General features: G+C 34.6%; 4 protein-coding genes across 4 annotated transcripts; all 4 read left to right on the top strand.

Moving 5' to 3' along the window:
* The first annotated feature begins 3,986 nt into the window (after nt 1-3,986).
* On the top strand, nt 3,987-20,533 carry LOC142336968 (uncharacterized). The gene is made up of 2 exons (XM_075385965.1): nt 3,987-4,534; nt 20,155-20,533. Exons 1-2 carry the CDS (start codon nt 4,116-4,118, stop codon nt 20,528-20,530), a joined length of 795 nt encoding a protein of 264 aa, XP_075242080.1. The 5' UTR covers nt 3,987-4,115; the 3' UTR covers nt 20,531-20,533.
* Nucleotides 20,534-23,884: 3,351 nt separating this feature from the next.
* LOC142336967 (uncharacterized) lies at nt 23,885-24,849 on the top strand. The gene has a single exon (XM_075385964.1). The coding sequence runs from the start codon at nt 23,950-23,952 to the stop codon at nt 24,805-24,807; it is 858 nt and encodes a 285-aa protein (XP_075242079.1). The 5' UTR covers nt 23,885-23,949; the 3' UTR covers nt 24,808-24,849.
* A 26,937-nt stretch (nt 24,850-51,786) lies between these two features.
* Nucleotides 51,787-116,520, top strand: LOC142336587 (uncharacterized). Its single transcript, XM_075385496.1, has 4 exons — nt 51,787-52,148; nt 77,431-77,569; nt 105,048-105,193; nt 116,294-116,520. The coding sequence occupies exons 1-4, from the start codon at nt 51,986-51,988 to the stop codon at nt 116,518-116,520; spliced, it is 675 nt and encodes a 224-aa protein (XP_075241611.1). The 5' UTR covers nt 51,787-51,985.
* Nucleotides 116,521-117,970: 1,450 nt separating this feature from the next.
* Nucleotides 117,971-120,166, top strand: LOC142336966 (uncharacterized). The gene is made up of 3 exons (XM_075385963.1): nt 117,971-118,183; nt 119,076-119,222; nt 119,760-120,166. Exons 1-3 carry the CDS (start codon nt 117,977-117,979, stop codon nt 120,018-120,020), a joined length of 615 nt encoding a protein of 204 aa, XP_075242078.1. The 5' UTR covers nt 117,971-117,976; the 3' UTR covers nt 120,021-120,166.
* Nucleotides 120,167-139,557: the final 19,391 nt, after the last annotated feature.

Genomic DNA, 139,557 nt, shown 5'->3' with positions numbered 1-139,557 from the left:
CAACTGTTCCCGATTAATATTACGATTATCTCTTTTACAGTTTTCTAATGTCTTATGTCTTCGCATTTTCTATAAGCTAACAAGATCAGCAAATGAGCAAATTTGCAAAGATAAATGAAAAGCGTGCATTTGAACTCAGATCACCAAACTGTGGGAGAGTTTTGGTTTGAACGATCAAACGGTCAAACAGTGCAAAAGTTTTTTGTGTTCAAATTTTTAATTTGCACGACTATGCCCAAAAGGTTAAACATTTACATGTTGATCCATTGAAATCACTTAGTTTCATTTGAACATATTATATGGTAATAAGCATTCGTGTTTGGATGTTTAGAGCCCCACATTAGTAGAACCCCACAAAATGCATCGGCACCTGCAAAAGCCGTACTTGGAGTAGTCTTATTCGCAGGTCAAGAAGGGATCATACGATGTTTGATTTAAACAAGGTATCCCGACGAATTAAGTACGATTAATTCAGCGCCCAGTTTTTAGCATTTAATTTATGGCACTTCTCAAAATAAATATAAGATAGCTTAACATTTACATCAACATCAACTGTTACTGCTGCTTCAATGTTTAACAATCAATTTAGGTCAGGCAACCTGAAAGCGGTCATGTCTTCTTACTTCTTTTTTTTTCGCAAATTTTGGCGTCAAAGTCCTGCTGATAAAATTTTCGTAGCATTTCTAATAGTACCAAATATTGGATATAACATCTACTTAATGCTTAAAAACTCCAAAGATGGTTAACTTGCGTAGCTTACAGCTGATTGCCCTAACATGCATATAATTCTTTCATAATTATTTGAGCAATTGCTATTTACTGATTTATAGCAACACATTCACCGATCTATGGTTGAATGAAAAGAACTGAATGTGTGCTCTTCATAATTTGTTAGAACCTTACGGGATCAGTCTTCGCTGTGCACCCTATCAGTGCTCTACGATAATTTGGGGTCTTAGAGGACGCTTTATCGATGGCATTCCTGTCTAAGATGTGTACCTTGTGCGTGTTGAGCTGAGACGCACTTAAAAAATACAAAACACTCGGAAAAGTTTGCTCAATATTCGGATAATAAACTTACTGAAGGAAACAATTCCGATATTTGTTCACTTAATTACTCGATTTTAGAATGCCTTTTTTCTTAATGCCCTTGACGGTACCTAAACATTTCAGGTAACGTTACCTGAAATTTTCTTACCTTAACAAGTTAAGGTAATTTTGACTAACCTTATCTTAAAAAAACCTTTATTTTCCTCACTGTACCTTGATTTTGCCTAATAAGTACTTTAACTCACTTACTTAATTTTACCATAAGAGTTAAGCTTACATTTAAGTTAACTTTACTTAAATTTACCTTTAATTTATCTTAATCTTATTTAATCTTAATTTTTTCTATTTGACCTTGACAGTTAGGGTAAAAGTTAAAGTACTGTTAGGGTAATTTTTAAGGTAACCTTTGAGGTAGTGTACCCATACCTTTTCAATTATTTTAAAGGTAAAATTCAGGTAAATTATGCCAATGCAAAATTACCTTTACGTTTTGGTTTAAGGTGAATTTCCAGTTAAATGCAGGTTAAATAATTTTAGTTTGTATAACAAATATGTTGGAACCACTTGCCAAGGCCTTAATTTCAGTTAAATCCATCCCACAACATTCCGTCACCGCTGTTTTGTGTAAATTCACTGCATCAGCATCTAAATTTTGCTTTTAAAATCATTTTCCCCATTCGCTGCGTAACCTACGTATCGTTGACGCATATTTTCACACCCATGCCGAAGTGCGCTACCCGAGTGAGTTTCGTTTAGACTCACTTGGGTAGCGCACTGAGGGTGCCCGACTGAAAGTGTTACATATCAAAGTAGCTGTAACTAATCAAAATGTAATCTTTTCATAAAATTAGACCTTGCTCAGCGTATCCCTAGTCTAGAAATGGAATTATTAAAAGACCGTCCTCGTCCATTTTAAGGCATGAAAAGACCGTTCACGACAGATTTTAAGAATAAAAAGTTTTTTTTCTTGACTTTGTGTGACTTACTCACATTTGGCTGGAACTAAAACAACCGTCCTCGACTTTGGCTAGAAAATAAATCGTATCCTGAAATTTGGATGAACAATAAAACGTCTGGAACTAAGCGGGGCAATAAAACGCGTCCTGAAAATTGGCTGGACAATGAAACGTGTCTTAGAACATTAAAAATTTTACGTGCAATTTTATTGCTAACTATTGCTTATAAATTAGTCAGCATGCATGCCCCTTCATCTTTTGTGATGTAGAGGAATCGACAGTCTATCAGAAATCCGCATCATCTTTATAAAAAAAATGATAGCTTACAAATTTGAAACGGTAAAATGATTAAAGCTACATTTTCATGACTAATGGGATAAAGACCACTGTAATAACCGCTTTTAAAAAAATCGCCAAACTTCTTTTGGCAGTTTTTCAACTGTTTTTTAAGTTGGACTGCTCTGATACAACGCTGTTTAGCCATTGCTTAACAAAACGCACTAATGAAAAGGCGTTTGCTTGACCCATGAAAAGACCCTGCTTGGCCCAAAGTGCCTGTGAAAAGACCTTTGCTCAACCCATGAAAAAACGACTTTAACTATGGTCCTCAACCGTGTAATTTAATTCAATATTTTCCCCTCCTAGAAATATTAGGTGCTTTCATATTTCTATGTGTAGACTAGGGACAAGTTTTCTGATAAGTTTTCCAAAAAGAGGTCTCTTTGGCCGTTGTTAAGCATTTATTTTTAAGGGCACTGACTTTCTTCTGTTGCTGTTAATTCAATTCAAAACAGTACAGTTGCTAACAGCACAAATAAAAATGAAATCTAACAAATTGCAGTTCAAAGCCCACTTCTGCTACTTTCTTTTTGTTTTCCATGTCCCTCTCTGCAAAATACAAGATGCTCCGCAGAAATGCTACAAGCATATGGCAAGCCGCTCGTCTTGTCATTTCGGTGCCACATATATCTCACATCATTTTTCTTTTTGCTGTCTTCGCCTGTTCATCCTGACGTTTTCTAAGCAACCTGACATTTTATAATATTACTTACACCTGATTGTGACCAAAAATTTCGTCTATACCCCTCCTTCCTTCTCGATACTCCATCCATAAAGAAAATAAATTTGAAAATTCCGTTAATTGCCGTGCTTTGAGTGGTTTGGTTCAGTGATTTTATGGTGCAGGCCAGCGGTGCACTTTTATCTCTTCACTTTGTCATTTTTTTTACTACTGTCGTTTGAAATTGAACACTGCTTTTGTGTTCATTCTTTCCCTCCGCCTCTCTTACAAATAATTTTTTATCAACAAGAAAACTTTATTTGCTCCAACATTCGCGGGATATTTATGTCACAACTCAAATTTCAACGAACAGATTGCGTATAGAATTTTTATCAGGAGCCCAACATATGCCGCAATCTATATGAAACCTTTAGACATCGTAAGCAGGACAAATTTTGTGGTCCATGGTTCTTGAAATGGCCGAGTACTCGTCACTGTGTTCAAATACTCTTGAAATATTTGAACACAGTGAGATCAACAAGAACTCTCTCAGTCACTTTTTTAACCTCAAACTCTTGTCTTCATAAAGTTCTTTCAATAATTGGTTCTACATAATTCGCTGAATGGAATTGGCTGATCAGACTATCTTGACCATTGTCAACACACTATCCAGACCTTCGACTGATCACATTTTCCAGACTTTAGGTAGTGCGCTGAATATCCTAGAATTCTATAAATGCACAGCTAGAACATCTTAAATATTTTTTTTGCAATAACTGCAAATCTTACTTATTTATGCAGTTTTTGGCGGTGAAAACTCGTCTCCCGCTGGATAAAAATTTCATAGCATTTGTAATTGTATACCATGAACAGGATATAGCATATCTATTAAATGTTGACACACTCCAAAGAAGGATGACGTGCGTAGCTTATCAGAATTGACCTAATTAATTGCATATAAATCTCTCATAATTATTTGAACTGTTGCTGTTTATCAATTTATATCAACATAATCACCGATCTTTGGTTGAACGAAAAGAACTGAATTTCGAACATGAAACTGTAAGTCATAAATTTTACAGTTTGAGGTGTTTAATTAACAGCCCGAAATGCAGCGCTTATACAAGCCGGATTCAAATTCAGTTTTCCATTCACCTCTAGAATACAAAAACAAGGCAGAAAAATGGGAAAGCATGAAGCACTTTTTGTCTGATATATTCTTGGGAGAGTATCGTGAGAGTAGAGTGATCGAGTCCCTGTCAGAGAGAAGTCTCTCTTACGAGGAATTGTACAGGAGAGGAGAAGAGGTCTCATCTCAGCTGAAGAGAGAGTTTGGAGTGTGTGAAGGATCCATTGTTCACATTGTGAGTGAGAATGGATTTGATTGGCTCACAATCCTCCTCGCCTCCTACTTGAACAACTGTGTCCTCTCAGCCACTCATCCTAAGTCACCATGGCCAGAGTGCGAGAGAAATATTGAGACAACATGCTCAACTGTATTGATAATGTCACGCAAATGCTACGAAAGGTATATTACCATGCATAGCTTTGTCGATTCAAGCTAATTTGCTTCGAATCCACTTTAGAGCGAAGTTAGCGTGAAATTTGTACACGAAAGTTTTTTTGTTCAGATGCACAATATATTGGGCCATCAACATATTTCGCACATAACGCTAAGTGGAATCATTGGCAATCCGGTCGGGTTTATATTTTATTTGCAGGGCCTTTAGGTTATGATAAGTTAAGTTTGGGTAAAATTTGGCTATTTTTAGTTTGTTTCAACTGTGTAAAACCGCTGCAACTCCTCAACCTGGTCTGTTGATTTCATGGGGAGATTTTGCCATAACTGTATATCAAACTTATGCAAGTTTATGTCTTTACAAAATTTTCGCTTGACCGTTTTGAGTTTTCGAGTGACTTTTACGCCATTGACTTTTTGCGTTTTGCTTGATCTAAAATTCTCTCTCAATCACAATTTCAAGCAGCTTTAATCAATTGGCGGCAATTTAATACTCAAAGTCAAATGAAAATTGCGCCGAAACTGGTGCCATTTTCCACTTTAAATCTTAATCGTGGTTCATATATGAACCTCTAATATGGTTATTTAAAGCCCACTATTGAACTTCTTTGTTCCATTACGGCTCACCCCCGCGACTGAAGCAGGCTGCAATTGATTAGAGCTCCCATTAGTAGTCGTTATGGAGAGCAATTCTTCCGACGTTTAGTCAGTTATGTTTCAGAATTGTACATAAATTTTTCACATTTAGGTTCAATAAAATTAAACAAGAACTGATTATCGAAATCAACCCTTTTGTCGTTGAACAATAAAATCAAATTGTTCTTTTTTTTTATCGTGCAACGCTTTCCATTCACCATTAACAAAGACATTTGTGAAAAGTGTCATTGAAAAACTAATGAATTATGAAACAATAGGAAACACCGATTTTGTCCAGGAAATATTGATGTTCTTTTAAAAGAAAAAAACGGGTACATGGGCCACGTAATAGTTTAGTGGACGGTGGTTTATTATTTTTCATTTATGTGAATCCTTATTCTAAAATGATCTTTTGACGATCTTTTTATTTCAAATTGACTATCTTTTTATTTCTGATGCTTTAACATACTTTAGTGTTTGGGAATTTTGTGGTACATCACCACCAATTTTTCTATTTCAAAGATTTCCGAGAAACACGTTTTTGGTGTAAACCCTTTCTGGCGCTTGAGAATTGGCATTAGCACCCTTCAACTATAATATTTCTGCTTCACACAAAAAACTGTCATATAGAAGAAGTGAAACTCATAGATAAAAATTTTTTGCTTGCGAAAAATTGCTTGGAGTTGAAAATTTAAAAATAATGCCACCTTTTCTCAAATGGTTTCAGATTAAGGCAAAAGTTTTGCAAAATTTGTAAATTATAAATATAATGCATGTTTTTAATACACGTTTAGGAACTTGTTTACCAATTTTTATACATTTTCCATTAATTTTCGACTTGGGTATTTTCTTCTTCAAAGAAATCATTTAATTTTTGTTAAATTTGATTTCTGAGCATTACCTCGCGTTTTCATTTTTTCAAATAGGTGCCGCGAAAAACAAGAAACGAGAATTTGAAATTACAGCTTTTGAAAATTATTGTGGCTTACTGTTAGTTTTTTTTTTTTAAAGTTTAATCGTTTGTTGATACAAAAGATTGCATAAAAATTTTTGAAGATATTTAAATCTTGTCATCTTGAAATTTTCAGAGGTCCAACACTTGTTGGAAATTACCGAGTACTAAATTAAGTTTTTGGCTAAATAGTTTCGTTATGTTTTCTCATAGTTTCCGTTCGTTTATTGTTCCGACCCTTTTGTGGGGGAGGACCTATATAATCAAATGGGTATTTTTAGTCTGACAATTTTGGCCGATCAATATATTAATTGTAGAGAGTTGAGACTGGTATCATTAAAAAGTTCGTCCAGTGTAGAACATGGAATTAGAAAGATTTTTTCGATTTTCGTTTTTTACCGCGAGTTATCAAGGTTAAAACTTTTGAAAAAAGTAGAGTGAATTCCGTTCTTTTCATTCACATTATCCGTAATTTTTGACCAATTTTTTGTCAATTTTGCTAAAATTTGTTATTAATTTTAAAAACAATGTTATTGGTTCTACGATTAAGGATAGAGAAGGCTCGCCAAATTGTTTTTTCCGAGTTTTTAGTTAATATTTCTGCTAAATTTTAGGAATTTGAGACTTTTTTTAAATCAAAAAAGGGCACCAAATAAGCTCTTGTTTCCTATTTCGTTTGAATGTGCAGAAAGTAGATACCCAACATCTGCTGCCACAATCTTTAAAACTCCGAAAAAGATAGCTGTACTTTCGCTTTGCATTGACCTTCCTAATGAGCCAAATGGAGACGAAGTGGTATCAATCAATTTGAATTTTGTTGCTTTCAAAACGTATTTTTGAACTTTGTCTTTTTGCTCTTCTTTGTCGACCTGTCACCGAGTCGCATTTTTGAGAGTTCTTATATCTTCTCCAATGAGCATCTAATTAAGTACGGGTTGATTTGTTTAGATCGAGTTTTATCGGATTCTTTATTCTTTTTCGTATTTCCTGTTTTAAATATGGTTATCGAGTTTTGGTTGGAATTAATGTTCGCTAATATTTGTTTTTGTGTGTGTCTTGTCCAGTACTCTCTTTAAGTCTCATCGTCTCTCTAGTCCCGCCTTATTTTTTCACTTATTTGGAATTTGTTGGAAGATATGTAATTTTTTTACCCTTTTCTTCTTCTTCCTCACTTGGTAGACTATAAAACCAAAACCCGGATGGGTGGGGTGGGAACATCATGTGCAAACGCGCATTGCCCACCCTCCTTTTTGATATGTAGGTTCCAAACTACCTCTCCAGGCTGTGAAAATAAGTAAACATTAATTTCTGTAAGAAAAATTGTTCGTAGTATCTGAAAGCAACTTATATACATTGGAGAAAATTTTCATATTCTGTTTGATTAAAAAACTATGCTGTCCTTTTTCGGCGGACAAAAACTAAAATTTTTTATCATATTCTGAAAAAATTAAAGTAGTATAATTTAAATAACACAGACACGGACAAATTTTATAAATACTCGCACACACCTCACATATTGCACACGCAAAGGAAAAACCAATAAACACAAATTTCAACAACAGAAGGATACATTTTTTAAAAAAAATTCTCCTTTTGGCAACTGACATTTAATCAGAGTACATTTACCAAGTCCAATGCACACACACACACACACACACACACACACACACACACACACACACACACATGCACTCAGACGCAGACGCAAACAAGTGCACGCATACACTCACCCAATCTCAAGCACACAAATTCAAAACTTGACGCAGAAAAAAAACGTTTCGAAAATTTTTCATAGAACTGATCTTCACTCATGTTTCGTCGCTGCTCAATTAATACTTGTTTTTATATCTTGGAAAACGGCCGTGGACTTTTTGAGGGAAATATATCTGTAAATAAAAAATTATACTGAAATTTGAAAAGAACTTTTTGATATAATTACCAAAAATTTGTCATTTCTGACGCTTCATGAGCATAATGTGCCAATTCAATTTTTTAAAATGTCGCATCTCGCACATGTGTTACCAGAAAAGTTTAAGAACACAATTTTGATTTAAAAATGCATTTTGTAGAATTATTAGGCAAGTTTTCTAATTTATTAAAGTTTCTGACAGCTTTTTTGTTCTAATTCTACGCGCGTCTGTCCCTAAGGGTCTGTCCCTAAAAGCCCTGACTTAGTAAATTTGAAGAGTCTTGGTTATCAGTAATATTTACGTTTCGACTTTTTCTCCGAAGTATCTTCAAAGAAACTTTACTAATTAATCTAGGAACTGAATAAGAACAGAAAAGTTCTTCTCATCCTACAAAAACACTCTTTGTTTAATCTAAGAGGATTTTTGATTGTAAAATATATCCAATCGAGTTTTCGGTTGTACAAAACCATTCGTCAAGTGCAAACTTTCTTTATTGGAATTCGTAGTTATGCAAAGCCTATTTTCTTCAGGAGAAGGTGCAGGGGCTACTATCAGTGGCAAAGTGCATCGGACATGTTAGCTATGGCTTAAAGGAACATAGCAAACATAGAGAAATAAAAAAAAATTGCGTACAATGTTGAAAAAGCGGCAAAAAGTTTTAAAGCAAAAAATTTTGTGTTCGACGAATTAAAAAAAATAGCACTCTAAAAGCCAGCTGAGAAGTTGAGAGCCACTATTAACAAACTATTGTTTTCAAATTCAAAGAAACGGCCACACACTGGAAAAAATCAGTCGGAAGAGCAATTTCAAGGTACATAGAAGTGAAAATAATTTTCCTTTATTTTCCGAACAAATTTTCGAAGCGGAATAATAGTTGCTGTAATAGTTTTTCTTCTGCCGAAAACAGAGAAAGAATTAAAATAAAAGCAATGAAAATAATTTGTTTTTTAGATTATGATTTTTTGTATTTAGTTCATCAGCCTGGTGATCCAAACACTCTGTTACTCTCGATTTCTTCTTCTTGCATTGTTTTAGATAATGGTAGTTCGAACTATCTGCTCTGACAATATAAGGAGTACACATAAAAATGATAAAATTGACTTATATCTGTATTTTTTAACGATTAATTTGGTTCTTTTTATATTCATTCCCTGAAAAAGCCCTTCTTAATTTCTGCCTGGCTTTGAAAATATTGAAATTGTTTATTCTGATAAAATATAAAGAATTGTTGCAAAAACGACTAAAATCCTATTTCTGCTTTTGTTTTTTATTTTTGAAGTTGTGGTTTTTGCTGTTTTTAGAGTTTTAAGTTGGCTGAAGTTTTTTCGATTTTTTTGTCAAATAGTTAAAATTGTTATTTTTAGGCTTGAAACGGTAAAGCATTACTCGTGACAATTACAACTTCATTTATCCTAACTAGATTTACTGCAAACTTCTCCGCTTGTTTTTATCTGAAATTTCAACGCGATATGTCACACCCCCCCCCCCCCCCCCAGAGCCATGTCTTAACCTCCTTTTCGATATATTTTCAAAAAAATTTTTTAAATGATCGCTTTTTTTCAGATATCTAATAGTTTTTTATATAAATCAGAATTAGATCCGGAGGGCTACAAACTGTTTTGTTTTCTTTTTTCTCTGTGATGCGTAAACAAAAAGTGAACAGTTGGCTGGAGAAGAAGAAAGCTGGCCTCGCATATTTCCCCCATTTTGAAAAAAAATATTGGAAGAATGAAACGTGAAAATGCGCAATGTAATCATCTAGGCTGAACAGAAAGTGCAGCAAATGGTTTTTGCAATATTTTTTAAGTTCACGATGTGAAATCTGATTATGTACAAATTGATAACCAATATCACGTTGAAAATCCTACCTCCTATACTTCAAAGTAGTTATAAATTTTTCTGTGGTTACATATTTTCTATTGCTGTATGAAATTGATGCGGTTTTTCTAGGATTTCAGATTCAAGTGCTCTAGTATACTTGTTTTTAAATTAAAAAACTAAAAATAACTACTGACAAGATCAGGATTGGGGAACGACTTCCATAACTGACAACCAAAGCAACGAAATATTCAGAAAAAACCAAAGCATTTACGACGACTGTTTCAAAACTTTTCATACTGTTTAAAAGTGTTTAAAATTGTCTCGAGAATCTTTAAAACAGTTTAAGGTCTTAAGCGATTTCGAAATTATCCTAGAACACTGATAGAGCGATGATTTGACAATCATCATTTGAAAGAGGCGTGGAATTTTGGTGAAACTAAAATGACAAAACTGGACTTAACATAGAAAATAGTTGAATTAGATTATACTGCAATTGTTTGATCATGGGATCAGAGTAATTGTAACGGCTGCTCTCCTATCAAAGTCAAGGAAAACTTTACACCGCCCAGTTCGTTTCAGCGGTTTCAAATCTGTCCGGATATTGTGTTTTTTGCAGTTAACTTTTTTGAACTGTATTATCCGCTATACTGTAGATTACCGTTGCATTACTTGTTGCTCTATTACGCTTGATAACTAACTGCTCAGCTTTGCTGTATGACAAACTTGTTTCTCTCAGAATAACAAAATAATTCAAATTGAAACAATCAAATTTTTGTTGAGTTTTTGTTAATAACTCAAGTTATAAACCGAATTCAGGAATTCCCGTTCCTACAAATTGTAGCCATATAAGTTGGCTATAACTATGCAAAGTTTCAACCTGCTGCAGTTAGCAGTTGTTAAACGGGCTGTCTTACCAGTTGCAAATCTAATAAAACTAATATTTTTCAGAATTCAAAGTTAGCAAGTCTCTCTATTGGTTTCAATAACACCAATGTTGAACTAGAGTAGGCTTCGTTAAAGCCAGTAAGAGAAACTGACTTTATGCTTTGCACAAAGTTTCTCTTACTTAGGAACTTCGTTCCCCAGAAAGAAAGTTTTGAGAATATCAAGTTAATTCTCTTTTCACAAGTCAAAGCAAAGTTAAAACTGTACAATCACTAATATGATCTACAGAAACAAGACGCAGTAACAAGTAATTTACCGCTCAAGAAGGTGTGCTTCAATACGCACTGTATTTCAGTTTAATATAACCAAAATTGCAAGTTTCTACTGATTTTTGGTAGTTTTTCAAGCTCCTTTTATGCTGCTAGTCACGTGGATTTACATGTCAAATTCAACTGTTGATTGGTTATAGATAAGAATGTCGACAGAATGTGAACACTTTTCCATAACGTCACTTTTTCAGTGTAAATTTGATGTCATGAGAAATTTGTTAACCATATAGAAGTTTTGTCGAATATTCTTTATCAATAACAGGTTGATTCGCAATCCAATCGCAAAGAATCTGATGCAATACTGTTAAGTCGTAATATCGTTTTGCTGGTTGTTGAGGTAGTTTGAGTTTGAGTTATAGTTTGACTTCATGAATGACAATTGTGTACTGATAATAGTTGCTAAATATAAATGTTGAACAAAATGAACAAATCCGTTTGGCTTCGATAGAATGTAGCGTTAAATTTCGCTTGTCACGCTATTCTAGCTTTAAGGCTTGAAATGGCCTTGAAGCGCTATTCAATTTGATTTCTGAGTTGTTAAGCTCAGCCGCAATATCGCCGGCCCTGTTTTCCATCGCGAAAACATCTTTTCCAGGTAGTACTGGGGCGAGCTTCACTACTGGTCTCTTATACACTCCGTCGTTTGTTCGAACTATAGCTGATCGAATCACACCGTCAGACCCATCGATGGTCTCCGCAACTCGACCTAGGTTGTAATATCCACGCTTATCGCTGTCTTCGATCAACCAAACGAGATCGCCTTCTTTAAGGGTTTCGTTCACCGTAGATCGCCATTTTTGCCGGTTATTCAGAGTTGGCAGATATTCTTTACGAAATCTATCCCATATGAGATTTGCATAGGCTTGAGTTTGTCGAAAGAGCTTTCGATGATCAACAAATTCTTCCGCGCATGGTAGATAGGGTAAGCAAACGTTCTTGTTGCCAAGCAAGAAGTGATTGGGGGTCAATGCTTCTAAGTCATTAACATCCGAACTGACTGGAGTCAAAGGTCTCGCATTCAATGTCTGCTCAACAATACACATCGTTGTTGAAAGAGCGTCATCGGTGACTGATCTGTTCCCCAATACTGCATACATTGCTTTCTTGCAACTTCTCACCAACCGCTCCCATACTCCTCCAAAGTGTGGTGCTGCGGGTGGGTTGAACTTCCATCTGATACCTCGTTGAATTAGATGTTCCTCGATCCCTTCTTTGTTCCATGCCGCAACATACTCCGCAAACTCTCCTTCAGCTCCAACAAAGTTTGTCCCGTTGTCGCTGATGATCGTATTCGGTTTGCCTTTTCGATCAATAAATCTCATTATTGCATTGAGACAACTATCTGTGTCTAACTTGGGTACAACTTCTATATGCACCGCTCTCATAGTTAGACATGCAAAGAGAAAACACCATCTCTTTTCATTTCTTCGCCCAATCTTCACAATGAAAGGGCCAAAGTAGTCAACTCCAACATTTGTAAAAGCTGTAGAAGCATCTAACCGTTCTTCGGGTAGATCTGCCATTACTGGTGCTATCGTTTGTGCTCTGCCTTTTCTGCAAGTAGCACACTTGTTCTTGATTGATCTTAAGGCGTTCCGTATGCCTAGGATCCACTTCTTCTGCTGAACAATGTTTCTGACATGCTCAGTGCCTTCGTGTTGATTGTCTTTGTGCTCGTTTCGCAAGAATATTTCAACCGCATGATGTTTCCAATGTAGCAGAATTGGATGCTTTGCATTGAAGTCCAATTGACTTTTGCCTATTCTGCCTTTTGCTCGAATAAGTCCTTCCTCATCTAGGAAAGGTGAGAATTGTAGGATTTTGCTGCCTTTTGGAATTTCCTTTTCAGTTTTCAGAGATTTCATCTCTTCACCAAACTGTCCTTGTTGTAGTAGTTTGAAGATCGTTGCTTTTGCCTTTTCTCTTTCTTCAATGCTGACTACGAGTGTTGCTGATTTGTGTTTGTTCAATGCTCGCTGTACGTATGCCACTGTATTTACTAGTCTGTTGAAGTTACTGAATCGTTCCCACTGAATAACAGCTTTCTTCTCTTCAGCCTGTATCATGAATACTGATGAGGGTATATTCTCTTCATCTGATGCAAAGATTAGGTTCACTTGCTCTGGCCATTCACTTTCTGGTCGTTTCAACCAGGCCGGCCCAGTGAGCCATTCACTTCTCTTGAGTTCGTCAATGTTGATTGCTAGTGTGCCAATGTCCGCTGGGTTGTTGACACCGCTCACATGTTTCCACTGTGAAACATCAGTTGTATCTAGTATCTCAGCCACTCGATTGGCCACAAACACTTGTTGTTTACGATGGGAACTGTGTATCCACTGCAATACCGTAGTTGAGTCTGACCAAAAACTGCAACTATTTATCTTCATTTCATGTTCCTTGACTATCTGTTCTTTCAACCTCACTGCCATGACTGCCGCTTGCAATTCCAATCGCGGTATTGAAAGATGCCTCATCGGTGCCACTCTGCATTTTCCAATGACAAATGCTAAGTCAGCTGAGTATTCTTTTGGTTGTGAACGTAGATAGGCCACTACACACATCGTGTCTTCAGATGCGTCAGCAAACACATGAAGCTCAGTTTTATCCCTCTCTCTGTTGAAGTATCTTCTATCGATGCTTGTCTCAGCCACTATTGGAAGTTGTTCTTTCCATCTCAGGAATTCTTCTTCTTCGCTAGGCTTCACTTCGTTGTCCCAATGTTGTCCATTCTTAGTCCAGATGCCTTTCAGAAGTCGTCTCATGTGAACACTGAACGGAGCAAACAATCCGATCGGGTCGAATACTGAAGATACCAGTGACAGAATCTTCCTCTGGGTTATAGGTGCTTCAACTTCCTTGTTTGTACCTCTGCATACTTGAAGACTGTCATCAGTAACGGTCCATTGGAGTCCTAGCACTGAGGATCCTTCCGTATTGGGTTCCACTTCGACTTGCTTCGTGTTGCTGATTGACTTCAAGTCTTCTGGGATTGCTTTGGTGACTGCATCGTTGTTGCTTATCCACTTCTTCAATTCAAATCCATGTTGTGAGAGAAGAGGTTGTAGTTGGTTGAAAACATCAATTGCTTCTTCCGGGGTTTCTACTGATTTGATGAAATCGTCCATGTAGAAGTTGTTTTGTATCGCCTTTGCTGCAATCGGATACTCTTTTTCGCTGTCCAGTCCCACTCGCTTGAGAGCATAGTTTGCGCAAGTTGGAGAACTCTTAGCTCCAAATACGTGACGCTGATATTCGTATATCTGAACAGGTTCGTTTGTTCTTGGACGCCATAAGAATCTCAAGAAACTTCTGTCCTGTTCGGGAACTTGCACTTGTAGAAACATCGATTCGATGTCAGCTGTCAGGGCTATTGGTCCTTCACGGAATCTGAATATTGTTCCAATCAACCCATGCAGCAGATCAGGTCCTGCTAGTAGCTTATCATTTAGGCATACTTCTTTGTACTTTAAGGCAGCATTGCAAACACGTCTTACTTTGCCAGGCTTGTTCGGGTTTAGCACTGGATGGTGTGGCAAATACCATTCTTTCCCGAAGGTGCCTTTCACTTTGGACTCGTCCAATATCTTTACGAATCCTTTTTCTGCATCTGTATCTATTGACTGTTGATACAAATTCTTCAGGTTTGGGTCCCTTTGGAATCTTGGCTCCAGTGAGTAAAGCTGACCCAAGGCTGAGCTGTAGTTGTTCGGTAGGTTTGGCTCTGGTTCACTCCACAGCATTCCCACTTCGTACCGCTCGCCTGTGAACTTTGTCGTACTCTCTAGCATCTCTTGTGCCTGCAGTTCTTTCTTTGACTGACTGACGACGTTGATTTTGGAAGCATAGGTTTCTATGTCCCACCAGGTTTGAATATTCTCAGCCACTTTCACATCTTCAGTGAAGGCGAAATGACAAACATTTTGTCTTCTTTTGCCCGTCATGGGTCCATTGACTACCCATCCTAGTTCTGTTAGAACGGCGAAAGGTTCACTTCGTGTTCCTATCTTATAGTCCAATGGGCGTTGTAGCTCATAAGCATCTTGACCGAGGATGATGCCAACTTCCATCAAGTTGAAGCTTTTGTTTGGTAAAACACTCAAGTGGTTGAAGCTTTGCTTCAGCTTGTTGTAGTTGTAGTTTGTGTTTCCCAAGGAGATTGACGGGTGTGCAAACGCTTCGATTGAATGCACCTTTGAATGTCGTCCCTTTAATTTGAGGGGAACCCTTTCTGTCTTCAGGTCCTTCGTTCCGTGTATGCCAGCTATGTTGAGCGTCACAATGGTGCCTTGGGTCCGTAACTTCTCTTGCACACTTTGATCGATGAATGAAACCGTTGATCCACTATCGAGGAAAGCATATGTGTTCAGCCTGTTGCCACCGCTCTGTATTGAGACAGGAACTATCTGAAGAAAGCTAGTAACTTCGTTACTCTGGTTGATTGTTGCTGCGCTTACGTTGACTGCATGATTGCCCTCGTCCATTTGGTTTTCTGAGTGCAGCAATCGGTTGTGCTTCTTGATGCATCCATTGATGCCGCACGCATTGACTTTACAATCTTTGATTGCATGTCCTTTGCCTAGACATCCGTAACATAAGCGTTGCTTTCTCACTGCTGCGTACCGATCATTCACACTCATGTTCCTGAAAAGTGGACAGTTCCATATTTTATGAGTGCCATCAGCTAGCGGACAGTGATCACTTTGCGTTTGCTTCGTTTCTTTCACGTTGGAACTTGCACTGAAGTTCGACGTTTTCGAGAACCGTTTGTCTCTATTTGTGCTTCTTCGGTCTTCTTCTCTTCGCTCCCCCTTGAAAGCTGAAAACCCTTCGTGCACGAATGCTATCCTTGATAGCCATTTTTCAAACATGATCAGATCAGGCCAATCTTCATCTTTATCATCAACATAGAACCACCACTTCTCTTTGAGAACTTGGGGTATTTTATCTACTGCCATATACAGTGTCGAGCTTGATTGCAGATCACCAATCTGCTTGTACTCTTTGAGCACATTCACAAAGTTCGAAACAATAACTGAGAAACTGATCAGACCTGTTGAATCGTGAGGTTTCACCTGACTTGCTTTGCGAAGACTCTCCAGTTGTGCATCAATGATCACATGAGGCCTTCCAAATTTCCTCTCCAGAATACTCCATGCAGCACCATAGAATTGTCCAGAATAACCCATTCCAGAGATTGCTGACCTTGCCTTGCCTGTCAGTAGAGTCTTCAGATGGCTCATCTTCTCTGAGTCTGGTATTGGTCGTTGATCCACTGTAGCAATGAACATACTAGACCACTCCGGCCATTCGAGAGGGTTTCCGTCGAAGTTGTTCAACTTCAGCTTTGGTAGGTTACTGCTACCTGCGTACCCAATGTTGTGTTGTAGTCGACCAGCTCTGGGGGAAACGTCCCGGTCTTCAACACTTGAGGAACGGTCTCGTGAACTGCGATATCGTGAGAAGTGACTTTGCCTGTTCACTTCAGGGGTCACTTCGAAGCGAGCTGTTGATCGTTCTGGTGTTAGAAGGTTGTCGATCCTGCTGGCCCAGTCAGAAACATCTCTTTTTTTGGGGGTCCAGTTGAAGGGTGATTTGTCTCGAGCACTGGTTGATTGGGAACGAGCATCATCGTTCTCTAATGCTGTTCTCTTCACTTTGCGCTCTAGCTCACGCTCTTCCTCCAGCAGTTGATGCTTGGTTTCCAGTTCCTTCATTTGCATTTCCAGCTCTAGCCTCCTCCGCTCAAACCGTGCTTGTTCCAATCGCATCTTGGTTTCGAATTCGATATCGAGTTTCTTCATCCTTTCCTCTCGCCTTTGCTTTGCTGACGATGTTTCCGAAACATTCTCCGTTTCTTGGCCACTTGCTGTTGCTCCATTTTGCACTGTTTGAGCAACTGGGTTGTCCGTTGGGTAGTTGTTGTTGCTCTCGCTGTCGTTCACCGCTTGGGCTGCGTTGCTTTGCTCTGCATTCATTTTTGGTTGCGTGCCTTTGCTTATATATGCAAGCCAATGATAGTCCAAACTTGCTTTGCACTTCTTTGCTTCTTTCAGATGTTCTTCAACGAAATTAGCTTGATAGGGCACAAGCTTGTTTGGACGCTGCAGTTGCTTGGGTATTTCTTCTTCTAGTAGGTGAACAGTCTGTTGGTAGAGGATCTTTAGTTTGTTGGGTCGATCTGAGTCTTCAATTATTTTGTAGCCAGTCGCTGTTTTAGTGTTGACTTCTTCCAATAGATCTTGGAATTTCTGGTCGTACCTTTGAGCTGCTGATTGAAGCTCCTCTCTGCTGATTGTGCTTGGATTGCCTGATTGCCTTTTGCTTTGCTTGTTCCGTTTAAACGGGGTTAGTTCTTCAACGTAATTTGTGAAGTGCACTCGTAACTTTCGCTCTGCCTCACTGGCGTTGCGCTGTTGATTTGTTTGATTCTCTTTAGGGGGTGCCTTCGGCACTCTCTTCATCAGATTGGACAGCAGTTTGCCTTCCACTGTCCGGGTCGGCGGACCAAATGTAACGGCTGCTCTCCTATCAAAGTCAAGGAAAACTTTACACCGCCCAGTTCGTTTCAGCGGTTTCAAATCTGTCCGGATATTGTGTTTTTTGCAGTTAACTTTTGTGAACTGTATTATCCGCTATACTGTAGATTACCGTTGCATTACTTGTTGCTCTATTACGCTTGATAACTAACTGCTCAGCTTTGCTGTATGACAAACTTGTTTCTCTCAGAATAACAAAATAATTCAAATTGAAACAATCAAATTTTTGTTGAGTTTTTGTTAATAACTCAAGTTATAAACCGAATTCAGGAATTCCCGTTCCTACAAATTGTAGCCATATAAGTTGGCTATAACTATGCAAAGTTTCAACCTGCTGCTGTTAGCAGTTGTTAAACGGGCTGTCTTACCAGTTGCAAATCTAATAAAACTAATATTTTTCAGAATTCAAAGTTAGCAAGTCTCTCTATTGGTTTCAATAACACCAATGTTGAACTAGAGTAGGCTTCGTTAAAGCCAGTAAGAGAAACTGACTTTATGCTTTGCACAAAGTTTCTCTTACTTAGGAACTTCGTTCCCCAGAAAGAAAGTTTTGAGAATATCAAGTTAATTTTCTTTTCACAAGTCAAAGCAAAGTTAAAACTGTACAATCACTAATATGATCTACAGAAACAAGACGCAGTAACAAGTAATTTACCGCTCAAGAAGGTGTGCTTCAATACGCACTGTATTTCAGTTTAATATAACCAAAATTGCAAGTTTATACTGATTTTTGGTAGTTTTTCAAGCTCCTTTTATGCTGCTAGTCACGTGGATTTACATGTCAAATTCAACTGTTGATTGGTTGTAGATAAGAATGTCGACAGAATGTGAACACTTTTCCATAACGTCACTTTTTCAGTGTAAATTTGATGTCATGAGAAATTTGTTAACCATATAGAAGTTTTGTCGAATATTCTGTATCAATAACAGGTTGATTCGCAATCCAATCGCAAAGAATCTGATGCAATACTGTTAAGTCGTAATATTGTTTTGCTGGTTGTTGAGGTAGTTTGAGTTTGAGTTATAGTTTGACTTCATGAATGACGATTGTGTACTGATAATAGTTGCTAAATATAAATGTTGAACAAAATGAACAAATCCGTTTGGCTTCGATAGAATGTAGCGTTAAATTTCGCTTGTCACGCTATTCTAGCTTTAAGGCTTGAAATGGCCTTGAAGCGCTATTCAATTTGATTTCTGAGTTGTTAAGCTCAGCCGCAATAGTAATAAGGAAAGAATCGTTTGTTTGCTAATTTTCAGTTGGAAAATTTTTTAGTGTTTTCTGAGATCGAAACTATAAGAGATTTTCCCACGTTTGTTTGCTGTCCCAAATTTGTCACGAACATAATTCAGATATTCAAAAGTAGCCTAAATTTCATAGTTCTCTTTTTATACATTTGATGTTTTCATTTTTGTGTTAGTGTCAAAGTTAGAGACAATTTTCCGTTGAATATGCTCAAAAATACCACAGCTTTATGCAGCTTTCAATTGAATTATATTGTTTGAGGTTTTTATGAAATTCAATGACCGCCTTCAAATCAAACAGCTTGTATGCCCGGGTTTGACTCCTAGACGATCTGATTGGTCATAATTTTCGCTTTGTGGTTTCTTTGGTCATTGTTTGCGCAATGCTTTCGAGTAGTTAAATTTCCGCGTATATGCCAACCTTTTGTTGCTTTGTTATTTCAATAAGCAAAACATAATATGAAAAAGACAAATTTTAACCGATATTTAACTGATATTTAACTAATAAAGACAATATTAATCTGAAAAAATGAGAAATTAAGACCAGCAGTATCGGCAAAATTAATCACTGCTCCTCTTGAGCTGGCTCACGAAGAAGAAAAACACTCAAATTTAGAAATAAATAAAAATATATGAGCCATGATTATTACTATTATCCAATTATACTTCTTGCAGTGCAATTAATCGCCACATCTTTTAGTTTTTAGGAACAAAAAGGAGGAAATTTGAAAGTTTATAGTTTTCCAGGACATTTAACGACACGTAACAAAACAGTTATCTTCATGCACGAAAAATTTTTAAATAATTCTAAATTTTCGCTCAAAAGAGACAACATTATTTTTTATCGATTTGCGGTACTCCGGTGACGGATTTCTGAAAACACTGAACCAATGATAGAGTTATGAAATGCCAACGATGGAGATCGTTGAAAATCCAGCTCAGATTCTTCGTTCACGTTATTCAGCAATCATGTCCATTGTTCAGAATTCTGTACACTGAAAACATTTTACGGAGCAAGTTGCTCAATCCCTGAAAATTTGACCATGAAAATCTTTGCTATGTGCTTTTCTTTTGCACTACAAGCACTTGAATGTTCGAAAGTGTTTTAAATGTTTGAAATTCCTGGTCAAAATGTAGTGAGTGAGCAATTTGCTCCGTAAAATTTTCCCAGTGCACAGAATATATCGAATGTGTGTGTGTGTGTGTGTGTTTGCGTGCGTGCGTAAGTGTGTATACTCATATGTAACTAACGAATTTTAGCTTTGGAAAACGGATAATTGAAAAAATTTCAGATGGGTAAAATTTTCCTTTATAGGCTAGGAAACGAAGCCAGACACCCTTTTCTGACGCATATAATTGTAATGAGCTCAAATAGCCCAAATGAAGCCGACTACAGACTGTCATTGGAATGCATTCCTCAGTCACAAAGCAGGACACCTGAATATGACCCTAACGAATTGAAGGACGTGTGTAATTTCTTGTTATCTTCTGGTACTTCTGGGACACCGAAAGCAATCAAGATGGGATTCAAGAACTTGATGAATTCGTGCATTATGTGTGCTGCACCTGGAAGTCTGAACTTAACCTCTGATGATGTAGTTCTGGTTGCACAGCCGTTGCCCCACATTGGAGGGCTACACTTCTTCTTCAACGCCGTCTTTCAAGGAACATTTCTGCTTTTCAAGAGTTGAGGTTTTTTGCTTTTTAAAAGAATTTTAAAGGAGAGGCTTTACAACTGGCTGTCTACGCTACGTTTTAGTACCCGGATCGCTAATGATCGCTTAATGATGTAAGATTTGCGGTGAACTTGAATAAAAAGTGTAAGATTTGCGCTAAATGCGATGAATGCGGTAGAAAAAATTTTTAAGCGGTGAAAAATTTGTATTCGCCGCTTATGCGGTGAAAAAAAGTTTCAATGCTAAAAATCGCTTAAGCCGTGAAAAAAAAAATTTCGCCGCTACCAGGATGCGGTGAAAAAAATTCACCCCTAAAATTGCAAATCTTACAAACATTCACCTCTAAATTCAACGCCTATCTTAAATTCATAGGAAATATCATTGAAGTAAGTGACAGATGGCGCAAGATTGCGCTGAAAAGAAATCACCGCTAAAAAAATCACCGCTAAAAAAATCACCGCAAAAATCTTTTAAAAAAATTACCGCCAAATTAATCTCTAGTCTCACAAAAATTCACCGCTATCAAATCATTCAACGCTTAAAGATTCGGGCACTTTGAGGTGGAAAAAAGTTTTTTTTTCACCGCTATTCACCGCTAATCTTACATTATTTTATGACAAACCTCAACCCGGGTAACTTTTGAATGTCCTATTAAAAGTCATTGTTGAATATCTTTAGCGCCTTAGGAATTTTACTCCTGAAATTGACGTTTTATTTTTCGAAAAACTTTTCGGTTGCTTCTATTAGTCAGAGATCTTTGGAAATTTTGGTAATAAGCTGATCATGTTCGCAGGTCTAACAATAACCGGACGATGTAGGAAAAAATGCAATGGGATGAATTTTTGAGAAAATTCCAATCAAAAAATATCTCTGGGTTTCAACGGGCAGCCAAGAGGGATATAACCATATTTGTATGGGGATTGCAATGGGGTAAAGTACGGTAAGGTGGAACAATTGTAGGAATTTCTCAAAAGTTCTTCCATTCTTAACCCTTTTTTATGATGCACCTCTCTGGACTAATAGTTCGTAAACCTAATATTGCAACAAAATAAGAAATTGGTGAATGCATTAAATCGGGGTCCCGGGTCACTTTCTGAATACTAAAACCAAGTTTGCAAACAAATGTGCTTATTTTTGACGGTATTTCTACTATCGTAGGTTCATTAATTTTGTGACTTTTTTCTATGTCAGCTTGCTTTAAAATGGCGCTTCCATATATAATCATTTTGACTAAATTTTTAAATTGCGCATTTGGAGTATTTTCCACAGATAAACAAATTTGATCGAATGTGGGGGAAAACAGGAATGTTCAAAAACTAGCAAACACATCAATTAACTGAATCAGCGAACTTGGATTATTGAAAAATGATTTCAACGATTTAAACAAGGTGGGAAAAATTAATGAACTACTAAATTGTTTTAGCTCGTGTTGTTGAGCACTGTATTGGTACAAATTTCTTTCACTTGAAAACTTTGACAAGGTTCAATAGAAATCGTTGATTTCAAAATGAACATTTTATGCGTTACAATAGGGAAAAACAGCTTTCTTAGTCGAATCGTTTTTGATTAAAATTGGTTTGTTTGACCACAAGTGGAGATACGTTGGTCTTAACTAAACGCATAACGAAAACGAAAATTGAAATAAAAATCCAATCAAATGCTGCGCTCCATGGTGAAAAATTAACAGTTTCCGTTTTAGGCTGATACGAGAAATTAAGGAATTTGTTTTCACAGGACGCCTGTAACTGTTGCTCCCCTATCAATGACAAGGGAAGCTTTACATTGCTAAGGTCGTTTCAGCGGTTTAAATTGGCCCGGATTTTTTTTGTTTTATAGTTAGCTTTTAGTGAACCATTTTATCAGCTATACTGTAGATTAGCGTTGCGTTACTTGATACTCAATAGGTCTCAATAACTATTTATTCATTTATTGACTAGTTATTGAGACATATTGCTTTTGCCTTGAACATTAAAATACCTTAAACTTGAGACAAGCACAATTTGATTGAGTTTTTGTTTATAATTCAACTTTGGAACCAAAATTACAAAAAGTTAGTTGCAAGCTAGTTATTATGCCTTTGAGTAACTACAATCTGAATGCGAGATTTGAAACAAGTCTCCTGCATGAGGGTGACCTAGGTTTATAACTCAGTTTTGGAGGATCAGTCAAGAATTTGTCATCAAACAATTGTCAGTATTAATTGATGTTTGTTGGTTTTTCAAGCTCTGTTTGTACTGCTAGACACGTTTTATGCATATCAAAATTACGTTTTTGATTGACTGTAGATAACAATGTCAACAGAGTGTTAACAAATTTTGAAAACTTTTTTTAGTGTAAGTTTGTCGTCATAGATAGTTTGTTAAATGTGTAGAAGTTTTTTCAAATATTCTATACGGACAGCAGAACTTGCCGGAAACCAATCGTAGAAAATCTGATGCAATTGTGAAGTTGATTTCGTATATCGTATATACATCGCAAGACTGATTTGGAGATAGTTTGATAGTTCGAGTTTGAGTTTGAGCTTCACCTCATGTATGATATTAACTCACTAATAAAAGTCACTATCGAAGTATGCTAAAGAAATTTGAACTGATCCATAAACCTTTGATTGAATGTAGCATTGAATTTTGCTTGTCATGGTATTTTATTCTTCTGTTTTGTTTTCCTTTGAATGTGTTTGAATGTGTTTGTGTACATTCAGTAAGCTCGGCGCCAATAACTGGCCGAACGGGAGATAAGTTTAATGCAGAAAGCAAAGAATTAAAGGCCGAAGCATTTTTTTCTCCCTTTTTTCATCCCTCCCACCCGTTTTGATTGGAGATGGGTTTGGTTGAGAACAATGAGTGGCCGAGTGAAGTGGAGCGCTATTGAATCGCACGCCTTAAGTAATTATGCCACAATAACTTACCTAAATTGAATTTTGTAAAGCTTTTTTTTTATTTATTTAAAACCAATCCGATTGCTCAACCAATCAAATTTAGTTATTTAGTTCTGAATCTCACTTTTCTTATTGGGATATCAGCCTTAATTTTTTGAAAAGTCGTTTTTATTTCAGTTTGATAGGCCAGAAAATGAGCAGGCCAGATTCCCCAGATTTCTTGTATCTCGAAATTATTCTATCAAGGGCAAAGTTTTATGAAACCACTAGATAAAACAACAACAAAAAAATAATCGTACCATAAATAATTTTTAAAAGTCTCCATACAAATCCAGCTTACCTTAAAGAAGTTTATTTTTTGCCGCAATAATCTGCGTCTGTTTGTGCTCTTTATTACTCAGTAGTTAACAAATTGAACAATTTCCCAATTATAAGTTGAACACAGCTTAAATTGAAGATTTGCTAGTATCAAAACTATGAAAAAACAAAGAGCAGAAATTGTCTTTAAAAACAAGGCGCCGACGTTGTCGTAACTGATTACCCTGGATCAACTGGTATGCTGAAACTGACAGAAAAACTTCAGATGACTGTAGTGTTCGCAGTGCCTTCAGTTTTGAACTCCATCGCCAAGTCCGATTGTTTCGATGAATACAACTTGACTTCCTTAAAGTATATAGTCACAGGAGCTACCAATCCAACCTTTGATACTCTTCAGAAAATCAAATTATCTTGCAATAATGACAAACTGAGAATTAAACATGCGTATGGTGCTACTGAAATGTATGGAATGACGTTTAACGCAAACGATTATTTTGAGACGAATCCAGAATCAATCGGAGTTGCGTTACCTGGAGTCAGTTTCAAAATTGCCGACTTAAACAATGACCAAAAATTCATCATTGAGCCAGGGAAAAAAGGCGAACTTTACACTAAACAATTTGAGCCGTATGCTCTTTATTTTAACGATGCAGAAAAGACAAAATCATCGCTAACTGAAGATGGGTTCTACAAAACAGGGGATCTAGCTTACTTTGATGAAAATTTCAACTTGTTCATATGTGGACGAATCAAAGACGTGATCAAGTATCGAGGGTTCTCAATTTCTCCAGCTGAAATTGAGGAAGTTATTATGAAGAGTCCATTAGTCTCAGATTGTTCAGTTATTGGTCAGCCCGATAAAGTAAACGAAGAGATTGCAGTTGCGTTTGTTGTTAGGAGCATAGCTGCGGCAAATATCACTAAAGGTGAAATAGAAACTGAGGTGATAAATATGGTCGCAAGCTCTGTAGCTGAGCATAAAAAGATTCGCCGTGTTTACGAAATCGAGAGCATCCCTCGTAATGGAAATGGAAAAGTTCTGAAGACAGAACTGAGAGAACTGTGCATAAAGTATACCAGTGATCAACTGGAATAAACATTTTGATGTGCAGATAATTTAATTAACATTTTAAAGGAATGTTCAAACCACAGCCCTACTTGAGTCTAAGTGTAGCTATAAAAAATGTAAGAATAGTGGTCAATTGAAGTATAAACAAGTTTCATCGGAAAAATCTAAAAATAGTGATCAATTGAAGTAAAAAATTTGATCGCAAAAATATTTCATCTTTTGGCGGTGAATGCATTAACTTTTAATAAAAATTGCGATGAAATTTGCTGCCAAAATTTTTTTATTCATATTTTTTTCCATTCATATGCGCTGTATTTATCACTGTCACTAGTGTTTTCAAATTCGTTTCTTCCATAATTTCTCATCAAAAGAAGTTGAAAGCGACTAATTTTTGTAAGAACAGGGGTGAGTTGCAATGAAACGCTCTGTAACCTGATGCAACTTCATATTCCGCACAATCGTTTAAACAGGTTAGCACGCTTGCCGCAATTTTTGTTTTTCTAGTGTTTATTATCGTTCATGTCTCGATCCCTTGTTCTCACTTCCGCTACTAACTAACATAACGCTACCAATCCTCTTAATTAACGTAGCAGACATTCAGCGTCGAGCATTCACTTGTCAGCTTTCACGCATTTTTTTTTCATGGATAAATAAAGTTAAACAAAGTTCTTTTTATAGACAACTACGAGATGATATCAGTCATGAAAAAAACTAATGAGAAAATTAATTTAGTTTTGAAGCCTACAGTCTGATGAAAGTCTAAGGTTCACCCACAACTTATTATTATTAAACAACCCAGGTTGAGGTCCCAGAAGGAAGCAAGTATGTCCAGACCGAGAATAAACGCACGAGGGGAGCGTCATGCGTTCAAATTACCTAGTCTGGAAACATTAAAAAACGCACGAAAGTCTGGTAAACGCACCAAAGTCTGGTGAACGCACGAAAGTCTGTTGAACGCGCGAAAGTCTGGAAATGAACGCACAAAAGTCTGGACATGAAGGAACGAAAGTCTGATGAAAGCACGAAAGTCTGAACATGAACGAACGAAAGTTTGGACATGAACACACGAAAGTTTGGTGAACGCACAAATTTTTGGACAGAGACACTTTCCATCTTGGAAAAGGGTTACTGTCGTACTTTATTAAATTACCGTCGGCTTCGCCAAGCGAAGTCACAACTTCAAGTTGTGATTGAATTTCACCAGGTGAAATGCTTTTGAATTTCTACGCTTGATTTTGTGGAGCGGAATAAAAAAGATTAAGGCCACTGATATTGAATTGAGAATTAAGGAGTATGAACTGTAGTGGTTGTCAACAACTGAAATCAGGTGAACAGACGTGTCTGGTATCGAGGCAGGAAACAACAATCAACTGAATGAAAAACGAAAGGAAACAGGAAAAGTGAATTCACGTCTAAAGGCAAACGAAGGATGAAGGGGAAAATGGTATCAAATTTTTGAACAATATAAAATGGATGATTAACAATGATTGCACAGGTATCACATACCTACTTGAGTGAGAAAAAAATTGTTCAATTAGGACAACTTTTTTAAATAATAGTAACAATTTTTACTAAATTAATACTTGGCCCCCGGTTAAATATGTAGTAGCAATATATTTGCTGGTTATCGTAGCTAGTAAAGTGCATTAAAAAATAATGAGAGTTTTTTTGAATTCAAATCCAGTGAATCGGAATTTTCTTAATTTTTGGCCTCATGAAATTTCATTGAAATGACGTCCTCCTCGACGGTCGGGCTTCTATAGTCCAATAGGGCACGAACTCGCGGGTCAAGGGGCGAAATTGTTGCAATCACTAGTGAAATGCTTGATTTTTCCGGAACTTGCTCTGCTGTTAAATAGATTGTTTCTAGCACTGAAACGTATCGTGGTTGAAAACTTTCTGCATCGCTCGCTCTTCGTGGTCCCTTTGGTGGGGTCGAATTTTCCGAATCTGGGGAAGAATCATCGAAGCCATAGCTTGAAGGACTTCGGTGGTTTCGTCTGGATGAAGGTTTTGTTTATCTTTAGTAGTCTTGGATGTAGACGGTGGAATGTGTTGTAGCGCTGAAGTCGGGGCATTCAGTGGAGGGATGATTAATTTGCTCTGCGTATCAGGGTTTGTTGTTTCATGTTGGCTTCTGACTGCGGAAAACTTTTGAGTTTGATGTATGAACGAAAAGATAGCCTCGAAATAAAAAAACTCGGTGGAGTGAAAAATGATACATTAGATTGATGAGATATGCCAATATTAAGACAGCGAGTCCGGACGAACAGCAAAATCAAACAACAACAACAACAAACATTAATAACATCAAAAAATTTTTGTCCGTTTTAAAAAACAAAACCTAAAAACAAATTTGCGTATTTTATAAACAATTAATTTCAAAGTAATGAAAACCATTTGAGATCAAGTAAATATCCCATAGTTTTACGATTACCAGTTTTTCTAAAGATGGGAATTAAGGGCTGTCAGGTATGCAATTTTTATGCGGTTACAAAAAGAACAATAAATAGACAAAAACAGTCAATTAAATTGTGCCAATAAACGTTCTCGAAGCGGTAAAGCCATACTTTGGCCCTAGATTAAGTAATACCTCTTCTTTTTCGAAAAAAATTATATCCAAAGACATGAAAGCCCTTAACTAGAAAATGAAATAATTAAATAGGTTCGCTTATTCTTCCGAGAAAACCCTTGAGAACTGAAATTAAGCAGAATATATTTTACGTCTACAAAAACAACGTAAATATGACAAATATCAAAAATTAATTTACTTTTGTGAACAACCGGTGTCGAAGCCAGTAAAGTAATAACGAATTCTTTAAAAAGAGTAGAGTAGATTTTTTTGTCACCAACCCCTTGGAAACCTTCCCTAGACAACAATATTGTCATATTTGGTCTGTTCGAATTACCGAGACTAGGTAACAAACGGAAAATAAACGGAACAAAATTTGAAAGTTAAAAAGTGTTTTCTTATTTTGGAAAACAATTGTTTTCAAACTCATGAAAGCTATCAGTTATCTACTGATATCAGAAAATCGGCAGTTTCATTCTTCCAAGAAAAGGCAATGAAACCGGGTCAATTTACAGGAAACTTCATACGACTTAAAAGACAAATTAATAACGACAGTTAAAGACAAATTTAAAAATTTCAATTAAATTCTTTGAGAATGTTGTCGAAGCCGCTAAAACCAGAGCCTATACCCTTAAAATTTTTTAAATAATCAATTGTGCGTTTTTGGAACGCCAATAATGTTATATATGAACTGTCAAAAACGTGATAATGTGACAAAACTAGAAAACGTGTAAAATGGGCAATTACCTGAAAAAAATGTGAAATCTAATAGTATCAAAGCCAGAAAACAATAACGTAAGGTGTAAAACCGAAATTAAAAGTGCATATGATCTCAGTAGAAAGAATAAGTTTTCTTTTATTGCTGACAATAAGCTATAAGTTGACCAAATTAAGTGAACAATGTAGGCAAAGTTCAATAAGCCATTATTTTTTTTAAGAATCAAATAGTTTTAAAAGTCAAAACACCTATAAAATTTCAAGTAATAGACTAGATACAATAAATTGGAGCTAATCAGAAAGCGAATAGGACCTATCACTAGTGAGCCTTTATTTGAAATTTCTGTCATTTAATTAATTTATAAAAAAGACCGAATTATTTTTATAATAAAGAACGACTGATTACAATCCGAAGTTTTTTTGTATTGTAAGAGTTCAAAATTGGTCCAAAACTAGCTCTGATAATAATGTCCAAGCATTAAGAATACCTAGTTTTTCGAATGTTATAGATATAGATATTTTGTTAGTTAAATATCAAAAATAAATGCTGCGTTGTTGATAATCAACAAGTAAAGTTAGCAAAAAACGGCAAAGTTTTAATTACGGAGCACTCGCAACGGAAGCAACAGAAATAGCTCCCTTCAGAGTCTACAAAGATTGTATCTGTGGTGTTTGTGTGTGTACTTCTTGCAAATTTAATCAAAGTGGACTAAAGAAACTTATTTCGTGCTGTTTTTGATGAAATTTGATCATGAAGTCTGAATTTTGAAATAATTAGCCAGAATTTTTGACAAAAAAAAATAAAAAAAAATAGCCAAATTTTTTTTGTCTTTAAAAAATCAACAGCACTTTCTTAAAAACTTTTACAACTTTTAGCAGAATTAGCAAAATTTTATTCAAGAATTTAGGAAAATGTGAAAAAAAATCAGCAGAATTCGCTTTATTTTCTCAAAAGTTTAAACCTCGATAACTCCCTGTAAGAAAAAAGAAAATAAAAAATCTTTTTAGTTCTATATTCTACGCTGGACAAGCTTTCTAATAATACCAGTCTCAACTCTCTACGATGAATATATCGATCGGCCAAATTTGTCTGAACAAAAAACCCATTTGAGTATATAGTTCCTCCCCCCTCAAGAGGAGTCGGGACAAAAATAGGATTAATATGACACAAACCCTATCTGTAAGAAAAGAAATTTCGAATGAAATTTTGATGATTGCTTCATCATTCGCAACTATTTGGTGTATATTTAACCAAAATAAGGCTTCAAATAGTTAAACATTAATTCAATCAATAAAATATCGTAAATCAATAAAAGTTTGCGATCGTAAATTGTCTGTTTGGATATATATTAGCGCTTCGTCTTTCATCTGACTTTGCGGGCAGAGTTGAAAATGGTACGACTCATATCCAAACAAATAGCTATCCTTAACAATGGCTACTAAAACAAAAATTCTGCCACGCTGCACCTGTTTCTGCATTAGTTAATTAAATTAATTTTGATTTCAGTCTTTTTCTGTTCATTGTAAAAATGCACTCTTTTGCCTTGAGGAAATTTGAGCTGAAAAGAGTTAAATAGCTGTCATTTTTTAAATCGTAATTTTTGCGAAGTTTTCGTTATAAGTTAGGAAAACCAATAATTAGCGCAAGGAATATGTAACAAAATTTGTTAAATTTGGTTGTGGTTTACTCTCAACACAGCAAAAAAAACACCAATTAGTGACTGTTTGAAGCGGCTATTCAATTCTGATAAATGTTTAATAACTCATCAACAACCTCTGAATGCATAACTAAACATCGAAAAACTTGATAGATTTGATTCCTTCTTGTCACTGGCTTAACAAAACAATTCTTTCAGTAGATTGAGCGTGTTTAATAATCTGATTTATGTATTAAAGTTTAAGCTCAAAAAAATCAAAGAAAAACCTACTCTCAGGTAGCAAACGTTATTGTTTTTCTCCTGCGAAAGTACTTTAAACGCCGGTTTTATGCGAGGGAAGTGCTCCTATGAAGTTTGGATATGAATCTTAAAAACTCGCTCAAAACCCTAGCTGGGAAAATTTGCCCTTTTTTGGTCGATCACAGTTTCGTTTCTAAAATGAACAGTTCTGTTTGAGGCGCGATTTCAATGGGTGAAATTCAACAACGGAACTTTTTGTGTATTAGGAAAATGATTTGCTGCTCTAATACATGCTCGATTCCTGGAGACTTGCCATAAATGGCACGCTCCCATGACTTTGAGAAAGTTGAGATGAAAACAATTTTTTAACTATCAAAATATTTTGAAATCGTAATTTTGCGAAATTTTTGTTTTAAATTAGGAAAGCCAATAGTGAGCGCAACGATTAAGTACCAACATTTGCTGAATTTGTTTCCGTTATTTTGTAAACACAGAAAAAAAACTACCTTATGTAGACTGGTTGAAGAGTCTATTCAATTCTGAAAAAACTTTTCTTTAACACATCAACTACTTTGGAACTTGACCAGTTTGATTCTTACGTATCAATATAATGCTGTCAGTAGACTGAGCTGGTTTATTCATCTGACTCATTTATTAAAGAGTTTATATTTGATTAATGGGAAATAGAAACCTGCTCTCTACTAGCAAAAGTTGATTTGAGTTTTTCTGTTGCCAAAGTATATGAAACGTTTATTTTGTGTGAAGGAATTTCGCCTATGGATATTTGGATATAAATCAAGGAAAACGCCTGAAACACCAATGGGGAAATTTGTACTTTTTGTGTCATCAAAGTTTCTTGTCGAAAACTTCAGATGATTATTAGAGTTCGAGGCGCAGTTTTATTGGATGAAATTAATCAACGGAATTTTTGGGTTATAGTAAATTGATGTTTTGAGATGTTTTTGTGAACTAATTTTTAATGTATCTGGTACTTTTCTGATGCACGAGACTAGCTAAAAATTGTATTGTCTTTTTGAATATTTACAAACAACAAGTATGCTCGTTAATGTGCGTTCGCACATGATGTTCCGACCCGAGCTCATCTACATTTTTGACATAATTGTCAACCTAAAGATGGGATAATTAAAAATAGATTTTGGAGTTTTAAAAAAAATTGTTGAACAACCGAAATACTAATTGAAATACATAACACCACGCCTCATTACAACGCTAAGAAGATCTGCCATTTGAAAGAGAAAAAACAAGAAAAAAACAAACGACAAAAAAGCAAAAACATAATTTTTTTAGCGAATGTGCTAAAGAAGAGAAAAATAAATACAAATATTGACCACTCACAACACTTACATGAAAACGCATATTGTCCAACAAACAATACATCAGTTACGACATGATATCAATGGAATTTTGGTTTTTTAGTTGCAATGAATTGGATGGAACCTCTCAATGATGAGAATAAATTACAAGTTGACGAAAAGAACAAAAAATGAAAAGTATAAAAAGTCTTTGAAAACGAACAATATTATAAACTTCAGTACTATTCGCTATAAACTGACTGCATTGAGTAACATGATCCATTTAATCCTTAATTAGAAGCTATGAGACCAGTCAGCATTTCACGACTACATGAAGAATTTCAGAATTTTTCAGAATAAGTTGAGCGAGAAGAGTGTCAAACCCAATAAAAGAGAAGTTTTTGGTAAAAAATTTTCTATTTTTCATATACTTTTTAATAGCAATGGCGTTGTTCTTTTCTTAACAACATGAATTCAAAAATATAAAGAAACAGAATAAAACTATGAAATTTTCGAGAAATCCAGTTATATCAACGCCATTAAACTCAATGGCTTTCAACAGAAGTCAAAAAGTACGCTAAGTTCTACCTCAATGAGAAAGAAATGACCTTTCTCTTTCATATGTAATCAAAGGGAAATCACAATTAGATCCTATGATTACCCATTAGAGAAATTCATTAGAGAAGTAAAAGAAGAAAGTTTCGGAGCCATTGAAACCAAAAACTTTTCTCCGAAGACGTTATCTAAGATCCATTGGACGCCTTCTCTAATCCAATGGGAACTATTACTGATGGGATAATGAGATAAGATGTCAAAAAGAACCAAAATTACAGAAATCCGATTTTTTTTGAAATTACAAAAGCTCGTGGCATCGAAGTCATAAAACCAATAGATAGTAGTTAAAAGCGCTTACCAGATTAATTTTGTATGCAATAAAAAGCAAAATGGTCATGTCATTACAGAGATTTGCTTACATATCATGGAAATAGGTTTAATATAGATTAGCGTTCAAAGAAATTTCGAATTTTTTTTAAAAAAGTGTTAACAGCCACTCAATTCAATAGATATCAGCGCAAGTCAATAAAAACGCAAAGTTCTCCCCAATAAGAACATAAGGATGTTTGTCATTCTTAAGTCGTCAAAAAGACATCACAATTAGTCGTATAAATATGAAAGCAACAAATAAGCAGGCAAAACCCAAAAAATTCAGTAGAAAAGGGTAAAAAAGTGTCGAAGCTATTTGAATCACAAAATTTTCGCTGTGAACTTTATCTACGATCAATTGAAATTCTTCTCTGAGCCGTTGGGAACTATCAATACTAGAAAACTGTGATGAATATTGAAAGGTAATAAAAGTTACAAAAATAATACCTTCAAAAGTTTTTAAAAATTTTGTGAAAACTTATTGCACCGAAGTCATAAACCCAATAGTTAGAAGATGAAACCGCTATCCATATTCGTTTTAGATGCAGTAGCACCGAAAGAGGTCCCGTTATTACTGAGATTGACTAACAGGTCGCGAAAATAATTTAGTTTTCCTAATGTCCAAAGAAATTTATAATGTTTTCTTTGAAGTCTTAACAGCCACTAAAAAGAAGAGTTTTCAAGATATCCAAAAAATACGCTTTCTTATGCCTCGAGAGAAAGAAAAGCATGTTTGTCATCGTTATATTATCGAAAAGACATCATAATAAGTCTTATGATTATGAAAACAAAAAAAAGCAGGCAAATCCCAAAAAATGCAGCAGAAAAATGTAAGAAAGTGTCAGAGCCATTTGAATCATAAACTTTTCTCTGCAAACTTTATCTATGATCAATTGAAATCCTTCTCTAAGCCACTGGGATTTATCAATCTTAGAAGACTGTGACAAAAAATGAAAAGTAATCAAAATTACAAAAAAAAGTCCAAATTTTTTTTAATTATGAGAACTCGTGGCATCGAAGTCATAAAACCAAAAGCTTGAAGATCAAACCGCCAACCAGCGCCGTTTTAGATGTAGTTGAAAAGAGAGAAGTCATTTTTTTTACTGAGATTGACTTAGAGTTCACGAAAATAAACATAAGTTTGGCTAAAGTCCAAAAAATTGTAAAAATTATTTTTGAAATCTTAACAGCCACTAAATACAAGAGCTTTCAAGGAAATCCAAAAGATATGCTACCTTATGCTTCGATGGGAGGAGTGGGATTTTTTGAAGACAAGTACAGGTAAAAACCAACAAAAATTCAGCCAGTTTCCAGAAGAAACTGTTGAAGCCAATTAAAACATAATCTATGCTTTGCAATTCTTATCTTTGATCCATTGGCCGTCTTTTCTAAGCCAATGGGAACTATCTATTTTAGGATAATGGGAAAATATTTCAAAAGGAATCAAAATTACAAACAAATGTGCTGAAAGAAGAGAAAGAACACAAATATTGACCACTCACAACAATTACATGAAAACGCATATTGTCCAACAAACAATACATCAGTTACGACATGATATCAATGGAACTTTGGTTTTTAAGTTGCAATGAATTGGATGGAACCTCTCAATGATGAGAATAAATTACAAGTTGACGAAAAGAACAAAAAATGAAAAGTATAAAAAGTCTTTGAAAACGAACAATATCATAAACTTCAGTACTATTCGCTATAAACTGACTGCATTGAGTAACATGATCTATTTAATCCTTACTTAGAAGCCTATGAGACCAGTCAGCATTTCACGACTACATGAAGAATTTTAGAATTTTTCAGAATAAGTTGAGCGCGAAGAGTGTCAAACCCAATAAAAGAGAAGTTTTTGGTAAAAAATTTTCTATTTTTCATATACTTTTTAATAGCAATGGCGTTGTTTTTTTCTTAACAACATGAATTCAAAAATATAAAGAAACAGAATAAAACTACGAAATTTTCGAGAAATCCAGTTATATCAACGCCATTAAACTCAATGGCTTTCAACAGAAGTCAAAAAGTACGCTAAGTTCTACCTCAATGAGAAAGAAATGATGTTTCTCATTCATAAGTAATCAAAGGGAAATCACAATTAGATCCTATGATTACCCATTAGAGAAATTCATTAGAGAAGTAAAAGAAGAAGTTTTCGGAGCCATTGAAACCAAAAACGTTTCTCTGAAGACGTTATCTACGATCCATTGGACGCCTTCTCTAATCCAATGGGAACTATTAATGATGGGATAATGAGATAAGATGTCAAAAAGAACCAAAATTACAAAAATCCGTTTTTTTTAAATTACAAAAGCTCGTGGCATCGAAGTCATAAAACCAATAGATAGTAGTTAAAAGCGCTTACCAGATTAATTTTGTATGCAATAAAAAGGAAAATGGTCATGTCATTACAGAGATTTGCTTACATATCATAGAAATAGGTTTAATATAGGTTAGCGTTCAAAAAAATTCGAATTTTTTTTTAAAAAGTGTTAACAGCCACTCAATTCAATAGATATCAGCGCAAGTCAATAAAAACGCAAATTTCTTCCCCAATAAGAACATAAGGATGTTTGTCATTCTTAAGTCGTCAAAAAGACATCACAATTAGTCGTATAAATATGAAAGCAACAAATAAGCAGGCAAAACCCAAAAAATTCAGTAGAAAAGGGTAAAAAAGTGTCGAAGCTATTTGAATCACAAAATTTTCGCTGTGAACTTTATCTATGATCAATTGAAATTCTTCTCTGAGCTATTGGGAACTATCAATATTAGAAAACTGTGATGAATATTGAAAGGTGATAAAAGTTACAAAAATAATACATTCAAAAGTTTTTAAAAATTTTGTGAAAACTTATGGCATCGAAGTCATAAACCCAATAGTTAGAAGATGAAACCGCTATCAATATTCGTTTTAGATGCAGTAGCACCGAAAGAGGTCCCGTTATTACTGAGATTGACTAACAGGTCGCCAAAATAAGTTAGTTTTCCTAATGTCCAAAGAAATTTATAATGTTTTCTTTGAAGTCTTAACAGCCACTAAAAAGAAGAGTTTTCAAGATATCCAAAAAATACGCTTTCTTATGCCTCGAGAGGAAGAAAAGCATGTTTGTCATCGTTATATTATCGAAAAGACATCATAATAAGTCTTATGATTATGAAAACAAAAAAAAGCAGGCAAACCCCAAAAAATGCAGTAGAAAAGTGTAAGAAAGTGTCAGAGCCATTTGAATCATAAACTTTTCTCTTCAAACTTTATCTATGATCAATTGAAAACCTTCTCTAAGCCACTGGGATTTATCAATCTTAGAAGACTGTGACAAAAAATGAAAAGTAATCAAAATTACAAAAAAAATCCAAATTTTTTTTTAATTATGAGAACTCGTGGCATCGAAGTCATAAAACCAATAGCTTGAAGATCAAACCGCCAACCAGCGCCGTTTTAGATGTAGTTGAAAAGAGAGAAGTCATTTTTTTTTACTGAGATTGACTTAGAGTTCACGAAAATAAACATAAGTTTGGCTAATGTCCAAAAAATTGTAAAAATTATTTTTGAAATCTTAACAGCCACTAAATACAAGAGCTTTCAAGGAAATCCAAAAGATATGCTACCTTATGCTTCGATGGGAAGAGTGGGATTTTTTTCATCATTATACTATCAACAAGTCATCACAATAAGTTCTATGAATTTGAAGACAAGTACAGGCAAAAACCAACAAAAATTCAGCCAAAGTTTCCAGAAGAAACTGTTGAAGCCAATTAAAACATAATCTATGCTTTGCAATTCTTATCTTTGATCCATTGGCCGTCTTTTCTAAGCCAATGGGAACTATCTATTTTAGGATAATGGAAAATATTTCAAAAGGAATCAAAATTACAAACAAATGTGCTGAAAGAAGAGAAAGAACACAAAAATTGACCACTCACAACAATTACATGAAAACGCATATTGTCTAACAAACAATACATCAGTTACGACATGATATCAAGGGAATTTTGGTTTTTTAGTTGCAATGAATTGGATGGAACCTCTCAATGATGAGAATAAATTACAAGTTGACGAAAAGAACAAAAAATGAAAAGTATAAAAAGTCTTTGAAAACCAACAATATCATAAACTTCAGTACTATTCGCTATAAACTGACTGCATTGAGTAACATGATCCATTTAATCCTTACTTAGAAGCCTATGAGACCAGTCAGCATTTCACGACTACATGAAGAATTTCAGAATTTTTCAGAATAAGTTGAGCGAGAAGAGTTTCAAACCCAATAAAAGAGAAGTTTTTGGTAAAAAATTTTCTATTTTTCATATACTTTTTAATAGCAATGGCGTTGTTCTTTTCTTAACAACATGCATTCAAAAATATAAAGAAACAGAATAAAACTACGAAATTTTCGAGAAATCCAGTTATATCAACGCCATTAAACTCAATGGCTTTCAACAGAAGTCAAAAAGTACGCTAAGTTCTACCTCAATGAGAAAGAAATGATGTTTCTCATTCATAAGTAATCAAAGGGAAATCACAATTAGATCCTATGATTACCCATTAGAGAAATTCATTAGAGAAGTAAAAGAAGAAAGTTTCGGAGCCATTGAAACCAAAAACGTTCCTCTGAAGACGTTATCTACGATCCATTGGACGCCTTCTCTAATCCAATGGGAACTATTAATGATGGGATAATGAGATAAGATGTCAAAAAGAACCAAAATTACAAAAATCCGATTTTTTTTGAAATTACAAAAGCTCGTGGCATCGAAGTCATAAAACCAATAGATAGTAGTTAAAAGCGCTTACCAGATTAATTTTGTATGCAATAAAAAGGAAAATGGTCATTTCATTACAGAGATTTGCTTACATATCATAGAAATAGGTTTAATATAGGTTAGCGTTCAAAAAAATTTCGAATTTTTTTTAAAAAGTGTTAACAGCCACTCAATTCAATAGATATCAGCGCAAGTCAATAAAAACGCAAAGTTCTTCCCCAATAAGAACATAAGGATGTTTGTCATTCTTAAGTCGTCAAAAAGACATCACAATTAGTCGTATAAATATGAAAGCAACAAATAAGCAGGCAAAACCCAAAAAATTCAGTAGAAAAGGGTAAAAAAGTGTCGAAGCTATTTGAATCACAAAATTTTTGCTGTGAACTTTACCTATGATCAATTGAAATTCTTCTCTGAGCCATTGGGAACTATCAATATTAGAAAACTGTGATGAATATTGAAAGGTAATCAAAGTTACAAAAATAATACCTTCAAAAGTTTTTAAAAATTTTGTGAAAACTTGTGGCATCGAAGTCATAAACCCAATAGTTAGAAGATGAAACCGCTATCCATATTCGTTTTAGATGCAGTAGCACCGAAAGAGGTCCCGTTATTACTGAGATTGACTAACAGGTCGCGAAAATAAGTTAGTTTTCCTAATGTCCAAAGAAATTTCTAATGTTTTCTTTGAAGTCTTAACAGCCACTAAAAAGAAGAGTTTTCAAGATATCCAAAAAATACGCTTTCTTATGCCTCGAGGGGAAGAAAAGCATGTTTGTCATCGTTATATTATCGAAAAGACATCATAATAAGTCTTATGATTATGAAAACAAAAAAAAGCAGGCAAACCCCAAAAAATGCAGTAGAAAAATGTAAGAAAAAGTCAGAGCCATTTGAATCATAAACTTTTCTCTGCAAACTTTATCTATGATCAATTGAAAACCTTCTCTAAGCCACTGGGATTTATCAATCTTAGAAGACTGTGACAAAAAATGAAAAGTAATCAAAATTACAAAAAAAGACCAAATTTTTTTTTAATTATGAGAACTCGTGGCATCGAAGTCATAAAACCAATAGCTTGAAGATCAAACCGCCAACCAGCGCTGTTTTAGATGTAGTTGAAAAGAGAGAAGTCATTTTTTTTACTGAGATTGACTTAGAGTTCACGAAAATAAACATAAGTTTGGTTAAAGTCCAAAAAAATTCTGAAAATTATTTTTGAAATCTTAACAGCCACTAAATACAAGAGCTTTCAAGGAAATCCAAAAGATATGCTACCTTATGCTTCGATGGGAAGAGTGGGATTTTTTCATCAATATACTATCAACAAGACATCACAATATTTTCTATGACTTTGAAGACAAGTACAGGCAAAAACCAACAAAAATTCAGCCAAAGTTTCCAGAAGAAACTGTTGAAGCCAATTAAAACAAAATCTATGCTTTGCAATTCTTATCTTTGATCCATTGGCCGTCTTTTCTAAGCCAATGGGAACTATCTATTTTAGGATAATGGGAAAATATTTCAAAAGGAATCAAAATTACAAACAAATGTGCTGAAAGAAGAGAAAGAACACAAATATTGACCACTCACAACAATTACATGAAAACGCATATTGTCCAACAAACAAATCATCAGTTACGACGTGATGTCAATGGAAATTTGGTTTTTGATTTACAATGAATTGGATGGAACCTCTCAATGATGAGAATAAATAACAAGTTGACATAAATAATAAATGGAAAAGTGGGTTTTTTTGATGAATTTTTTTATCAATAGGACATAACAATAAGTCCCTGATTATGAAGACAAGTACAGGCAAAAACCAACAAAAATTCAGCCACTTTTTCCAGAAGAAAGCTTCGAAGCCAATAAAAACCATAATCTTTGCTCTGAAAACCTTATCTTTGATCCATTGGCTGTCCTTTCTAAGCCAACGGAAACTATCTTTTTTTAGGATATTGGGAAGAAATTTCAAATGGAATCAAAATTACAAAAAAATTCCAAGTCTTTTTTGAATTTATGAACACTCGTGGTTTCGAAGTCCTAAAACTAATAGTTATCAGATAACACCACTTACCAGATTATTTTGGTTACTGTAAAAGGGAAGGTGGTCCTGTCCTTTCTGACACTGACTTACTGCTCATGAAAATAAGTTTAATATCGATTAAAATTCAAAAAAAATCGAAGAAATGATTTTTAAAGTTTTAGCAGCCATTATCTGTCCGCTCATGCACTATATAGGTTTACCTAATGCACAGTAGGTATTCGAATGTACATTTAGTTGGCAAGTCTATGCCTTAGGACTCCCAAAATTTAGCGAAGTCTTAAAAGAAAATCAAAACTTCATTAAATCTTTCGAAAACACAGATTCGAAGACAAAAAAAACATGAGTGATTCCTTGAAAACGAATATTTTGTTCAATGGGTATCAATTGACTATAAATTAGGTTTGACCTTTACAGAACCTCGATATGAAAATTGACTAGTCTCTAAGTGATTAAAAAAACAATAATAAATAGGGATTTTTTCAAAAAAAACAGCTCTCAAATTGAATTTGACATTTTTTTTATAGTAAACGTCCTCAAGAGACCAGAACTAGCCTTTCTATCGCTCTTTTGGTAGCTCAAAATTTCTTCAATCTGTAGCGTAAAATATAATTTTGAAACCATACTTTTATAGAAGCCCTTAATTTGAACAAAGATTTCGCTAAAAGTGAACAAAATCATGCAAACATCGCGTGTTCAAACAAAACTTTAAACCTAGATAACTCTTCGAAAACATGAAACTCGAAAAAATCTTTTTAATTTTGAATTCTAAGCTGGACGAGCTTTTTAATGATACCACTCACATTTCTCTACGATGAATATATCGATCAGCCAAATTGACTGAACAAGAAAAAACCCATTTGAGTATATAGTTCCTCGGAACAATAAATAACTCTTTGGAGCAATTTGTGAGCAGACTTCTTTCAATTTGCGCACAGAAATATGAGTCTTGTGATCCTATGTTAAAACTAATTTTGTTTTAAATGAGTAAATTTGCTTTCCTGACAACGTCATTGTTTTGTTTGCTTAGTTAAAAACCTAAATAGTGTACTGAAGTTGATTTCAATTTAAGAATATACCCAAAAGACTTTCAAACTTACCATAGAAGAGTTTCAAACTCTTGAATTCTTTAATTTGCAATGTTTCTGACGACTGAGCTTCCTCACATATAACATTCAATTTTATACAAATTAAGCTAAAATGTTAAAAATAAAAGAGGAGAGCATTACAAAACTTTTTGCTCAAACAAACTGGAACAATTTTTTGAATTTGGTTTTGGTTTTTTTTAATATTTACAAAGTATGCTCGTTAATGTGCGTTTGCACATGATGTTCCGACCCGGGCTCATTTACAATTTTGACATAATTGTGAACCTAATGATGGGATAATTAAAAATAAATGTTTGATTTTCAAAAAAAGTCGTTGCACAACCGAACTACTGATTGAAATACATAACACCACGCCTCATTACAGCGCTCAGAAGATCTGCCATTAGAAAGACCACGAGAAAATCAAACGACAAAATAAGCAAACACATAAATTTTTTTAGCGAATATGCTGAAAGAAGAGAAAAAACAAATATTGACCACTCACAACACTTATATAAAAATGCATACTGTCCAACAAACAAAATATCAGTTACGACATGATGTCAATGGAAATTTGGTTTTTGATTTACAATGAATTGGGTGGAGCCTCTCAAGGATGAGAATAAATTACAAGTTGACGAAAAGAACAAAAACTGAAAACATTGAAAAGTCTTTGAAAAGGAACATTATTATAAACATTAATACTAATTGCTATAAACTGACTGCATTGAGTAACATCATTCATTTATTCCTTACTTAGAAGCCTATGAGACCAGTCGGAATTTCACAACTACATGAAGAATTTCAGAAATTTTCAGAAATAGTTGAGCGAGAAGAGGGTCAAACCCAATAAAAGAGAAGTTTTTGGTAAAAAATTTTCTATTTTCATATACTTTTTAATTGCAATGGCTTTGTTCTTTTCTTAACAACGTGACTTCAAAAGTATAAAGAAACACAATAAAACTACGAAATTTTTGAGAAATCCATCTATATCAACGCCATTAAATTCAATGGCTCTCAACGGCAGTCAAATAGTACGCTAAATTCTACCTCAATGAGAAAGAAATGACGTTTCTCATTCATAAGTAATCAAAGGGAAATCACAATTAGATCCTATGATTACCCATTAAAGAAATTCATTAGAGAAGTAAAAGAAGAAAGTTTCGGAGCCATTGAAACCATAGCTATCAGCGCAAGTAAAAAAAACGCAAAGTTATTCGCCGATAGGAACATAAGGAGGTTTGTCATTCTTAAGTCACCAAACGACATCACAATAAGTCTTATAAATATGAAAACAACAAAAAAAGCAGGCAAACCCCAAAAAAAATTCAGTAGAAAAGTGTAAGAAACTGTAAGAAAGCCATTGGAATCACAAACTCTTCTCTGCAAACTTTATCTATGATCAATTGAAAATCTTCACAAAACCACTGTGAATTATCAATATTAGAAGACCGTGACAAAAAATGAAGTGTAATCAAATTTACAAAAAAATGTCCAAAATTTTTTTTTAAAAATTTTGAGAACTCGTGGCATCGAAGTCATAAAACCAAAAGCTTGAAGATAAAACTGCCAACCAGCGTTGTTGTAGATGCAGTTCCAATGAAAGAATTCGTTTTATTTCTGAGATTGACTTACAGTTCACGAAAAAAAGTTTTAATTTGGTTAATGTCCAAAAAAATTATAAGAAATTATTTTTGAAGTCTTAACAGCCACTAAATACAAGAGCTTTCAAGGAAATCCAAAAAAACGCTACCTTATGCCTCGATGAGAATAGTGGGATGTTTGTCATCAATATATTATCAATAAGACATCACAATAAGTCCTATGATTATGAAAAAAAAAACAAAAAAAGGAGGCAAACCCGCAAAAAAATTCAGTAGAAAAGTGTAAGAAAGCGTCAAAGACGTTTGAGTCATAAACTTTTCTCTGCAATCTTTATGTATGATCAATCGCAAAATCTTCTTTAAGCCACTGGAAATTATCAATATTTGTATACTGTGACAAAAGATGAAATTTTTTTTTGAAGTCTTAACAGCCATTTAATTCAAGAGCTGTCAAGGTAATCCAAAAAATACGCTACCTATGCTTCAATGGGAAGAGTGGGATTTTTTTGATGAATATTTTGTCAATAAGACATAACAATAAGTCCTTGATTATGAAGACAAGTACAGGCAAAAACCAACAAAAATTCAGCCAAATTTTCCAGAAGAAAGCGTCGAAGCCAATTAAACCATAATTTTTGCTCTGAAAACCTTATCTTTGATCCATTTGCCGTCTTTTCTAAACCAGTGGGAACTATCTTTTTTAGGATATTGGGAAAAAATTTCAAAAGGAATCCGAATTTTTTTTTGAAATTATGAAAACTCGTGGTTCTAAAACTAAGAGTCATCAGATAAAACCATTTACCAGAATATTTTTGGTTGCATCAAAAGGGAAGGTGTTCCTGCCATTTCTAAGACTGACTTACTGTTCATGAAAATAAGTTCAATATAGATTTAAACTCAAAAAAAAATCGAGGAATTGATTTTTAAAGTTTTAGCAGCCATTATCTGTCCGCTCGTGCACTATATAGATTTACCTAATGCACAGCAGGAATTCAAATGTAACAAAATGTTGCAAACATTGCGTGTTCACACAACACTTTAAATCTAGATAACTCTTCGAAAAACATGAAATTCAAAGGGTTCATGAAATTCATGAAATTTTTAACTCTTTGGCGCAATTTGTGAGCAGACTTCTTTCATTTTGCGCACAGAAATATTAGTCTTGTGATCCTATGTTAAAACTATTTTTATTTTGAATTGAGTAAATATGCTTTCTTGGCAACGCTTTTGTTTTGTTTGCTTAGTTAAACATCTAAACAGAGTACTGAAGTTGATTTCCATTTAGGAGTATTCCCGAAAGATTTTCAAATTTACCATAGAAGAGTTTGAAGTTCTTGCATTCTTCAATTTGCAATGTTCTTGACGACTGAGTTTCCAACATATAACATTCAATTTTATACAACTTAAGCTAAAATTTTAAAAATAAAAGAGGAGAACATTACAAAACTTTTTGCTCAAACAAACTGGAACAATTTTTTGAATTTGGTTTTGGATTTTTGAATATTTACAAAGTATGCTCGTTAATATGCGTTTGCACATGATGTTCCGACCCGGGCTCATTTACAATTTTGACATAATTGTCAACCTAATGATGGGATAAATAAAAATAATTGTGTTTTTGAGTTTCAAAAAAAGTCGTTGCACAACCGAACTACTGATTGAAATACATAACACCACGCCTCATTACAGCGCTCAGAAGATTTGCCATTAGAAAGACTACGAGAGAAAACTAAACGACAAAATAAGCAAATACTTTAATTTTTTTTAGCGAAAATGCTGAAAGTAGAGAAAATACACAAATATTGACCACTCACAACACTTATATAAAAATGTATACTGTCCAACAAACAAAATATCAGTTACGACATGATGTCAATGGAAATTTGTTTTTTGATTTACAATGAATTGGGTGGAACCTCTCAATGATGAGAATAAATTACAAGTTGACATAAATAACAAATGGAAAAGTGGGTTTTTTTTGATGAATTTTTTTATCAATAGGACATAACAATAAGTCCCTGATTATGAAGACAAGTACAGGCAAAAACCAACAAAAATTCAGCCACTTTTTCCAGAAGAAAAGAACAAAAACTGAAAACATTAAAAAGTCTTTGAAAAGGAACATTAATATAAACATTAATACTATTTGCTATAAACTGACTGTATTGAGTAACATCATTCATTTAATCCTTACTTAGAAGCCTGTGAGATCAGTCTGCATTTCACGACTACATGAAGAATTTCAGAAACTTACAGAAAAAAGTGAGCGAGAAGGGTGTCAAACCCAATAAAAGAGAAGTTTTTGGTAAAAAATCTTCTGTTTTCATATACTTTTTAATAGCAATGGCGTTGTTCTTTTCTCAACAACGTGACTTCAAAAGTATAAAGAAACATAATAAAACTACGAAATTTTTGAGAAATCCTGTTATATCAACGCCATTAAATTCGATGGCTCTCAACGGCAGTCAAAAAGAGAAAGACTTCTTTATACTAATGACGTTTGTCAATCATAAGTAATCACAGGGACATCACTATAAGATCTTATGATTATTCATTAGAGAAATTCATTAGAGAAGTAAAAGAAGAAAGTGTCGAAGCCATTGAAACCATAAGTGTTTCTCTGAAAACGTTATCTACGATCCATTGGACGTCTTCGCTAAACCAATGGGAACTATTAATGATGGGATAATGAGATAAGATGTCAAAAGGAACCAAAATTACAAAAATCCGAGTTTTTTTCAAATTCAAAAACTTGTGGCGTCGAAGTCATAAAACCAATAGTTAGTAGCTAAAACCACTTACCAGACTAATTTTGTACGCAAAAAAAGGAAAAAGGTCATGTCATTACAGAGATTTCCTTACATATCATGGAAATAGATTTTATAAAGGCTAGGTTTCAAAAAAATTTCGAAAATTTTTTTTTAAAAGTGTTAACAGCCACTCAATTGAATAGCTATCAGCGCAAGTCAATAAAAACGCAAAGTTATTCGCCGATAGGAACATAAGGATGTTTGTCTTTCTTAAGTCACCAAACGACATCACAATAAGTCTTATAAATATGAAAGCAACCAAAAAAGCAGGCAAAACCCAAAAAAATTCAGTAGAAAAGTGTAAGAAACTGCAAGAAAGCCATTCGAATCACAAACTTTTCTCTGCGAACTATATCTATAACCAATTGAAAATCTTCTCTGAGCCATTGGAAATTATCAATATTAGAATACTGTGATGAAAATTGAAAGATAATCAAAATTACAAAAAAAATATATCCGAAATTTTTTTAAAATTTATGAAAACTCGTTGCATCGAAGTCATAAAACCAACAGTTAGAAGATAAAACCGCTAACCAGATTCGTTTCGGATGCAGTAGCACCAAAAGCGGTCCCGTTATTACGGATATTGACTAACAGGTCACGAAAATGAGTTAAAGTTTGGTTAATGTCCAAAAAAAATTATAAGAATTTTGTTTGAAGTCTTAACAGCCACTAAATACAACAGCTTTCAAGGAAATCCAAGAAATACGCTTTCCTATGCCTCGATGCGAAGAAAAGGATGTATTTCCATCAATATGATACCAAAAAGACATCATAATAAGTCTTATGATTATGAAAACAAAAAAAAAGCAGGCAAACCCCAAAAAAATCAAAAGAATACTGTAAGAAGTTGTCAGAGCCATTTGAATCATAAACTTTTCTCTGCAAACTTTATCTATGATCAATTGAAAATCTTCACACAACCACTGGGATTTATCAATCTTAGAAGACTGTGACAAAAAATGAAAAGTAATCAAAATTACAAAAAAAAGTCCAATTTTTTTTTAATTATGAGAACTCGTGGCATCGAAGTCATAAAACCAATAGCATGAAGATCAAACGGCCAACCAGCGCCGTTTTAGATGTAGTTGAAAAGAGAGAAGTCATTTTTTTTTACTGAGATTGACTTAGAGTTCGTGAAAATAAACATAAGTTTGGTTAAAGTCCAAAAAAATTGTAAAAATTTTTTTCGAAATCTTAACAGCCACTAAAAACAAGAGCTTTCAAGGAAATCCAAAAAATGCGCTACCTTATGCTTTGATGGGAAGAGTGGAATTTTTTTTAATCATTATATTATCAACAAGACATCAGAATAAGTCCTGTGGTTATGAAAAAAAAACAAAAAAAGCAGGCAAACCCGCAAAAAAATTCAGTAGAAAAAGGTAAGAAAGTGTCAAAGACGTTTGAGTCATAAACTTTTCTCTGCAAACTTTATGTATGATCAATCGCAAAATCTTCTTTAAGCCACTGGAAATTATCAATATTTGAATACTGTGACAAAAGATGAAATTTTTTTTGAAGTGTTAACAGGCTACTGTAGGCCTAATGCTGTTCCACTGCGATTACGCAGAAACCACAATTATTATTTAATTCAAGAGCTTTCAAGGTAATCCAAAAAATACGCTACCTATGCTTCAATTGGAAGAGTGGGATTTTTTTGATGAATATTTTATCAATAAGACATAACAATAAGTCATTGATTATGAAGACAAGTACAGGCAAAAACCAACAAATTTTTAGCCAAATTTTCCAGAAGAGAGCGTCGAAGCCAATTAAAACATAATCTTTGCCCTGAAAGCCTTATCTTTGATCCATTGGCTGTCCTTTCTAAGCCAATGGAAACTGTCTTTTTTAGAGTATTGGGAAAAAATTTCAAAAGGAATCAAAATTACAAAAAAATTCCAAATCTTTTTTGAAATTATGAAAATTCGTGGTTTCGAAGTCCTAAGACTAATAGTTATCAGATAAAACCACTTACCAAATTATTTTGGTTGCAATAAAAGGGAAGGTGGTCCTGTCATTTCTGAGACTGATTTACTCTTCATGAAAATAAGTTTAAAATTCAAAAAAAAAATCGAAGAATTGATTTTTAAAGTCTTAGCAGCCATTATCTGTCCGCTCATGCACTATATAGGTTTACCTAATGCACAGTAGGAATTCGAATGTACATTTAGTTGGCGAGTCTATGCCTTAGGACTCCCGACATTTAGTGAAGTGTTAAAAGAAAATCAAAACTTCATTAAAACTTTCGAAAACACAGACTCGAAAGACAAAAAAACATGAGTGATTCCTTGAAAACGAATATTTTGTTCAATGGGTATCAGTTGACTATAAATTAGTTTTGACCTTTACAGAACCTCGATATGAAAAGTGACTAGTCTCTAAGTGATTACAAAAACAATAATTAATAGGGGTTTTTTCAATTAAAAACAGCTCTCAAATTGAATTCGTCATTTTTTTTTAGTAATCTTCCTCAAGAGACCAGAACTAGCCTTTTAATTGATCTATTGGTAACTCATAATTTCTTCGATCTGTGGCGTGGAATGTAATTTTGACATAGTAATTTTGTAGAAGGCCTTAATTTGAACAAAAATTTCGCTAAGAGTGAACAAAATCATGCAGACTTTGCGTGTTCACACAAAACTTTAAACCTAGATAACTCTTCGAAAAACATGAATTTCAAAGAAATTGTTTTAGTTTTGAAATCTAAGCTGGACGAGCTTTTTAATGATACCACTCACATTTTTCTACGATGAATATATCGATCGGCCAAAATTGACTGAACAAAAAAAACCATTTGAGTATATAGTTCCTCCCCCACAAGTGGGGTCGGAACAATAAATAAGTCTTTGGAGCAATTTATGATCCTAGTTCTTTCATTTTGCGCACAGAAATATGAGTCTTGTGATCCTATGTTAAAACTATTTTTATTTTGAATGAGTAAATTTGCTTTCCTGACAACGCCTTTGTTTTGTTTGCTTAGTTAAACATCTAAATAACTCGTGGCATCGAAGTCATAAAACCAAAAGCTTGAAGATCAAATCGCCAACCAGCGTCGTTGATAAAACAGCCAACCAAAATGTATAAAAAATTGTTTTTGAAGACTTAACAGCCACTAAATACAACAGCTTTAAAGGAAATCCGAAAGATACGCTAACTTATGCCTCGATGAGAAGAGTGAAATGTTTGTCATCAGTATACTATCAATAAGACATCACAATAAGTTCTATAACTATGAAGACAAATACGGGCAAAAACCAACAGAAATTCAGCCAAATTTTCCAGAAGAAAGTGTCGAAGCCAGTTAAACCATAATCTTTGCTCTGAAAACCTTATCTTTGATCCATTTGCCGTCTTTTCTAAACCAGTGGGAACTATCTTTTTTAGGATATTGGGAAAAAATTTCAAAAGGAATCAAAATTACAAAAAAATAATCCGAATTATTTTTGAAATTATGAAAACTCGTGGTATCGAAGTTCTAAAACTAAGAGTTATCAGATAAAACCACTTACAAGAATATTTTTGGTTGCATTAAAAGAGAAGGTGGTCCTGTCATTTCTGAGACTGACTTACTGTTCATGAAAATAAGTTCAATATAGATTAAAATTCAGAAAAAATCGAGGAATTGATTTTTAAAGTTTTAGCAGCCATTATCTGTCCGCTCATGCACTATATAGGTTTACCTAATGCACAGCAGGAATTCGAATGTAACAAAATGATGCAAACATTGCGTGTTCACACAAAATTTAAATCTAGATAACTCTTCAAAAAACATGAAATTCAAAGAAATTGTTTTAATTTTGAAATCTAAGCTGAACGAGCTTTTTAATGATACCACTCACATTTCTCTACGATGAATATATCGATCGGCCAAAATTGACTGAACAAGAAAAAACCCATTTGAGTATATAGTTCCTCCCCCACAAGTGGGGTCGGAACAATAAATAACTCTTTGGAGCAATTTGTGAGCAGACTTCTTTCATTTTGCGCACAGAAATATGAGTCTTGTGATCCTATGTTAAAACTAATTTTATTTTAAATGAGTAAATTTACTTTCCTGACAACGTCTTTGTTTTGTTTGCTTAGTTAAACATCTAAATAGTGTACTGAAGTTGATTTCAATTTAAGAATATACCCAAAAGACTTTCAAACTTACCATAGAAGAGTTTCAAATTCTTGAATTCTTTAATTTGCAATGTTTCTGACGACTGAGCTTCCTCACATATAACATTCAATTTTATACAAATTAAGCTAAAATGTTAAAAATAAAAGAGGAAAACATTACAAAACTTTTTCCTCAAACAAACTTGCACAATTTTTTTTCAGTGTTTAGGGAGGTAAAAAATAATTTCAAACACGTCAAATTTGATCGTAAAATCTCAAAAAATTCTCAATGAAAAACAAGTTTTTTTGGTTTTTGAGAATTTTGCATCTTACAACTTTTGCACACCAATTTCATCAATTTCTTCTGGATACTTCTCCGAACTCCAAAAAATTTCATAAAACTCACAAAAAAAGTTCCAAAAAGCCAAAATTGTGCCAGCGTGAACTGCAACCAGCAACATCCTACCGTATTTTGAAACATCAATACAATCTGCTTATCAATAATGTTGTACAAAAAATTTGTCTGCGGGGGGCTGTGAACAAAACTAACCAATTTGTAAACAACGCTTGCAATATTGTATAAGTGTTTGCCACATTTGAATGTTGTGATAGGGGTTTCTGTTTTTTTTTCTGCTGGATCAAATTTGGAAAGTAAGTTTTGTAGCTTTATGTAATTGAAATTTACATGTGAATTGAGCACAAAAACTTTATTACTACAACCAGCAAGAACTATTTAATCTGTGTTTAAGTTTTAATTTAGCGTGTCTGACCTACTAATTGAGTTTTCCAATCTAATGAACCTTTATACGTGTAAGTGTCGGGAAATGAACCAGGTTTCTAAACACTTTTGTAAATTTGGGCCCCATAAAACCGCTTTCATTTCTTATATCATATAAATTAAAATGAAGAGGGCTTTTTCTAAACAAATTTGATATCGCGCACACATACGCTCACATCCACTCAGAATTCATAATCGTTCAGGAGAACAAAAGTTGCACAGTTTCAATAATTTCACAAAAAATACGATGAAATTCATATTTATTGTTAGGCTTAGATTACAGGAAATTATCCTAAAGATCCATACAGCATTAAGTTCAAACTTAAGTTCCCCCCTTGGCAGCCCAACTCTTACATCATTTTACCCCCTCTGAACAAATTACCCCATCACTCTTACACCATTTTATCCCCCTTGGCAGCCCAACTATTAACTTGAATTTCAATCAGGGGGGAGAGGGGTAATTCCTGAAAAGTTCTCCCATTGCAGCCCATTGCAGCCCACTCTTACATAGCAATTTCAGTCAGGGGGTAATTCCTGAAAAGTCGTCCCATTGCAGCCCATTGCAGCCCACTCTTACATGGCAATTTCAGTCAGGGGTGTAATTCCTGAAAAGTCGTCCCATTGCAGCCCATTGCAGCCCACTCTTACATGGCAATTTCAGTCAGGGGGGGGGGGGCAATTCATGAAAAGTCCTCCCATTGCAGCCCATTGCAGCCTACTCTTACATGCCAATTTCAGTCAGGGGGTAATTCCTGAAAAGTCCTCCCATTGCAGCCCATTGCAACCCACTCTTACATGGCAATTTCAGTCAGGAGGGGGGGGGGGGTAATTCCTGAAAAGTTGTCCCATTGCAGCCCATTGCAGCCCACTCTTACATGGCAATTTCAGTCAGGGGTTAATTCCTGAAAAGTCCTCCCATTGCAGCCCATTGCAGCCCACTCTTACATGGCAATTTCAGTCAGGGGGGCAATTCCTGAAAAGTCCTCCCATTTCAGCCCATTGCAGCCCACTCTTACATGGCAATTTCAGTCAGGGGGTAATTCCTGAAAACTCCTCCCATTGCAGCCCATTGCAGCCCACTCTTACATGGCAATTTCAGTCAGTGGGGGGGGGGCAATTCATGAAAAGTCCTCCCGTTGCAGCCCATTGCAGCCTACTCTTACATGCCAATTTCAGTAAGGGGGGGTAATTCCTGAAAAGTCGTCCCATTGCAGCCCATTGCAGCCCACTCTTACTTGGCAATTTCAGTCAGGGGTGTAATTCCTGAAAAGTCGTCCCATTGCAGCCCATTGCAGCCCACTCTTTCATGGCAATTTCAGTCAGGGGTGTAATTCCTGAAAAGTCCTCCCATTGCAGCCCATTGCAGCCCACTCTTACATGGCAATTTCAGTCAGGGGGGTAATTCCTGAAAAGTCCTCCCATTGCAGCCCATTGCAGCCCACTCTTACATGGCAATTTTAGTCAGGGGCTTAATTCCTGAAAAGTCCTCCCATTGCAGCCCAACTCTTACATTATTTTACCCCCTCTGAACAAATTACCCCCACACTCTTACATCAATTTACCCCCCATAGACAAATTACCCCCACTCTTTCATCAAAATGGGAGGATTTTAGGGAGGACATTCGACCCGGGCATGTATAAACATAGTCTGTAATCATTGCTTACATTGGAGTGCAAGTTTGATCGTATTGTCTCTCCTGCTTGTTGTCAAGTATACGGTAATTATGTACCACTGCAAAAAATTAACCGAGATGCAAAAAAATAGCATTTATTTCACAAGTGTTCCTGACAACCATGACGCTTGATCGAGTTTTTGACATAAAAAATGCGCCATAAAGAAGCTGTTTTGCTAATTCAAAAATGGCTAATGCATTAATTCCTATCAGTTTAAAACGTTCTTTCTATAATTTTGGAGAGAAAATTGACGAAAAAACCGTTTTGGTCGGGTTCCGAGTCAGCAGAGCATTAGCCACAAGGATAACTGAACATATTAATGATACTTGATTAGGAATAAAGATTTTTTTACAATATCAAGTCAGCCTTTATTCTTCCTAACAATTATTTAGTAAGCAAACTTAAAGCATATTAGAGAAAAAAATGTCATCAAGCTGCTCTCTTACAGACAAAAAGACCAATCGTCACAAAAAGTTAATACACTTCAAATTTAAATTAAAAAAAAGTTTTGTGAAAATTTCTTTTGCAAAAGATTTACTTCTCAAATTCGATGCATTGTCAGCAATCACCTGCTTCCGTTTAAATTTTATCGAAATGTTGAGCATTCTTTATTTACTTTTAATCATCTTGATGAAATCTTTTCAAAACACCTCAATTAAAATGTAATAAATTATCCAGTGGCGGGGGTAAGAATAGCTAAATAATTGATAACCTTTCGCATATTTCCAACTCAATTAAACTACTTGATCAAAACTTGAATTGAGAGATTTAAAATCATCAACTTAAAACTGAAACTGTAATAACAAAACGAGTGAAAAGATTTTTTTGTTTGTTTATAGTTACAGTAGAATATTTCCTGAGAACATATTTCCATAGTGCGCAATTTCAGTCGGTCTGAATTTGATGGATTTCTTGGCAGGGGTGAACAATCAATTTCTTTTGATTGTTTGTTTGTTTGCTCAGTGGGATAACGGAGTACTGGGCGAGGGAACTGCTGAGACGTGTTTCGAGTGCTATTGGTGCTCCTCAGGACCACAGGCAGAGCTAATATTCAGCCAAGCTTTCCGTAAGCTGTTTCACTGAAATCATCAGTTATGTTTGAAAGATATTATTTTTTGTTCCGACCCCACGTGTGGGGGGGGGGACTATTCACTCAACTAGGATTTTTGTTCAGTCAATTTTGGCCGATCGATATCTTCATCGTACATAAATGTGAGTGGTATCATTAAAAAGCCCTTCCAGCGTAGAATTTGAATTTAAAAAGATTTTTGATTTTCAATTGTTTTTTTTACGAGATTTAGAGGTTTAAAATTTTGTGTGAACTTGTGATTTTTGGCGTGATTTTGTTCACTTTTAGCGTAATTTTTGACCAAACTAAGCTTTATTCTATTAAAATGACAATTAAAACTTGGATTTGACGCTAATAAATTCAGACATTTTTTGTTCCTATCAGACGAAAGACAATGAAAACTTTAGTTTTATTCTCATCGCGAAACCTACTATCACAAAAATTCGAAATCTATTGGAGCGCTGATTTTTTAAATCTTTTTGTTTTTTTTTCTTTTTTTGCATTTCAATGAGAGACTAGTCACTTTTCATACCCAAGTTCCATTAATGATAAACCTCATTTGCAGTCAAATGAGGCCCAAAGGACAATTAATTTGTTTTCAAGGAACTGCTCATATTTTGTGCTTCGAAACTGTTTTCGTAAAATTAATGAAATTTTGATATTCATTTTGAGAACTCAATGTATTTTGGTAGTCCTATGGCATAGACTCATTAAAAATAAGTGCAATAGACTGCATAAGGAGCAATAGGTTTCCTTGTTTGTTCTCTGAATGAAAATCTAATGGCTATTGAGACTCGGAAAATTTTAAATGTTTATCAATTACAAATTCAACTTTGAGAACTTATAGTTTAGTCCCACTGATCACAGAACCCATTTCTTTTCCATTGAAACCAAATCTAATCTGGTTAGTTGTTTTGTCCTGTAAATATTGGTTTTATGACATCAATGCTACGAATTATCCTTTTATTTTGTTTTTGGATATTCATTCATACTTCTTTCTGAAATCTTATCAACTCATCTTTACTTTGTCACTTACCATTGGCGCTGAGAAGACGTTCAATTTAACATAGATAAAGTTTTCAGAAAAAATGTTATTGTTTTTAATGGCTTCAACACTTTCTTCTCCGACTTCTCTACTGAAATTTTGGTTTTGGCCTGTATTTATTGTCGTTTTCGTTGTCACAATTTTTTGGTGGTTGATGACAAATTCTTATGCTTAATGACAGATCTGACTGTTGACCCATTGAGGCAGAAATTAGCGTATTTATTGATTTCCGATAAAAGCTTATACATTTAAAGCTTTTAAAATTTGGGGTTTTCTGAAAAAAACTTCACAGGTGTTTTATAATTGTTCGTTTTTGCTAATTTTTTATATCACATTGTTCTAACAATAAATATGCTATTGGTGCTCAAAAAAAGCAATCAATTAATACAATTGTTCAATTGTTACTGAATTTTTTTTTGTTTTGGCTTCAATAGTTTTATCTAATCGTAAAAACTTGTCTAAATAATGAAAGGTCTCGTTAGTTTTCTATTGAGGAGTGAGTTAACTTTTTGAATGCAGTAAGTTGATAGCTAATGGCTTAAAAGTTTATGATAATATTTGTTTTAAAAGACTTCAGATTTCTTTTTTAGTTTTCCCTTTTTCTTGTGCATCATTTCAACTTTTAACTTGTTCCCATTGTTGGGAGTTCGCATCTTCTTTTCTATTTGAATTTTCATGTGTCTATTGGTATTATGTCATAACTCATGTTTTGTTTGTTCAAAAAAAATCGGAGCAGTCATATTTACGTCTTTCTGATGTCTTTTGGCATTTTTGCGTAACAAACAGATCCGAACGATTTTCAAATGAAACCCAAGTGAACAAATTTAATCATTCGGTCTAAATTTAACTTAAATAATAATAAATATCGAATTAATGAAATATAATATTCAGATAATATCTGTTGAGTTTAAGGTCTTCGATACATTGTGTTTTCGAAAACTGCCTGCCTTTTTTAGTATTTGTTTATATTTAGTCCAATTCCATTGCTTTGTCCCACAAAAGACTTGTCCCATTTGTTTTGGAGGTACTTTATAGAAAATTTTTCATGACTTTTGAAATTATTTGGTTTAAAATTTGTTGACGGATTTTTTTATATTCGCCTAATTTTGTCTCAGTTTTGTCGACTTGTTACCTATTCTCATTACGCACAAGTCCCAACTGCTTTGTAGTTCAGAAAAAGTAAACTTGTTTAGACAAAGTTTTATCTGATGATTTTTTGAATTCGTTACTAGGTGCTTTCAAATTTAGATGTTGAGTTTCATTTTTTACTAATGTTTTTTTTGCTTTTGCTCATTTTGTTGTTTGGTTTTTCTCGTAGTCTTTTTAAAACTTTTTAAAACTGATCTGTAAAACTTTTCTTTATATCAAACGTCTGTTTTTGAACATCTCGTCATTTGGTTGAGAATTAGGTTGAAAATGTAGATAAGCTCGGGTCAGAACATAATGTGCCAACGCAAATTACCGAGCCTCCTTGTTTAATTAACCGACAAAATGGGCTCAAATAGTCATAATTCATTATTTTAAAAGGCGCTATGCTTTAACGTGCAGCAATGTCTTAAGGCCACTGCTTGCTGGCTAGAATTATTTTTTAAAAGTTCTTTTTGAATTTCTTGAATCTAAGAAAGGTAATTCTTCAGTGTTCTGTCATTAGCTGCTATGAATAATCATGACACCAAAATTTTAGGTTATGAGGCATCAGCAACGACTTGTCCTTATTAAACCCGGCTGAGGTGTAAAGGGGGAATAGCGTGAATTAGATGAAATTATGTAAGATATAAGATAAACGGTGAATGCTGGCCCGTACCTAAATCAAAAGCAAATTCAGTACTGAATCAGAGTAAAATTCAGAAATTATCAGTACTGATTCAGACTCTGATTCAGGTCACATTTCGCTCTGAATCCCTCTGATTCAGAGTCTGATACAGACTCTGAATCAGACTCTGATTCAGACTCTGATTTTTGTCTGAATCAGACTCTGATTCAGACTCTGATTTTTCTCTGATTCAGACTCTGATTCAGACTCTGATTTTTCTCTGATTCAGACTCTGATTCAGACTCTGATCTTCTCTGAAATAGGGAAAATTCATAACTATGTTCATGAGCCAAGCTAGGTGTTACCATTGCTTTCGCTCTCAAGTCCTTAAAATATACAAATTCATACAATACCTGTAGAAATTGAAGAAAATTATAAAATAGGTTGTCGGAAATCTCCTCAAGTCAAGTAAAGACTGACTTTTTGAGATTTTCCAGTATGTTCTGTGTGGTTTAAACCCTCCTCCTTTTTCATTCCGGCCTGGGGACCGGCAGTGGTGGAGTTACTGAAATAAACTCCAGGTATAGCATGGTGAAAAAAAAACAAGCTTGAACAATTTTCCAAAACAAAATAAACAAAATAATGACAACTTTTTTTCAAATAGGCACATTCTGACCAAATCTTTTACTGATTCACAGTTCACATAGTCCATGCAACTGGTTCGAAACCAAAAATCCCGGAAAAATGCATTATTTCACAATGCCAACAAGACCTAATTTTAAAACGGATTGAAGCGAAAATTGCAACTTCTTTATATAGTGACAACTTTTTTCAGATAAGCGTATTCTGACCATTTCTTTTGCAGATTCACAGTTCACATAGTCCATACATTTGGTTCTAAACCAAAAATCCCGAAAATTGCATTATTTCACAATGCCAACAAGACCTAAATTTAAAACGGGTTAAAGCGAGAAATGCACTTTCTTTACATAATGAAAAATTTTTTCAAATAAGCGTATTCTGGCCATTTCTTTTGCAGATTCACAGTTCACATAGCCTATACAACTATTTCTAAACCAAAAAAAAACCGGAAAAAAGCTTTATATCACAATACCAATAAAACCTATTTTAAAACTGAATATATAGGAAATTGCAACTTCTTTATATAATGTTAACTTTTTTTCAAATAAATACATTCTGACCAAATCTTTTGCAGATTCACAGTTCACATATCCCACACAACTGGTTCTAAGTCAAAAATGCCAGAAAAAAGGAATATTTCAAAATACCAGTAAAACCTATTTTAAAACTGATTATAATTATAGAGAAAATTGCAACTTCTTTAAATAATGACAAATTTTTTTTCAAATAATCTTATTCTGACCAATTCTTTTGCAGATTCACAGTTCAAATAGCCCACACAACTGGTTCTAAACCAAAAATGCCCGAAAACTACAATATTTCTCAGTACCAATAGCACCAATTTTAAAACAGATTATAAAGAAAATTGCACCTTCTTTAATTAATGAAAACTTTTTTTCAAATAATCAAATTCTGGCCAAATGTTTTGCAGATTCACAGTTCACATAGCCCATATAACTGGTTCTAAGCCAAAAATGCCGCAAAAATGCAACATTTCACAATCCAGTAAAACCTATTTCTAGGAACGGTTATAGAGAAAATTGCAACTTCTTTACATAATGACAACTTTTTTCAAATGGTCATATGCTGACCAAACCTTTTGCAGATTGACAGTTCATATAGCCCATACAACTGGTTCTAAACCAAAAATCCCGAAAATTGCATTATTTCACAATGCCAACAAGACCTAAATTTAAAACGGGTTAAAGCAAGAAATGCACTTTCTTTACATAATGAAAAATTTTTTCAAATAAGCGTATTCTGGCCATTTCTACTGCAGATTCACAGTTCACATAGCCTATACAACTATTTCTAAACCAAAAAAAACCGGAAAAAGCACTATATCACAATACCAATAAAACCTATTTTAAAACTCAATATATAGGAAATTGCAACTTCTTTATATAATGTTAACTTTTTTTCAACTAAATACATTCTGACCAAATCTTTTGCAGATTCACAGTTCACATATCCCACACAACTGGTTCTAAGTCAAAAATGCCAGAAAAAAGGAATATTTCAAAGTACAGTAAAACCTATTTTAAAACTGATTATAATTATAGAGAAAATTGCAACTTCTTTAAATAATGACAACTTTTTTTTCAAATAATCTTATCCTGACCAAATCTTTTGCAGATTCACAGTTCAAATAGCCCACACAACTGGTTCTAAACCAAAAATGCCCGAAAACTACAATATTTCTCAGTACCAATACCACCAATTTTAAAACAGATTATAAAGAAAATTGCACCTTCTTTAATTAATGAAAACTTTTTTTCAAATAATCAAATTCTGGTCAAATCTTTTGCAGATTCACAGTTCACATAGCCCATATAACTGGTTCTAAGCCAAAAATGCCGGAAAACTGCAACATTTCACAATCCAGTAAAACCTTTTTCTAAGAACGATTATAGAGAAAATTGCAACTTCTTTACATAATGACAACTTTTTTCAAATGATCATATGCTGACCAAACCTTTTGCAGATTGACAGTTCATATAGCCCATACAACTGGTTCTAAATCAAAAATACCGAAAAATATGACTATATCACAATATAATTAAAAACTATTTTAAAACTGATTGTAGAGAAAATTGCAACTTCTTTAAATAATGACAATTTGTTTCAAACAAACGCATTCTGGCCATTTCTTTTGTAGATTCACAGTTCACATATCCCATAAAACTGGTTCTAAGCCAAAAATGCCGGAAAAAAGCAATATCTCAACGTACCAATAAAGCCTATTTTTAAAATCGATTATAGAAAAAATTGCAACTTGTTTAATTAATGACAACTTATTTTCAAATAAAAGTATTCTAGCCATTTTTTTTGCAGATTCACAGTTCACAGAGACCATACAACTGGTTCTAAACCAAAAATCCCGGAAAATTGCATTATTTCACAATGCCAACAAGACCTAATTTTAAAAATGATTAAAACGAGAATTTCAACTTCTTTATATAATGAAATTTTTTTTCAAATAAGCGTATTCTGGCCATTTCATTTGCAGATTCACAGTTCACATAGCCTATACAACTAGTTCTAAACCAGAAATACCGGAGAAAAGCACTATATCACAATACCACTAAAACCTATTTTAAAACTGAATATATAGAAAATTGCAACTTCTTTATATAAAGTTAACTTTTTTTCAAATAAATACATTCTGACCAAATCTTCTGCAGATTCACAGTTCACTTATCCCTTACAACTGGTTCGAAAACAAAAATCCCGGAAAATTGCATTATTTCACAATGCCAACAAGACCTAATTATAAAACGGATTGAAGCGAAAATTGCAACTTCTTTATATAATGACAACTTTTTTCAAATAAGCATATTCTGACCATTTCTTTTGCAGATTCACAGTTCACATAGCCTATACAACTATTTCTAAACCAAAAATACCGGAAAAAAGCACTATATCACAATACCAATAAAACCTATTTTAAAACTGAATATATAGAAAATTGCAACTTCTTTATATAAAGTTAACTTTTTTTCAAATAAATACATTCTGACCAAATCTTCTGCAGATTCACAGTTCATATATCCCATACAACTGGTTTTAATCCAAAAATGCCGGAAAAAAAGCAATATTTCAACGTACCAATAAAACCTATTTTTAAAATCGATTATAGAGAAAATTGCAACTTCTTTAATTAATGAAAACTTATTTTCAAATAAACGTATTCTGGACATATCTTTCGCATATTCACAGTTCACAGAGACCATACAACTGGTTCTAAACCAAAAATCCCGGAAAATTGCATTATTTCACAATGCCAACAAGACCTAATTTTAAAAGGGATTAAAGCGAGAATTTCAACTTCTTTAAATAATGAATTTTTTTTCAAATAAGCGTATTCTGGCCATTTCTTTTGCAGATTCACAGTTCACATAGCCTATACAACTATTTCTAAACAAAAAAATACCGGAAAAAAGCACTATATCACAATACCAATAAAACCTATTTTAAAACTGTATATATAGAAAATTGCAACTTCTTTATATAAAGTTAACTTTTTTTCAAATAAATACATTCTGACCAAATCTCCTGCAGATTCACAGTTCACATATCCCATACAACTGGTTCTAATCCAAAAATGCCGGAAAAAAGCAATATTTCAACGTACCAATAAAACCTATTATTAAAATCGATTATAGAGAAAATTGCAACTTCTTTAATTAATGACAACTTATTTTCAAATAAAAGTATTCTAGCCATTTTTTTTGCAGATTCACAGTTCACAGAGACCATACAACTGGTTCTAAACCAATAATCCCGGAAAATTGCACTATTTCACGATGCCAACAAGACCTAATTTTAAAAGGGATTAAAGCGAGAATTTCAACTTCTTTTTATAATGAATTTTTTTTCAAATAAGCGTATTCTGGCCATTTCTTTTGCAGATTCACAGTTCACATAGCCTATACAACTAGTTCTAAACCAAAAATACCGGAGAAAAGCACTATATCACAATACCAATAAAACCTATTTTAAAACTGAATATATAGAAAAATGCAACTTCTTTATATAAAGTTAACTTTTTTCAAATAAATACATTCTGACCAAATCTTTTGCAGATTCACAGTCCACATATCCCATACAACTGATTCGAAACCAAAAATCCCGGAAAATTGCATTATTTCACAATGCCAACAAGACCTAATTTTAAAACGGATTGAAGCGAAAATTGCAACTTCTTTATATAATGACAACTTTTTTCAAATAAGCGTATTCTGACCATTTCTTTTGCAGATTCACAGTTCACATAGTCCATACATATGGTTCTAAACCAAAAAATCCCGAAAATTGCATTATTTCACAATGCCAACAAGACCTAATTTTAAAAGGGATTAAAGCGAGAATTGCAACTTCTTTATATAATGAATTTCTTTTTCAAATAAACGTATTCTGGCCATTTTTTTGCAGATTCACAGTTCACTTAGCCTATACAAATAGTTCTAAACCAAAAATACCGGAGAAAAGCACTATATCACAATACCAATAAAACCTATTTTAAAACTGAATATATAGAAAATTGCAACTTCTTTATATAAAGTTAACTTTTTTCAAATAAATACATTCTGACCAAATCTCTTGCAGATTCACAGTTCACATATCCCATACAACTGGTTCGAAACCAAAAATCCCGGAAAATTGCATTATTTCACAATGCCAACAAGACCTAATTTTAAAACGGATTGAAGAAAAAATTGCAACTTCTTTATATAATGACAACTTTTTTAAAATAAGCGTATTCTGACCATTTCTTTTGCAGATTCACAGTTCACATAGTCCATACATTAGTTTCTAAACCAAAAATCCCGAAAATTGCATTATTTCACAATGCCCACAAGATCTAATTTTAAAAGGGATTAAAGCGAGAATTGCAACTTCTTTATATAATGAATTTTTTTTCAAATAAGCGTATTCTGGCCATTTCTTTTGCAGATTCACAGTTCACACAGCCTATACAACTATTTCTAAACCAAAAATACAGGAAAAAAACACTATATCACAATACCAATAAAACCTATTTTAAAACTGAATATATAGAAAATTGAAGCTTCTTTATATAAAGTTAACTTTTTTTCAAACAAATACATTCTGACCAAATCTTTTGCAGATTTACAGTTCACATATCCCATACAACTGGTTCTAATCCAAAAATGCCGGAAAAAAGCAATATTTCAACGTACCAATAAAACCTATTTTTAAAATCGATTATAGAGAAAATTGCAACTTCTTTAATTAATGACAACTTATTTTCAAATAAACGTATTCTGGCCATATCTTTTGCATATTCACAGTTCACAGAGACCATACAACTGGTTCTAAACAAAAAATCCCGGAAAATTGCATTATTTCACAATGCCAACAAGACCTATTTTTAAAACGGATTAAAGCGAGAATTGCAACTTCTTTTTATAATGAAATCTTTTTTCAAATAAGCTTATTCTGGCCATTTCTTTTGCAGATTCACAGTTCACATAGCCTACACAACTAGTTCTAAACCAAAAATACCGGAGAAAAGCACTATATCACAATACCAATAAAACCTATTTTAAAACTGAATATATAGAAAATTGCAACTTCTTTATATAATGTTAACTTTTTTTCAAATAAATACATTCTGACCAAATCTTTCGCAGATTCACAGTTCACATATCCCATACAACTGGTCCTATGCCAAAAATGCCGGAAAAAAGTAATATTTCAAAGTACCAGTAAAACCTATTTTAAAACTGATTTTAATTATAGAGAAAATTGCAACTTCTTTAAATAATGAAAACTTTTTTTCAAACAATCATATTCTGACCAAATCTTATGCAGATTCACAGTTCACATAGCCCACACAACTGGTTCAAAACCAAAAATGCCGGAAAACTGCAATATTTCACAATCCAGTAAAACCTATTTCTAAGAACGATTATAGAGAAAATTGCAACTTCTTTAAATAATGACAACTTTTTTCAATGATCATATGCTGACCAAATCTTTTGCAGATTCACAGTTCAAATAGCCCATACAAATGGTTCTAAATCGAAAATACCGAAAAATAGCACTATATCACAACACAAATAAAACCTATTTTAAAACTGATTTTAGAGAAAATTGCAACTTATTTAAATAATGACAACTTTTTTAAACAAACGCATTCTGGCCATTTCTTTTGTAGACAGTTCATATGGCCCAAAAAACTGGTTCTAGATCAAAAATACCGGAAAAAAGCAATTTTTCAACGTACCAATAGAACCAATTTTTAAAATCGATTATAGAGAAAATTGCAACTTCTTTAAATAATGACAACTTATTTTCAAATAAAAGTATTCTAGCCATTTTTTTTGCAGATTCACAGTTCACAGAGACCATACAACTGGTTCTAAACCAAAAATCCCGAAAAATTGCATTATTTCACAATGCCAACAAGACCTAATTTTAAAACGGATTGAAGAGAAAATTGCAACTTCTTTATATAATGACAACTTTTTTCAAATAAGCGTATTCTGACCATTTCTTTTGCAGATTCACAGTTCACATAGTCCATACATTAGTTTCTAAACCAAAAATCCCGAAAATTGCATTATTTCACAATGCCAACAAGATCTAATTTTAAAAGGGATTAAAGCGAGAATTGCAACTTCTTTATATAATGAAATTTTTTTTTCAAATAAGCGTATTCTGGCCATTTCTTTTGCAGATTCACAGTTCACATAGCCTATACAACTATTTCTAAACCAAAAATACAGGAAAAAAGCACTATATCACAATACCAATAAACCTATTTTAAAACTGAATATATAGAAAATTGTAGCTTCTTTATATAAAGTTAACTATTTTTCAAAAAAATACATTCTGACCAAATCTTTTGCTGATTCACAGTTCAAATATCCCATACAACTGGTTCTAATCCAAAAATGCCGGAAAAAAGCAATATTTCAACGTACCAATAAAACCTATTTTTAAAATCGATTATAGAGAAAATTGCAACTTCTTTAATTAATGACAACTTATTTTCAAATAAACGTATTCTGGCCATATATTTTGCATATTCACAGTTCACAGAGACAATACAACTGGTTCTGAACCAAAAATCCCGGAAAATTGCATTATTTCACAATGCCAACAAGACCTATTTTTAAAACGGATTAAAGCGAGAATTGCAACTTCTTTTTATAATGAAATCTTTTTTCAAATAAGCGTACTCTGGCCATTTCTTTTGCAGATTCACAGTTCACATAGCCTACACAACTAGATCTAAACCAAAAATACCGGAGAAAAGCACTATATCACAATACCAATAAAACCTATTTTAAAACTGAATATATAGAAAATTGCAACTTCTTTATATGATGTTAACTTTTTTTCAAATAAATACATTCTGACCAAATCTTTTGCAGATTCACAGTTCACATATCCCATACAACTGGTTCTATGCCAAAAATGCCGGAAAAAAGCAATATTTCAAAGTACCAGTAAAATCTATTTTAAAACTGATTTTAATTATAGAGAAAATTGCAACTTCTTTAAATACTGACAACTTTTTTTCAAACAATCATATACTGACCAAATCTTATGCAGATTCACAGTTCACATAGCCCACACAACTGGTTCTAAACCAAAAATGCCGCAAAACAGCAATATTTCACAATCCAGTAAAACCTATTTCTAAGAACGATTATAGAGAAAATTGCAACTTCTTTAAATAATGACAACTTTTTTCAATGATCATATGCTGACCAAATCTTTTGCAGATTCACAGTTCAAATAGCCCATACAAATTGTTCTAAATCAAAAATACCGAAAAAAAGCACTATATCACAATACAATTAAAACCTATTTTAAAACTGATTATAGAGAAAATTGCAACTTATTTAAATAATGACAACTTTTTTAAACAAACGCATTCTGGCCATTTCTTTTGTAGACAGTTCATATGGCCCAAAAAACTGGTTCTTGATCAAAAATACCGGAAAAAAGCAATTTTTCAACGTACCAATAGAACCTATTTTTAAAATCGATTATAGAGAAAATTGCAACTTCTTTAAATAATGACAACTTATTTTCAAACAAACGTATTCTGGCCAATTCTTTTGCAGATTCACAGTTCACACAGTTCACACTGATTATAGAGAAAATTGCAACTTATTTAAATAATGACAACTTTTTTCAAACAACCGCATTCTGGCCGTTTCTTTTGTAGACAGTTCACATAGCCCATAAAACTGTTTCTAGATCAAAAATACCGGAAAAAAGCAATTTTTCAACGTACCAATAACACCTATATTTAAAAACGATTATAGAGAAAATTGCAACTCCTTTAAATAATGACAATTTTTTCTCAAATAATCATATTCTGACCAAAACCTTTGCAGATTCACAATTCACTTGGCCCATACAACTAGTTCTAAACCAAAAACGCCGGAAAAAAGCAATATTTCACAATACCAGTAAAACCTATTATAAAAAATTGATTATAGAGAAAATTGCAACTTCTTTAAATAATGACAACTTTTTTCGAATAAACGCATACTTCTTGTGATATTTTTTAAAAAATTTTGGTTCAACTAATCTATACATAATTGTTTCATTGTTCAAATTTTTTCTGCTTCAGATTTTTTTTCAAATCTCTAGATTTATCAAAAAAATTCCCCAAGCTCTTTGTTAACTCTAGGCAGATGACATGGTATCTCCAATTAACACAGCCTGAACTAGTGTCGTATCTGAGTTACATAATTTTGCAAAATAAAAATTCTGTTTCGATAAGTTTTGCTAACCAGAACAAATTATAATGCCCTCCTACTTGTACGTAATTGCCCAGAAAAGTCACTTCTCAGTGATCTAAGAGCTCAGTTTGTGAATCGTTTGACCATAATTTCCGTTTTAGTGGTAGTTCAGAATGCTTCGATATACTTTTCTCGGAATAGAACATAAAAAATTTAATTTTGGAGTTGTTGAACGAATTCCGATGGTCTTTCAATTACACCATTAAAACGTGTGAAAGAGTGGTACACTATGTATATAGTGATACTCCCCATTAACTGGGCAATCTAAAACACTATAATTTATAGTGGTGACCCCAAAAATTTCAACTTGTCTACGTCACCGCGGAAATAGCCAAAAAATGGCCCAAAATCGAGGCTCGGCGCACACAGATCAAAAATTGAACCATTGAACTCCATAAAACCACATTGAAAATATATATGGGTATACTCCCCACTATCTGAGGAATCTAAGGAACCTATATATGTACAGTTACTTGGCTATTTTGGGGTACCGGTTTTTGAGTCCGCCAAGATGACCTAAAATACCAACTTTTTGAAAATTTGACAAAAAACAACTTTTTAACCCTCCTGGTTACAGAGACCATGTAACAGGACAAACAAGAACAGTTCATTGGCAACAAAATTCGACCTTGCCCTTCCAATTTGGTCAAGTACTTTAGAAGATATCAGAAAAAGACATATTAATACCCCATGTTTTGGGCTGCAAGCGATGCAGCAAATCACCGACACTGACGTGAAACAACGTGACACTGCATTTTCATTAAATTTCTGGGTGTAATTTTGGTTCGTCTTGGCTTTCCTGGTCACAGCCAGTCTTCTTGGAGAGGTGAGAAAAAATTCCCACCTCGCTATGAAGGCTAAGATGTTTTGTATATTTTGGCAAAATATGACGTTCGTCAAACTTTGACGAAAAAGTCAAAAAGAAAAAGTTGTCGGCAAAGACTCATAACAATCATGTTTGACCTACGCAAACAAGAATTTTTAATAATGGTGTGCTTATTGCACTGAGTTTAATTGTTGACATGGACACAAATTATTACCTCTTATGAATGAATGTCAGGAACTGGAATTTTTTTTGTAAGCTTTGAAGTGTAAAAAACTTTTCTGTTTGTTTGGATAGGAATTTTCTCAGGTTCTTCTATGGCTATCACTCGTTGGATACTGCATAATAAGTCTAATATCTGAAGAATCAAAATTCAAAAAAAATGAGTTTTTTGGAATTGTGTGACAAAGATTTTTTCCCCTTATTTTACGATTCTTTTTCCACTTTCGACTATAGAATTCAGTCAAAATTTTTGTGGATATTTTTACCTCTACCGTCGAAAAGGTTTACATTTTGTGACGAGTATTCATCTAAAAATTGTTTGAAAAATTGAAAAATTCTTTGTTGCAAATGCAAATTACTTAAATAAAGACAGCTTTTTTTCTCATATGTGTTTTTTGCCGTTTTTGCAGATTAGGTACGGAGAGGCCATACGGTTTAGTTTACATAAAAATCCAGAAAATCAAATAATTTACTTTAACAGACTTTTTATATAAGACTTTTTATATAAGTGATTATAAAGAAAGTCGCGAACTATTTTTCTATAATGACAGTTTTTTCTCTCAAAGAAACACATTCTGACCAAAATCTTTGTAGATTCTTGGTTAGTATAGGGTCTCTAAATGCATCATAGAACCAGGTGCTCAGATATGCAGCAGATGTTGTAATAAATGATCAGAATCATAGCTAATATTTATATTCTAAAAAGTGCAAAAAAACTCAAGATGCCTAGATTTATCACTGCTATTGTTGCAAAGACCAATTTCGGAGCCAGTTTTTTTACCAATTTTGTTTGTTTTGCTGCTTTAAAAAAATTCTGATTTTTGTTCTGAATCAGAGTTGATTCAGAAATTGTTATTCTGATTTTGCTCTGATTCAGAGATTTTCAGAGAAACTTGATTCTGAATTTTTCTCTGAATCAGAGAAATTCAGAATTCGTTCTGAATTATCTCTGATTCAGTACTGAAAACCTAAATTTCTCTTAAATTGTTCTGATTCAGTACTGATGATCTCTGAAGGTTAGGTACGGAGGGAAAAAGGTTGACGGCTTTAGCATTGAAAATCTAGCAATCAAGGTAATGGCAAATTTAAATAATTTAAGAAAAAAATTGAAACAATGTACGATGAGTAATGAATGCGATGAGACAATGCGAAAATTCAACTCAGGCTAGCGATTAAAATATCTTTAGGAAAAAATAATACCTTTCGCAACATTTGACCTGATGCTCATCGAAAGCTTTTTTACGGCGAAAATTTTGTGGAAACTAGAAACTGTGGAAATTAAAAACTCGTCAACAGGACACCGGCAAATACGTTAAAGAAACGCAATTAATTTATTTATTGTTCATCTCTACAGTTTAAATGAATTTCACATTTTAAATACTAATGCAAAAAAGAAAAAAAAATTGATTTTAGCAAGGACTTTATTTTTAATGTTAGTGCACAAAAAATGAGTTTTAAAATTAGTTTTGTTAATGTATGACCAGCAGAAAAGTAATCAAGAAAGCAAGGACAAAACAAAATGAAGTCAGAGAAAATTAATGTAATTTTTATCTCAACAAGGTTAAGGTAAATGTTACCTTAACGCATGTTCACGAAATGTTAATATCAACGTTAACTCAATTTTGTTTTATCAACAGTTTACCACATTATCGTTAGGATAAAAGTAATTTTATTTAGTGTGAAGATTGATTATAGCAATGTATAAAATATTATTATTATTATTATTATTATTATTATTATTATTATTATTATTATTATTATTATTATTATTATTATTATTATTATTATTATTATTGTTTTTGTTGTTGTTATTATTATTATTATTATTATTATTATTATTATTATTATTATTATTATTATTATTATTTTTATTACTATTATTATTATTATTATTATTATTATTATTATTATTATTATTATTATTATTATTATTATTATTATTATTATTATTATTATTATTATTATTATTATTATTATTATTATTATTATTATTATTATTATTATTATTATTATTATTATTATTATTATTATTATTATTATTATTATTATTATTATTATTACTATTATTATTATTATTATTATTATTATTATTATTATTATTATTATTATTATTATTATTATTATTATTATTATTATTATTATTATTATTATTATTATTATTATTATTATTATTATTATTATTATTACTATTATTGTGGTGGAGGAATCCACAAAACGCAACCAAGTATACCAAGTATTAATATAAACACTCTTAAACTATATACATATTTATCTTATGGTATAATCTCCATCCGGAGAACAAACTCATTTGTTGTCGTACGTACTTCTCTACATGTTAACACCTCACCAATTGGTGACAACGCATTGTACTTAGATTGATGATTGTGATTGACATTTCTGTTAACTGTTAACCACACAGTATAACTGGTACTGTGTCTTGACCAACAAGTGCGAAAGCACTCCGTTGCAGTTCTGCTTTAACGCGTTCCGAGAATAGTTGTTGAAATTCAAGATTAACTCTTGCTCTTTTCATTAATAAGCGAATCGTATACAACATGGTACAGTCAACTATGGCTCGTTCTCCATTAGGAGTAAATTTTTTTTGGGACAAAGGTCACCAACCCGAAATAGAATGGGAAAAATGGCTAGCTACAGTAAAACTAGCAATCATGGTAAAAGAAAATATACAAGTTGACAAGCTACTCCAACCAAGACCCGAAAATGAAGATCTTGATTACCCAACAGAGCCACACTACGAACCAGCACTATCTGATGAACCAACCGCCGAAAGAAGGCAAAGAGAACAAAGAAACGTCAAAAGACGTACCGATTGGCAAAACTCATGCAAAGACATAGAAGACAAGGGACCACGGACGCACTAGAACAACTCAGAGAATCATTCATACAAACAAGGAATGAAACATTTGACAGATATCAATTCTTCCGATGCCGACAAAAAGAAGGCGAATCACTAGAAATATTCCACTCACGAATCAAAAAACACGCATCAGTCTGCAACTGGGAACACATGGAGGAAAGCCTTGTCAAGAGCATCTTCATACAAGGAATGAACAACCAGCAAATCCAAATGGATTTATTATCAGAGGCACGAACACCATCAGAGACACTACAATATGCACTAGCACGAGAACGAGGACAAGAAAGCCAACAGAAAATGAGAAACACTTATACAAATACACTACAAGCAAACTCATGGTTCGAAAAAATTCAGTACATAAAACGACAGAACAAGGTCCCAATTCTCCCAACCCCACAATCAGGAAAAAATCCAAGACTGCCGCCGCTGTGGCAACAAATTTCTCCCTGGACACTTAAACGTTTGCCCCGCAAAAAAGAGATGCCACCACGACCACAATACAACCCACAACAACGCAGACATCAAAACTACTCCGGACAACAAACATATTCGGGCTACCAACAACAACAAAAGAATAACCAATTGGTTCAAAGAAAAACATCACAGAAAATGAGAAACATAAATGAAGAAGAACAGGAGGATATACACAATTCAACTGAAGAAACAATCGACCCGGAATCAACCTGCTACATTCGGGAAATGATGGAAGACTGGCAAAACACAACAAATTTCATCCATTCAGTTAAATTTACAAATGAAAAAGTCAGCGACATCAACAAGACTTGAAGGGAGGAATTTTGGCTGAAAACATACACCAACAAAAAACAAACCTATTGGTTAGCCGATACAGGAAGCCCCAGGAGTTTCATGAACATCCAGACGGCAAAAAACCTACTAGTAGATAACAAGACAAAGATCCAACATCTGGATAAATCCCTGGGCGAATTCAGATGTTTCAACGACAACAAAATAAATATAATCGGCACAATCCACGTGGACATAACGTCAGGAACATCAAATGCAAAAAACTGCACAATCCTATTGGTAGACACCAATACAATAAATATTATGGGAAGAGACATCATGAACAAACTAGGCCTCCGCCTCACAATGGGAACACAACAAAAAGAAGGTGAGAGAAATTTACTCAACATAACAAACACCCATTTAAGAATATCCAAATGGATACTCCAAAAGTACCCACACCTATGCACAAGACTAGGTAGATCACAAAATCATGTAGCAAAATCAACATTCAAAAGCGAAATCAACCCAACAAAACACAAGGGTAGACGAATCCCACTAAACCTAGTAGAAAAAGTAGAACACGAACTTAAAAAATTAATCGAAGACAAACAAATTAAAAAACTAACATCATGTTTAGACGAATATTTCATAAGCCCAGTAGTAATAAGTGTCAAAGCAGATCACTCCATCAAAATCGCATTAGACTCAAAAATACTCAACGACGCAATACACAAATATCAAATGCAAAGCATAGACCACCTAATGGATAAAAAAGCTATGAAAATTTCTAAACTCAAAACAGCAGAGGGGACGCTATACTTTAGCAAAATAGATCTCAAATACGCTTATAGCTAACTCCCCCTACACCCCGAAACACAAAAACACTGCAATTTCAATATACTAGGCGGCAACGCTACGGGCACTTACAGATTCCTAAATGGCTTCTAAGGCCTGACAGACCTACCAGCAACATTCCAGAAAATGATGGATACGACATTAGACGGATTAGACTCAACAAATGCATTCCTTGATGACATAATAACAATAACAAAAGGAAGAATAGAAAAACATGAAAACGAAATAGACAAAGCACTAAAAAGACTAGACCAAGAAAATCTTGCAATAAGCCTTCACAAATGCGAATTTGGCCTAACAGAGATTACCTGGCTAGGATACAAAATAAATTCGGAAGGCATTACCCCAACTAAACGAAAAACAGACGCAATCATCCAACTGGAGAACCCAAAAACGCTGAAACAACTAAGATCATTTATGGGCAGCATACACCACTTGGTAAAATTCATACCAAATCTAGCAGCATTAAGCGCACCGCTAAGACCACTATTAACAAAACCAACAAATAAAACACCCAAAAAATTAGAATTGGAAGAAATACACACCAGTGCATTTAACAAAATAAAACAAGCAATTAAAACTATCGTCGAACAAAAACATTTCGACATTAACTGCCACACACGAGTAAAATGTGATGCCAGCAAAGAAGGCTTAGGCGCGTGCCTCGAACAAAGACAAAACAACATATGGCAACCAATAGCATACTCCAGCAGATTCCTTAACAAAAATGAACAAAGATATAGCATAAACGAACTAGAACTACTGGCCGTAGTTTGGTCACTCGAACACTTTAAGTACTATCTATACGGATCACATTTCACTCTCCAAACGGACCACCAAGCTCTACTCTCCGCCCTAAAAAACAATAGAGGCAACAAAACATACCAAAGTAGATTAACTAGATGGGTAGACCGATTACTACCATTCCACTTTCAAGTTGAACACATCGCGGGGAAAAACATGGGATTTGCGGACTATTTAAGCCGCCATCCAATGACACAAACAGTTGGTGAAAACTTCGACGAAAATCACGTAATAAACACCATAGAAGCAACACATTATACACTACAGACAACGCAGAGAAAATTAACCAATCAGATTGCTAGAAAACAGAATGAACTAAATGACGTCACAAACCAGTCCAATCCAAGCAAACAGAAACAGAACGCTTTTCGCCATTTACACGCTATAATACAGTTGCCTCCTAACACATTAAACAATTCAATTAATTCAAATTTAACACAAAATTCTACAAATACAAATCGAATTATCAGAAATTATTTATACAAATCTTCTATTCATCCTATAACAAATCCTTTATCAACATCGTTATCTAGTAGATCTTACAACTCAATTAACCCTTTATTTAGCAACAAAACACACGTTACGACAAGGAAAAACCCACAAGTAGAAACATTCCAAGTCCCAATCAAAAAACGATACCGAGCACCAAACACAACGAAAACACAAATGATGACAAACCCACTGGGAACAAATACAATTGCCACATAGACAGACGAAACATCTAACATTGGGCAAGGACGCCAACCACTAGAAGAAAAAGAGGAATTCAACCCAATCCCAGAACTAGACTACCAAAACACTCCCAACTACCTAAAACAACTACATCGAGTATTCGGAGAAAATTTCATCGCCGAAGCTACACGAAACGACCCACATAGCAAAAATTTACTACAAATCATAGAAGATAAAAACTGGGACTCACTCAAACACTTCAGCAGATACTGGCACTCCCTAAAACGAGATCTGAGCACGACATCAGCTGGCTGCATAATCTATGACGGGAAAATGTATATACCTACACAACTACGTAAACTAATCATGAACTCCATTCACCGCAATCACCCAGGCCAATCAGGAATGATGCACTTAGCAAATATGATATGGTTCCCAAGAATCCATAGAGAGATAGTAACTCTCACACAGAATTGCCAACCATGCATCAAAATAGATAAACGAAGAGGACTAAAACAACCGATGCTGAAAGCCGACACAATCTGGAATCTCGAGTCAGATTCTGAACCTCAACTGGACATACAATTCCAACCAACAATCGAGGGAGATGACTCCTCGGACCAATCTACGCTGCAGAACATTAAGAAAAAAGCCATCAAACAAAAGAAACAATTCAAACAGTCCAAGCAGAAAGACCAACTGGATAGACCAGAAGAACCAACCAACATAAACGAAGCCCACTTCTACTCGCAACCTGGACCATCCCACCAACTCGACATCCCCGGACCAAACAACCGAAACCCACCTCAACGAAAAAGAAAACAGCAGCCCACAAAAAGATCAACAAAACCCAAAAGCGATTTTGACAGAAAATCAAAAGAAGCGGCTATAGCCCAATCGAAACTTAACAAGGCAAAAGAGCGCCAGCGCAAATTTTCCAACTCCCCAAGAATCCAAATGGATACTTCAAAGTTAGAACAAAACAAATCTATCGAAGTTATTAACCTAATCTCCGACTCCTCACAAGGCAGCCCGATAAAGATATTTACCTCAGATGACCCAACAGCCTTCATGTCAACACCAGGGAGGAAAAAGTCCCAAGAACAAGTAAACAAAAAGATAGATAAAATCATCCACCGCATCACCCACTCACCAAAGAAACAACAGAACAACGACGAAAAAATAATCTCAATCACCCCAGCTAACCACACAAGACTAAGCCAAGACATCATATCCATTAATCCAGCACACCAGTCGACCCCTGTAGACCCAATAACTAAAACCATGACAACAACTCAGGATTACGCGACGACCAGCACAAATGATTACCAATTGGTAAAACACAACGCACCAACCAACAACAATTGCGAGAACGAAAACAGTAACCAACTGGTACATACTGTTTGGACAACCGATACCAACTCCGACACTACATCCCAAGACAATTATCCGGCACAAACACAAAACAAGGAAACAATCAAACACACAAAACATCACAACATCGAAGCACAACCAGACATACCGGAGGAAAGAGAAAAGGCCGACGAACCTATTGATTTAATACACATGGAGGAGGACAATGGCGAAAGCCTAACAACAAGCTCCATCTCATCCCTCAACACAGAGGATTTCGCCGCCCTCGACAAACTCTTTGACTAGTCAGCCAAAGATTCGACGAAGGGGGAGTGTGGTGGAGGAATCCACAAAACACAACCAAGTATACCAAGTATTAATATAAACACTCTTAAACTATATACATATTTATCTTATGGTATAATCTCCATCCAGAGAGCAAACTCATTTGTTGTCGTACGTACTTCTCTACATGTTAACACCTCACCATTTGGTGACCACGCATTGTACATAGATTGATGATTGTGATTGACATTTCTGTTAACTGTTAACCACAAAGTATAACTGGTACTGTGTCTTGACCAACAAGTACGAAAGCACTCCGTTGCAGTTCTGCTTTAATGCGTTCAGAGATTAGTTGTTGAAATTCAAGATTAACTCTTGCTCTTTTCATTAATAAGCGAATCGTATACAACAATTATTATTATTATTATTATTATTATTATTATTATTATTATTATTATTATTATTATTATTATTATTATTATTATTATTATTATTATTATTATTATTATTATTATTATTATTATTATTATTATTATTATTATTATTATTATTATTATTATTATTATTATTATTATTATTATTATTATTATTATTATTATTATTATTATTATTATTATTATTATTATTATTATTATTATTATTATTATTATTATTATTATTATTATTATTATTATTATTATTATTATTATTATTATTATTATTATTATTATTTTTATTTTTATTTTTAGTATTATTATTATTATTATTATTATTATTATTATTATTATTATTATTATTATTATTATTATTATTATTATTATTATTATTATTATTATTATTATTATTATTATTATTATTATTATTATTATTATTATTATTATTATTATTATTATTATTATTATTATTATTATTATTATTATTATTATTATTATTATTATTATTATTATTATTATTATTATTTTTATTTTTAGTATTATTATTATTATTATTATTATTATTATTATTATTATTATTATTATTATTATTATTATTATTATTATTATTATTATTATTATTATTATTATTATTATTATTATTATTATTATTATTATTATTATTATTATTATTATTATTATTATTATTATTATTATTATTATTATTATTATTATTATTATTATTATTATTATTATTATTATTATTATTATTATTATTATTATTATTATTATTATTATTATTATTATTATTATTATTATTATTATTATTATTATTATTATTATTATTATTATTATTATTATTATTATTATTATTATTATTATTATTATTATTATTATTATTATACAAACATTAATTATTATCACTCACATATTTTGAGAGCAAACTTTATTGAAAAATAGTAAACAATATTTGTAGGGTTCTAAATCGCTTGCATTGGCAGACATTACTGGTGTAAAATTGACTATTTTTTTGTCGATTGGATTTTTTGACACTCCTTGCGGACCCAACTCCAAGTCTATTAGCACTTTTCAAGTCTAAATTAAAGTCTTATTGCATTTCCCAGTAATGGGCAGGTCTAAATACAAGTCTTACAAGTCTAACACTTGGATAACACTTAGAAGTTGATTACCAAGTCAAAATCAACTTCTCAATATTTTTCGAACGAAACTTTTGGATCCCAAAAAAGCTTGTAACGTGCCACGATTTTTACATTAATTTTCATGCACTTTCACGGGGCAACTGAAAACTGATAACCTCTGATATTAACTGACAGCAGGGTATCCAGGAATATCAATTTTTTTTAGCACTACTCGACATTTTTTCGGCCAATTTTGGCATTCTCTGGACCTCTCTTTGTCTAATTCTGGCGTTTTTTGGATCTATTTAGGACCTGCCAAGTCTAGGATTTAGATTTGCCAAGTCTCAGCCAATACTTGAATTTTGACTGCCATGTGTTAGCCTAAACTTGGATTTTGACTGGCAAGTGTAAAAAATGACATGATCAAAGTTCAGAATCAGTAATGAAATCACCCTTGAAATTAGACTTGCCCACAAATGAAATTGACTTGGCGATAGCTCCAGGTTAAGTGCTTTTAACTAGCGTTCAACTAATTTCGACAAGCCTATAATTGAGACTGAGTTACATGAAGAACAAATAACGGCCAAAAATCATTAAGTCTTAAAAATTTTTCAATCGAAAACCATGGTGTTGAGGTATAAAAAACAATTGATTGCCCACTGATAAATTAAAACAGTGATATCTATGCACCTTCAAAACACTTGCAACGTTTTAATTGTAGTAAACTTTGCCTGAAATTAACGAGAAAAAAGGCGAAAAAAGAGATCAAAGGACGACGTGAAAAAAAATCGTTCTTAAAACCGAAAAATCTATATTCAAATCCAAATATGTTCAGTTCCTAAATTTAAGGATTTTATTGGTCTAATAAACGTTTATTATATACATGGCTATTAAAACTCAAAAATTTTACGGAAACAAACGAATTTTGTGAGCAATCATTAAATGTGATCCAAAAACGGCCCTAAAATGAACAAAATCAAAGTTTGATGTTATATGTGGGCTAAAATTCTGTACTCTACGCTTGGCGGGATTTGTCGTAATACCACTCACAATGCATTGTTCCGCCTTCTCACTAAAAGTGGGTCGGAAAAATTAAGTAAGTTGATATTTCCCGTTTATGCGCCCAGGATTACCTGTGTGATCCAAACGAGCCCTGAAAAGCCCGGCTTGAACCGCGCACGGGGGCAAACTGCAGCCTTTCCATAGAGTCTGGCAGCACTATCTACGATCTGGATCGTCTCATCATGACCGCATATGGAGTCTGCACGGACTGATCAAGCTCTATTTGAGGTCTTTATACTCAGATCAGAGCCCTGACTAGGGTCTGGATGGTGTGATCATAGCGTGGACTAGGGTCTGGATAGTTTTGTGGTATGAACTGGATAGCCTGAACAGAGCCCTTCCAGTGTCTGTACAGTATGATCAGGAACATTTCTAGAGTCTTGAGAGAGCATTGTGTTTTTAAAGAACGCGTCCCCATTTAACTTGATTAACATCAGAGACCACCCTAAAGACTACGTTTTGCTTTTTGTTGGTGAGCTGAAGTTTTTTTCTTTGTTTGGAACCATTATTATCATTGAAGATCGCAAAAACTATATACATAAAATGACCTGTATTTTTCCGAAAAGAATAAACTGTGCCAAAATTTCTGCTACCTCAACATTTAAAAGTGTCAGTCGAGGTACCCCCATATAAATTCGTCTGGCATCCCAATACGCAACTGAAACCGGTTTGGCGCTCCAAGTGTGCGACTCAAGTTGGTGTGGCACCACCAGTGCGCGACTCAAGTTGGTCTGACACCCCCAGTGGCGGACTAATGTCTGTCTGATCAAAACCGATTTTTGTCTGGATGGTCTGATCATTGCTGACTTCGGTAGCGCACATTGCTCTGGGTTTGTTTCTTTTTTGAATTGGTGAAATTATGTCTACCTCCCTTGAGTTAGTTAAACTTCGCTAGTCAAAGCAGATATAAAATGGAAACACTATTTCCTGTTATACTGTTTGAGCTTAAGGCTCCGTGCCTTGTCGTGTTTGAAAACAAATAACATTTAAAAATTCCTATTTTTTCCAGTGGAATAAGTTTTTGTAGGATATTCTGCTTTTTTTCAATTATTGGAAGTCTAATCCAATTTTGAATAACTTTTTCTGTAAGAAGATATTGCTTCCTTCTACCCAGCTTGTAGAAGCAAGCTATATCTACTTGCAGAAAAAAGAGATATCAACCTAGGTTTAGGTGTAGACCCAATTTGAGCTAGAATCAGACCCACTCGAACGCACACCCGTGTGATCCCAGACGGCAAATACAGGGTCTATGCAGCCACAATAGTCTGCAATATGGTCTGATTTGGGTGAGATCAGAGGTCAAATCGGTCCGGAAGATCTGATCAGAGGCTGCTTCGAGCGCACTTGAATCTGATCAGAGGCCATTTGAGAACACTAGAATCTGACGAGAGGCATTTTCGAGCGCACTTGAGTCTGATCAGCGGCTGTTTCGAGCGCACTTGAGTCTGATCAGCGGCTGTTTCGAGCGCACTTGAGCCTGATTAGAGGCCGTTTGGAACGCAGTAGCGAAAAAACTTAATGTAGTATCGGAATAATCCCAAGTGAAGTTCAAAAAGTGACTGACTAGTAGATTCTGCTTATTTCAATTATCGGAATTCTAATCCTTTTTTGGATGCCTTTTTCAGCAAGGAAATTTTGCTGGCTCCTAGTAATATTTATTGTTCAATTCGATACTTTTTTTGAGCTAAAACTTTTTCCTTCTAAAAAATTTTTTCCATACCTTCCGAATAATATAGAATACACTACATAATATGAATTCTATCTAATAATTTTTGAAAAAATAAATTGACATGAACTTCATTTGAACTTTTTAAGAAATGTTGGTTGAGACAATCCCGGTGCCAGAGGCTGTGGCCACACCCGTATTCCCTGGTCTACCTGTCATGGCACCAGTTTTGTGTCCTGAGGATGCTAATGCACAGCCAATAGTATCGGAACTGACAATTACCGGAGGGTTAGTAATGTACAATCGAACTCTATTTTCAGTAGACCGCGACAAAACTGAACACCAGCAATAAATGAGCAGATAATTGATCCAACTATAGAGTGAACGTATTTAGACGCTGAAAAATTGTGTAAAACTCAGTGGAATTTTATTTCAAAAACGCCATTTTAGAGGGCTGTGGAGGTTTGCCATTTTTAAGAAAACGAGACAAGACAAAGAGCAGAATCAAATAACAACAAAAAAAAATCCAACACTCGATTTATATTTATAGAAAAAAAACACAGACTAAATATTATCAGATAAAACCGCAATTCAAAAATTAGTATTTCATTTCTTATCACTAGAAATAATATGGAACCAGTCCTTAAGATGACTCGGTAACAAAGAGAAACAAAGTAGCAAAAGCGGCTAACTTGAAAATAAAGCTCACATTTTTGAAAAAAAATTGATTCCAAAGTGATGGAAACCATCAGATATAAACTGAAATCAATGATCAGTTGTAATATGATCATTTATAACTCCATTAGATAAGACATTGGGACCTGTCAAAATTAATATTTTTTCATACGACTGCAAACGAAACAACAAAAACGGAAATTAAAAACAAAAACTCCCAAAAATTTTGAAAGAAAACGATGTCGAAGCCGTTGTGACAAAAATCGTTACCAGAAGAATAGGAAATCTTTGATTGCGCGTTTTCTGAACGCCAATAAAGTGATATGTGACCACTAATTAAAGAGACTAACAAGCCGAAAGTAAAAGAGCAGAATTATAAACAACGTTTGTATTTTTTCGAAAAACAATTAATTTGAAGGTCATGAAAATCATTAGCTATAAATCAAAAACAAATATAGGATTTTTTATATTTCTCTAATTGAGGACATTCAGATTTTTTAAAATCAGAATGTGTCCTCCATTCACAAAAAGGCGTCAAATACAGACAAAAAAATCAAAAGAAAATTTTTTTTCGAAAAACCATTGTCGTAGCCGTTAAAACCATAATGACTTCATTCAAATTGTTAGCTATGTTACATTGTCCTTTCCTTGTATGTCAGCAACGTGTTATGTGACCTGTATATAATAACATTAGGTATAAAGTAGACCAAGAAGGATAGACCGAGAGTTTTGAAAAACTTTTTTAAAAATAGTTACTTAAAACATATTAATTAATAATATTAAAAACTCATCAAACAGATTTATTTATTATTTCGTAGAAAGCCCATGGTACCATTTATTTATCAGAAACTATCATATGTTAACAAAATAATCGTCAAATACAGACAAGAATCCGAAAAGAAAAAAAAAATCGAAAAACAGGTGTCATACCCGCTATAACCATAATCATTTCGCTGAAAAATTTATATATGTTCAACTGCGCTTTTTTCGTCGTCAAACTGTGATAATGGAACCTTAAAAAACAAAAATAGGCATTTAACAAAAAATGGCAAAAAAATGCAGAAGATGCAAATTCAAGAAAATCTTTGAAAACAATATTTTTTCATTAAAACCATCAGCTATCAATTGAAATCATTAAATAGGGCCATATCTTTCCTCCATTGAAAATCATTGAGACTTGTTCCAAATAAAAAATGTGATAGGTTTACAATAAGGAACGCAAAAAGACAGAACCGGAAAAAAATTCATTTGGCAAAAAACTGGCGTCGTAGCCTTTAAAACCATAAATTTAAAAAACAATTAACTTCACTCAAATATGCCTTACCTCAATGCCAGATAAGTGATACCTGACCAGTATTATTTACGACTGGGTAACAGAAAAAAACGAAAAAAAACAAAAGAAGCAAACCAAAAAATAACAAAGTCATGAAAATATATCAGCTGTAAATTTATGAATGATGGTGTGCATGATATATTTAAATATGTTTTTTCCCTCAAGGAGGCCACTGAAAGCTGCTATTTAACAGAATTTGTCATACATGTCAACAGAAAACTTCAAATACAGACAAATATAAAAATCAAACAATTTTTATGCTAAAAACCGTTGTCGAAGCAATTAATTTCACTAAAAAACAAATATTTCCGATTGCGCCTCCTTTCAACGCTAAAATGTGATAGGTGATCTGTGATAAATGAGACTAAGTGACAAAGAGAGAAAGAACAGAATATAAAATTAAAGGAAACATTCCTTTCAGTTTCTTGAGAAAAATATATTTGAAGTCAAAAAACCATCAGTTTACAACTAAAATAAAAAAATAAGCTCATGGGTTCTTCCATAACAAGCCACTGAAACTTCTTATTTTTCAGAATATCTCATAAGTCCACAAGAAAAAGAAAATTAAGGACAAAATGAAAAAATTGAAAAATTTCAAAACAACAATAAGCTTTTGAATAAAAAAATAAAAATCACCTGGCGATTGTTTCTTAAGCCAAATGGAGCTGTCATTAATGAGCCTTAATGTGAAATGTTCTGCTCGGAAAACAACATGAAAAAGCGAGCAACTTTTTAGAAAAAGCCATTGATTACGATCGGGATTAATTTTGGATTATAAAATCAAACAATGAGACCAAAACTAGTCCGGCTATTTCTGTTCGCAAATTAAGATTTTGCAATGATTCCCAATGGGTAAATAAAGAATTCTATTTGAGTACATATTTCCTCTCCTCACTAAAGTGGGTTGGAATAATCAACGCGCGCTTAGACTAACAACGTACTTTCAATTGAGCCTTAAGTTTTCTATATTTTAAACGATCCCAACCTTTGCCCTAGATTATCAGGGGCCACATTTAAATTAAAACAGGAACTAAAATTTTGTATGCAACCGCCCAGACGGCTCATTTTCCCTTATATTAAATTGAAACATGATACTCAGGGGAACTTCAGAGAGAACAGTAGTTGGATCGGAAAAAAAAAACAATTTTTTTCGCACAAAACTTGAGGTTATCTAATTTTAAAGAGCATGAGTGGAATAGGTTTTGCGCCTACAAGACAATGAATTTGGCTCAAGGGCACCTGTTTTTGGAAAACGCAGAACATTACTGAACTCTAGCGATAAGCAGAGTTGATTTTCTTGAATGCTTGACAAAACAAATTTATTGACAACAGTAACGGAGGCTCAGAATGCATAAATATGGAAAGAAACCCGACCCAATGATGTTCAAGAAGCGTGTATCAATAATTTTTTCAAAACTGAATACTTTTGAATTGATTCTTTCAGCACCCCACTTAAATTTAAAACAGGACTTAGGGCACAAACAGGCCTTGAACTTATTATAACTTGTTTATCAAGGTGGACAGGCATGCATAGAGAAATCCCGTAATGTTTGATCTCCAATAGGCAGGCCTATATTGATAACTGCTATGCGCATTCCTTTTTTTAAAAAAAACGCCATTTTAGAGGGCTGAGGAGGTTTGCCATTTTTAAGAAAACGAGACAAGACAAAGAGCAGAATCAAATAACAACAAAAAAAATCCAACACTCGATTTATATTTATAGAAAAAAACACAGACTAAATATTATCAGATAAAACCGCAATTCAAAAATTAGTATTTCATTTCTTATCACTAGAAATAATATGGAACCAGTCCTTAAGATGACTCGGTAACAAAGAGAAACAAAGTAGCAAAAGCGGCTAACTTGAAAATAAAGCTCACATTTTTGAAAAAAAATTGATTCCAAAGTGATGGAAACCATCAGATATAAACTGAAATCAATGATCAGTTGTAATATGATCATTTATAACTCCATTAGATAAGACATTGGGACCTGTCAAAATTAATATTTTTTCATACGACTGCAAACGAAACAACAAAAACGGAAATTAAAAACAAAAACTCCCAAAAATTTTGAAAGAAAACGATGTCGAAGCCGTTGTGACAAAAATCGTTACCAGAAGAATAGGAAATCTTTGATTGCGCGTTTTCTGAACGCCAATAAAGTGATATGTGACCACTAATTAAAGAGACTAACAAGCCGAAAGTAAAAGAGCAGAATTATAAACAACGTTTGTATTTTTTCGAAAAACAATTAATTTGAAGGTCATGAAAATCATTAGCTATAAATCAAAAACAAATATAGGATTTTTTATATTTCTCTAATTGAGGACATTCAGATTTTTTAAAATCAGAATGTGTCCTCCATTCACAAAAAGGCGTCAAATACAGACAAAAAAATCAAAAGAAAATTTTTTTTCGAAAAACCATTGTCGTAGCCGTTAAAACCATAATGACTTCATTCAAATTGTTAGCTATGTTACATTGTCCTTTCCTTGTATGTCAGCAACGTGTTATGTGACCTGTATATAATAACATTAGGTATAAAGTAGACCAAGAAGGATAGACCGAGAGTTTTGAAAAACTTTTTTAAAAATAGTTACTTAAAACATATTAATTAATAATATTAAAAACTCATCAAACAGATTTATTTATTATTTCGTAGAAAGCCCATGGTACCATTTATTTATCAGAAACTATCATATGTTAACAAAATAATCGTCAAATACAGACAAGAATCCGAAAAGAAAAAAAAATCGAAAAACAGGTGTCATACCCGCTATAACCATAATCATTTCGCTGAAAAATTTATATATGTTCAACTGCGCTTTTTTCGTCGTCAAACTGTGATAATGGAACCTTAAAAAACAAAAATAGGCATTTAACAAAAAATGGCAAAAAAATGCAGAAGATGCAAATTCAAGAAAATCTTTGAAAACAATATTTTTTCATTAAAACCATCAGCTATCAATTGAAATCATTAAATAGGGCCATATCTTTCCTCCATTGAAAATCATTGAGACTTGTTCCAAATAAAAAATGTGATAGGTTTACAATAAGGAACGCAAAAAGACAGAACCGGAAAAAAATTCATTTGGCAAAAAACTGGCGTCGTAGCCTTTAAAACCATAAATTTAAAAAACAATTAACTTCACTCAAATATGCCTTACCTCAATGCCAGATAAGTGATACCTGACCAGTATTATTTACGACTGGGTAACAGAAAAAAACGAAAAAAAACAAAAGAAGCAAACCAAAAAATAACAAAGTCATGAAAATATATCAGCTGTAAATTTATGAATGATGGTGTGCATGATATATTTAAATATGTTTTTTCCCTCAAGGAGGCCACTGAAAGCTGCTATTTAACAGAATTTGTCATACATGTCAACAGAAAACTTCAAATACAGACAAATATAAAAATCAAACAATTTTTATGCTAAAAACCGTTGTCGAAGCAATTAATTTCACTAAAAAACAAATATTTCCGATTGCGCCTCCTTTCAACGCTAAAATGTGATAGGTGATCTGTGATAAATGAGACTAAGTGACAAAGAGAGAAAGAACAGAATATAAAATTAAAGGAAACATTCCTTTCAGTTTCTTGAGAAAAATATATTTGAAGTCAAAAAACCATCAGTTTACAACTAAAATAAAAAAATAAGCTCATGGGTTCTTCCATAACAAGCCACTGAAACTTCTTATTTTTCAGAATATCTCATAAGTCCACAAGAAAAAGAAAATTAAGGACAAAATGAAAAAATTGAAAAATTTCAAAACAACAATAAGCTTTTGAATAAAAAAATAAAAATCACCTGGCGATTGTTTCTTAAGCCAAATGGAGCTGTCATTAATGAGCCTTAATGTGAAATGTTCTGCTCGGAAAACAACATGAAAAAGCGAGCAACTTTTTAGAAAAAGCCATTGATTACGATCGGGATTAATTTTGGATTATAAAATCAAACAATGAGACCAAAACTAGTCCGGCTATTTCTGTTCGCAAATTAAGATTTTGCAATGATTCCCAATGAGTAAATAAAGAATTCTATTTGAGTACATATTTCCTCTCCTCACTAAAGTGGGTTGGAATAATCAACGCGCGCTTAGACTAACAACGTACTTTCAATTGAGCCTTAAGTTTTCTAATTTTTAAACGATCCCAACTTTTGCCCTAGATTATCAGGGGCCACATTTAAATTAAAACAGGAACTAAAATTTTGTATGCAACCGCCCAGACGGCTCATTTTCCCTTATATTAAATTGAAACATGATACTCAGGGGAACTTCAGAGAGAACAGTAGTTGGATCGGAAAAAAAACAATTTTTTTTGCACAAAACTTGAGGTTATCTAATTTTAAAGAGCATGAGTGGAATAGGTTTTGCGCCTACAAGACAATGAATTTGGCTCAAGGGCACCTGTTTTTGGAAAACGCAGAACATTACTGAACTCTAGCGATAAGCAGAGTTGATTTTCTTGAATGCTTGACAAAACAAATTTATTGACAACAGTAACGGAGGCTCAGAATGCATAAATATGGAAAGAAACCCGACCCAATGATGTTCAAGAAGCGTGTATCAATAATTTTTTCAAAACTGAATACTTTTGAATTGATTCTTTCAGCACCCCACTTAAATTTAAAACAGGACTTAGGGCACAAACAGGCCTTGAACTTATTATAACTTGTTTATCAAGGTGGACAGGCATGCATAGAGAAATCCCGTAATGTTTGATCTCCAATAGGCAGGCCTATATTGATAACTGCTATGCGCATTCCTGATTTTTTTTCTGTTTTTATTTAATCGGATTAATTTATGAAAATGACTTCCATGGAAGCAGTGAACGCACACTACAAAAAAACAACGTCTTTTATATCAGTTTCCGGGTCAAAATACAATGTATCAAAAAACACATGCAATTGTTTCTTTAGTTTTGAATGTAGTTGTTGAACCGGGGGGTGGGTATCGTAATTCATAACCTAATTTTGGTATTTCAGTTATATTTCAAATAAAATTTCAGAAAATAAAGCTAAAGTTTAACCAGCCTCAAAACTAATTCACCCCAGCCCCGAAAAAAGGCATTTAGTCTATTTTCAACGCAATTTTCAACAAATTGGTGGTTAATTTTCTTCTCTTAACTAAGTAATAAATCACTATTAATCCGAATTTCATCACTCCAATCCGTACTGTTTAGCCGAAAAAGGACAATCACTTTTGCACAGAGAATTGGAAACAGACCAGCGATCACTTACCTTGACGATGCATTTTTTGACGAAATGTTTGAAACTATTTGAAACGCCAAATACCAAAAACTGTTGAGAAAATCTAGACTGAAAATCCAGCCAGATGAAACCAAACTTTTTCGTAGAGCGTTGCTATTCCCAGGGCAATTAAAAGGTATGGACAGTATACCGCAGACAAAAACAAAAAAGCGTTATGCAAATCTTGAAGCACTAAAACACTCCGAAAGCAACCTGGTGAAATGAAAGTCTTAGTTTGCTAACGATTGCTCAGGGTCCTGGACGTAAAACATTGCAAGTAGCGTTCAACCCGTCCAACTGTTCATCAGAATAGAATCTGAAACAATTTTTAATCTCAGCCGTCAGATCACAAGAGACTTTTTAACGATATCGAAAAAAGAGTAAGTGAAGACAGGATCTCAGCCAGAGAGAGTCGACACAAAATCATTGTAGGGCGCAGTGTAATAACCTTGAGAGGGACTTTTCAAGTACAATTTAGTACTATCGGAATTCAAACTGCTTAAAAAATTGGACGGAATTATAGATCTAATTTTTCCAGACATCTTCAGCTATAAAATGATTGATAGATCTCATCTCAACTATACACAAAGACAAAAAGTCATAAAATTTTTTAATAAAACGCAGAAAATACAAAGCAGAAAAAAAACTGAAAAGCGAAAACATCGACACGACTTCAAGGAAAACAACGAATTAGAAGCTGAATCAAACACTGATCTGAACAATCTCGGACAACAATTTGAAACAGAAAATGTGTCTCTAATTGAATGGCTTACAGAAAAATTAAAATGTTTCAATAAAAACGATTATTTAATTCTACAAAAGTTTGCTTCATAGTGAAGCCGATATCAGTATTGAGAAAACTATTGATTAAAAGTTTTAAGTCAGATCACGAATGTCTACTCTCAAGAGAAACATAACATAGGAGCTTCTGCTCCCAACAAGGAAGGAAGAACCGTTAAAAATATTGATCTCTACACTATCAAGAAAAGCCAAAAAATAATTAAGAACAATTGTGCAAAAATGGTATTATTGGTGAAAAGAGTAATATTAAAGAAATGGATGAAAATTTTTTAAGCCATTATCATCCTACCCAGGGAAAAAATTGTCGAAAATAAAATTGATGCATAATAATTGATTTCAAATGCAGACCCTAGCGGATAGTCCGGGCGGTTTTGTCAAATTTGAACTCTCTTAATTATATTAACAGGAAAAAATTTCAAAACGAGTAATCTTTTTTCTGCTTATAACCAATGACAGTTGCAGCTTCTACCAATGATAGAAGAAACCAAACAACTGCTGAGTTCTGTAAATGGACCATCAATGTACACGTTTCAACGTGCATTCTTAGGACTATGTGGACTATCAAGTATTGTTTAGCTGAACAAGGACAATCATTTTTGCACCTAAAATTAGAAACAGACATTTAATCACCTATCTTGACGACGCATTCAAGCAATTGAAAGCAGAGACCAAAAGTTTTCAGGTTATCACGAAGTACCGTCAATTGTTGAGAAAGTCAAAATTAAAAAGCCAACCAGAAAAAAACAAATTTTTCGTAGAACGGTGCTGTTCTCAGGGCAACTAAAAGGTATGGACAGTATTCCACAGACAGAAAAGCGTTGTGCAGATTTTGAAGCACTAAAGTCATCCGAAAGCAACCTGTTGAAATGAGAGTCTTACTTTGCTAACGATTGCCCAGGTCCTGTACGTAAAACATTGCAAGTAGCGTTCAGCCCGTTCAACAATTTATCAGGAGAGAATCTGAAACAGTTTTTAATCTGAGCCATCAGATCACACGAGACTTTTTAACGATATCGAAAAAGTCAGTGAAGCTAGGATCTCAGCCAGAGAGAGTCGAAACAAAATCATTTTTTCATGCGCACACGGATGGTTGGTCCATTGGGTTAGGCTTAACTCCAGTTCAAGTGTTCCCAGAAAAGAAAAGAATGGGGTCATTCAATTCTCGAATTGATACTGCATGGAAACATTGAGCAAAACAGCGCACATATTCTGAGATAAATATCAGCACTCCAATCTGAACATATTTTCTTGTGTATGTTCCCAGGAAGGAAAAGAGTAGTGTCATTCAAATCTGGAATTGATACTGCGGTAAAACAATGAGCGAAAGAGCGCATATAATCTGCGGTAAATATCAGCACTCCAAATTGTACCTAATCTCTTGTGTATGTTAAGGAGGATCAAAAACCCTAATTCTTTTGTAGGGAGCAGTGTAATAACCTTAAGAGGGACTTTTCGAGTATAATTTAGTACTATCGCAATTTGAAACTGCTTAAAAAATTGGACGGAATTATGAATCTAATTTTTCCAGAGGTCTTCAGCTATAAAATCATTGACAAATCTCATCTCAAATATACACAAAGACAAAAAGTAATAATTCTTTTTAATAAAACGCAATGAAGTGAATTACTTCAATCACCGAGACAGAGAAAAAATTTCTGAAATTGATTTTGAAAATCTTGAACAAAGCAAAGGAAAGACGTTGTTCAAAAAAAACATGCTCACAAACAAAATTTGTGAGCCAACGATGCAAAATTTTTTCTGCTCAATAGTTAACGTGGCCGAATAGTTTGCTGGTTTCCCATCTATGGGTTATTGAAGGCGTCATCAAAACAAAAAAAAATACTCGGTTTCTTATGAGATTGACTGCGATAACTCCGATCACTAAACTGAAATATATTTTGACGATTAGGTTGAAAAGGACCAGATATCGAAACCGAATTGAACTTGAACTATTTTATAAAACGTCACATTTCAAACCAGTAACACTCCAAAACAATACTATGAATTAGCAGGAGAACCGGATTTTTTTTATTGAGTATGAAAACATCTTCCTGACAAAAAACGCCGTTTTTTAAAAAAAATGCGTGATCGGGTTTACATCAAAAGTCTCATCAATTAATATCGGAAAACAACAAATTTGAAAAAAAAGTCAAATAGCGTCACTGAAAGCTATTTTGTTTTGATGAATATTTTTACAAGCATGTGCTCTAATGAAGATATAGTAGATTTTGAAGAGTATTCGGACGATCCGGACAATGAGGTCTTAAATGTTTGTGTGCCTCTTTTATTATTCTTCAGAGCTTTCTTACTAGCACTTTGTGAATTATCAGGATAAGATAGAGGGTGTTGAAACCTAACTCTCGGTTTTCAATAACGTATCCATCGTAATCACACAATAGACGAAAACGCAAATTGAGATCAATTCGTCAAATTAAATAAGAAACGAAGCCCACAATTGACAATAAGACAAGATTTAGCAGAAAATACAAAACAAAAAAAAACCGAAAAGCGAAAACATCGACACGCCTTCAAGGACAACAACGAATTAGAAGCTGAGTCAAACGCTGATCTGAACAATCTCGGACAACAATTTGAAACAGAAAATGTGTCTCTAATTGAATGGCTCACAGAAAAATTATTATGTTTCAAATAAACCGATTATATAATTCTCCAAAGGTTCGCTCCATTACGGCGCCGATATCAGTATTGAAAAAAAAATTATTGATTAAAAGTTTTAATTCAGATCACGGATGTGTACTCTCAAGAGAAACATAACATAGGAGCTTCTGATACTATCAAGGATGTTCCTTTAAAAACAACGATCTCTACACTATCAAGAAAAGCCAAAAAATTTATAAAAAAATTGTGCAAAAATGGTATTATTGGTGAAAAGAGTAATAATAAAGAAACATATGAGAAATTCTTCAGCCATCATCATCCTACCCAGGGAAAAAAATTGTCGGAAAGAAAAAAGATGCACAGTAATTGATTTCAAATACGGACCCTAGCGGATAATCCGGCCGGTTTTGTCAAATTTGAACTCTCTTAATTATTTTAACAAGAAAATGTTTCAAAAACAGTGATCTTTTTTCTGCTTATAACCAATAGCAGCTGCAGCTTCTACCACTGACAGAAGAAACCAAACCACTGCTGAGTTCTGTAAATGGACCATCAATGTACACATTTCAACGTGGATTCTTAGGACTATGCGGACTATGAAGCATTGTTTAGCTGATCAAGGACAATCATTTTTGCACCTAAAATTAGATACAGACATTTAATCATCTACCTGGACGACGCACTCATGCAATTGGAAGCAGAGACCAAAAAGTTTTCAGGTTTTCACAAAGTACCGTCAATTGTTGAGAAAGTCAAAATTAAAAACCCAACCAGATAAAACAAAAATTTCTCGTAGAACGGTGCTATTCTCAGGGCAAATAATAGCTATGGACAGTATAACACAGACAGAAAACCGTTGTGCAGATCTTGAAGCACTAAAGTCATCCGAAAGCAACCTGTTGAAATGACAGTCTTAGTTTGCTAACGATTGCTAAGGGTCCTGTACGTAAAACATTGCAAGTAGCGTTCAGCCCGTTCAACAATTTATCAGAAAAGAATCTGAAACAGTTTTTAAACTCAGCCATCAGACCACAAGAGACTTTTTAACGATATCGAAATCGAAGCTAGGATCTCAGCCAGAGAGAGTCGAAACAAAATCATTTTTTCATGCGCACACGGATGGTTGATCCATTGGGTTAGGCTTAACTCCAGTTCAAGTGTTCCCAGAAAGGAAAAGAATGGGGTCATTCAAGTCTCGAATTGATACTGCATGGAAACATTGAGCAAAACAGCGCATATATTCTGAGATAAAAATCAGCACTCCAATCTGAACATATTTTCTTGTGTATGTTCCCAGGAAGGAAAAGAATTGTGTCATTCAAATCTCGAATTGATACTGCGGTAAAACAATGAGCGAAAGAGCGCATATAATCTGCGGTAAATATCAGCACTCCAAACTGTACCTAATCTCTTGTGTATGTTAAGGAGGATCAAAAACCCTAATTCTTTTGTAGGGAGCAGTGTAATAACCTTAAGAGGGACTTTTCGAGTACACTTTAGTACTAATGCAATTACAAACTGCTTAAAAAATTGGACGGAATTATAAATATAATTTTCCAGACGTCTTCAGCTATAAAATCATTGACAAATCTCATCTCAAACATGCACAAAGACAAAAAGTAATAAATCTTTTTAATAAAACGCAATGGAGAGAATTACTTCATTCTTTGAGACAGAGAAAAAGTTTCTTAAATTGATTTTTGAATGCTCGAACAAAGGAAAGGCTTTGTTAAAAAAAAACACATCCTCACAAACAAAGTTTGTTAGCCAATGTTGCAAAATTTTTTCTGTTCATTAGTTAACGTGGCCGAATACTTTGCTTATTTCCCATCTACGACTTAGTAGAGACACCATCGAAAAAAAATTATTTACTCGGTTTATTAAGAGGATGACTGCAATAACTCCGATCACTATTTCTCATCTCAAAAAGCTCACATCTCAATTCAGTAACAATCAAGAACAATACAAGAAATTAGCAGAAGAACCGGATTCTTATATTGAGCATGACAATATGCTCCTTGCTAAAAAAACAAAACTGCAAAACAAAACTGATTAAACAAAACTGCAATTAAAAAAACCACCAGATCCTATCTAAGGAAATGACTCAAATTTTTTTTAAAAAAGCTGCGTGATGGGCTTTACAACAAGAATCTCATAAATTAAGATATGAAAACATCAAATTTGAAAAAAAAATTGAAAAGCGTCAATTGAAATCTATTTCGTTTGTATGAATATTTTTACAAAGTTGTGTTTTAATGGAAATTTAGTAAATTTCGAAGAGTGTTCGGACGATCCCGACATTGAGGACAAAAATGTTTATAAGCCTCTTTTATTATTCTTCAAAGCTTTCTTACCAGAACTTTGTGAATTATCAGGACAAGAGGTTTGAAACCTAACTCTCGGTTTTCGATAACGTAGCCCTCGTAATCACACAATAGGCAGTAACTCAAATTGAGATCAATCTTTAAAGTAAGTAGAAAACGAAATGATCAATTGACGATCACACAAGATTAAGAAAAGGCAGAAAAAAGTAGAACAGAAAGGCAAAAACATCAACAAGACTTCATCGATATCAAAGCATTGGAGGCTGATTTAAACAATGATCTGGATTGACAATTCTCTAAGAGTCTCGATTGACAATTCAAAACAGAAGATGAAACGTTGTCTCTAATTGAACTGCTTAAAGAGCAATTAAACTTTTTCAATGAAAGCGAAGAATTATTTCTCCAAAACTCCTTTGAAAAAAAAATTAAAAAGTTGTGTTTTTTTGGAGATTTAATAATTTTCGAAGAGTGATCGGACGATATTGACATTGATGACTTGAATGTTTGTGTGCCTCTTTTATTATTCTGCAAACCTTTCTTACCAGCACTGGTAAGAAAGTAGATACATTCTCACGATTTATTTAGTTCTATCACAACGTTCAACGGAAGTTATTTATACCATACCTGTCTTCCAAAAATCCATACTGTCCTCCGGAATGCCTGAAAAAAGTGCACAATAACCAAATCTGCATCCTTGAGTCAGGAAATTACGAATGACACCTAAGAACAGGGTATAACATACGCTCCGCGTACCGTTTTTTTTTTACCGTGGACGAATGGCAAAACATAAATACATACAGAATACGCATTTGGGTAAACAACTTAGAATTCTTCTCGATAAAGAACAGGAACAATAGGATGAACTAACACCCAAATGGCATCTGTCAATAACACTGCCACAAATATTGGTACATGTGTATCTCCGCTTGCAATTGTTTGTAGAAAACCTCAAGTAATACTTTTTCGAAATACTCCAGACTAACTTGCAGTTCTTATTAAAAGGTGTTTGTTCACTTCCAGTTGGTATTTGACATTGGAAAATTGTGTAGTTACCAAAAAATATTCGCAAAACAGAAAATTACAAAACATGAAAACGAACCCGGTTGTCTGCAGTTTTTTTAGTGGCATATAAACAATTTTAGGCAATCTATGGATGAACAGGTAAATACTCTCCTGCTTAATTAAGTAGAAAAATGAGATTAGTTCAAAGAAACATAACAGGTGTGTCCAGCGGAGCTGCGTAAATCCAGAAACTAAAAGCATTAACATTCGGACCAAAGACATTCGGACCAAAAACAAAAAACTTTAAAAAAAAACATTACCAAAGTAAACTACGAGGTGACATCAGATAGTAAAAACTCTAACGGGAAAGTAGCACACGCAGACTACCTGGAAGAGTGCTATCCGGATGAGCAGCAGAAAATACTTTGTCTTTTAAACAAGTCTGATTCTAAAAACCAGTAATTCAACTCATTGCCCTAGAACTTGACTTACATAGCCAACAAACCTATTTTTTTCGCATACAACTTGATAAACTAAAAACTAGACAAAACTTTAGCATAAATCAAACAGAAAACACAGCCAAGAATAAAGTTAGAGCTTCTAAACGCTCAAAAATATTCTATCCTGCTATCAAGCCAGCTTCACTGAATTTCTGACTTTGGCACCAAAACACTACACAACGTTATCTCGACATCTCAACGCAACTAACTCAAACCAGTCCTGTAAATCTTCTGCCCCACTATATAGCTAACGGAAAAGAACAAGAAAAAAGTCCTACAGAAAAGAGGATGAAAATAGAGGATGAGAAAGAGGACGCAAGGAAGAATGAAATTGTGCCAATAAATAATCTTCATTTTCCTCATTGCAATGGTTTTATAATTATCTATTATTATTCTCAGGCTGATTCTAATAACTTTACATCTTTCGAGCCCGGTAATCTGCCGTTTTTAGTGGTTCAAGAAACATTTTAAACAAGATATAGATAAACAGGAAAACATTCTCCTGCTCAATTAAAAAGGAAATTGAGATTAGTTTGATGAAAAACAACAGTTGTGTAAAATGGAAATAAGTAAACCCAAAACTAAAAGAATTAACATTTGGACCATAAGAACTGACAAAAAACTTTATCATAATAAACTACGAGGTGACATCAGATAGTAAAAACTCTTTTTGGAAAAATCACACCGAGACAACATTCACGAGTGCTTTCCTGATGAGCAGAAAATACTTGACTCCTTCAACCTAGTCTGATTCTAAAAATCCGAGTAAAACTGAACACTTGCACGCAAAAAAACTCTCTACAATCTTTATCCCCAAAAAATAGGTTGATTTATACAAAAAAAATGAACAAAGATTTCGGTTTAGAAAATGCCCTTAGCAGATCAGGTTTGAATTTAGGAAGCAACAGAGCCCCTGTAATTAAATTCATTGCCCTAGAACTTGAATTACATAGCCACTTAACGTTATTTTTTCCTATACAACCTGATCAACTAAAAACTAGCCAAGACTTTAGTATAAATCAAACAAAAAACACAACCAAAATTAGAGCTTCTAAACGCTCCAAAATTTTCCATCCCGCTATCTATGAATTTTTTTCAGGAATAGAAAGCTAACAGAAAAGAAGATGGAAAAATCCCTACAGAGAAGGGATTGAAAAAGAGGATGAAAAGAGCATGAGCAAAAGCGATGAAAAAGGTATCAAGATGTCCCAACAATTAATCTCCATTTTTTTTGTTGTGAATATTTTGTAAACATCTATGATTTTTTTTAGATTAAAGCTAATAATATTACCTCTTTCAACCTAAATGATTTGATTAGGCTAATGATTATCTATTATGACTGCGCTCAAGCTGATGCAAATGTTTTGTAATACATTTGCTCGAGAAATAAATCGAATTGCAGACACAAAATAATTTTTATTAAAAATCAAATCGGACTTGCGTCGAAGCGTTTTGGAGCACATTAAAAAAATGGTGTTAGGCTCAAACTGTGGTATATTTTTGTTCTCATGAAAGAACTCCTAAAGCTCTTAAAACAACGTATTAATCAACTCCCTCAAGCAATGTTTCCTCAAAAAATAATTTTAACGGAGAAAAAGTTATCAAAATTGATGAAAACAAATTTTGATATCCAACACAGCATAAACAAAAATCCTATCGCAATGGAGGAACAGAAGTAGACGAAACATTCTCAGCCTCTTTTGATTAGCGAGTTCTAGTAAAACACTATTTTTTCAAAACTATGATGCAACAAGTTGACTTAGACATCGTTATAAAAGACGGAACAATTGACGACAGCCCAGGATAAAACAATATTGACTAATTGAATTTGGTTGTTCTTGGACATTGGTCATTACTTTTAGTAGAACTAGGAGGCAAAGAAAAATTTTATAATCAACAAAGAATTTTCACAAAACGAAATTTGAAAAAAAAACTGCTGAAATTTGAACACAAAACCGGTAAGGTACAGTTTAATGGTGAGTGATGAAAAACCGTAAACATCATATAGATGTACAGGAAAATATTTTTCACCTGAAATAGACGTAAAAGGGAGATTAGTTGACAGAAAACAAAGCATGTTTCAAAAATCAGATATTTTCAAAGAGGAAACTTAAATTTCATTGTTTATTTTTCTTAAACAGGTGGGTTTAATATATTGGCTGGATTTCTACCTAAAAAGTTTGCAAAATATCAACAATTTTTGAAATTTGTATTGAACTTTTTAACAGCATAAGAGTCAATGGATTACGACAAAAACCGTCTAATCGGGATAATGCAGCTTCCTGTGACGACTCAACAAACTAAAAATATAAGCTAGAAAAGAAATACTTGACTATGATCCTATTCTAGTTGTGACAAGAAAATGAAAAATTCAATGTAATTGCTTGCAAAGGAAAGTGTGCATGGAATTGTGTGTGTGTGTGTTCATGAGCATGATCGAACTTGTCCGAACCCAAAACAATTGACTATTAATTTGGTATCTCAAAAACTCTTGGCTGGGTTCATGGTCACCGGCAATCGCTTCTTGACACAAGTTAGTAGTAGTTCGTTGTACAAATGATCAAAACGTAATTAATCAGTTTATGGTCCTGATTGTTGTTATGATCGAAATCTTATTCATTATGATGATATTCGATGTTACTCAATCCATTTACAAACCAACCTTTGTCCTGCAGCAATCAGAGGTAAATGTGGTGGGGGATAGACAAAAGCTCACCAACTTGATATAGATAAAAATTATTATTGTACGTTTTAATGCATAATAATCCATAATAATCCATCTTATTGATTCTTGAGATGGTACACAAGGCAACAATAAAGTCGGGATCAGAGTGAAGTATTGAGACTTTTTGGTTGTCAACACGATCTATAAGAGCCTTTTCCTGTCCAGCTCGAAAACTTTCGTAAGTCTATAATTAACATGAAACTTAAGAATTTTTCTTAGTCATCATTTCAACGTACACATGATTAAATGCTTGCATCTCTTTAAATCCAGTTGTGATAAAAAAACATACAAAAGAAGTACTACTAAACATAAAACCCAACAGAATAACAAACAGAAAACACAGCCAAGAATAAAGTTAGAGCTTCTAAACGCTAAAAAATATTCTATCCTGCTATCAAGCCAGCTTCACTGAATTTCTTACTTTGACACCAAAACACTTCTTCTTCCCCACTATATAGCTAACGGAAAAGAACAAGAAAAAAGTCCTAAAGAGCATGAAAATAGAGGATGAGAAAGAGGACGCAAGGAAGGATGAATTTGTGCCAATAAATAATCTTCAATTTCCTCATTGTAATGGTTTTATAATTATCTATTGTTATTCTCAGGCTGATTCTAATAAATTTACATTTTTAGAGCATGGTAATCTGCAGTTTTTAGTGGTTCAAGAAAAATTTTAAACAAGATATGGATAAATAGGAAAACATTCTCCTGCTCAATTAAAAAGAAAATTGAGATTAGTTTGATGAAAAAAACAGTTGTGAAAAAAAAGGATATAGGTAAATCCAAAATTAAAAAAATTACCATTTGAATCACAAGAACTGACGAAAAACTTTATCATAATAAACTACCAGGTGACCACAGATAGTAAAAACTCTTTTTAGAAAAATCTCACCGAGACAACCTGCACGCAGCTTTCCTGATGAGCAGAAAATACTTGACTCCTTCAACCTAGTCTGATTCTGAAAATCCGTGTAAAACTGAACACTTGCAAGCAAAAAAACTCTCTACAATCTTTATCCCCAAAAAATAGGTTGATTTATACAAAATAAATGAACACAGATTTCGGTTTAAAAAATGCCCTTAGCAGATCATTTTTGAAATTAGGAAGCAACAGAGCCCCAGTAATTCAATTCATTGCCCTAGAACTTGACTTACATAGCCACTTAACTTTAATTTTCTCTACACAACCTGAATAACTAAAAATAGCCAAGACCTTAGTATAAATCAAACGGAAAACACAGCCAAAATTAGAGCTTCTAAACGCTCCAAAATTTCACTCCTGCTATCTATGAATTTTGTTCATGAATAGAAAGCTAACAGAAAAGAATCGGGATAATGCAGCTTCCTGTGACGGCTTAACAAACTAAAAACAAACTAAAAAAGAAATACTTGACGATGATCTTAATTTAGTTGTGAGAAGTGACAGAAAATATCAATTTAATTGCTTGCAAATGAACGTGTGCATAGAATTGTGTGTGTGTTCATGAACATGGTCGAGTTTTTCCGCACCCAAAACAAATGACTATTAATTTGGAATCTCAAAAACTCTTCTTGGCTGGGTTTATGGTCGCCGGCAATCGCCCACTGTTTCTTGACGCAAGTTAGTAGTAGCTCGCTGTACCAACGATCAAAACGAAATAATCACTTTATGGTCTTGACTGTTGTTGTGATCAAACTCTTATTCATTAAAATGATATTCGATGTTACTCAATCCATTTACAAACCAACCTTTGTCCTGCAGCAATCGGAGTTAAATGTGCTGGGGGATAGACAAAAGCTCACCAATTTGATATAGATAATAATTATTATTGTAAGTTTTAATGCCATCACCTCTTTCTTTTCCTTACAAACGCCCTGAACATCGAAATTTCATAGTTCTACACTAACATCCATCGGATATGAATCTTAACGGGCCGCAATATAAATGTCAAATCAATTAACTATTTTTTTGGATAAGATAATACACTGTAATCAGACGCATTAAAAGCAGTTGTGATAAGAAACATATGAAAGAAGTACTACTAAACAGGCAGAAACGATTTTTCACAAGGGTATTTTTGTGAATGAGGATAAAATGACAGATCTATCTTGATTCCTTGCTATCACAACAGCTTCTCTCCAATTTTAGAAATTCTTAGGTATAATTATGTGTCATCTTGAAGAAAAAAGGTATTTGTTTTGCATGTTTTTAATGTATAAAGTTGTTTTTTGATGCAACAGTTGCAGTAATTAGAGCTTTGAAGTTTGAATTATTCACAATAAACGCAACGGATTTTGAAAAAGTTATTATTGGAAGCCACTTGCAATTTCATTTTTGAATTTTTTTAACAACAGTGTTGCAGATAAGCAATGAACTGCATCATGCATATGGTACCATTTAAAAAAAAAGACAAACCAAAATAATAACACATTTGAAGAGGTAAAAGAAATTCAAAACGGGATCTTAATTGTCCGCAATTCCCAATGATGCAAGTCAATATCTAGTCTCACTAACAAATTTGAAATTACAATTAGCTTTATTTCATTTTTAAAAAACCGACACCTGAGAACGCAAGCAATTTGATCAAAAAGACAAATTCTTCGTTTCTTCAATTGGATTCTTACATTCCTTTTGGCATGCATAGCGTCAATTTTTTTGTTTATCAGCTTTCTAATTACCCTACTCATTTTAATTCGCAGAGACCTTCAGTTGTAATATTTTCTTCTGCTTGATCTCTTTCAAAACTCTCTGAGATCATTTAATGAAATAATAAAAAACTTTACATGAAAAAGAAAAACTAAACCCTCTATTAAATTTAGCTTTCGAATTTTGAGATGCTTGGCAGGCTTGCAGCAATAAAACTGTTTCGAAAAAATCCTGCTGGTATTGTTTTTCTTATTTAGCGTCATTGAACTTAATTAATTTACCGACTGTTCTTTCAAATAATGATTCATCTAACCAACTCAAATCTATCAATGAAGATCTATAACCACTTTTGTTTTCAGCTATAAAGTATCTTTCTGATTACACCGCAGTTGTTTTGAGTACACTCCCCAAAATATTTATATAAACAAATGGCCTCCCGATTTTTTAAGTAAACGGAAATTTTTGCACTTCAATGTCTTGCTGTTGTACAGACAAACCCATATTTACTCTTTGTCATACATTTTATTTATCGTTAATTATTACAAACAGAGAAAAAGTGATTTTTCCTATAAATTAAAACGTTTTTATGAATCATAGGCCACCGATTGGGGAAAACCTACCTCGATTTTTGCGTATCAAAATACAAGTACAAATGTTTAGATTACTGAGAACAATTAGCCAATCTTTATTTCAAAACCTTATTTTGGGTACTTGAGAACATAAATTGACGGCTCCATTCATTTATCACTAATTTCCACCTGCTGGCCATCTCTTACAAATCTATTTACCACTAAAAAAGACAATTCTTTTCAACTTAGACCTATTATTATGCATTTCATCTTATCCAATTGCTCGTGGAAAAAAACTCATTTGTAAAATGCTTCACCAGAACCCCAATTAGGAGATCAAGAATTGCATAATAATCCATAATAATCCATCTTATTGATTCTTGAGATGGTACACAAGGCAACAATAAAGTCGGGATCAGTATGAAGTATTGAGACTTTTTGCTTGTCAACATCGATCTATGAGAGCCTTTTCCTGTCCAGCTCGAAAACTTTCGTAAGTCTATAATTAACATGAAACTTAAGAATGTTTCTTTCTATTTAAAAAAAACGGTGTAACACGGTGTAGTCATCATTTCAACGTACACATGATTAAATGCTTGCATCGCTTTAAATCCAGTTGTGATAAAAAAACATACAAAAGAAGTACTACTAAATAGAAAACCCAACAGAAAAACAAACAGAAAACACAGTCAAGAATAAAGTTAGAGCTTCTTAACGCTCAAAAATATTCTATCCTGCTATCAAGCCAGCTTCACTGAATTTCTGACTTCGGCTCCAAAACACTACCCAACGTTATCTCGACATCTCAACGCAACTAACTCAAACCAGTCCGGCAAATCTTCTTCCACACTATATAGCTAACGGAAAAGAACAAGAAAAAAGTCCTACAGAAAAGAGGATGAAAATAGAGGATGAGAAAGAGGACTCAAGGAAGGATGAAATTGTGCCAATAAATAATCTTCATTTTCCTCATTGTAATGGTTTTATAATTATCTATTATTATTCTCAGGCTGATTCTAATAATTTTACTTCTTTCGAGCCCGGTAATCTGCCGTTTTTAGTGGTTCAAGAAACATTTTAAACAAGATATATGTAAACAGGAAAACATTCTCCTGCTCAATTAAAAAGAAAATTGAGATTAGTTTGATGAAAAGCAACAGTTGTGTAAAGTGGAATTAAGTAAATTCAAAACTAAAAGAATTAACTTTTGGACCACAAGAATTGACAAAAAACTTTATCATAATAAACTACGAGGTGACATCAGATAGTAAAAACTCTTTTTGGAAAAATCACACCGAGACAACCTTCAAGAGTGCTTTCCTGTTGAGCAGAAAAAAATTGCCTCCTTCAACCTAGTCTGATTCTAAAAATCGTGTAAAACTGAACACTTGCACGCAAAAAAATCTCTACAATCTTAATCCCCAACAAATAGGGTGATTTATACAAAATAAATTAACACAGATTTCGGTTTAAAAAATGCCCTTAGCAGATCAGGTTTGAAATTAGGAAGCAACAGAGCCCCAGTAACTCAATTCATTGCCCTAGAACTTGACTTACATAGCCACTTAACTTTAATTTTTTCTACAAAACCTGATTAACTAAAAAATAGCCAAGACCTTAGTATAAATCAAACAGAAAACACAGCCAAAATTAGAGCTTATAAACGCTCCAAAATTTTCACTCCCGCTATCTATGAATTTTGTTCAGGAATAGAAAGCTAACAAAAATGAAGGTGGAAAAATCCCCGAATAAACGAGATTGAAACAGAGGATGAAAAGAGGATTAGCAAAAAGGATGAAAAAGGAATGAAGATGTCCCAATAATTAATCTTCATTTTTTTGTTGTAAATTTTTTATAAACATCTATTATTTTTTTCAGATTAATTCTAATTATATTATATCTTTTGACCTCAATGATTTGGTTAGGCTAATGATTATCTATTTTGACTGCTCTCAGTTTGATGCAATTGTTTTGTAATACATTTGCTCGAGAAATAATTCGAAATGTAGAAGCAAAAATAATTTTTATCAAAAATAAAATCGCACTTGCGTCGAAACGTTTTTGCGCACACTAAAAAGAATGGTGTTAGGCTCAAACTGTGGCGTACTTTTGCTTTCATAAAAGAACTCCTAAAGCTCTTAAAACAACGTATTAATCAAATCCCTCACGCAATGTTTCCTCAAAAAATAATTTTAACGGAGAAAAAGTTATCAAAATTGATGAAAACAAATTTTAATATCCAACACGGCATAAACAAAATTCCTATCGCAATGGAGGAACAGAATTAGACGAAACATTTTCAGCCTCTTTTGATGAGCGCGGTCTAGTAAAACACTATTTTTTCAAAACTATGATGCAACAAGTTGACTTAGGCATCGTTTTTAAAGACGGTACTTTTGGCAACAGCCCAGGATAAAACGTTATGGAGTAATTTAAGGTGATTGTTCTTGGACATTGCTCATTACTTTTCGTAGAACTGGGAAGCAAAAAAAAATTGTATAATCAACAAAAATTTTCACAAAACGAAAAACAGTGAGTGATGAAAAACCTGAAACACCATATAGATGCCCAGGAAAATATTTTTCAGCTGAAATAGACGTAAAAGGGAGATTAGGTGACGGAAAACAAAGCATGTTTCAAAAATCAGATATTTTCAAAGAGTAAACTTAAATTTAATTAGTTATTTTTCTTAAAGAGTGTGGGTTTAATATATTGGCTGGATTTCTACCTAAAAAGTTTGCAAAGTATGAACAATTTTTGCAATTTGTATTGAACTTTTTAATAGCAAAAGGGTCAATGGATTACAACAAAAACCGTCTAATCGGGATAATGCAGCTTCCTGTGACGGCTTAACAAACTAAAAACAAACTAAAAAAAGAAATACTTGACTATGAGTTGTGAGAGGCGACAGAAAAATTCAATATAATTGCTTGCAAATGAACGTGTGCATGGAATTGTGTGTGTGTTCATGAACATGGTCGAGGTTTTCCGCACCCAAAACAAATGACTATTAATTTGGAATCTCAAAAACTCTTCTTGGCTGGGTTTATGGTCGCCGGCAATCGCTCACTTTTTCTTGACACAAGTTAGTAGTAGCTCGCTGTACCAGCGATCAAAACGTAATTAATCACTTTATGTTCTTGACTGTTGTTATGATCGAACTCTTATTCATTATAATGATATTCGATGTTACTCAATCCATTTACAAACCAACCTTTGTCCTGCAGCAATCAGAGTTAAATGTGCTGGGGGATAGACAAAAGCTCACCAATTTGATATAGATAATAATTATTATTGTACGTTTTAATGCCATCACCTCTTTCTTTTCCTTACAAACGCCCGGAACATCGAAATTTCATAGTTCTACACCAACATCCATCGGATATGAATCTTAACGGGCCGCAATATAAATGTCAAATCAAATAACTATTTTTTTGGATAAGATAATACACTGTAATCAGACGCATTGAAAGCAGTTGTGATAAAAAAACATATGAAAGAAGTACTACTAAACAGGCAAAAACGATTTTTCACAAAGGTAATTTTGTGAATGAGGATAAAATGACAGATCTATCTTGATTCCTTGCTATCACAACAGCTTCTCTCCAATTTTAGAAATTCTTAGGTATAATTATGTGTCATCTTGAAGAAAAAAGGTATTTGTTTTGCATGTTTTTAATGTATAAAGTTGTTTTTGATGCAACAGTTGCAGTAATTAGAGCTTTTGAAGTTTGAATTATTCACAATAAACGCAACGGATTTTGAAAAAGTTATTTTTGGAAGCCACTTGCAATTTCATTTTTAAACTTTTTTAACAACAGTGTTTCAGATTTGGTAAGCAATGAACTGCATCATGCATTTGGTACCATTTAAAAAGAAGACAAACCAAAATAATAACCTATTTGAGGAGGTAAAAGAAAATCAAAACGGGATCTTAATTGACCGCAATTCCCAATGATGCAAGTCAATATCTAGTCTCACTAACAAATTTGAAATTACAATTAGCTTAATTTTATTTTTAAAAAACCGACACCTGAGAACGCAAGCAATTTGATCAAAAAGACAAATTCTTCGTTTCTTCAATTGGATTTTTACATTCCTTTTGGCATGCATAGCGTCACTTTTTTTGTTTATCAGCTTTCTAATTACCCTACTCATTTTATTTCGCATAGACCTTCAGTTGTAACTTTTTCTTCTGCTTCATCTCTTTCGAAACTCTCTGAGATCATTTAATGAAATAATAAAAAACTTTACATGAACAAGAAAAACTAAACCCTCTATTAAATTTAGCTTTCGAATTTTGAGATGCTTGGCAGGCTTGCAGCAATAAAACTGGTTCGAAAAAATCCTGCTGGTATTGTTTTTCTTATTTAGCGTCATTGAACTTAATTAATTTACCGACTGTTCTTTCAAATAATGATTCATCTAACCAACTCAAATCTATCAATGAAGATCTATAACCACTTTTGCTTTTAGCTATAAAGTATCTTTCTGATTACACCGCAGTTGTTTTGAGTACACTCCCCAAAATATTTATATAAACAAATGTCCTCCCGATTTTTTAAGTAAACCGAAATTTTTGCACTTCAAAGTCTTGCTGTTGTACAGACAAACCCATCTTTACTCTTTGTCATACATTTTATTTATCATTAATTATTACAAACAGAGAAAAAGTGATTTTTCCTATAAATTAAAACGTTTTTATGAATCATAGGCCACCGATTGGGGAAAACCTACCTCGATTTTTGCGTATCAAAATACAAGTACAATTGTTTAGATTACTGAGAACAATTAGCCAATCTTTATTTCAAAACCTTATTTTGGGTACTTGAGAACATAAATTGACGGCTCCATTCATTTATCACTAATTTCCGCCTGCTGGCCATCTCTTACAAATCTATTTACCACTAAAAAAGACAATTCTTTTCAACTTAGACCTATTATTATGCATTTTATCTTATCCAGTTGCTCGTGGAAAAAAACTCATTTGTAAAATGCTTCACCAGAACCCCAATTAGGAGATCGAGAATTGCATAATAATCCATAATAATCCATCTTATTGATTCTTGAGATGGTACACAAGGAAACAATATATTCGGGATCAGAGTGAAGTATTGAGACTTTTTGCTTGTCATCATCGATCTAGAAAAACCTTTTCCTGTCCAGCTCGAAAACTTTCGTAAGTCTATAATTAACATGAAACTTAAGAATTTTTCTTTTTATTTAAAAAGAACGGTATAACACACAAAACTTTTTCTTAGCCATCATTTCAACGTACACATGATTAAACATATAATATTTTATCAATTAGGTGTACTTACATTCAATTTTCATGAATTTTTGCGCAAACTTTTTGGTTTGTACCATTAACAAACTGGCTATAATCATTTTAGTGGCGCCAGTTTTCACAATTACTAACTTTGGTTGAGCATCAGCAATCAAATAAAGTACATTTTTGTCACCAGCACATAAAGAAGTTCAAAGCTTTTTCACTGAAAAAGATCTTACCCACTGATATATCCCTGTTGAATTAATGGACATAAAACCGCTACTCCCAACAAACATAGGTCATTGTCAACAAAAATCATCCTCTATTCGAGGAATTCCATTTGTCATGGGAAACAATTTTGCAGTAATCTTGGATTCTCGGCCAGAGAGCTCTCCTAACAACTAATTATTTGTTATTTCCCATGCAGCACTTTTAAGACATTATATAAACCTCTAAAGGCACGCCATCTCGCTATTGTTGTACTCCCTTTGGTAATGAACTACTAAAATACCGGGAAAAATCTGGTTGCCCCATTTGTGTTATACTTAGTTATACCGTAAGGTACTGTCGCTTTTTCCAGCGTGATTCTTGCAAAGGAATCAAGAAACTCAATTCCACCTATCAAAACTAACAATTTAAAACATCACTTCTCTTGAAAATTGTTTGTTGTAATTGTTTTACCAATGAAACAATTTAAGGACCCATTATGTAAAACACCTATTGACCCCAATAATCCCTGGCCAACGCTAGCCACTCAATCAATTCAATAAATATTGATCTTAATATCAGTTCCTGATATCCTCCCGTTCCTCTTCTAGTCAACTATATGGACTATTTTTTCATCTCCTCTTCTCGGATATCAATTAACATCATGCCCGTTATTTATATTTTCCTCACTATTTTTTTCTTATCATGCCTTTAGAAAACGTTTGTAATTTGCATAGATTTGTTCCTCATCCTCAAGGTTTTCTACAGCCGCATTTTTATTGTTTCTATGCATAATTGCAACTCTTTATTTTCCATACCTTTGGCGTTATCAACACCCAGCAGATTGTCGGAAACCGAGGGTAATGAAATCTTTCCAAACTTTTTCTAACAAACTGAGCAGACATAACAAAAAAGATCAACACCAATACACCTAAAATAGGAAATGTCTTTTCTGATTTGTTAGATTGGCCGCCTTAGAAACTTTGTGAGATTGATTTGATTATTGAATTAATAAAGGAGTACTTACAATGGTTTAGCATAAATTTATCACAGTTTTGAGTTTTGAGTTTTTGTTAAATCGACTGTTCTTCATGATTTCTGATGTTGTTATGGCTGAGTACTTGCATGACTTTTCTTAACCATGTCGAATCAGTATCGGGCACAGATGGTAATTAGTGCGCATATGGGCAATAATCCACTGGGCATCAATGTTGATGACATGGCCGTGTTATTTTCAGTGTTATCAGGAAATTTATCGACAACAGTAACGGAGGCTCTGAACACTTAGAACTAGAAACAAACAGCTCAACCCGAGCCACTGGAAATTAAAACACTAGTTTATTTAATCATTTCATTTGTTAATTATCTCTTTCAGCCCCTTATTGAACTTTAAATTGAGATTTTTGGCACAAACAGGTCTTAGTCAGATATCTTTGGCTTCAAATTGTTGTATGTATCCTCTATCAAGTTAGACGGGCAAAGAGATCATTTACTGTGTGATCTGTAATACCCCGGCGTAATTTGAGCAAACAATTTTAACTGGCGTGCAATCGCTTCTTTAATTGCTATGCAAACAACGTTGCTATGGACAATGCCAAGTTATCTTACTAATCTTTAAAAAAAATTTTGTAGAAAATTTTGTTAAACTGAAATTTATTGTCACCATGAAAGAACACGATTACTTGATGATAGAAAAGAACTTGTTTCTTCAGACGCATGAAAGAATCTTGCATGATAGGAAATATTTTGAAAGTTTCTCAGCAGAGATTACATCCAATTAGGCATTAAAACGTTTTGTGTTTTTAAGTAAGCTCAAGGAACCACTAAGCTGCTGTTTGAGCTCTTGTTCTATTGTCAGGTTTTGTGTGTCGATTGAGATGAACACGTTCTACCCTCCCTCTTCATCTGGACAGGAAGAGAAGAACGTCAGTCTGTCTTGTGTGATGCTGATGCCTATGAACAAAATGCTTAACGATGACGCCACTGAGGCTGTCATAAACGCTGGTCAGTTGAGGGTAGTTTTGTCACCAAAAAAAGTTATTAGAGTTAAGATAAGCACGTAGATAATTTTTTCTCAAATATAATTTAACCCCAGTGTTCTGAAAATTTTTATCGTGTAAGATCTGTCAGTAATTTCTGATAAATCATCTTGCTGGTAGTTGTAGAATTTGGTAAATCCTACTTTTATCACAAAAATGTCGCAATAAAAATGGATACAACCTGAATTTCGAAAATTGGTTACCATCAAATTGTTAGTAAGACTGTTGGCGTGCAATTCAATGTCATTTGACAAACCAGACTTTTATGGAACAAAAAAAGGCCGACTTAGGAATTGAGGGGGTGCAATGTTGGTTTTCTGAGGGGGCCCGAATTTATAAGAGTTAGTTATCATCCGGTTTTTACCTCAGTGTGATCGAACTTGGTAGGGAGTTAGTGCATATCTTGAGGCAAGTTCCGCTGTTGACAATTCTAGGGAATTTGTTTTAGAGATACCATGGGGGGAACTTTAGACTTCCAAATAAGGCTTAGATTCTTGTGTTCATAGTTTGACCGATTGATTAATTGGTAGCGTCATAAGTCTGATACGGCTTTTGTGTTAGTTTGAATAGCTTGAATAGAAGTCAGCAATGTATAAAGAAGGCGTTGAGGTCATTCAATTGTTCTTTTGAAGTCATAACAAACTTTACGTAAGAAAAGCCTTTCTAATGTGGTCCATAATGTGAAGTGAAAAGATTCTTTTGTTTTGATCATTCTTGTACGTTGTTGCTTGATAAGTTACTTAGGAGTAGAACCATGGCATTACCAAAACACAACCATAACACAGCTGTAGCTCAGGAGTTGACCTGTATAGAAGTTGTGATAACAAAAACATTGTTGAGGGAGTTGAATTGACTTGATAAAACCAGAAAACCGGCTTGAGCGATTGGAAACCAGAACACCGGTTTGCGCGCTTGAAAATTAGAACGCTTGAGAACACCAATCAACCGCATCTAGATCAAGCGGCTTGATGGAGAGCTTGTAGAGTTAGAGGATAGTAGCGCTTTAGTGATGAATTTGGTTAAAGTTGTCAACCATCTTTTATAATAAAACTCTGGTTGATTATTGATTTGATTTTGAGATCTTTTACATTTCTTGTATATCCATTTGATGTTATTTGATTACTCGAATCAATCCATTATTCCAACTAGAATTTCTTACAGCCGACAAGGGCAGCGTGGGGACAAAACAACCGTCCGATAGAGGTCCGAGAGCCATCAAAACACCCCTTTCAATTTGTTAGAGTTTTGGGCGCTAGTCGGTCCCCAGCTAGTCAGCCTAAGCAAAGTACAAAATTCTACAGTGACGCTCCTGGGTGGGCCATCTCGAGACTTCTTGGCGGTTGGAGTTGTTTGGCGGCTGTGGTGGTTGCAGTTGAACAATAGTGGACTTTGCAAGTGCGAACAACAAGAGAGGAAGGAGAATTGACTTGTGTGGCAACAAGTGAAGGAAAAAGAGAAACCCGAGGAAAGAGTCACGTTCGAGCTTGATTGAAAGATAGAGTGCAAGTGTGCAGAACAGTTTTCGGTCGAGTTGGTGTTCGACTGTTGGTATTGTTAACATTTAGCTTTCCTTGAGACTAGAAGAGATTGAGTTTTGACTTAGTCAAGAGCGTAAGTTGCGTGAGACTGAGTTTGTACAGCGAATTGAGTAGAGTATCGGCTTTCTTATAAGAAGGTTGTTACAGGGCCTTGGCCAAGATCAAGAGATTTGTGAGGCATGGTAAAGAGAGAGAAGTGAGAAATGGAGGTAGTCTAAAGAGAGAAAAGCTAAGTGAGAGCAAGTTATTCAAGACTGTCATTGTTAGGCTTCCTTGAGAAGAAGAGGGCCAGTTCAGAGTATCGAGAGCTTGAAACAGGAAGTTGGCAAGCTGGTGTTTGACAAGTGCAGTTGCGTGTGTAAGGTTTGGTGAGTATAGAGTAGAGTATAGAGAGATTAGATTTGAGGGCGAGGGATTTTCCACGCGGTTTTTGTTCTCTTTTCAAACTGGAGGAACACGAGTTTGAGAGTTTGACTCTGAGGGAGAGAGCAAAAAGAAGTTCGCAAAGTAGGCCAGTGTTGGTTCAACAGCAGCAAGATTTCAGTTAAGATTGGCAAAGGAGATTAAGTCAGGTTAAAGGAACAGTAGTTACTGATAGGAGAGGAGGAACTGGGCTTAGAGTGAGAGGCTAAGGGATCTTCTCAGAGAGAGAGAGAGAGGACTGCTGGACAGAGTCGAAGAGTTAGAGTTGAGGAACACCACTAATAAGCGGAGAGGGGAAAAGAAAAACATAATTATTTAGTAAACATGGATTGGAGTGCGTTCCCTTTTGTAGAGTATTTTCCGTCGGAAAGGTTTCCGAAGTGGGAAGAATGGAAGTTGTACTACCTTGACGTTGTAGACGTTTCACAAATGAGTGACGATCTAGCTATTTTGTCAATGCTTGGTCTATTAAGAGGATGGGCGTTGCAAGCGGTTTCGGGTTGGCCATTCAGATTCTGGTTTTCGGAAACTGGTGAAGTGGTAATGTCGTTAGGACAATACTTTGACATCATTGACGAGAGACTATCTTTAATAAAGGTGAAAATTGTGATCATACGGATAGTAGGAGAAGTAGGGGAAGAAATGTAACGGAAGAAGAAGCGGAAAGTGAGAAAAGTCAAGCAGAAGGCAGGATAATATACTCCTTAAACGAAAACTCAGATGAAAATTCTGAGCTTTGTGAAGTTGGTTCGGATTTAGTGGGAACAGAATGTAGTAGCCAAGATGAAGCAATGAGGGAGAACCTCCAGAACGTGATAGAATCGCTTCAGTTGAGTGAGGAGCAAGCAGAACAATTAGATCTGAGTATGTTGGGAGAAGAGCAAGTAGGTATTAAGTATCGATACAATCAACGAACTAGACAGGAAATAATTGTTATCCCCAGTGAATGGCTCGAGACAAATATTGCTTCTACGGAGTTCGAAGAGGAGACATTTGAAACTTTTGATGAAGAAGCGTGTCGAGGAAAAGAAAATGCTTGTAATAGAGCTGAACAATGAAAAAACTTTGATGCAGGAAAAAGATCGGAGGATAGAGAGTTAGAGTCACGAGTTGAAAAGCAAGAAGAGGAAAGGAAGCGCCGTGAGACGCTGACCCGCGTTGATATAGAGAGCAAAGAACAGAGAAGACTACAGGAGGAGAATAGGGAAAAATTTTTGTCAAAGTTGGAGAAAGTAGTTAGGCCTGAAGGTTTTGTCTATTACGTTGACAACTCTTCAGCGAACAATGGAGGTTATGACTGCTTTCCCAATAGCGAATCTGGCAATGGGGGCAGTGAAGATGAGGAAGTTGAGTTTCGCTCTGAACAGAATGAGTTGGCTGTTTGTACTCAAGAGAAGAACAGCGACTGCTTAGATCTCTTGTCACCTGAGTTTTTGTCTCTAGTAGGAGGCTGTGAAGTTGATATGCGAGAGATAGAATCCAATCAAAAAACTTCTGCAGAAAGCCTAGCTGAAGACTATCTTAGAGCTACTTGGAATGAAGAGATTGACACTGTAATTGAAGAAGTCCCGTGTGTAGTTGAGAGAAGGGGTTGTGTATCTAGTAGAGATGAAGAGGAGTCTTTTCGAAACGAAAATAAAATCAGAGAGAAAGGTAATGGTTCCATTTGCCCCGCAAGCGTTAGTTCTGGACCCTGGCAATGTACAGACTCACGAACAAATAAAACTGGAGAAATTTTTGGACAAGATCAGCGGAGTGACAGTCCGTGTGACTTAAAAGGGGAATGGCCAAAGCTGTGTGCAGTTGTGAATCTACAAGGGGATGCAGTGGTTAAGGAGTTTAAGGCAGAGTTAGAAACTAGTACACGGGCAGTTTGAAAAAGATAGGAGCGTATTCCGGAGTCCCAAAAATTTGAATAGACGAAATAGGATTCAAGTTCTTTCGAGGGGTTGCGAAGTAGACTCCTGCTGGGAAACAACAGGGGTTCTGGAAGTTAATGGATCTGGCACGTCTAAAGCTGACTATGTTCAAGGCGCTGATAATTGTCCTTCAGTGGTTTCAGTGTTACATCCAGGGAACAGTTCAGGTGAATATAGATTACAAAGGCTGTCCTTAGCTAGAGTAGCTGAGTTCGAATGGGAAAACTCATCAGAGATTCCTTCAGAGCGTATGATTGTAGCGATTTCCACCAGAGATCGGCATCAACTCTCCAGTTTCACTGAAGTAATAGAAGGATTTGAGGTTTGTTCAGTTAATGACACTATAAAAACAACTGTTCACCATAAGTGAGTGATGGTTGCCTACAGGCCTGTTTCTGAGGAATGTCAAGAAATTCAGAGAAGCCATAATCGTACATTGGGTGTTGAGAACCAGTCGTGCTTCAGTAGGTCCGATCTATGGGCCCGACTGGAAAGGAACTTGTCTAGAGTTGAAGACGCGTGGCCAGAAGAAGAGGATGGAGGGGAGACTGTCCCGGTTCGGGAGAAGGATACTCCGCGCCAATCCGGCACCCATGTAAACTAGGTTTTCTTGACTACCCCAATTTTTAGAGAAAACCTGATTGTCTTAACTTGTCATAACAACTGGAGAACAGCTGAAGTGTTTTTGGTCGAGAACATTTTGAGAGCTTTGGAGCAGTTCTTTTTGAAAAGCCAAAAAGACTTAAGAGAAAGTTTTTCTTTTCAATGGTCAAGTCAAGAACGAAATTTGGGCCAACCAAGAAAGGCTAGGCGAAAGAGGGTAGATTTTGGAAGTCAGTACACAAAATTCTATAAGAAGCGGCTAGAAAACTTCGAAAGCGGTGTTAGAAAGCGAAATCTGAGAGGGAGGAAATGCAGAATGGAGGCTGACTCAAGTCGCAGTGAGCAATCAGCTGAATTACGCGGCTCATGTTGTGAGGACTTGGGATCCAGGAGTTGTGGTCAAGTGTCAGCAGAAGAGAGTAAATGTTGCAGTTCACCAGAGGACTTAGCAACTAATGAGCGAACAAACGGGCAAGTAAGTCAAATTAGAAGTTCGAGCCCTCAGCTGATTTACAGTACTAAGGTAACAGAGAAGTTGATCGCAACCGAGGAGCTGGACTTTCGGTCTACTCTTGGCAGTGAAGCAGGGGGTTCCTTAGAACAATCAGGATCTGTTAATGGCATGACTTCAGATAGAGTGGAGGACATATATGCAGACCCCCAATTGACTACAGGAGTGGATGTTACAGAGGAAATTCAGAGAATTAATAAGGGAGAGATAAGGCAGAACAATGTGTGGATGGTTGAAAGAGACTCTGATGACCTGTGGTTCCGAATGGGAGTGGCATATAATTGTGTTAATCAGGGCCACGGTCCTCGGAAAGAAAGTTATCCCGTTTCTTTGGGGTCTTCAAACGACTTTGGAAGCAGAAGCGAGGAGGTTGATTCAATGCCTATTGTGTGGTACCCACAAGTTGATAGCACAAGTGATGTAGTGTACAGCAGATGACGGGAGCCTCAGTCAGTAGTCGATTTGCATTATGAGATGATGAGATCGATAGGCGACGTCCACAGCAGAAGGGAAGAGTTCCGTCAGAGAGGATTCTGTTTCAGCAGTTGTCGAGACTCGATGTCACGAGGGACAATGTGGCTTCAGGCAAGTCGGAAGGCGAGATGGAGCAGGCTGAAGCTGATGAAGAGATGGTGTTGGAGGAGGAGACCTCCAGATAATAGATGGCGGTCCAATGAGGAGATGGGCGGACATTCTTTCAAGCATCGAAGGAAGAAAGATTTGAAGTACAGTCGGTTTCGTAATCTTCAGCAGGATAGCTTCTTTTATTTTGGTATCCTATTATTGTGTTTAAAATTAGTTTCTGTGTCTAATCATTGTTCGGTAGAGTGCTAAAGTAAGTCCGAAGAATTGGTTAATGGTGCAAAGTTTGTTTATGTGGTGAAATAATTGGTAAATACTTTATTACAAAACTGTAACTGGTAGAGGGTGTATAGAGTATCTGTGGTTAAACACAGAAACTTGGTTTGTGAATATTGTGTAGAATAAGCTAGTTGTATATAACAAACCTCGAAGTACTTTTACATAGGTGAGTTGGATCAATTTAATTGAATTTGGAGTTACCGAAATTGTTTGAAGGAGAATTTTTGGTAAGCTGTCCGGTGAAATGATGAAAAGTTTCGATGGTTCAACTAATCGGTTGTTTTGAAGATAAGACGTAACAGAGATTGCTATTGAATTGCCTCTTTATTAGTTGTTATATGTGTTATATCTATATACAGAGACAATTTTCTAATTTGTATAATCCTTCTAGTAGTTTCAGCCTTAATTGTTGATTTGAATTCATATGCTGTAAATTTGGTATAAGTTCTAGATTTCAACGTTGATGTACTGATGCTTAAAGGTAGATAGCGATGGTTCACAAACTGGTCTATTAGGCTTACGTTAGGCGAATAAATCTGCTGTGATGTGTTGAGGATTTAGTTATAGAAAAAGTAAGGTATGCAAGAAGCAAAATCTGCTGATAAGTGAGACTAGATGTAAGAACAAGACAACCTGATAATTTTTTTAAGATTAAGCTTAGTTAAGATTTAAGTCAAATGCCAGTTTTAGAAATTATAGAAGGGAGGAGTGTAGAATTTGGTAAATCCTACTTTTGTCACAAAAATGTCGCAATAAAAATGGATACAACTTGAATTTCGAAAATTGGTTACCATCAAATTGTTAGTAAGACTGTTGGCGTGCAATTCAATGTCATTTGACAAACCAGACTTTTATGGAACAAAAAAAGGCCGACTTAGGAATTGAGGGGGTGCAATGTTGGTTTTCTGAGGGGGCCCGAATTTATAAGAGTTAGTTATCATCCGGTATTTACCTCAGTGTGATCGAACTTGGTAGGGAGTTAGTGCATATCTTGAGGCAAGTTCCGCTGTTGTCAATTCTAGGGAATTTTTTTTAGAGATACCATGGGGGGAACTTTAGACTTCCAAATAAGGCTTAGATTCTTTAGTTCATAGTTTGACCGATTGATTAATTGGTAGCGTCCTAAGTCTGATACGGCTTTTGTGTTAGTTTGAATAGCTTGAATAGAAGTCAGCAATGTATAAAGAAGGCGTTGAGATCATTCAATTGTTCTTTTGAAGTCATAACAAACTTTACGTAAGAAAAGCCTTTCTAATGTGGTCCATAATGTGAAGTGAAAAGATTTTTTTGTTTTGATCATTCTTGTACGTTGTTGCTTGATAAGTTACTTAGGAGTAGAACCATGGCATGACCAAAACACAACCATAACACAGCTGCAGCTCAGGAGTTGACCTGTATAGAAGTTGTGATAACAAAAACATCGTTGAGGGAGTTGAATTGACTTGATAAAACCAGAAAACCGGTTTGAGCGATTGGAAACCAGAACACCGGTTTGTGCGCTTGAAAATTAGAACGCTTGAGAACACCAATGAACCGCATCTAGATCAAGCGGCTTGATGGAGAGCTTGTAGAGTTAGAGAATATTAGCGCTTTAGTGGTGAATTTGGTTAAAGTTGTGAACCATCTTTTATAATAAAGATCTGGTTGATTATTGATTTGATTTTGAGATCTTTTACATTTCTTGTATATCTATTTGATGTTATTTGATACTCGAATCAATCCGTTATTCCAACTAGAGTTTCTTACAGCCGACAAGAGCAGCGTGGGGACAATAACCGTCCGATAGAGGTCCGAGAGCCATCAAAACACCCCTTTCAATTTGTTAGAGTTTTGGGCGCTAGTCGGTCCCCAGCTAGTCAGCCTAAGCAAAGTACAAAATTCTACAGTAGTGCTTTTGATCTAAAGATCAGCCACTTTGCAAAGCTGAATACGGTGAAGTCTGAATTGCACGCAAAACTTGATGAGCGCGGAGTGACGCCCCACATGTCTACTTTAAGAATGTAATTTTTAATCAGATATATGTACCCGAGTTTTGCATCTAACTGATAATGTTACATCTAAGATTCTTCGTTGATATTATTGATGATTTTTAAATTTAGCAAAGAACGTTTAGCTGAAAAAAAACTTGCGCTTAAAACTCTAACAAGATTGAGTTGTGTTGTTCGCTCATTGAATTTTTATTGGAACACTTTTTGACGCAGCTCTGAATTCCTCAGTTTTGTATACCTCAAATTGAAGCACTCAATTAATCAAATAAAAACAGCCGGTTGAATAATCAATAAAAACCAGTATTGTAAGATAAAACCGAAGTTCAAGCCCATTAATTTGCAAAAAATCTCACTATTCAATCAAACGGTGAAATTTCTTCGTAATTTTGCTATGATTTCTGACAGCTCGCACATTTAGAAAACAGGCCCACCTTCTCGCTGTTTTCTGATGTTATAATCGGGGTACGAATCATCTGAGAATGTCATAGCCACACAGTTTCGGCAGTCTCGAAATATCTAAGATGTCGAGTCATAGTCGCGATAAATTACACAGTGCCGAAGAAGAGAAACAGGAATGCGTTTTGTCAAACTATTTCGCTAATTCAAATAATGGCTAATTTTTGCGGGATTAATTGTCTGATCAAGGCCAATTATTGTCTTGAGCAGAAGGTTAATATTTCTACCACCTCAATCTCGGTATTTGTAATGGCTCCGCGTAAGTGAACTGCTACTGATCTAAAATTGCGATGCAAAACTGTCATATATCAAATGAACAAGAAATTGAAAATCGCCTATAAAATAAATATGTTCACCTTGCAACGATGAGATATTTTCTCTGGTTTAATATTCAAGGTTGCTATTGCTGCCAATTGAAAAATCGTATTACAAGATTTTTGATGCTTTTTAAACAACATCAGAGGACAATATCAGACACCTGACGCCACCAATCACAACCATGCAACTCTCCTCAAATTTGTTTTCAAATTGCACAAAAATGGGAAACGGCCCCAAAGTGTATTGGGAAATTCCGTTACAAATAATGGGCAATAAAGATGATTTAGCCAATTGGTGAACTACGCAACGTTTGAAATGCGAACTGAACTATCAAAAAACATGATATTTGGATCATAACCAATTGGGAAAAAAATTATTGCTTTCAAGAATGCCAAATTTGAGATGAACTCGCAATTTGTAATCTGGACTTTTCATGTAAGTGTTTACCAATATTGTTCTCTTTCATTTATGCTTAATTAACATGCTAACAATTATAGCAAAAAACAGTGATAAGTGCGAGTAATATAGGCGTTGTAAAGCTGTTTTTGCATTACAAAACTTTATTTGCATTATAAAACGTTTTACAAGCAAGGCAAGAAAAGTTACTACAGGTTATCTGTGCAACAGTTGTTTTTAGGACTAGGGAGAGTTTCTGCCAGTTGAATAATTAATAAATTTTGGATTAACTCCCCTGAGTTTTATTGAAAAATTGTTTCCATGGTGCATAATAACGAAGGGACTGTTTAAAACGTTCTCAAGTGACATCAAAAAGCTCGAAATTTAAATCGAGAGAACTCTACATTTATACTTTTTCACAAGTATGAAAAAAAAACAAAATCAGCAATACCTTGCATCAATTGCAAAATGTAAATAAAGAACACAGAATAAATATATTTTTTGGACGTGATAATTATCAATTAAGGAAAAACTAACGAAAACCCTGCCCAAAATCAGATAGGAGAAACTGCAAGTTGGAATATGAAAATAAGTCCTCGCTTATGTGAACTTGGCCATATCTCATGGGCTACGCCTTAAGCTCAATGGTTGATTGAGGTGGAGCTCATGATGAGCATGAAGAACGTGAGGCCAAATTGAACAGTTGAGCTAGAGTTGCATGAGAAATAAAATTCGATCGGTTTGTTCTTTTCTGACAACATATTTATGAAATAATATTAGTGCGTGAATATGAATATCACACATGAAGTGACGCTAAAATTCAAACTCAAATCACCTCACTATTACAAAATCAGTACTGCATCATCAGTTTATTTACGATTGGTTCACGACGAAAAAATTTGTTAGAACACAATAGTCAACAATCGTTCTATACAGTAAAGAAATATCCTTTTACACCAAATTAACCATGAAAAAATGACCTTATGAAAATTGTTCAGATTGTGTTGACAGCTTTGCCTGCATGGCAATCAACGATACACTTTGAAATGTAAAATCACGTGACTAGCGGCATGATAGAAGCATGAGAAATTACCATAAAACAGCTGAAACTTTTCAAATCGATTAACTAATATTGACATACAGTGCGTTTTAAAACGCAATTTATCTTTGAGCTCTATTGTATTTATTACTGTAAATTGTTTCGCTAAATGATCTTATTGGTTGCACTGCCGAACTAAGTCAATTTCTCTTAGTGGCTACACAGAAACCGAGCCTATTTTCACACTGTTGTAATTGAGGTCATTTGAGAACCAAACACTGCTCATTGAGTTATTTCAGAAAAATCAAATCTGAGTTAAGTTTTTTATGTTATTTCTTAGAGACCATTCAACACAATTAGTTGATTTGCTTTCGTTTTATCATTTAAAAGGCACTATATTTTTTACCGCCAAGCTTGCTCAAGATTTACTTTTGTTTGCTGAGTTATTAAAAATTGTTGCTTATGTACCGAGATACGATATAAAAAAGAAAACATAGCTCCATTAATGCAGTCTGCCAAGTGTTATTTAGTTCTATGTCAGAGAGTGGGTTTACCAAACGTTTATAGCGACTTAAAGTGATACCTCCATGATATTTGTTGATTGATATATATTATCGAAACACCCATAATTTCGCATCTAATTAGTTTTGTGAAACTTTGGAATTTTACTTGCTTCACGCAAAGCAATTTGTTAATCAGCAAATGTGAAGGATTAGAATTGAGGACCAATTAAGTATCAAGTAATGCACCGGTAATTGCAGTATAGCCAATAATATAGTTCACAAAAGTTAACTCCGAGAATCTAATTATCGGACACATCTTAAACAGCTGAAACGCGAACTGGGTGGTCTAATGCTTTCCCTGTCTTTGATAGGAGAGCAGTTGTTACAATGTTAACATCGGGGTTTTTCCATGGGACCTTATTTCCATGAGAGTTTATATCCCTCTACCCTATAACTGTAATCTAATCTTGTTTATAATTGATACGGTTTTAATTTGGGTTTATGATTCAGCAAAGGTTGCAATGACGCCTGGACTAATAGAGCATGGTCTGAAGCAAGTGACGAAGAGTGAACAAGTCCAGGTAGAAGAGGTCACAGTCAAAATCAAAGTATGCAATGACCAGGACAAGTGCAACACTCTTCCTCTTAAGGACAAGAAGACTCTCCGATTCGAAGTGGGATCATTCAACCCGGAGGAATTGTTTCATTTTTTTAGATATAGAGTTGTGGTAACTTGAAATGTCATGGGAAAACTTTGGCAAAAATTGAGGGCTCATGCTTTAATGAGCTCGCAAGATAACCATCATTTTGCAAGATTTTGCAAGATATGCATTCCTCATGCAAGATCTTGCTCTCGCCTGGAAATTATTAGAGGACTGATTTCCGACTGATTTAGTCATAAATGGATTGAACTTTTTCAGGCCAAAAGAGCCTTTGGCAATTAATTTACACGGGTCACCGAGAAATGGAATGATAGATGCAGTGGAATACAAATTTTTCGTTGCAAAGAGAAATCATTGAAGAAATCAGACGCCTATATTTCAGAATTCTTCCAAGATTTTGACATTTGTCTTTCAAGCGTCTTGCAACATCGACGGTTATTTTGCAAGGTTCTTGAAAATCCAACGGCTGTTTTAAGATCAGGCAAGATCTTGAAAGATGGCGCATAATGCAACACGACTCTTGCAAGATTCTTTTTTGCTTTCTCTAGATACAATCTTACCAAAAGTTTGTTTCGCTAAATGATCTTATTGGTTGCACTGCCGAACTAACTTTGACTTGTTGAAAATCGAGTTTAATTGATATTCTCAAACTTTATTTCAGAGGACCAAGTTTCCGAAGTAAGAGAACATCTGTACAAAGTGGAGAGTCAATTTCTCTTAGTGGCTACACAAAAACCCAGCCTATTTTCACACTGTTGTAATTGAGGCCATTTGAGAACCAAAAACTGCTCATTGAGTTATTTCAGAAAAATCAAATCTGAGTTCAGTTTTTTATGTTATTTCTTAGAGACCATTCAACACAATTAGTTGATTTGCTTTCGTTTTATCATTTAAAAGGCACTATATTTTTTACCGCCAAGCTTGCTCAAGATTTACTTTTGTTTGCTGAGTTATTAAAAATTGTTGCTTATGTACCGAGATACGATACAAAAGAGAAAACATAGCTCCATTAACGCAGTCTGCCAAGTGTTATTTAGTTCTATGTCAGAGAGTGGGTTTACCAAACGTTTATAGCGACTTAAAGTGATACCTCCATGACATTTGTTGATTGATATATTTTATCGAAACACCCATAATTTCGCATCTAATTAGTTTTGTGAAACTTTGGAAATTTACTTGCTTCACGCGAAGCAGTTTGTTAATCAGCAAATGTGAAGGATTAGAATTGAGGACCAATTAAGTATCAAGTAATGCACCGGTAATTGCAGTATAGCCGATAATATAGTTCACAAAAGTTAACTGCGAAAATCTAATTATCGGACAGATCTTAAACAGCTGAAACGCAAACTGGGTGGTTTAAAGCTTTCCCTGTCTTTGATAGGAGAGCAGCCGTTACAATGTTAACATCGGGCTTTTTCCATGGGGCCTTATTTCCATGAGAGTTTATATACCTCTACCCTATAACTATAATCTAATCTTGTTTATAATTGATACGGTTTTAATTTGGGTTTATGATTCAGCAAAGGTTGCAATGACGCCTGGACTAATAGAGCATGGTCTGAAGCAAGTGACGAAGAGTGAACAAGTCCAGGTAGAAGAGGTCACAGTCAAAGTCAAATTATGCAATGACCAGGACAAGTGCAACACTCTTCCTGTTAAGGACAAGAAGACTCTCCGATTCGAAGTGGGATCATTCAACCCGGAGGAAGTGTTTCATTTTTTTAGATATAGAGTTGTGGTAAATTGAAATGATACGGGAAAACTTTGGCAAAAATTGAAGGCTCATGCTGTAATGAGCTCGCAAGATAACCATCATTTTGCAAGATTTTGCCAGATATGCATTCCTCATGCAAGATCCTGCTCTCGCCTGGAAATTATTAGAGGACTGATTTCCGACTGATTGAGTCATAAATGGATTGAACTTTTTCAGGCCAAAAGAGCCTTTGGCAATTAATTTACACGGGTCACCGAGAAATGAAATGATAGATGCAGTGGAATACAAATGTTTCGTTGCAAAGAGAAATCATTGAAGAAATCAGACGCCTATATTTCAGAATTCTTCCAAGATTTTGACACTTATCTTTCAAGCGTCTTGCAATATCGAAGGTTATTTTGCAAGATTCTTGAATATCCAACGGCTGTTTTAAGATCATGCAAGATCTTGAAAGATGGCGCATAATGCAACATGACTCTTGCGAGATTCTTTTTTGCTCCATCTAGATACAATCTTACCAAAAGGTTTTCGTTCACTCACCAAGAAATCTTGGTGCTTGCATATTCTTAGCAAGGTTTTGTAATGAGCGTTTAGGTCGTGTATTATCTAATTTTATCAAATTTTAGTTCATTATAGGTGCAAATTGCATTAATTTTAGTAGCCTTTTACTTTTGGATTGTTGAGGATCAATGAGGGAATGGTTTGTGCTATACCCACACAATCATGCGAGTCACCTAGATTATCTTTCATGTTCTTCTTTGTTACAACACTGAAGAGAATGTCATTCATTCGAGGTCGTTGTCAGCAAGCCAGTAATGTAGTAAAAGATCTTAATAAAGCAAGTTATCTAACTATGAAATATTAATTGTAAAGACCCAAGTCAGCCAATGTTTAAATGTTTTGCATGAAATGTCAGGATCTGAGAAGGGGTTCGGAGGACTACCAGGATGTGGAAGATGCCTCAGTGGAGATGTGCAATAGAATCAAGACCAACATGGATGGAGTGTGGGCATGCTCCCTTCGCAATATCACCACCACCTCAGACGACAAACAGGATAATATGGTCAGATATGTTCGTTTTCTCAACTAATAAGAGAAAAAGCAGCATCAGCAGCAGAAAACAATGTATATATCAATGTATATATACTTCCAAACATAAGAGTTTGTTTTAAAATTTTTCAACGCAACACAAAATTTAATCAACCAAAAAATTTTAATCAATTTGTTGTCACAAATTTCCCAAAGGAATAACTTTGTTGACGAGGGAACGAAACAGTTCCAAAACTGCTCTGAGAGTTACCCGGTTGAAATTCCAGAAAAAGCGACTTCTGATCATATCATTTTTGACAAATGGGGGGGTTGTGCTCGAGATTTCCAGATTACAGCTCCGTTCGAACGAATACAAGTCTTGCCAGTTTTCTTGACAGAGTCTAATCACAAGTCACTGCCCTGGGATAGCCTTATCAGAAAGCTAGAGAGTCTGTCTGATTATAGGTTACTTCGAGGGAACCACATTATGAACCAAAATTGCATAAAACTGTGATAAGAGGTGGTTAAAAATAGGTTACTGATACAGTTTTTGAAGCAGTTCTAACTTTAGGTGATCGGTGAAGTGAAGATAGAGGTTGAGATGACACCCGGAATTGATTACGGAGATAGAGACTACAAGAGAGCATTCAAGAAAATCAAGACAGCTATTGCAGCTGATCAAAATATTCCCCCCAGAATGAAAGGGACAGTTTCCAACTTCGGCGAGGAGATTCTAGTAGGGGAAAAGAGTTCTACAGCAGTTGTAGTCACGGGGACCTACATATGCACGCTTGGGGCTGCTTGGGCTCTTGTGTACTATCTTGGCCTGTGAGATTGCTTCACTGCCCATGAAATGGAAAATTTAAAACGGAAGGAAAATATGGACAGCGTCTAACCATATAGCGGCCTAGAAAATATTGTAAAATACTATATTAATGAAAAATAAATACTCTGGATGAATTGACATATAATAACAAATTAGTCTTACTGCAGACTTTTTGGATAGAACTGAAAATATAGTTATAAAGATAACACGGGTCAAAAAGAATTCAATAAGTTGAATTTTAAATTAAAATTGGAACTGAAATTATACAAAAATTAGCTCGTTTTAATAGTAGTTATCTATGCGAAAATATACAGAGAAAAATTAGATTAGCTAAAAATATTTTACTTGATTGACATGCGAATAGATCTTAGTTCCGAATCCCGGAGTTGATTTTCTATTTTCATCAACATTTCAAGAGAATCATATATGGCCTAAGTACAATCGAGTTCATTAGTTGAAGGTCAATGGATCTTAGAATCAGGTTTCTGTTGGTGGGAGAATTTACTTCTGACACATGAATGATAGGTCAATAAGATAATGATAGCGCCAAAACAAAATTAGGTTTGAGTTTAGCTTTGTGACCATTACTTATCGACATAACAACAAAGATCGTCAAGTGAGTTCTTCTTTTGTTCTTTGAAACTTTAATAAAGAAAACTTCTGCGTTTCTTGATGTTTCCTTGAAACCATCACATTTGTATTGGGCTAACGTAGCACTTCTCGACTGCTCTTTTTTCTTGCTATGAGCAGTGTCCGTCAAGAGAAACCGTATCTTGGCCAGTTCAACATGTAAACAATTGTGAAATTTAGTCAATTTTATCAAAATGTTTGTGCACCTACGCGACACGTAGATGTGCCTATGTTTCAATAGAGAACCGTTATAGTGTTACAGAGTTTCAGGTCTTTAAAACACAAAAAATTGCAACTTTTTCATTAGATACTTTTACATGAAATAGAGGTTGCTTTAATCTATAAAATATTCAAGTCTGGTAACCATGAAAATTCAATTATCCCCGTCGGGTGGTGTTCGCGTTGGTTCAAGAGAAAACTTGCAAAATGAGCAGTTGAGGCTCCAACTATACACGTAACAGCTAATGTGGGCCTCTTGCCCTAACGAGCTGAGAAAACTGAACTGTTGGACTGAATTATAAAAGTCAAGAGTGCGATCGACGACGCATGGGGAAACAAGTAGAATCACACTAGCGTGCCTAGAAGTTTGCAAACTTCATAATCAAGTTTGCTTCAAAAATTATTTTTGTCTTTTTTTGTCTCTGGTGGTTAGGTTGTTGGTGCTCTGCGGCTGATGTGGCTGCAAAGGCTTCATCCTGCTGTGATCATCCCATATCTGTGTCCTGAAGTTGTGCTTCTGATTGAGATTTGGTCTCCTCCACTTCTGATTCCGCTTTCACATTGTCCTCTTCTAGCCTCGCAATTTGGTTGTCGCTCATTAGAATAGTCCGTGTCAAGATTTCGGGCTTTATGAAAGATGTTTTCAAGCCCTTCCTAATGATGAAGGTAGCAGGAACTGTCTGTTTCATTTCATTGGCCTTGAATAGAATGGGTTCGCACAAGTCGACATCTGCTATTGCTGGTAGTCTCACTCTGCGTCCCAACAGGAGTTCAACTGGAGTTATGCTCCTCGTCCTTGAAGTGTTGCGAAGTGTCATCAATGCCCTTTGCAGGAATGTTCCAAATGACACATCAAGATTGGGACTCCATGGTTGAAGTGCCCGCTTCACTGTCTGAACTGCTCTTTCAGCCAGTCCATTAGCTCTTAAATGATAATCGGGTGATTCCATTTTCTTAATTCCCAGCGATTCACACTACTGTTTAAGGTCTCCAGTTACAAATTCAGGACCATTATCTGATACTAAAGTTTTTGGCATTCCGAATCTTGCAAACATTTGATTAAGATATAATTTAACTGTTTCTGATGCTCTATTTCCCGCGGGCAAAGCTTCTGTCCAGCAAGAAGCCATATCAACAAATACTAAGATATTGCTTTGGTCCTTAGCATAACCTCAGTCCATGTGGAGACGTTCACAAAGGTCGGATTCTTGCCACGCAGAGACTGTTTCTCCCAGGCTAAGCCTGTTCACTTGACAATTCTTACATTTTCTAACAAAATGTTGAACGTCCTGGGTAATTCTAGGCCACCATGCTATCATTCTGACTGATGCCTCAGTTGCATTCTTCCCAGGATTTGTCTCATGCGCTTTTGCCAAAACCAAGTGTCGTAGTTTGGGCGGAATGGAAGGAACAACACCTCTGAAGATGATTCCATTGTGTACAGTCAGTGCATCTTTGTGTTGTTCGAAACCTTTTCAGTTTCTGAACATTGTTTCTAATGGCCACTTTTGATTCGTTTCATTATGTCCTGGAAGAGTCTGTTTGTTCCAAGTTCAGTTTTGATTGCAACTTGGGTTACCAATTTACTCTGAGCGAAGTAGATGTTATTTATTGCGAGGCACACTCCATCGTTGTCGGATTCGTCTTCGTCAAAATCCATTCTACTCAAAGCATCTGCATGAGTATCTGCTCTCCTGGTGAGCTTTTCAATTCATAGTTGACGCCCATTAGAGCTATTGCCATCTTGTGATTCTAGATGATACCCTCTTCGGGATTTCTTCGTCTGCTGCAAAGAGATATTTGGGTGGTTTGTGGTCCGTCTGTAGGGTAAAACGTCTTCCAAGAAGAAGTTGCTTCATTCTTGTGACCAGAAAAACAATTGCCAGTGCTTCCCGCTCTATTTTTGAGAAGTTTTGCTCCGCTGAATGTACATATATGACTGGATGTCCTTCTTGCGAAAGAACCCCGCCAATGGATTTTTCAGAGGCGTCAGTAGTAACTGTTGCTTCTTTTAGTAAACTATATGGCTGTACAAGTGGGTCAGCACACAATTCAGTTATTGTGTCTTCAAAGGCTTTTTGTTGCATTTTGCCCATGAGAAATTGCTGTTTCTCATGTTATTTAAGGGTAGCATTTTTGTTGCAAAATCAAGAATCATTTTTCCGAAAAAATTTGCTAGCCCAACAAACGATTGGAGTTGTTTGCTGTTAGTTGGTGCTTTTGAATATTTTATTTTTTCAACGTGTTTGGGATCTGGTGCTTTTCCCTCGTTTGAATTGGAGTATCTCAAAAAAATAACGCTATCGACTGGTTTTGAGTTAGACTTTTTCTCATAAATAGAAACATTTTTCTCTCGCAGTCGACCCCTGACTGCAATCAATCTCTTGTCAAACTGCTCCTTGGTAGTTCCATAGATCAACACATCGTTTTGAAACATCACAACACTTTTGTTTCCTTTGAGTGTTGATTCGATGCAATTCTGGAAGATTGAAGAAGAGGTTTTCAATCCCTGAGGTAGTCGGCACATCTTGAACAGTCCCTGAGATGTGTTGATTGCACATATATCTTTTGCCTCTTCGTCAAGTTCAATTTGATACTAGGCATCTGAGAGGTCAATTTTGCCAAAGTATGAGGCCCCATGTAGTTTGTGGAAGATTTTCTCCATGTCTGGTATTGGGTAGTCCTCATCCATCACCTTGCCATTGATATGCACTTTGAAGTCCACTTATAGTCCCAGATCTCCACTCTTCTTTCTCTGCCTCACCACTGGAGATGCATTAGTGACTCCCCCTGGCTATACCGTTTCAATGATGCCCTGTCTGACCATCTGTTCCAGCTTCTCTGTGACCTTGTCTTGAAGAGAAAGAGGTATTTTTCTGGCTTTAATGTGGCTCTGATCCTGATATCAGCTTCACATGGGCTTTGTAACCCTTTACAGCAGGTAGGTGCTCGATTGTGATGTTGTTCACACCGTGCTTGGGTAGAAGGTCTCTACCAAGTAGTGCAAATTCTTTATCAGACTGCACAACTGCGAGTTGTTTTTGTGTAAGCCTGCTTCTGTTCCAATCAATGTCACAATTAAGTGATCCCAGAAGCGTTAATTGATGACCATCATAAGCTTGGCGATGTCCTGTCTCATCATCCAACAGAGGTTTACCAAGCTCAGTCCAATTTTTGATGATATCACTCTGCTGTCTGCACCTGTGTCTACCTGCATTTTTACTTTGCTGTTATTTATTGAGATATATTCCCATGTCTCAGACATGCTAAAGATTCTTCAGTATAAAACATTCCCATCTCCGATAGTAGAAGTGCTTGCTCTGATGAAGTATCTTTTTCTTCGCAAAAGTTATTCTGTTTATTGTACTTACCTGAATTGGGTTGGGGTTTGCATCTACACATTTTTGAGAAGTGTCCCACTTTTTCACAGGTGTTGCATTTTTTAATTAGCACAGGACAGGTTGTACTAGAATGTGGCTTACCTCCACATCTAGTGCTCATTTTGTTGCTTTTATTAGCCGTAAATTTTTCATTTGGCTTTCGAAAAGTCTTTTTGAAGTTGAACCCAACTACTTCTTTCACAGTAAAAGGCTTATTAACTGACGAAGAACTTGCAAAAGCCATTGCTTGACTTTTGAACTGTTAGCTTTCCGTCAGTTCAGTAATCGACATTGTTGGATCTGCTTTAATACCGTCTAGTTGTCTAAGTTCTGCTTAGGGGTCCCTCAAACATGAGATAAACTTTATTTTTTACCAACTCTTCTTCGGGGTAGGCCGCTGTATTGAGTTTTTCGAAGTCACAATAGCGGGCTTCTTTTCTAAGACGTGCTACGAAATCGTCGTCTGACTCCCCTACACCTTGTATTACGGACAGAATTTTAGCCTTTTCTGCAGTTACTACTCTCTCTTTAGGAGAAATATAATTTTAAACCGCCAATCTGATGTCTTTATACGGAGTGTCTATTAAATTCCTAGGACTAATTAGGCTCCTAAGTTTAATATTTGCATCATACCTGCACATAATAAGGAAGAGATTGGTTACCTGTAGGTCCTGTACAGTACCATTGGTGTTAATTTTGTCCTCTTTCTGCTCTGCTCGTTATTTCGCCACAAAAGACAAAATCCACGCAGTAGCTGATTCTGCATTCTATAGATCCAAAATTTGTAGGTGTGTAGTTCGTCTGGACACCATAGTCGTGGACTATAACACGGGTCGAAAAGAGTTCAATAAGTTGTATTTTAAAATAAAATTGGAACTGAAATTATACAAAAATTAGCTCGTATTTATAGTAGTTATTGATGCGAAAATATACAGAGAAAAATCAGATTAGCTAAAATTATTTTACTTGATTGACATGTGAATAGATCTTAGTTCCGAATCCCGGAGATGATTTTCTAATTTTATCAACATTTCTTGAGAATCATATATGGCCTAAGTACAATCGAGTTCATTAGTTGAGGGTAAGTGGATGTTAGAATCAGGTTTCTCTTGGTGGGAGAATTTACTTCTGACACATGATTGATAGGTCAATAAGATAATGATAGCGCCAAAACAAAATTGAGTTTAGTTTTGTGTCCATTACTTATCGACTAAACAGCAGAGTTCTTCAGGTAAGTTCTTCTTTTGTTCTTTGAAACTTTAATAAAGAAAACTTCTAAGTTTCTTGATGTTTCTTTGAAACGATCACATTTGTAATGGACTAACGTAGCACTTCTCGACTGCTCTTTTTTCTTGCTATGAGCAGTGTCCGTCAAGAGAAACCGTATCTTGGGCAGTTCAACATGTAAACAATTGTGAAACTTAGTCACTTTTATCAAAATGTTTGTGCACCTACGCGACACGTAGATGTGCCTATGTTTCAATAGAGAACCGTTATAGTGTTACAGAGTTTCAGATTTTTAAAACACAAAAAATTGCAACTTTTTTATTAGATATTTTTAAATGAAATAGAGGTTGCTATAATCTATAAAATATTCAAGTCTGGTAGCCATGAAAATTCAATTATCCCCTTCGGGTGGTGTTTGCGTTGGTTCAAGAGAAAACTTGCAAAATGAGCAGTTGAGGCTCCAACTATACACGTAACAGCTAATGTGGGCCTCGTGCCCTAACGAGCTGAGAAAACTGCACTGTTGGACTGAATTATAAAAGTCAAGAGTGCGATCGACGACGCATGGGGAAACAAGTAGAATCACGCTAGCGTGCCTAGAAGTTTGCAAACTTCATAATCAAGTTTGCTTCAAAAATTTTTTTTCTTTTTTCGTCTACTTCTAGCTTGAGAGAGACGAGTGTTTTCAGGAGTTGAATTTGTTTTGCGATATAATTTTGGAACAAGTTTGTGATGATGACCATTCATCAATGTTTTCTAAAAATAGGCCTTAATGATATTGCAATTTTTTTATATCTAAACATTCTCACTACAAACGGGGCCACGAATACCAAATTGGCAAAAGAAAAGGGAAAATTAGGTTAATAGCTCATGAATGTCTGGGATTTAAAAGTGTTAAACACTGTTGTTCCTCGCGGGAAAAACGTACATCTCTGGTTAATAGTTTACAGTTTACAGAAGCAAAATAATATTTTTTGTTCAATATAAGCTCAAAATGGAACCCCAATAGGTCGAGAACCGTTGACGAACAGGAAACGACGAGGGTAAGCGTCAGGAAATGTTTGCCTAACAATATACTGGCTCGAAAGCTTAGATAAACTGGTTAGAATCCAACTTTATGACCTTCAACGCAATTGTTCTGATCAATTCAAGATTAAGATCTTCAACCCAAAATAGGTATTGGCCTTGTTTAGTGTTTGTTACACCAAACAAGGCGAAAGTCGGGTATGGGTCGGACGGAAGAGCTCGACCGAAACTTTGCGCACACCCTTGTCCGCAACTTAAGTCCTTCTGGCCCATACTGCATGCTTGTCTTGCGGGTCGCGGACCTCATCCTGGGATGATCTTCAATAAGTTATGACTTTGAAGTCATTTTGAGCGGATAGCGGGCAGTAAATTACATCCTGTTCATTTCCATGGTAACAAGGTGCCATCAGCCAGCACAAACAGGAATGAGAGAGGAATCACTATTTGAAGCCATCACCTGTTTTCTCATATATATGAATAACTAATGCAATGACGGCTTATCTACTCAAGAGTTGAGTTAGCTTCAAATCAAAAGGCATTTTGTTGCATTTAAATGATATTTTATTGAAGGAACTAAACTGTAAATGAAATATTAATCTATTATTACGGAAACTTTGCAGATAAAATTTTTATTTCACCTCCTTTGATATATTTGGTATCACAGCGTCACGTCGTTTTTACCTGACTAAAATCAACTAAGCACTGCAGAGAAGAATAGTAAATATTGATTTAAGTTCTCCAAATTTAATTTATTTGAAACCTTCTTTAAGCAACTTCTGAACAACAAAAACAAAACTCTTTCGTTAATTTCGGCCTTGAATAGTGGATGGTTTCATCGAGAGCGAATCAGATTCAGACTCATTTTATCCAGAAGCTCAGAGGCTTCAACCAATTATCCAAAACTTCAATTTCCCTTTATTAAGTTAATTAAGTTTGAGAATTCTTCAAAACTCTAAAAACAGCTACGACTCGATAGAACAGTTTCTCCCTAACTATCGCTATTATAAGGCAATTTTGAGATCTTTCATTATCCAACAAAAACTATTCGATACATTTGCCATCCAAAAAAAGTTGCACAATATTCGACGCAATGTGCACTTTAAGAAGTTCAATATTTGGGGTAATTTTGTTTGTGTCAGTGAGTTTTGTGGGGGTGAGAGTGGCAAACGGACAAGCACAGAACTGTTTTGAGTGCTACTGGTGTACCTATGACTCACAGGCAGAGACCAACTTCAACGCCGCATTCGGTTACCCAATCTCTTGTTCACATCAATTTTTTAGTGTTATATATGTTTTCTTGTTGTCCCTGTTAGCAAATGGTCTGTTTTCAAAAGCCTGTACAAACAATAAACTAACACATGTTCTCACCGAGAGTTCTCATGTTTGTAGATTATGTTTTATGGCAAAAACGCATCATAATTTATATTAGGCTAGGTAAAAAATTCAGATGAAGAAAATCTGGGTCTTTTCCATAATAGCCACCCCCCTCTCCAGCTTAATGGTCAGATAACCATATAGCCCCTCGCCCCCAATCATGGTAAATATACCATAATGGGGGCTATAATGGGAAAGACTTGAAAAACTAAGTTGTAGATTAAGAAAAGGCAAAAGTTAGAGATCAAAGATTTTAAAGGTATAGAAACTCGAAGCAAATTTAATGAAAGCCTCCGACTATTTACGCTATTTCTGCGGACAACAACTCAAGTGTACAAAAACGGCAATCTTGAATATTCGCGTGCACATATTGAAATAAGCAGAGTATTTTTTTATTATTCGTTAAGAAAAGGACAATGTTAATTTCTGATGAAGACGCATAAAAACCGATTGTTCTTACTATGTAAGCCTAAGTGATCGGTGTGTGGATCGATTGTTTAGCTTTTCTCAACACTCCAAGCATGGCGGCAGTGGCTGCAGCCCCAATGTATCCTGCACCAGGAATTCCAGTGCCCCCTTGTCCCACAGATGACAGCAGTCAGCCTATCTCCTCCCCTCAGACATTCACACAGGTACATACATGCACAGCTGACACAGCCAGATTTATTCTGATATAAATGGGCTGCCAAAAGGTAATGGTGTTGAAATAAAAGTCAAACTGAAAAAAAATACAATAAAATTGGGGAAGTCAATTAATCAAACTCTCGATCAACAAACAAAATCTTAATTAATCACGCGTAACCAACAAGTTACATTCAGATCAAATAATGGTTTAATTCTGTACTATTCATTTCTTCATGATATCAACTTTCCCGGGCCGAGGTGTCCACCCCTAATACACCGTTATTAAGCGAGATTAGGGTGTAAAGCGTTTTACACTCTTAAATAGCAGGGAAAAGAGTGTAAGAGTGTAATTTTTAGAAAATTACACTCTTTTTACACTCTTTACACTCTTCATTCCACTCTTTTTACACTCTTAAAAATTACACTCTTTTGTTCAATTTTTAGTGGGGAAAAGAGTGAAAAGTGTAATTTTGAAGTGATTACACTCTTAGAAATACACCGCTATTTTTAATAAATTACACTCTTAGAAATACACTACAATTACACTGTTTTGTCCACTTATTTCCTTCTTTTCAACGGGTGTAAATCTTATCCAGGCTCCGCACGGAAAAAAATTACAGAAATTTGTGCTGCAAAAATAAAAATTTGATCTACGTCTTCAACCCAGAATGAAGAGGAGGAGGATACAGATGACAATGAAGCCTTTTTTTGTTAGTTTTTTTGGTTTGGCTTATTTTTGTTCTTCTTTCTGCAGTAGAAGAGACTTTTGCAGGTTAATGGCATGTAGTTAGAACGGCTCTGTCAGTTGTTAGCCCATTTTGTTTCCGTGATAACGTACCCAACGAATTTGTGTAGAAGTAAATGCTCATATTTTGATTTGTTCACAAAATTTTAATGAACCGTCGAATTTGATGAAGAAAAGGTCGAACTTCATGAAAAACGTCTGTTAATAACTTTTTGAGGAAGACGATTTAGAAAGTCTATAATAGCTCATTTTGTTGCCGTGTTAACGTACTCTATGAGTTTGTGTAGAAGTAAATGCCAATGTTTTGATTTGTTCACAAAATTTTAAAGAACCGTCGAATTAGGTGAAGAAAAAGTCGAACTTCATGAAAAACGTCTGTTAATTACTTTTTGAAGAAGACGAGTTTGAAAGTCTATGTTAGCTTTTAGCCCATTTTGTTGCCGTGATAACGTACAATATCAATTTGTGTAGAATTAAATGCCCACTTGTTGATTTGTTCACAAAATATTAATTAATCATCGAATTAGTTGGAGAAAATGTCGAACTTCATGAAAAACGTCTTCGAATAACGTTTTGAAAAAGACGAATTACAAGATCTATGTTAGCCCATTTTGTTGCACTGGTAACGTACTTCTTGAGTTTGTGTACAAGCAATTGCCTAAATTTTGATTTGTTCACAAAATTTTAATGAACCGTATAATTAACTGAAGAAATAGTCGAACTTCATGAAAAACGTCTGTTAAAAACTTGTTTAGGAAAACGAGTTAGAAGGTCTATGTTAGACTTTTTTGTTGCCGTGATAACGTATTTTATGAGTTTGTGTAGAAGTAATTGCCCATATTTTGATTTGTTCACAAAATTTGAATGAACCGTCTAATTAGGTGAAGAAATAGTCGAACTTCATGAAAAACGTCTGTTAATAACTTTTTGAAGAAGACGAGTTAGAACGTCTCTGTCAGTTGTTAGCCCATTTTGTTCCCGTGATAACGTATCCAATGAATTTATGTAGAAGTAAATGCTCATATGTTGATTTGTTCACAAAATTTTAATGAACCGTCGAATTTGGTGAAGAAAATGTCGAACTTCATGAAAAACGTCTGTTAATAACTTTTTGAGGAAGACGATTTAGAAAGTCTATAATAGCTCATTTTGTTGCCGTGTTAACGTACTTTATGAGTTTGTGTAGAACTAAATGCCAATATTTTGATTTTTTCACAAAATTTTAAAGAACCGTCGAATAAGGTGAAGAAGAAGTCGAACTTCATGAAAAACGTCTGTTAATAACTTTTTGAAGAGGACGATTTAGAAAGTCTATAATAGCTCATTTTGTTGCCGTGTTAACGTACTTTTTGAGTTTGTGTAGAAGTAAATGCCAATATTTTGATTTGTTCACAAAATTTTAAAGAACCGTCGAATTAGGTGAAGAAAAAGTCGAACTTCATGAAAAACGTCTGTTAATAACTTTTTGAGGAAGACGATTTAGAAAGTCTATAATAGCTCATTTTATTGCCGTGTTAACATACTTTATGAGTTTGTGTAGAAGTAAATGCCAATATTTTGATTTGTTCACAAAATTTTAAAGAACCGTCGAATTAGGTGAAGAAAAAGTCGAACTTCATGAAAACCGTCTGTTATTAACTTTTTGAGGAAAACGATTTAGAAAGTCTATAATAGCTCATTTTGTTGCCGTGTTAACGTACTCTATGAGTTCGTGTAGAAGTAAATGCCAATATTTTGATTTGTTCACAAAATTTTAAAGAACCGTCGAATTAGGTGAAGAAAAAGTCGAACTTCATGAAAAACGTCTGTTAATAACTTTTTGAACAAGACGAGTTTGAAAGTCTATGTTAGCTTTTAGCCCATTTTGTTGCCGTGATAACGTACAAAGTCAATTTGTGTAGAATTAAATGCCCACATGTTGATTTGTTCACAAAATATTAATTAATCATCGAATTAGTTGGAGAAAATGTCGAACTTCATGAAAAACGTCTTCTAATAACGTTTTGAAAAAGACGAATTAGAAGATCTATGTTAGCCCATTTTGTTGCACTGGTAACATACTTCATGAGTTTGTGTACAAGCAATTGCCTAAATTTTGATTTGTTCACAAAATTTTAATGAACCGTATAATTAACTGAAGAAATAGTCGAACTTCATGAAAAACGTCTGTTAAAAACTTGTTTAGGAAAACGAGTTAGAAGGTCTATGTTAGACTTTTTTGTTGCCGTGATAACGTATTTTATGAGTTTGTGTAGAAGTAATTGCCCATATTTTGATTTGTTCACAAAATTTGAATGAACCGTCTAATTAGGTGAAGAAATAGTCGAACTTCATGAAAAACGTCTGTTAATAACTTTTTGAAGAAGACGAGTTAGAACGTCTCTGTCAGTTGTTAGCCCATTTTGTTCCCGTGATAACATATCCAATGAATTTATGTGGAAGTAAAAGCTCATATTTTGATTTGTTCACAAAATTTTAATGAACCGTCGAATTTGGTGAAGAAAATGTCGAACTTCATGAAAAACGTCTGTTAATAACTTTTTGAGGAAGACGATTTAGAAAGTCTATAATAGCTCATTTTGTTGCCCTGTTAACGTACTTTATGAGTTTGTGTAGAACTAAATGCCAATATTTTGATTTGTTCACAAAATTTTAAAGAACCGTCGAATAAGGTGAAGAAGAAGTCGAACTTCATGAAAAACGTCTGTTAATAACTTTTTGAAGAGGACGATTTAGAAAGTCTATAATAGCTCATTTTATTGCCGTGTTCACATACTTTATGAGTTTGTGTAGAACTAAATGCCAATATTTTGATTTCTTCACAAAATTTTAAAGAACCGTCGAATTTGGTGAAGAAAATGTCGAACTTCATGAAAAACGTCTGTTAATAACTTTTTGAGGAAGACGATTTAGAAAGTCTATAGTAGCTCATTTTGTTGCCCTGTTAACTTACTTTATGAGTTTGTGTAGAACTAAATGCCAATATTTTGATTTGTTCACAAAATTTTAAAGAACCGTCGAATTTGGTGAAGAAAATGTCGAACTTCATGAAAAACGTCTGTTAATAACCTTTTGAGGAAGACGATTTAGAAAGTCTATAGTAGCTCATTTTGTTGCCCTGTTAACGTACTTTATGAGTTTGTGTAGAACTAAATGCCAATATTTTGATTTGTTCACAAAATTTTAAAGAACCGTCGAATAAGGTGAAGAAAAAGTCGAACTTCATGAAAAACGTCTGTTAATAACTTTTTGAAGAAGACGATTTAGAAGGTCTATAATAGCTCATTTTGTTGCCCTGTTAGTGTACTTTCAGAATATATATGGATCTTTTTTCCACTTTGTTTATTTGATTTCAAAATTTTCAATAATTAGCGATTTAGGGGCCAAAAATTTGACAATTTTGAGTTACCTTGACTAAATTTCCCACTTTGTCAAGACAAAACATACAAGTTTTTGGTATCATGGTAAACTAGGTTTCACGCTTCCAACATCCATGTTATTATCTTTTTAAAGTATTGCAAAACAAGAGAATGCGAGAGCAATGTAGAGACCGAAATCAGGGTCGATTTTCGCAAAATTTTCGAATTTTCAAAGTTGTTTAGTTTAATAACTTTTTTGTTACCCGACGTATTTGAAAGTATATTATATCATTTTCTTGCCCATTTAATCCTCTTTACGAATGTATATTGGTTGAAAAGCTTCGGTTTAATTTCATTGCCTTATTTTCCAATTTTCCAAACTTTGCTGAAAAAAGGCAAAATTTAGCCAAATTGTCAAAAATTGAGTTTTTATTCCTTTACTTTTTTAACTTTTTTTAACGCCAGGTTGATGCCCCAGTTCATGCTGATTCCAAAACATATTCATTTTTTAAATTTGGTTCAGTAGTTTTCGAGATATAAGCCTTTTTCGGACGCATACCAGGCCCATGGGTCCCAACCTCCAGCCCCCCCCCCCAACTGCAAACCTTTTTTTAAATGTGTTCCCGTTCTATTTTTGAAATCCCGTTTACTTAGTTAGATTCTATATGAATCCAGCTTTCCAATGATATACTTTTTAAATTTCAAGTTTTGAAATGCTCACTTCATAGTTGTTCACCATAAAGCAGGGTATGAAAATTTTGTTTGGTGTGTTGCCTCACAGGTAACGTGACATGCTAATTGTGAGTCAACACTGGTGGAGACGGCATCACCTGCATCCGCTCACTGAACTGCCATGAATAGAGCATTTGAAATTGCGCAATGTATACGAAAGTTCCAAAAGCTCAGACATTAAGCCGGAATTAATTTCATTAGTTCCAATAGGTCGTTGTACGATTTCGGACACAGGGTCGCGATGGCGTGTTGCGATACATGGCGTGTTGGACGGATGTGTTGCGACGGCGGCACAGGGTCGCGATGGCGGCACGGTCGCGATGGCGGCACAGGGTCGCGATGGCGGCACAGGGGCCTGGCGCGGCCCATCGCTCCGTTTCGATGGGACCCATACAAAAGTTATATCGTTGGAAAGCTCTCGTCAAGGCGAACTCGATAGGCTATATGCCAGTACCCAATACGCGCTTAATACTATATCTGTACTATTATACTATTGGTGGTTTGCTGCTGCTGTGTTATTGAGCTTTGTAAATATTTGTTTCGCTTTCAGTTGAAATGGATCGCAGTGGACTGGGTAACCTCCATGGGAACAACAACTCAGCCCCGCCTAAGAAAAGGCTAAAACCGCTGTTTGCTAACCATCAACAGCACGGACGGCTTGTGAAGGACAACATCGACGGCACCACAACTGAATTTATTTATAATAATTTTGTTGATTAAGAAGAGGTCCATACCGCGATAGTCGGCGATTCTATCTTCGACAGCATATGTGTTCAGAACTGTGTTGCCTATTCCTTATCGGGGGGGAAAGTTAATCAGTTTTTTGTGTTGCTGGATACCTTGGCCGTCTACAGAAATGTTATCCTGGCTGTAGGTGGTAACAATCTGGCTGCGCGCAATCGACCGGGCGAAGATCCAACTGATGTATTGGAGAAAATACGGGCCTTATACAGTACCATCAGAAATTTGGCGAACCGTCCAAGAGTGATCGTGTGCACTGTACTGAAGCGAAACTGCACTCACTTTAACATCCAACGTTTCAACGCGCAACTAAGCCAGTCAAACTTGCCTTTTTTCAAGCTGCACAAAGAAGTGCACAAAGCGAGGTCTTTTTTACCTGACGGCGTCCATCTAAACGAGAAGGGTAGAAAGGAGCTTGCTTGCGCAATCAACAAAACCGTGCGAGAAAATCAATTGAATTAGCTTAAATTTGATTGCTTTCTTTGACTACTTGTACCTTCGTTTTTTTATTACTTTGATTTATTTGTACTATTGCAATTTGATTGCTTTCTTTGACTATTTGTACTTGCACTATTGCAATTTGATTCAATTTACATTTGACCGATTTTGACAAAAAAATTGATTACATTAGTAGTAGTAGGTGCTAGTTGTATTAGGCGACACACAAGTTAGAAGACACGCCAATTAGCTGGCAGCTTTCATCAAGACGACGTGAAAATGACCAAAATCGGAACTGTATAATTAAAGTTGTGTTATTAGAAGCGTCGACTTAATTACGTTCGGCCGTCATAATTTGTTCGGTTGTGATAGATTCATATCAAGTCCCACGAGCCACGGAGGCATGGCTATGTTAGCTAGCAGTAATAGCCTATTAATGTTTGTTTCACAACTAAAGAGTGCTACATTTACCGCTTAATGCGCGGGTAATTATCGTGAATTGCGGTGTTCGAGTTGTTATATTTGCCGTTGTTTATATAAGTGTCGGCTAAAAGGTGTGTCGTCTAATTTGTATGTCGGCCAATTGACCGGCCACGGTAATAGTAATAGTAGTAGTAGAAAATTAAAATTGACGAACGTTAGCGGGTGTTTCTGCCCGCTTCGAATTTCCACTAAGCGGATTTTTTCCGCTTCGACCTTTATTGTAAAATTTCAATGAAATTAAAATTTACGAACGTTAGCGGGTGTTTCTGCCCGCTTCGAATTTCCGCTAGGCGGATCTTCCGCTTCGACCGTTATTGTAAAATTTCAATAAAATTAAAATTGACGAACGTTAGCGGGTGTTTCTGCCCGCTTCGAATTTCGACTAAGCGGATCTTTTCCGCTTCGACCGTTATTGTAAAATTTCAATAAAGTTGAAATTGACAAACGTTAGCGGGTGTTTCTGCCCGCTTCGAATTTCCACTGAGCGGATCTTTTCCGCTTCGACCGTTATTGTAAAATTTCAAAATTAAAATTGACGAACGTTAGCGGGTGTTTCTGCCCGCTTCGAATTTCCACTAAGCGGATCTTTTCCGCTTCGACCGTTATTGTAAAATTTCAATAAAATTAAAATTGACGAAAGTTAGCGGGTGTTTCTGTCCGCTTCCAATTTTTAGACCTATAACTTAAGATGAAGTAGAAATTAGCAGTTATAATTAGTTGAAATTAGAATACCCATAACTTCTTGAAGATTGATGGCGATGGTGGATTTAGGCGTGAATGTACTGCGGTAGGACACGAGGTGAAAGTTTTTTTGAGCTGTCATCTTTTATTACATGTTGTGCTTTTTAAGAAACCTTTTAGAAATTTTTATAATTTTTTTTCTATTCGATATAAACTTTTTTGGAACTCAAAAATGTTTTCAGTTGAACGGCTGATATGCTGCAACAAACAAAAATTGTGTTCAGACAGAATTTTCTGGGTTTGGAAAGTGGTACTGCGATTGAAACCAGGTTTCTTGAAAGTCCTTTGTCTGAAATTGAGCAACTGTGGCAAGAAATAAAACAGCTACGTGAAAAAATAGATGGCTTAAGGCAACGAGTAGAAGACCTAGAAGTTGAGTATATTGAGTTCTCGGAAAGCAATGAGGAGTCCAGCTACACGACAACTGCTTCCATATCAAGTGCTGAAAATATGGAGCCGATGAATGGATTTTATTAATTTTTGTTTCCTCAAAGGTGCAGTGTGAAACTTTCGTAGTGTTACTTTGTTTGACTTTGTTTTTCTTATTCTCAGAGCTTGATCTTTTTGATAATGATAGTCGCAAAGCAATTCATGAAGCAATTCATGAGTTTGATTGAAATTGTTAATAATTGTGCATGAAGTTGATGTTTTTTGTCTTTTCGCTTTCTTCGTTGGATTGCAATTGACTCTCAATTAAATGAATGTTGACTCGAACGTCTTTGACAATTTTCTCCGTTATTTTTTAAATTTCTGGATTGATCTGTTTTTACTGACCTAACGATTTCAGAAATGCCAATGAAAATCGAGTTTGTTTTCCTGACAGCAGGTTGTCAGGTGTTAAAAATTGGGTTATTTGATGGGCGTTGGCTCAAGAGCTTTCAAATAAATGATCGATTGAAATTAGAGATTGATGGAAAAACTAATCTGTTGATCGATGGTGTTGAAATTGAATGCGTGTTGTTAAAACACGGGCCTCCTGCGGCAATGCAAGTTGAATTCGAGCGATACCAAGAAATTTATGGGGCTTTCGCACAACAGTTTGAAAACCCAGTAAGTGGTACCCCACCTACAGGTGCAAAGTGGACCCTCAGCCAAGGTGGGACACCGACTACAAGGCTAGCAACTGCAAGTCCAAGGGTTTTGGTTAGAGCTCCTCTTTTTTCTCTCTGTGAAAGAGTTATCGCAATAAATATAAAACATTTGCTGTCTAAGAAGTCAATAAAAGATAAACATTGTAATTTTTTGCGAGAAATTTAAGCAGATAAAATATCATAGCGAGTGACTACTGCAATCGTTAAGCCACGATCCGAAAATTTGGTTGATTCGTTATCAGTTCTTTGGTTTTGTCAGTTAAAAACATTCTTGTTTAGAAATGCGCTAATCATGAAAGATTGCTGGAAGTTCTTAATGAGGACAAAAAACTCATCGCAGAGGTTATACAAGCATATGAGAAGACGGTTTTGTCCTGCAACAGAAAGCTGGAGAGCGAGCTCCAGAAATTGAAAACCATTGTAAGATCTTGCCTCAGTAATACAAAAGTTTTGACCAATTTTTTGGTAGAAGTGGTTTCTAGCAAGTTTTTATAAAGTTTGCTCAATTTTTGCGCTCAGACTTTTCTGTCAAGAAATGTTTATTTTGCCAAATTTTGGATAGATTCCAAACTATCTGTATTTAGAAAGATCTCAAGAAAGTTGATGCAGACAATGACACAGAAGAGGCAGGTATAGCTATACTAAGTTTTTATGAGGAAGTTGATTTGGATAATTTCCCAACAACTTCAAATCCGGAAGAACTGGGAAGAAATCTGCGAACAGCATTATGGGGCGAGAAGGGTCTACAGAGGGATATCATATCCCCAACCCGAGAAAGCGAAGTGCGGAAGCCTGCTTCTCCCAAGAGAACAAAAATCTTTAAAGGTATAATGATCAAAAACTAAGTTGTCAAAAACTGGGTTTCAAGAATAAGTTGTCGGAAGTTCAAACTGATTTTCTCAAATGATTTTTTTCTGTTTTCGTTTTTGAAGTTTTTTGTAACCATTTTTTATGATTGATTTTCCTAAAAAGCTTAGCTTAGGTGTGTTTTCCTCTGCTTAAGGCCTTGTACAGAGACAGTTTCCACCTCGTCTTTGGCCAGATGCGTACAATGAAGCTCGTTTGGCTGCCAACAGAGCTGGCATGGATTCACTTCGATACAAGAAACGAAAATCTGATCCTTTTTGGGTGAATCAAATGAGGGAAAAGGCAGAGGCCAAGAAAAAGCGACAGGGAAAGAAACTCCCCGAGACTTCTCAAAGTTGTGTAGATTTGAGCGAATCTGAGACCGAAAGCAATGAGTTTCCATCCAATAATCAGGAGTAGCAATTGTTGCGAGTGATTTTTGAAATTTGAAAAATTGTAATTGAATCAGACGTTAAACACGGTAAATTTGAGTTCCTATATGTAAGTGTTGTCTTTTGCGGAAGCACGCAAAAGTGTTACAGATGAGAATTTGTGCTACTTTAGTTTTAATTTGTCTTCTTAAAGGTGCTATTTCTCGAATTGGAAGTTTTGGATGAAATCAACTCATTTAAGTTGTTGAAAATCAAATCACTTTTTTTTCAAATGATTTAACACAAGAACAATTTTATGCAAGAAATACTAATTGCAGATTCGCAGAAAAAACATAGAAGTAATTTCGCTCTAGCTAGTTTGAAAGTTTTAAGATAGTTAAGAATGAAGAAAATTGAATTGTAATCAAGATTAGGAACCGTTTGTAGTGATTTTAGAATCGGCTGTTTTTCTTTAGTTCTGTTTTGAAATAAATTGTAATTGAGTCAGATGTTTAACACGAGGTTGATTTGGGTTCCTATATCCTATACGTAAGTGTTGTCTTTTGCAGAAGTACGCCTAAGTGTTACAGATGAGAATTTATGCTAGTTAGTTTCAGTTTGTCTTCTTAAAGGTGCTATTTTTTGTATTGGAAATTTTGGATGAAATCAACTCATTTAGGTTGTTGAAAATCAAGTCTTTTTTTTCAAATAATTTAACACAAGAACAATTTAATGTAAGAAATTCTAATTGCAGATTCGCACACAACATAGAAATAGTTTCGCTCTACTTTGTCTGCAAATTTTTAGATCGTTGAAAATGAAAAAAGACAACTTGAGATCTGAACCAGCGAAAAGCCATAACCTATTCGACTCTGAGGCTGAAAGAGAGGATAGTATAAAGGATAGCATTTTGAGGGACAACTTAGCATGGCTTTTTGTGAAAGACAATTTGATTCTTATTACTTACAGCAGCACCAAGTGGCCTAAGAAAATAAAACCCTCAGAAATGTTGAGTTTAATTGAAGGAGAGAGTTACAACCTGCAATTTAAAGACCAATCTGTTTCTTGTCGTTTGTTGTCTAAAGGCAATCATAAAAAAGTAGAGGAAGCGATGAAGAGTTTTCAAGCAGAACTAGACGGTGGCAAAAGTCCTTCAGAATTGCGCAAAAAAGTTCTAGCTGCGCCGAAGGCTCCTGTAGTTGATGATGTCAACTTTTTGAGTCGTTCCCGCGCTCCAGTTATGAGCAGCAGAGAAGTCTGCCTAGGACAATCAACTGAGCGGAAGAAATCAAAAAAGGCTAAAGTCGAAAAGTTAACGCAGCCAGCCGTTCTCCAGGGCAGCCAGAACAAGAACATGGTAAAAATTAAAGGTTTTCAATAATTTTAATCACAAACCAGATCATATGGTTCCAGTTGTTTCTAAATCAAAATCAGTCGCCAAATTGAATAAACATTTATGCATACATACATACTTCCATACATAAATACATACATACAAACATACATATATAATAAT

This window comes from Convolutriloba macropyga, chromosome 3 (assembly GCF_964194025.1).
Source record: "Convolutriloba macropyga chromosome 3, txConMacr16.3, whole genome shotgun sequence".
NCBI lineage: Eukaryota > Metazoa > Xenacoelomorpha > Acoela > Convolutidae > Convolutriloba > Convolutriloba macropyga.
This window is presented reverse-complemented; position numbering and strand designations above follow the sequence as displayed.

Coding starts and splice junctions, on each gene's coding strand:
- LOC142336967 (XM_075385964.1), top strand. CDS start 23,950: ATGCTGAAACTGACAGAAAAACTTCAGATGACTGTAGTGTTCGCAGTG.
- LOC142336966 (XM_075385963.1), top strand. CDS start 117,977: ATGACGCCTGGACTAATAGAGCATGGTCTGAAGCAAGTGACGAAGAGT. Junction 118,184..119,075: donor TTTTTAGATATAGAGTTGTG/GTAAATTGAAAT, acceptor ATGAAATGTCAG/GATCTGAGAAGGGGTTCGGA. Junction 119,223..119,759: donor ACGACAAACAGGATAATATG/GTCAGATATGTT, acceptor TTCTAACTTTAG/GTGATCGGTGAAGTGAAGAT.
- LOC142336968 (XM_075385965.1), top strand. CDS start 4,116: ATGCAGCGCTTATACAAGCCGGATTCAAATTCAGTTTTCCATTCACCT. Junction 4,535..20,154: donor TCACGCAAATGCTACGAAAG/GTATATTACCAT, acceptor TTTCCTTTATAG/GCTAGGAAACGAAGCCAGAC.
- LOC142336587 (XM_075385496.1), top strand. CDS start 51,986: ATGGATTTCTTGGCAGGGGTGAACAATCAATTTCTTTTGATTGTTTGT. Junction 52,149..77,430: donor AATATTCAGCCAAGCTTTCC/GTAAGCTGTTTC, acceptor GAACTTTTTAAG/AAATGTTGGTTGAGACAATC. Junction 105,194..116,293: donor TGAGGCTGTCATAAACGCTG/GTCAGTTGAGGG, acceptor TTTATGATTCAG/CAAAGGTTGCAATGACGCCT.